Source organism: Uloborus diversus, chromosome 10 (assembly GCF_026930045.1).
Source record: "Uloborus diversus isolate 005 chromosome 10, Udiv.v.3.1, whole genome shotgun sequence".
NCBI classification, from domain to species: Eukaryota; Metazoa; Arthropoda; class Arachnida; order Araneae; family Uloboridae; genus Uloborus; species Uloborus diversus.
Window position 1 is genome coordinate 79,483,179 of NC_072740.1, and position 114,950 is coordinate 79,598,128.

The 114,950-nt window shown below is 32.8% G+C and overlaps 2 protein-coding genes across 2 annotated transcripts; one reads left to right on the forward strand and one right to left on the reverse strand.

Annotated features, from left to right (window-relative positions):
- Nucleotides 1-6,508: 6,508 nt before the first annotated feature.
- On the reverse strand, nucleotides 6,509-66,549 carry LOC129230982 (protein pellino-like). The gene is made up of 9 exons (XM_054865224.1): nucleotides 66,040-66,549; nucleotides 60,259-60,432; nucleotides 56,053-56,182; nucleotides 51,558-51,659; nucleotides 45,312-45,500; nucleotides 34,767-35,048; nucleotides 27,511-27,729; nucleotides 21,025-21,140; nucleotides 6,509-8,299 (listed from the first exon to the last, which is right to left on the reverse strand). Exons 1-9 carry the CDS (start codon nucleotides 66,057-66,059, stop codon nucleotides 8,173-8,175), a joined length of 1,359 nt encoding a protein of 452 aa, XP_054721199.1. The 5' UTR covers nucleotides 66,060-66,549; the 3' UTR covers nucleotides 6,509-8,172.
- A 1,324-nt stretch (nucleotides 66,550-67,873) lies between these two features.
- Nucleotides 67,874-82,969, forward strand: LOC129231065 (uncharacterized). Its single transcript, XM_054865312.1, has 5 exons — nucleotides 67,874-68,013; nucleotides 70,127-70,296; nucleotides 76,466-76,603; nucleotides 80,382-80,427; nucleotides 82,805-82,969. The coding sequence occupies exons 1-5, from the start codon at nucleotides 67,918-67,920 to the stop codon at nucleotides 82,967-82,969; spliced, it is 615 nt and encodes a 204-aa protein (XP_054721287.1). The 5' UTR covers nucleotides 67,874-67,917.
- The last annotated feature ends 31,981 nt before the right edge of the window (nucleotides 82,970-114,950 follow it).

Consider the following 114,950-nt stretch of genomic DNA (forward strand, 5'->3'; position numbering starts at 1 on the left):
CGCGAATAAACCGTATCTTTTCGTGATATTAACCAAAAATTTGATTTTTAACCTTTTTTGTACATTGCAATATTTTACCTTTTATAGTCCAGTAATATATTTTCACAATAAATGTGCACTATGCACATTTTTGTTGGAAATGCAAATATATTTTATTGCAATAAAACTGAGAAACCAATACAAGTGGCTGCACTTCATGCTCCTTCCCATTAGGGGCGGATCCAGACAGAATTCTAGGAGGGGGCCATTTGGGAAATTACGATGCTTTGGAAATTTTTTGAATTTTACAAGTATCAATATAGCCCACCTTTAACTACAGCATTTTTTCTGGAATTTTCACTAAGTGTCGCGAGTTTAACATAGAGGTTGCAACCCCTTCCCAATACTTTTCCTCTTTTCTTAACAAACGTGTGCATTTATCGTCTCTTCAAAGTGGTATTCCTGTTATCAGTACTGTGTTCTGGGTCAAATGTATGGGACTTCTGATTTAAGAGGAAACAGATATGAACCAACCGTAAGTACAATAGTAACTCCAAAGTCAAGGGGGCCCGGGGGATTCTCCCCCGAAAATTTTTCGAATTTGCAGTTTTAAAATCGCATTTTAGACGATCTTTGGTAATGTTAGGAGAGATGAGGTTCTGTGGCGCTCCCCTGTATATTTTTCGAAGTACGTAGCAGCTCTAAGAATGCAGTTTTAGACGATCTTTGATGATGTTAAAGGGAGTTACGAGGATTTGAGGGCCCATCTAAATAAATTTTTCTTATTTGTAATCTTAGAAATGCCTTTTGACTGTCTTTTGTAATATTAAGGGTTTGGGTGCGACCCCCCCCCCCCCCGCCCATTTTTCGAAATTGTAACCTTAAAAACCCAAACATTATCTCCAATTATGTTAAGAAGAAGGAAATCAGGCGAAGTTTCTCATGCGGATTTTTTTTTTTTTTTGCCATTGTGGAGTCAAAAACGCAGTTAAATACGATCTTTCATGATAATGCATGAAGAAGAAATTCGCGGGCCCACACCAAGAAATTTTTCTTATTTGCAATCTTTAAGATGTATTCTAATTATCTTTGGTAATGGTAGGGAGAAGAGGTTTGGAGCGCTCCCCTTGAAATTGTAGCTCTAAAAAAGGCTGTTTTAGACAATTTTTTGGTGATGTTAAGGGGAGGAGAGATTAAAAGGCCCACCCCAGGAATAATTTATAGACTTAAAAACATATTCTAGATAATCTTTGGTAAGGTTAAGAGTGAAAGAGATTCTGACGTCCACTCCCAAATTTTTTTCAAAATTGAACTCTTTAAATTGCAAATGTAGGCAATCCATGATTTGTGAGTAACTTTTAGAGGACCAGCAATTTTTCGCAATTGAAGCTCCAGAAAAGTAATTCTTGAAGACTTTCAATGAAGTAAGGGATAGAAGAGTTCTCCCCCCGAAAACATTTTGAAACTCAAGCACTTAAAACAAAATTTAGGCCGATCTTGAACGACGTTGGCGAAAAGTAGAGGTAGGGGACCCTTCCATGGAAAGGTCTACAAGTTATTTTTTAAAACGTGGTTTGTAGACGATCTTTGGTAATATTAACAAGAGAAAGAGGCGTGGTTTGGAGGGTCCCATATTAAAAAGGGAGTGAAGAATAATTACATAGCACTGCATAATGCCAGTGGCGGATTGGTTGAAAAAAATTAGCCCTGGCATTAGGAGATATAGCGGTCCCATGCTCTTATAGATATTAAATTTTACCTAACGATTGGGATATCACTTAAATATGAGGAAATGATGCTTAACAACTAAATATGTTTTATTTAAACAAATTTTAACAGATAGGAATCAGAAAATAAGTCATCAGAATTTAATTCAGAATTTAATTTAAATCAGAAAATAAGTCAGATACATTTATTATTTCCCAATCTCTTCGAAAAAATGTTACTTCAAAATTTGACTTGAGAAAAGCCTTGAACAATCACACAAACACATAGGGTAAAGAAATTACATAGAGAGGCCTCGATTCACTAAGAAATTGAAGTCACAAATTGTTGCACCGTTGTATCCCAAGATCCTTAGCTTCTTGCTAAATATCTTAAGATGCATTTTTATTCAAAACATTCCATTACTGAATCTCATCGTTTTTTTTCTTTGAAATTGCATTAAAATATGAATTAAAATGCAAAACCAATCCGGCAGTTACTTTATTTGGTCCTTACGCGAGGTTGGGGAAAACCATTCTCGCAAAGCTACCATGTTATCATAACCTCGCTCATCATTACACCGCTGTATCCCGAAATTCCGACTTCAGTTTAATCAGCTTTTTACCATAGACGGCCTTTCTGTGTAAATTTCTTTACTCTATGCACAAAAAGCAGAAATGATACGCAATTGTAGCTATAGACAAATTGAAATGATGCACTAAATACCTAACTGGGTTGAGGAAAGCCTTCGAACAGGGAATTAAAAATGTATTACTTGTATTTTGTTCAACTTGGAAACTTTGAACCGATTCCATCTTCAGCAGAAAAATCAGCACTTTCGATGAAGATAATAATGTTAATATGTGCAAGTTTTTTTTCACCTCCATATTAGGGAATTTATGTGAAAATTATGTCTTAACCCCCTCTAAGGGGCGTTTTGCCCCCATAATAGCGGGGCAAAAACTACCCTGTGTGAATTTCTGAGTTTCAAAGGACCTCTGTGCAAAATTTGGAATAAATCCGACGGAAACTGTTGATTTGTATAAGTAAGAAGCATGCAAACACACACACAAATAAAACTTCATTTTTATACTCGTAAATAGATAGATTATGTATCCAATATACTACGCTGAAAACATTTACGCTTCGTTACCTAACCTCTCCAATTTGCTTTTTAAAACGCATGTGCTTTTGAGACTAGTTGTTTCCCTTTTCTCTAGGGCCAGTAGTTCCACGGAACAAATTTCCCTAGAAAAAAAGGAGCAATTTGTCCCATTATAGCGTGAATATCATTAACAATAAACATCGAACATAAATAGTACCAGTAAGAGAAAATTTAAATTGATATTGCACAAAGGGTTAGGTCTATTGATTTATTTGCGTTGTATTAGAGCTATTAATTCAACGACAACATGCAAGAAGGGGCGTGCACAGAAATTTTGGGGACCGTCACAAATGACTTTTCTGGACCCTCTGCATATTGTTTACCCCTATATTTCATTCCTAGTTTAAATAATATTGGCCCCCCCCACAAGCTCGGGCCCGGACCAACATGTGTCCCTTCTCCCCCCCCCCTGTGCACGCCCCTGCATGCTTGGGCGTATCTCTGGAAACATATGGTCGATTCTACCCATTACAACAGCTTTAAATGTTGGACTTGGACTTTTTGTCCTCGGTATAGAGTCTATGTAGGGGAGAAATGGATACAGTGAGACAACAGCAATATATTTTATGTTTGGATATTTTTAGTCAGGTAAAACTTTTGAAAAGTCAGGTCGACGTACTGTGAACAATAATACACTCCTGTTTGTGAAAATTGCAACACCATGAAGGACGCATCATAGTTGAATGAAATTTAATACACAGTTGAGCGGTAATGGTACAAATTAATGATTACATTTTCAAACCAAACAAACAATAAAAAGAGATAGAAATTAGTATTTTGTGTGGCCACCATGGAAAAGCTTGTTCAGCAGTACACGTTAGTCCCTAAAACGAGGCAAAGGGGAAACTAAATGCAATATACCGACAGCCCGTTTGCCTTATCCTGAGATTGCACTTTCGTCCTTCTTTGGACTCATCATTCAGGAATAGGTAATAACTGAGCTAGAGGCAGATGTCCTCTAATTGAAGCTGAGATTGTCTATAAACTGGTAGCTGAAGTAAATTAATTTCATTAGCGAGAGTCCGTAGACCTGGCGCGTAAACTAAAGGTAAAGCTTGGGTCTTTAGCATGTTATAAACTACAACTAAACATAACTTCAGAGACAATATTTTCTACAGTAATAAGGAAACATTGTCTTTGCAGTTATGCTCAGTTGTAGTTTATAACAAAACAAAGTGGATTGTTTGTTTAATTAAAAAAATTTCTGTAGAACTCCCTCCTGAAACGTACCTGCCTCGTTTCCATTTCCTCCTAAAACGATAAAAAGTTCTTTATCATCCCCCTCTGCAAACCATGAAATGTTCTCTTTTAGAGAAAAATGTTTTCCTTCCAGCAACGTTCTCTTACTCCCCCTTTCATATTGTTACAACTCCTCAATTGAATACTATCTGATTATAAAAATTTATCTGAATGAAAAAAATTGCTTCACTATTAATTTCATATGTGATTAATTCAAAAAATGTAAAAACAATGCGACAGTTTCAAATGTTGCTCCGGAATTCCAGCGCTCTTCCTCTCATGTATGCAAAGCACCCATCTTTATGATTTCATTACTTTTTTTTTTTAATTTCACGGCCTATTCGCATGTGTGCATGGAAATGTACCTATGCAATCCTGTGTTAAGAAGAAGCATCTGCAGGGTTGATCCCAGCAGGTGTGCAGCTCGTGCTCCGATATCGAGCAACCGAAAGTAAGGGGCGGCCACAGGCCACATTTAGTTTCATTAATGAAGCAAAATTCCTGGAGAATTTTTACTATATAACTTATTTTAAATCGAATGAACATGCTGAATTTTAAACGTTTATTCAAAAATCAGAGTAAGTCCCGATTTCCCCATAGCATAGCACACTTTAAGAAGAATAGAACGTTAGTGCACAGCATGTTGTCTGTTGTCTATTAATATCTATTCTTAACATACATGATTCATTTGATTGCAAAATTTGCGACAGATTCGGCAATGAGGCATGGATACCGAGGAGGAACAGTGAGGGCAATGGATCTCTCCTGAAGCATTAAAGGGTGCCTTGTAAAAGGAGCGCCTAGGGTGGCCACTAATGCTTCCCCTTAAGCTCCTACAGACCCTAAACTATGAACACATAGTGTAGCAAAAAAAAGAAAAAATACTGATAAAATACATTCGCAAGGCGGATACAGGGGGAGACAATAAACAATTGCGACTTCCCTGAGAGTCAAGTTTAATATATGTATAACGAACTAACTTTTTTGTAGTTCCCCCCTTAACAGCAGTTTTTTCTGGAGAAAATTGAAATAACTAATGCGCTGCCCGATTACAGATCAGGTAAGAGGGCAATTCCCGTATCTCAGGTAGCAAATTAAAGTTTGAGCCAAAAGAAGGCCATTATCTCCTTGACGAGACTCAAGACAGCTTAAAATTGCGTTTTTTAAACTTAATCTCGGAAAATATCTCTCGTTGAACCTCAATCTTAAGTCTCTTACAAACCCTTTCTGCCTTAACTTGACCAAATATGGCCTAAAATAGATGTTTTTGCGATTTCTAGCAGTTTACAGTCCCCCATGTCTCAAGTCCCTAAAGATGGCTTCTAAGTGTATTCTGTCTTCAAACCCCGACTCTTCTCCTCGTGACATTAAAGATGGTTTAGAGGAATTTTTAGGACTTAAATTTCAAAAATTTTGCGTAGGAAGGCCCTAAAACCATTTTCTTTTACCATAACTACCAAAGATAATCTGAACTAGAGTCGTTAGAGAGGTCCTACATCATTTTCTCTCACCTAACGTCTTCCAAAACAGACTAAAATTGCGTTTCTCAAACATCATTTTCAAAGAATTTTCGAGAAAGTGTGCCTGGATCCCCTCTTTCTATCAACGTAATCACGGAAAGCTTAAATTTTCGTTTTCAGACGGACAGAACCTCCCGCGTTATCAAATAATGCCTAAAGTTAGCTTTTGGGACTTCAATTTCTAAAAATTTCAGGAGAAGAACCGAATGGCTTATGTAACTTTAATCGAAGTTAGGGGATCCCTCTAACGTCGCCAAATAATGTGTTTCTAAAACTACTGCTGTACTACAGCGCCAAAAGAATTTCCGGAGAAAAGCCGCTAGTTCTCCTACCGTTGCCAAAGACATCCTAAATTTGCGTCATAGACTTTAATTTGGACAACTTTTGATAAAAGATGAGCTTATCTCCTTCTCTCTCGTAACATCAACAAAAATATCCCAAAATTGCGTGCTTAAAACTTCAGTTTCGGAAAAATTTCTGGGAGAACTGCGATACTTCCTAAGCTAAGGTCCTAAAAAATAGCCTCAAATTGATTTCAACTTTAATAGAATTTCATAATGAAACCCCAACATTACTTTCCCTTAAAAGTTTCAAAAAAGGTTCCTACAACTGCAATTTTTTTTAAGTCAAGTTAAGTTTGAACATTTCTCCTTGGACCTTGAGTAACCTTGACACTCTTCTCCTCACAACCTAACACAACCAAAAATTAATTATTTTTTTCCTACGATAATTTCGAAAATTTTCTGGAGTATCCCAGCCCCCTCCCCCAACTCTCCCGATGACACACTAAAATACGTTCTTACGACTAGTACTTCTTGGTTTCTATAACTTTTTTCAAAGATATAAAGTGTACCCAAAGACTAATATTTTCTATAAAACGCTTTTACTTTTTATAAATTCATTTTTCTGTTTTTTTTTTTTTTTAAATTAGAGCTTGATACTGAAATAAGAAGGAAGATGGTCAGACGTTAAGTATTAGTCAAAACGCTTTAGAGGGGCGGCATTGCACACGGGCAACCAACATCCTAGGATCGGCCCTGAGTCGGAAATAAATTGCAATCAAATCAAGTTTTTAATGCTAGGAAAAATTGAAAAGTTTTGCAACAAATTTAGAAATAACCATCCTAAAAAGGAAAAATAATGAATGCAATAATTATTTTAACAATTGATAACATGCAATTCCATAGTCGTGCTTTTTAAATCACCCATACATAGTTAGATCGTTTTTACACTTTTTTTTCCTAAGTGCTGCTTTGATTCTAAACTAATATCAGTAAAATTATAACTATACGCAGCGTAATTTTGTTTATCCATTAAGTTTTTGTTTTTTGACAAACTGCTCTTTTTAAGCTATCTACGATCTAGCGTAATTTTGAGAAAACTAAATTTGGCGATTCCGGAACATAGTGGATATATGATCAAACCGAAAATTAATAGTTCAGATGGAATGAGAATGTGATTAGAAAAAAAATTAGTATTGTCGTACAAATTTAATTAATTAAAGTATTTTTTCAAAGAATCTTTTTTTTTAAATGCTTCTCATTTTATTTATTCTGAAATAAACAGGAAAATATGCACCGAAAATCCATTTGAAAACCATTTTATTTATTTATTTTTTCAAAAATTTACTGTAAAGGTTATTTTCACTAGCAATGTCTTCATAAATAGCTGTGGCTAACTACACAACATTTTCTCCTTCATTGAAATCCTAAGTTAAAATATTCCAAAGAATTTTCTTTTGTGATATTTTCTGCACAAGAATTTTAGTCATTTTCTAGAAAAATTTATAAAACATTGGCAAGAAAAACTGAAATGCTGAAATTAGTTTCAAAAATATACATCAATTTAAAACGGCACAAAATAAATTATAAAAGATTAATAGAGAATAAAACAAAATATCTTTCATTGAATCTTTTTTTAAGGATATTGGGCTGCAACTTTCACTATGGCTTCAAAGCGCGGTGTATACCTCTAAAAAACCTACCTTTTGAAGCCACGATAAATGGCTTCAAAACGCGGTGAGTGGTTAGAGACCGACGTATTGAAGCCAGTGGATTCGAAACGCAGCGAACTTCTCTACTGGCTTCATTAAGCGGTGAACGTCTCTAAAATACCGACGTTATTGAAGCCAACGTTGGGAAGCCAAAAATTGGCTTCGAAACGCGGTGAACTCAATTCTATATATATATATATATATCCAATTAACTTTGAATAACTTAAACATAAAGACATCAGAAAAACAATATAACATAAAGAAATGTTTTTGAACTACTAGTAAAAACAACTTTTTTGAAAAGACTTGATTGTTATTAGCACTGAAGATGCACAAGTGTGAATGTACATTTTTTTTTCTGTCAAAAAATAAGCATTCATACCTGAAAACATTCAATGCATTCATCCATTATATCTTTATCAATCTGAAAAGCATCACTTAGATGCATCCAAGTTACTTCCTGGAATTGAAAATAGTCACCAAATCAGGTACAATACATTCAATACCTCTTGCTTATTTTGCAGAGAGCATCACAGAATATGAAATGCAGAATTTTTCTTAGGAAGGCTCATTTAGTCTACATGATCTTGAAAAATAAGCCTAGCATAACCTGGATCTCCACTTAGTGGCATCGCACAGAATGGACATGCAGAATGAAAACCATTGGTTCCATGAGGAATTGGAACAGAAGCCCAGTACCTTTTGGAAATAAAGATAGAAAATATGTAGCGTAAATAAAAATCAAGTAAGAAAATATAGAATTTACAATTTAGTAAAAGCCATAGAGCCAAAATTAATAATTTACTGCTAATGTGATGAAAATGGTTAGAGTTAAAAAGAGGAAATCCAAAAATTTGTTTAAAAAAACATCACCAATGCATCAAAAATGCTCCCAGAAAGGATATCCAAAAATTAAAGGATTGACTAATTTTAAAGGTGCAGTTAAAAATTCCCCACTGCATAGTAATGGTCATTTAAACATTTGGGAAGATGTTAATATACAGTACAGTAGGGTGGTTCACAGAACCAAATGTAAAGTATTTTTGTTGCTCTAGAAATCAGAACACCCCCTACTTTTTTTACATTAACCCATCCTAATCTATTGCCGAAATTTCAAACTCTTCCTTACATTAAAAGTGCTCATTGATGCGATAGTTGTCAAGTTTTGCTAAGTTTTGAGTTTTTATCAAGTTGTGCTAGACATTTTAAACTAAAACCAAATCATTTAAACACATTAAGAGCCAGTAATTATAAGAACTGGGCAGAAATGGGATGTTTGGATATACACCATTTTCGATTTTGCTCAAATTTTAATGGTCCATTCTTTTAAAGATTTTAGAAGACAGGTATTTTTTCTTTCCTCCAAAAAAAATTTTGGAGACCTGTAAAAATTCCCAAAGTGGAGCCCGACGTGAAGGTTTCTCCAAATTTAGTACCTAAATTGAAATATATTGTAAATTTTGTGGCTGATCTCCAGTGGACCCTGGCAGGGATGGCTAAACTGTGCCGAAGAAAGTGAAAATGTGTCATGTTTGAGCAGGGTCGGATTTAGAGGAGGGCAGGTGGGGCTACTGCCTTTGGGCCTCCACAACAAAGGGGCCCCCACAAAAAAATTTTTACAAAATATCCTAACTTTCACGGGGCGAAAATATCGGATATATACATATATATCAAAATATTCGAATGTATATCAAAGTATCGGATATTTTCGAAAATATGATGATTTTTTTGAACCCTGATTAGGGGCCTCCACACTTCCAAATCCGGTCCTGTGTTTGAGGCCTCTTGGTTCCATGCACTGAAGCTCCACCATGGTTTTTTCTACGTAATTGGCGTAATAATATATATAAATTATTCAATCCTTTATTAGTTGCATGACTCACACTCTGCGCCGCCAAACAATGGTGGTTTTTCTATCAAAAAATTTTAAAAAGTGCAATTTTTGCGAGCCTTTATCGCAGTGCACTGAGGGTCAGTGCAGAACTGGATACCTGTATTTCAAACTAGAGTATGTATATTATCCAACAAGTGAGAGAACCATGGGCAAATTCTTTTCAAGAACACTATACGTATATCAAAACAGTAAAATGAACTATTCAGTTTTCAGTTCAATCAACATACCCAGGTTTAAACTTTCCCCCAGGGTCTTCCAGATACTATTTCAAAAAACTAATATAATTAAACACTTACCATAAGAGAGTTATAGACTTGCTAGTAGACTGATTATGCTTACTCGCATATTTTATAACATTATAACTGGAAGCAAAGTGAAAAAAAAAGAAGGTTGTTATTGCGGTAAAAATGTAGGTTATTTGTAACTCTTTCGAATGTGTTTTAGGCATATTTTTAAATATTTTAATTAAGATAGCTTTTCTCGTTTGATAATTACTTATTTTCTACCATTTTTGACTGTACATTTTAGTGACAAAAATTATTTTCTCTGCACTAAACTACCATTTTAACAAACAATTTCAAAGTCATATTTTATTACTTATGATAAAAGCAATGTTATGACATTATAAAACGAGTACAATGCCTAACTGACTAGTGGGATGATAAAAAAATGCAAGACAAAGCATATAACTTGAGTATAAGTAACTGGATACGTCGCTCGTAACAATAAGTAACTCGTATGCAAGTTCCTCATCTTGAAATGTATTTTATGAGCCTAAAGATCCATTGCCCATAGTTCTGCCACTTGTTTGAAAACACATACATTAATTTGAAATGCAGGTATCCAGTTCTACACTAACCCTCAGTGCACTGAGATAAAGGCTTGTAAAAACTGTACTTTTTAGCATTTTTCAATAGAAAAACTGCCAATTTTAGGCAGCGCAGAGGGTGAGCCATGCAACTAATGAGGATATGGAACAATTTATATTTATTACTACACAAATAACATACAAAAACCATGATGGAGCCTCAGTGCATGGAACCAGGAGGCCTCAAACATGTCACATTTTCACTTTCTTTGGCACAGTTTAGCCACCCCTGCGAGGGTTCACTGAATGTCAGCTATAAAATTTACGATATATTTCATTTGAGACACTAAATATCATGTTGTAATCACAAAGATTACTTTTATTGATGCTCAATGTACAGAGAAATTAAAAAATGTCAATTTCAGAAAAACCCTAAGTCAGGACCAACTTTCGGAATTTTTGTGGGTCACAAAAAGTTTTTTTGGAAGAAAAGAAAAATATGTGTTTCCTAAAATCATTTGAAGCAACCACTGTAAAATTTTTAGCGAAATCAAAAATGGCATGTATCTGACCTGCCTGACTCTTATGAAAATTGGCTATTAAATATTTATTTACATACTTATAATTGTTTGGAAAATTAATTTACATTTATGCTTCTTTACAATTTTAGTTTGAGATACTTTTAACAACAGATTGTTTCGTTGGCTGGGTAGGTACCGCCGCTCGATTTGCTTCAACAACATGCAAACGAAACTGCTTATCGTTATGATCATTTGTAAAAATTTGGTTGAATTCCTGCATTAGCTGAACATCTCCTTCAGCTGTAACCTTTACCATTCTTACTTCTTTCACAAGTTTTCTACCCATCCTGTAATTGGTATTATCATTCCACTCAAGGGGGGGGGGGAGGAGGGAGTGTTAAAAATGAATAGCTAATATTCATACAAGAAAGAAGCTAAACTGTTCTTTCTGTTGCAAAATCTTCAAGATTAGCATTGTGTTTTTATAATTCTAATTGAATTGACCTTACTACATTTCCCAAAGCTTTGGTTTTTGTCATCCCTGCAATAATTTTGGCTTTTTCAGCAGCTAGAACTCAGCTGAAAACAAGGCCAAACCAACTAATTCATCTGAATGGTACCACAGGTGATTTTTTAAAACTTTCATTGCTGAATCTCCAATTTCCGGATTAACTATTTTATATTCTTTTTTATTTTATTCCATAAATCTAGGTCATTTCCAGGAGCTTTAGCAGCAAGTAGAGCTTCTATCTAGGCCTTGCTGTACAAAAAAGCCCTAAACTGAACCAAGTGTTGTATTAGTGTCTGTTCTCTCTTTGTTAAATGAAAAACCTCTTGTTGATCTTGAAATAAAAATATTTTGAAGTAATATAAGAGTTAACTAATAAAAGTTTAGAACTTAGTTTTAATATAAAGCACGCACAGTAGTGTCTGAGCAAAACACGAACATTATGAAATAAGAGGGGTGTTACCACAGATGGAAACATTATGAAAGAAAAAGCGAAGCAACTGTATTTAAAAATGCATTAAAATAACAACCTGATTGAACAGCAGCAATCATTATCTTCAATTTTTCTGTTACAAATATAACTATTGTTTCTACTGTGTAGTATGATTATAGTGCAGCGCTCTATTATTACTACATATTGTATGCAAAGTACTGGTTTATTTTATTGTCTTTCTCTCCCATTGATCATGTGCATCATAACAGTGTTTTATGTTGAACAATGCAGTGTTTTCAAAAATACAGTAAAAATTCTGCTCTTCACTTCAAAAACGATAATTTATAGTTGAGAAATGGTCTAAAACAGCTTGAGAGGAATTAAAAAATGTCTAAAATCTTTGAGTATTTTAATAAAAAATTCATATGCACACCCCTTTTTTTTTCTACAACACAAAATTTTGACTTCTACAAGGGGTCTTGGAACCGATCCCTCGCATAAGTCAAGAATCGACTGCGTGCATAATAGAGGTGAAAATTGGAGCTCCCTTCTGGTCAACTGAAGACATGTTAAATATTTCTGATGCTACAAATTAATACTTTAAAAATGATTTTACAAACTTTTTTTCCTCTTAAGTAAATTTTAAATTCATATAACAAATCATTTTCATTTGTGTGATTTCGTAAAATTGTATTGACAGAAGTACAGAGATATCAATAAAAAAAGATTGACACATAGATGACTGAAATTGTTAGCACACTTCGCACATCTGCTCGAAATCAACACAAGATTTGCAAATTTATTAAAGAACATTAGTTATTTTGCAAAAACCATATTTGTAATGTATTTTTCTAAAGTTTCTAACAGAAGTAAAAAAAAAAACTTTTCCAATAAATTTTGAAATTATTCAGTGTTAAAACATTTAAACATCAGAAAACTATGAAAATGGCTTGCTTAGAAAGTTGACTGCATTTAACAAATCAGTAGATTTTCATTAACTATCAGGTCATCAAGAAAGTGAGTTTCCCACAGCCCGTAAAAGAAAACGTAAGGCTTAGGAAAACAAAATATACACACATCGATATCTCAGCTATATTTTTGAATATAAGAACCAGGAGAACTAAAACTTGTAATACAGGGGCACAACTTTTTTAAGTACAGTATCACAGAAGTCTGCAGCCAGAACGGAGCGTACGAATCACAGCTGTTTGGACATCTTCATACGTAGGAAACTTATAAGTGTGCAAGTCGCTGGGAACATGTTGAGAATTATAGAACGGGTGAAAAAACACCATAAAGTAAAACTTCTGCAGCAGATTTTGTGTGGAATTTGCTGTTTGTGAGAAGACAACAGAATGTAGAATGGTTCGCTACATTCCAGCAACAGACAGACTCCTGTGATAGTGGACTACAAAAACTTATTTCACACTTACTATTCTTGTTGTGCCATTTTGGAGAGCAGTAAGACTTAAAACTGTGAAAATATCCAAATACTTTGAGCCAATAATTTTCCAAAAAAACAAGACACTATTTTTAAACTTTCTGATTATATATCTGTAAAATATTTTTTTTAGTAATCATCAAAAATTGTATTGTTTTCATCAAGAAATCAGTATATAGTAGAGGGACTATGGTAGAAAATATAGCCAGAAACTGCATTTTGTGATAAAATCATGAAACTTGGCATGCATGTAGACAATGTCCCTACAAACATTTTTAAAAGGGGAAACATTTCAAAATCCCTCCCCCCCAACTCCCTCCTGGTGGCCATTTTTGGTCAAAAATCCAAAACTACTTTCATTTTTTTATTTTTAGAAAAACACCCACTCTATCTTCTTTTGCGAGTTCTATTATGCTTACTAAAGTGTAAAAAGTCATCAAAATATTTCTTAACCTCCTAATTTTCATGATGATTTCAAAAATTTTGACTTTCTTAAACAAAACTTTGACTAACTAAAGTCTTTAACATTTCTGGAGGAGTTGTTTGAGAAATGTTTTTTTATGTGTTTTAAAGCACTATGTTAAAGAAAATCAACTCATTTATAGTAGAACCCAATAACCAGAACCCCAGAAATCCGATACATTAGAAAATTCGAACATACGCTTTAAAATTTACTGATAAAAACTGGTTACAAAACTAAGAATAAAACTAGAAATAAAACATCATAAATGAAGCTAGTAATTTTTTCAAAACCTGAAACAAACATTTGCATTGTTAGTTAAGAATAAATACAATACCTTGATTTGTTAAAACAAAATCAATTTTGATTATCGGCAAAAAAAAACTTTTTTTCGCAATTGTTTGGAAGTTTCCCTTATAGACTAAGAGCTGGCTACACAAAAAGAGTACTCATAAGATACATAAAAAATTTCTGTATGGAGAGAAAGTACATACATAGCCAAGCATTTATCGCTTGGTCTGCCAGGGTGGGTAAGGGACTGGGCGGGTTGGCGGGTGATCAAAGATCACCAATTTTCAGCAGGAAAACTGCAGTTTTTCTGAAGGAAAAGCCTCAAAACTTTAAAATATCTGCAGAATTCTTCAAAACTTCTGCAGATTTTGTAAGGAAAAACGCAGCACATTTGGCTGTTTCCGTTTAAATTTAGGCATTTTTGCGCAAAACAAATGTGGTACTAATCATTTGGGTTAGGTGGCATTTGGGAAAATAACATTCGATTTGGCAATATATTTTAATATTTACATGATTCAAAAATATTGAAATTTCAAACACTAAAAGCAATTTTCTGCGAAGTCCGAGTAAGTTCAATGTTACCATGGTTTCCAAAATAATTCCTTCGTTAATTATTGAAATTAAATGAAAAATAAGCTAATCTAAAGTAGTATATGTCAAAATAACTTCAAATTGTGAAAAACATCAAAATATTTGCAAGATGCAAAAGGATTGAAATTTCAAATGCGAGAAGCATTTTTCCGCAAAGTCCGAGTAAGTTCAATGTTGCCATGGTTTCCAAAATAATTCTTTCGTTAATTATTGAAATTAAACAAAAAATAAGCTAAGCTAAAGTAAGCACATGTCAAAATCACTTTGGATTGCAAAAAGCATCAAAATATTAACAAGATGCGAAAGGATTGAAACCTCAAACACGAAAGCAATTTTCGCGATAAATCATATCGAATATATATGTTCAGAAAATTGCACTGATGAAATATTTTTAAAAGAATTACAAGCACAATCCAAAGATTTTTGCAAAAACTCAAGCAATAAAGAAACTTTTCATACTTTTTCAAAGTTTTCAAGCACTTGAAAATGACCTCTTTTTTTCCCCCAAGAACTTTTCAAGGTATTTTATGGGCGTAGGAACCTTGTTTAACACTCGCTGCGGCAGGGTGTTTGGGTGTACAGTAACTTTTAACAGAATGAAAAACCTTTAAAATCTGATATTTAAGTAAAAACAATATAAAAGCGGACTAATCAGACCAAAATGTTAAAAAAGCGGTTTAAAACGGACTTTGGCGGGAAAAGCGGACCATTTGGGAGTCCTGTGATCGGTATGGGGGGGGGAGGGCGCATAGCACTCTCAAACTTAAGGGGGGGGGGGGTTGACTTTGAACTATAAAGGGAGCGACTGATTAAGCTATGAATTTTAGAAAAAAAATGCTGGAATGAATTTGGAGATGGCACATGGCTAATCTCTTTTGCGCATTGTAGTAATTGGGACACTTTAGCCAGAGGTTTCTCCCCCCCCCCCAATGACGCCTACCCCCAAATGTTGCAAAGCAACCCCCTTCCCCTTCCTCAAAAAAGAAAGAACCTCTAAAAGAGTGACTAAAAGCACATTAAAAAACCAGATTCAAAAATAAAAATAGTGCATTCTGTGTCATGACCCTCTACCCCTTTTCCCGTCTTCGCCGCCATGTTTGGGCACTAATGCTCTTTAACCATTATTATTGAAATAATGTTGTTAGGCATAAATGCCTGTTAATAACCAACAGTAAATAATCCTATCTCACCACCTCACAACACCAATAGTAAAAGAATGTTTTTTCTTACTTATAATGTATTATCAATCATTCTGCATGACTGGGGTAAAAGATTCTTATCAGCACTCATTCACATTGGTCGAATCGACCAAATGTTTGTTTCACTTTCGTCCACCTGTGGTGGGAGCTCCGTAGCGGATGACATCACATAGAAGCTTCTAGAAGGAATCTGATGGCACGTGTGCTTAACGATAGCAGTGATGAGTGTCCGTTCACGTGACTCGGATATGCTAATGACCTGGGGGGATATTTAAACTGCTCGCGGCTTATGTTCTCTCTCTTTGATCATCTCTCGTCGTTGTAGGCGGTCGCTCGATCGGTATTCGAACTTGCTTGTTTGTGCCGTTCGCCCTTTATTGGAAATGATGAGCTGGAGTTAGCTTATTTCCCAATGGGTTTACTTCATTGAAGTTTTTAGTCGATAGTCATGCAGTTTGCATTGCAGTATTAGTTATTTCATGCAAAAGTAGCATGTGGAGAGATTATGTTCTTAGTATTTATTTTTATCATTTACAGCGTGTTTTAACTATTTACATTATTGATTAAATAAACGTCATGAAAGTTAGAAATAGTTTGTTAGTCTTATTTCAGAGCTCACTCTGCTAGTATCAAAGGAAACATTGGGGAGATATTATTAGATTAGAAATTCTCCCCAACAAATGTGCTCGAATGTTTTTCAAGATGGCCGATCTCTACTACCTGTCTTAGTATTTAGAAACTTTAGGAAGGGGTAATCCCCTCAAAGTATGGTCCCCCCCCCCAAATTTTGCAACGCAACCCCCCCCCCCCTAAAATAAGAAAACCCTAGAAAAAATGAGAGTAAATCCACGTTCGAGAACCGCCATAAAACTTCTCAACTGCGTATTCTGTGTCATGAACACCCCTCCCTTCCCCCTCTTCACCGCCATTTTTGGGCCCTGATGCTTTTTAGCCATTATTATTGAAATAACATGCTCGAATGTTTTTCCAGATGGGAGATTGCTGATCCCTACTACGTGTCTTAATATTCAGAAACTTTAGGACTTGGTACTCCCCTCCCCCGAAAATGGTTCACTCCCCCTCCCCCCAAATTATACAGTGCATACCCCACCTTAAAATTTAAAAACTTTAGAAAAAGGAGATTAAAACCATGTTCGAAACTCACCATAAAACCATTCAGCTGATATATTCTGCAACATTACGAGATCTGACATAACTGTGGAATTGTATGGGAAACATACACACATATATACACACGTAGTCTGTTTTATATATATACATAATGACTAAAGAGCGTCAGTGCCCAAAAATGGCGATGAAGGGGGGGGGGGGATCATGGCGTAAAATATTTCAGCTGGATGGTTTTATGGCGATTTGCGAACATGGTTTTAGTCTCCTTTTTCTGAAGTATTTTAAATTTTAGGGGGGTATGCACTGCATAATTTAGGGGGGGGGGGTGAACGATTTTCTGGGAGGTTACCCCTTCCTAAAGTTTCCGAATAATAAGACATGTAATGGGGATCAGCCATCGCCCATCTTGAAAGACATTCGAGAATGTTATTTCAATAATAATGGCTAAAGAGCATTAGGGCCCAAAAACAGCGTCAAAGGCGGGGAAGGGTCATGATGCAGAATGCGCAGTTGAGAAGTTTCATGGCGGTTCTTAAGCATGGATTTACTCTCATTTCTCTAAGGTTTCCTCATTTTAGGGGGGGGGGGGGAGACGGGTTGCGCTGCAAAATTTGGGGGGAGGGGATTACCCCTTCTTAAAGTTTCTGAATACAAAGACATGTAGTAGAGATCAGTCATCGGCCATCTAGAAAACATTCGAGCACGTTATTTCAATGATAATGGTTAAAGAGCATTAGTGCCCAAAAGTCACCCACCAACTCTTCCGGGCCCTTACCCGCCCCGGCAGACCAAGTGATAAATGCTTGTCTATGTATGTACTTTCTCTCCATACAGAAATCTTTAATGTACCTTATGAGTACTTTTTTTGTGTAGCCAGCTCTTGGTCTCTTACATTCTGCAGTTTTGTAAGTCATATTTGCACTGGCAAATTGAGGGCGGGGGGAGGGGACGGATATTTCGTTCATAGAACTCCAAAGTTTATTATTAAACGCTTTAAAACAAATTTTAAGCTTTTTCTTATTAGACGATTTGAAGCATTTGTTACATGTTTTAAATGATATAAGAGGAATAAATCATTAACTACTGCAATAAGAAGTTTAGTGCTATGTTAATAAAGCTAACAATATTGTTATATTAATAAAAGTGTTATTTATTGAAATATATCTCACAATTACAAAAACTACAACCAAAACTAGAACAAATCTGAGTAAGTGATACATACAATAATTATACAGAAGGTAAATAAAACGTTTGAATTTACAAGTAATTTACACAGATGCATAGCATTTTCCATTGCTGTATTTACACATCGATGTTCAGATAAGTTCATTTTTGAAGCACCCACAAGCTATTTGAGAGCAGTTGTTTTTTACACTTGCAAGACGTAAATTCGCTTTAAGCACTTGAAATTGCGGGCAAACTCAAACAAACAAGAACGTGCTTCTCATCAATTACTGTAAACCCCAAAATCATGAATTTAAGTTCAGGCTAAATTTTTAGACATACTGCCCTATTGATATCTACCTTGCTTAATTAGCACTAAATAAGTTGCCTAAGGGCTTCAGCAGTGGGTGCTAAGTTAATCATTGATCTTTGTTTGCTGGTGGAAAAACATTTTCTAGCATCATTTACGGACGGAAGTTACAATAAGACGAGTAGCAAAGATTCGCTAAGATATTTTAAATTTTTTATCAGGTATGCAGGTATGCTTTTTTTTTGAGGTTGGGACAGGTATAAAAATGCACCAATCGGGATAGTTAGTCTTTTCATCTTTTCCACATCGTCACTTTTCCCGACCTGCAAAAAAAAGGTCGTGTCACACATTGAGAATGAGTGGAGCCCTCTTTGAGAGAATGCTTTTTGCTGACCGAATTTGTGAGCAAAATCTTGGACTAGTATTAGTCCAAAGTATTTTCCAGATACAAATTTAAGCCCAATCTTCTTTCTCCCCTTTTTGTACAGCTCATGGAAGTATGACAGCCTAAAATGACTGCGGGGGCCAACAGTTATGCATATACTTCTGTATCCTCTTTCTGCAGCATCCAAAACATGTACGAAGATCTTATAATCAGCTTTCTCTTGATTTGATGGAGCTAGAGGTGTCCTATTCAATGAAAATCACCGTCAAATCTTTAAGAGTAAAACAGGATGGTATAGGCAGTGCAATCATGAAAAACAATTCTGTCTTCGTATCTGCATTTCGGAGGAAACTGATCCAGTTCTCAGGAAGCAAACTATTTTCTCCAAAATGATATCTTTCTCCTATTCCTCTTATATGTCTTGCATCGGTATTCTGAATAGACTTCAGTTACTCCAACCAAAAATTTTTGGTCCTAGGTTGTTTTATGTGAATGATGAAAGAACTTTCATAGACAATGGCATCACAATGTATCTCTGCACTTATTCTAAAAAATTAGCATTCATCATTTTCATCTTCAGCAACCCTTCTCAAAACGTTTTCGTCTTCTCTCGAGAAGTCTTCATCAGTAGGAATACTTAATTCATTGAGCAGGAATGTTAATGACTAGACTTATTTCACTTTCAAAGAGCTCCATTTATTGAAATCGATGGAGGGTGAGGTTGATTTTCATGGAGGAGAAATTCATGCAAGTTTAAATGTAAGATATTGCAAATAATGAAAAGCTTTGAAAATGAATCTGCATCGAATTTTAATCTTTTCACTAAACAGAGTTATACCCCCCTCTCCTTTCACCACCGCATTGTTTTGCGTGTGAGCATGGTCCAATCTAATTACAGAAAACACGTTCATTGTCTTTTTTTACAAACATTCCTTCATCGAAGGCTTTGTGCACAGCTGGAAGGTTTGTGGGTTAAAGAAGATCTTTCATGAAAACTGTTAACTATAGTTTTAAAAAATAATGTGCATCGTTTAGTGTAGCGATAAAATGGGAAAAAAAACGCAGAATCAACTCCTTCATTGGTTCAGTAAAGATATCAAAGTTGGTTGAAAGCTATTATCTAATGAACATTAACATTAAAAGCCCCAGCTTTAATAAGGTTTTCCAAAATTTGGACATTGAGATGGTGCTTTCTTTTTCGGATTTTTACGTTATAAAACTTCTCTGTCAAAAGTGTCTTCATTGCATTGATGTGAATCTTTTTGTAAGAAGTTGTTAGAGACATTTTATTGTACACTCTTAAGGTATATTTTTTTTCTTAAAATAAGTAAAAGCTTGCTAGTGATCAATTGGGTAATGAAGAATTAACAACAGCAACAATAGTAATAATAGTAAGAAGAAGAAATTTAAAATTCAAACTTGAAATTTCTATCTATTAGAATTATGTTGTCTTGACATTAATTTCCCCCATTTTCCTTCAAATCCTTATTCTCTTACATCCTTTGGAAATAGTTTCGATTATGCATACTCAGTCATAAAAAAAAAACGAGGTGCATCATGGCCGGATAATTGGACAGTTCGAGCAATTGGAGATCAGATAAATGGAAACCTACTTTGATATAACTCTAATTAAATTCAGAAACCAGTAATTATGTTATTAGGGGGGGGGGAATTCACGTCAGAGAATTTACAATTTAAAAATATCGATTTTTTTAAAAACCACTTTTTGTGAAGTTATTTCTGAAATTAGACGTTTAATGGAAACGGTATAAAGTATAATTAATATCTATGGAGTGATATAACCAGTGATTAAAAAAATGTTAATAATTTTTTTTAAATCGCCATTTTTGTTTTGGACCAAAAATGGCTGTCAGGGGGGTTTGGGGGGGGGGATTTTAAAATGTCTTGTATATACAATGTCTACAAACATGCCAAGTTTCAAAATTTTATCACAAAATGCAGTCCCCCTAACCCCCCCCCCCCCCCCCCCGGATTTCTGCTACCTGGGGCTCACCTATTACATGGGGCTGCCCCCTGACTAATACTAGCAATTTTTAGTTCAATCTTTCTCAACAACTAAATTAAAACAATGCGCTAAATTTTAGCTCAAAATTAAGTCATGAATTTTGAGTTTAAAGACAAAGCCTAAGCTTGAGAAAAAGAATTCATTTCGCTACAATCAGATTAAAAAGCCATGTAGTTGAAGGAATCATAAAAAATTTGCACAGGAAAAATCTTCAAACATGCAACTCTACAATGCTTTTTAAAATGCAGCTGAATCAACTTACTTAACAGTTTTCTCGCTTGCCATGTGACCACATGGATTAAATGCAAATGTGGGCGCTCCACAGTCAACATACAAAGATGGTTCAATGCCCATTGACAATTTGACAATAGGCCCAACCTAAGAAAAAAGATAAGAAAAGAACTTGTTTATCCTAGCCGAAAGGTTTCAAAGTAGTTTGTCTCTTAGAAAAAATACTTTTTGAATTTTTAAATACTCAGGGGAAGATGAGCCAGTTTTTTTATTTATTATTTTTCCCCCTTTCTTTTTTGACCTTTTCAACTCAATTTTTTAATTTTTGGAAGGAATCGGACACATTATTTAAACATATATTTCAAAAAATAAAACAATTAAGAACTTTAGATACCAAGAACTTTTTCTACCTCTTTTTAGTTCAGAAGCAAAACAAGGTTTTAAAATGCATTTATTCCCTAACACAGCAAAATTGTGCTTGAATATTATTTGTTTCTTGATCAGAAAACAAGGTAAAATGACAAAATTAAAAATATAAATGTTAAAAGTGGTTAGTAATGAGCTCAAATTGTTTTCATCACAAAGAAATAAGCTATTTATGGAATTTGTTTGAAAACTACATGAAACTATTCATAGCTGAAAAAAATATATTAAAAAAATGTTTCTGCTTAACAATTAGAAAAAGAAATATAAACACTGAAATAAATCCTGAAAACAGCTCCTAAAATAAACCAACAAAATAAATATCAAAATAAACCAATAAAATAAATATCGTAAGCACTGAAAAATTATAAACAGAATTTATAATTTCAAACATTATAGCTTAATTTTTCTTTTAAAAACTATTTTAATTTGAAAATCAAATAGCAAGAAAAAAATTCAGTATGATTAGAAACAAACTTATATATTATGTGAATAAATAAGGTTAAAAACCTAATGTGATCAAACATACTGTATAAACATAAATTAAACAAACTTGTTAATAATGAAAGCATTACCGGTTTGATATTTTATGAGAAAAAATTAAATTCATCTATATTTCTACATATCAAACATTTTTGAACTACTAAAAATACTTTCATGTCAGCTTTAATTTTTTTTTTGTGTGTTCTTAGTAAATCATAGTATTTTTACTGTAATATTTATACTTGTCAGAGCTAATTCTATATTAGCTACCAGTTTGTTTGGTACTCTTGGCTTACTTAAGAGGTTTTCCAACTCCAGCTCAGTCACTTCCTATGCCAGGCTGATGAGTGCTAATAAGCACAAAATTGCAGTCCCCGGCTGGAATTGACTGAGCTGGAGGTGTATTTCATGAATTTCTGCCTTAGCCCTGGCTATACTGCCGTGTGCAGGTAAATGGCAGTAACTGCAGATTTTTCTATTTTCATTTTTTGCATTTTTGAAATCTTCATTACTATAGTTTCATGCTACAAACATTTCTATTTGGCTGCCGCAGAAAAAAAAGCATTTTTTTAATCAGTGGTTAGCAGTAACTGCTTTTTTAGCAACATTTTGCGGGAAGTCGGCAGTATGTACTTACTGCTCTTTACCTGCCTACGGAAGAACGAAAACTTTCTCCCATGGTTTGGTAAACGGCAGTAACTGCTTTTGTTGCTGCATTTTGCAGGTAATTGGCAGAATGCACTTACTGCTCTTTACCTGCACACGGAAGAACGGAAACTTTCTCCCATGGGCAGGCAAACGGCAGTAACTGCAAATTTTTTGACTTTCATGAAATTTTTTTGCCCTCGATCGTTCTGCCGTCGGAGGGTAAATGACAGTAACTGCAATTTTTTCCATTTTCTTTTTTTTTTAAATTTTTTAAATCTATGTTTCTTTAGTTTTATGGTGCAAACATGTTTATCTGGTTAGCGCTAAATAAAAGCATCTTTTATCAGTGGTGATTAGCAGTAACTGATATTATCGCTACATTATGCAGGTAATCAGTAGCTTACTGCTCTATACCTGCCCATAACCATTGTCCGTTGAATGGAACATAAATGAATCGTAGCCAAAACTTGAACCAAGACGCATAAACGGTTTTCGCGATTTCTTTTTAGTTCAACTAAGCGCAAGCAGTAACACCCCGATGGAAGGTCATTGTGTGACCTCTCAAAAATTTCCTTGATTTGGCAAATTTAGAGCATTTTTTAAAATGATATTGCAATTTTTTAAAATGATTCCTAGTCGCTTCTCATTAGATGTAAGTATGCGTGCCAGGTCATATTTTATCTTTCGGCAAAATTTGAGAATTACCGTCTCTCGTCCTTGAGCGAAAGAGATACTTAAAAGGGGGAGATACTTGGGGAAAATAATCATACTTTATTTCAAATAAAGTCGAAGAAAACGTTTTGTAATTTCACAGCACGCAAACATTTTTTAAAAAAATCTTTGATTCTTCATATCAGTGTTCTAAAAACAATAAAACAAAATTATTTTTTTGCTAATGTACAGTTATAAAAGATAACATACGAGTAAACACAAGTAATGCTTGGCAGACGATAAATAAACGTGTAGCAACAGAACGATTCTGTTCCATTTGTTTTGTTCTGTCGCAGACGATATTTTTCACAATTTTTAATATATACTAAGCTGCTGCACTTTTAGTAGTTCGATGAGAGCAATTGTTAACACACGAAGCATTTCTTTCGCCTAAATTTTCATGGATATTTATTGCAAAGAGCAGAACATTAAGCAATTTGTTGTAGTTTTAAAAATGCCTAAAGAATCTTCCAGTTGCCAAGTGACAACGCAGGAACATTAAAGAACTTTCAACAATGCCGTAAGCAATCAGAACATATGCTTTGTCGACTATTCGTTGTCAGTATTTGAATTTTGAGTAAATATATTTGATTTTTACGATTTTGAACATGTTGTAACTTCCTCCAACAACAACAAATTGACTGTCATCAGCATGACTACAGATGACTTCCGTAGTTTCCCTGTAAGACAATCTCAGTGGATGAAATCCATGTCAAGATTGTACATAGAGGACATCGTCAAAGTTGAGTTTCGCTGAGGTTCTCGGAATCTCTTTTACAAAGTGGATCATGAAGATAATCAGTTCAAGGAATTTGATTTCCTAAAAAATAATTTTCATCTGAAGACTTCTATGTCTGCACCCCCGCCCCCTTCGTCCGCAATTTTGAGGAATTCCAATTAAGAAGAAACATGACGGAAGATTTAGTAGATGCGCAAAAAAAAAAAAAAAATCTACTGAGGTTTTTTTCTATTCAGTGTTTAAAAAGGTAAAACACAAAAATGAGTTCGTTGTAGCAAAGACTGTTTAAATCAGCAAGTATAGGAGGTATGTAAATGTGTTTTGGATTAAATTTATATCAAGTGGATGTAGGTCGATAACCTATTTAAATTATGTCCTCTTTAATAATAAATTTATAATCAACATATGTATATGTGTATATATATATATATATATATATATATATATATATATATATATATATATATATATATATATATATATATAAACGTACATGTATATTTATTGATTTATTTTTATATACTGGCATAAAAACATTTGTGTAAAAAAAATAAATTTTTATTTTATTTTTAAATTACATTTCATTTATTTATATTAAATTTATGTCCAGTATACACGGTATTTATTTTTTTAAAATAAAATATATTATTCACATTGCAATAAATATACTTCATAATGACATATCTACTTGGTATTATGCTGAATTTGTAATTATTGGTCATTCAATAGTACATTGTGTCGTTACTGCTGATTACCAGTAAAAGTGCATGAAAATTACTACTGCGAAGAGCAGGTAAAGAGCAGTATCTGCTTTAATTCAAATTTTGATTGGAAATCAAAATAAAACAGACTTCCCAAAAAATACTTCGATATAAACATATAGAATAGCCTAAAATCAAATTTCAATGTTTTATTGATGCTTGTGGGAAATCAAAAACGCGTTTCTTGAAATATCTCAAAAACTCATTTGTGTAGATACTGCCGTTTACCTGCACACGGCAGTATAGGGCGGTAACTTGCTGAATATATCAACTCAATACTTCAAATTTCACAAAAAATAAAGTGCAGAAACTTTACAGCACGCATTTGAGGCAACCCTAGCTTGCAAGTTCTAAATGGTACAACTCGCGCCACTATAATGTACGATGCGCAAAATTTGAATTCATGTCATCTTTTTGATGTATAAACACTCTTACCAAATTTCGTTTTTACCAAGCACAAGTCTTTCTTGGTGTTGGGATTTTTTTCCCGCCAGTGTATTTAAAATTAAATAAAGTGAAAAAATACCTAGGATATCACTGAAAAACGTCAATTCTGACCAGAATGTTAATTTTTTACTTCCTTTTACAAAAAAGGAAGTACAGTGAAACCTGTGTAAGTTGACCACTTGCGGTGCATTACTTTAGTGGTCAACTTACATAGGTTGGTTTATGTGATAAGGGCTAATCCCGTGCCTGAAAACAGCAGTCAACTTAGACAGGTAGTCAACTTACAAGGGTGGTCAACTTCACAGGTTTAACTGCATTGTATTTGCGAAAAAAAATTTCACTCAAAAACCAACCTTAATTTCCATTTTGCTCACCCCCGAATGAATGTTGAGTTTTTTTTCACCTGACCACGTGTGCATATGTACCTAAGAACGTAAAGACACCTGAAATATCCATTTTGACGATTCGCAAATTAATGACGACTTTTCTCGTGACGTATGTATGTTGCATAACTTAAGAATGGTATATCCTAGAAAGTTGAAATTTGGTACCTAGACTCCTAGTAGGGTCTAGTTGTGCACCTCCCCTTTTGGTTGCATTCGGATGTTTCAAAAGGGGTCTTTTACACCTTTTTGGGAGGAAATCATTGTTAATTTCGATGCCAACTCAAGTGGCGTTATAATTTGGCAGACACTTGGCGATAGATCGCTAAGTTTTGTCGCCAACTTGGTGACAAATTTGGCAATTTTTTTCTTTAAATCTGGTTTCAATTAGGCCATTGTTGATGATATTTAGAGAATTCACTATTGAATCACATTAAAATTGCCAATAATAGGGAAATAACATTAAATTGGCGTAAAAGGAAGTCATGTAATGCACAAATCAGCTCGTTTTTACTAGGATCATAGACACTTGTATTTAAAATAAACAAATAAAAATATTAGAGTGCATATTAAAAATTTCAATATCCAAAACAGTCAAATGATTTGGTAAAGAAAAATTCAAGGGGAGTTTCCAGCAACTTTTTATTTCAAATAAATAAAAAAGGATAGGGAGATAGCCAATGAAGGAAGGGAGGGAGGCCCACAGCATATCCTTTCCTCTCACTTTACCAAAGGTAGCCTAAAATTGCATTTTTAGATCTTTAATTTCAGAGAGTTTTCCACAGAGTATTCAAAACTCAATTTCTTCTCTGAATGCCATTAGTGAAAGTTATGTTTTCAGCATTACAACTTTGGAGAATTTCCAGGGGGGGGGGAGATCCAAACCTCATCCCTTCTCCTAATGTCATATCTTTGCCTCAGAGCAATTGTAAGACATCTAATCGCAGGAATAACACTAAGAAACCCCACAGTTGTTCTGAGGGGACGATATGTGGCCTACAATTGTACTTTTAGGGTTTTGCAAAATTTCCAAGGGAAAGCACCCAAACTCCTAACATGGCTGAAGATTACCTAAAATTGCATTTTCTAAGCTTCAATTTTGAAAAATTGCCCAGGGAGTATTCCCAAGTAATTTCCCCCCAATCAAAATCTATGGTCGGCTAAAATTAAAAACTCCTGCAACAAAAATTTTCCGGGGAGAGTTCGGAACAACATTTATTCCCATAATGTCATCACATTTCCAACAATGGAGCTTTTAGGACATCATTTTCAAAAAAATTGATGATGTTTAAAAAATGTTTTACAAAAAAATTCCATTTAAAAAAACTTAAAATACAGCACATTTCATGTTTATCTTTATTTTGCAATTTTCTAAGAAAAAGTCAAATTTAAAAGTACATATAAGAAATTAAAAATATCCCAAAAAGGTATAATGTGTTGCATTTTCAATATACTTTATTAATTTTACACTACGATTTTCCAAGGCACTAAGGTGAATACATTAAAGCCTTTTTTGCAGGTGTCTCCATCACAATATAAATTATACAATGAACTGTACTAAATCATTCTAAAACTCACCAAAGAACTCCTTTGAAATGATGTAATTACAAAAGCTTTTTGAATGTACTAAGATTACGAGATTAAAAGCAGAATCTAGTGAAAAGCAGAATTTAACAATATTGGTTTATAGTTTCAATTCAACAAATAAAGAAGAAAAAACAAATAATAAAGAATGATGAACTTGCAGAAGATTCTATATATTTTTATTTATTAGACAAGGATGAAATATCAAAGACAAAAAAGCATTGTTACTTTTGCATCATGAACATTTCTCATTTCGAATATGCAATGGAAAAGTTAAACCATTTAGTGTTTTAACATATTAATGCAAATTTAAAGATGATGGATTCAAATGTACGTACCTTGAGGCACATCGGACATGTTCGCGCATTTATATCTTTGTCTGTAATACCCCAGGAATGCAGGCCCTGGACATGACCACATATGAGATAGACATATGGCTGCTTTTCACTGCACGTTAATGTTGATTTGCGAGGAATCACAAGGGTATTGAGCCCGACAGGACATTGAATTCGTCCAGCATTTAATTCATCAATTTTTTCCTCAAGAAGATGTTTAGTCTGAAAAAAGCAAAGCATTACAAACTCTAATAAGAAGCTTTAAAGCACACACCAAATGGCATTACTATTTGGAAGCAACACTTGAATGCTGATTTGAAGTTGATGAAATATCTCATTCTACATTGTAATATTCTAAACCACAACACAATAAATTGAAATCTTTTGACGTCCTGAAATGAAAATGGGAAGCTTTTACGCATTTGGAAACTTTTGTGGTATCTGAATCAATATCTGGATGAGTCAGATATTGAATACTTACTGCATATCTGATGTATTCTTAAATTTAAAGTACATATATTTTTTTTAAATCTCAAATAAACCTAGATTTTTTTTCGAGCACTAATTGAAATTCATGTGAAACTCTATGCAGTATGCCCACTAAAGTCCCTCGCCACTTTGCCGAGGGTAGCTATATTGTCCACTTTTTTGCGAAAAATTCGGAGTGGCAGAAGAAATCGGACAAAAAAACAAACAAAAGTTCCACCAATTTTCCAAGCGTTTTACGCGCACAATTATTAAGATAATGTAATAGAATTATTACACAATTTGGTTACATATTACTAATTTTAAAAAACATTCTTTTTAAATTAATCATTTAATAAAAACACAATCGACTGCATTTAAACCATTAAATAAATCTGCAAAAAAAAAAAAAAAAAAATTCATTTTTGTGCCAAAATTTAAGCAATTTTTTTACTGTAAAAGTAATCAAATTTCACTAGCTGAAATAGCTGTTAAACATAATTTGTATTATTATAGAATCATTCATGTCAACTCACACACCTTAAAAGTGCATGCTCACAGATTATAACAATATTTTGCATGTACATTCTTATTTACTAAGTGGTATAAAAAAAATCCAATTTTAACTCTCTACCAGTTTTAATTTTTTAGATATAAGGGGTGGAATTTTTAATGTTTTGCTCACCCTGCTCATACTTGACTGGTCATAATTCAGGAACTAATAAAATTAGAAACTTGAACTTTATATATTTTGAAAGTTTAAAGAGTTTGAAAATGATATATTACATGATACAAAAATGCAATTTTTAATTTTGAAGGTCATTCAAATTGACTTTAGACCTTGAATATTTCCGAAAGCTATTATTTTAAAAGTCTGAAACAAATATATTATACACAGTTATGCTCTATATTTGTGCTAAGTTTTGTGTTGGGGCAACAATGGGCACTCTAAGAGGCTAAAAATTAAATGCCATCAATTAAAAGACAAATATGTGTGTCCATAATCATCTTGATGGTACAACATTAGAAAAATGAAAAATTTGTTCAATCTGATGTATAAGTAAACTACATAAAAAATATAGAAGTTATCCATTAAGTCAAACTGGACTTAACAATTATGTACTTCTTCTTGACAATGATTTGTTAGGTTGCTTTCTGTTTCTGTAGTTTTATATCTCCTCCCAGCTTCTGCACTTAAGTCAAAACTGGTCTCAAGTCTTTACGCTCACAACTTTTGGGCAGTTGAAAACACGATTAAAACAGACAAACTTTACAAGTTTTGGCATTATATACATTCAAAATATTGTAAAACATCATAAATAAAAATGAGGAAACAAAGGTGTACCAATCTGGATTAAAAAAAAAAAAAAAAAACTGCAATGCATTCACAATTTTAAGTAAAGAAAATTCTAAAAGCACTAAATTACTTGTATCATTCTATTAAGATCTCCTACACACAAGCGGTTAGTTGAATTACATTTTCGAGAAAGTTACCTGTCCACTAGTTGACTGGTGTTTTTCATTCTCTTCATATGAGGCAGCTTAGTTAAATCCATTTTTCTTCTAATAAGCTTTAAAAATTGCCAATGTTAAAACTGAATCAAGTTGACTCAACAAGTTTACTCGTGAGTAGAGCAAATGCTTAGCAATGCTCCAGTGCGTTGAATGCAATGAAAGGTTTATTGGACTCATCGGGATGAGAATGGTAGCAGCATATGTGTCTGGTGTGACTGTAATGTGAAGGATGCCCGGCGATTTCTTCACTTTTCCACCTGTGGCACATCCTGATAACCGCCTGTTCAAAAGTTAATTCAATTAACATGCAACCATACCGAGTGATCACTGATTGTAATAAAACTTTGCACATCGATAGAACACTTAAAAATATTGAACACGAGTTTTATTATCGGCAACAAACACTTTTAACAGGGTGAAATTTACCCCTAAATATTGGATAATTAGGAATTAGAGAGAACAATATTCTTTTATTTTAAACTTTACTTACAAAAATTCAACTATTGATTGACCCCAATCTGAAAAAACTAAACAAACTACAGTTGACTTGTTTCAGGATTTTTCTGAAAATGCTATGAACAGGGGGAAAACATCCTTCACAATTGTAAGGAGGTCATATTTACAGGGTGTTCCAGTTTACTGTTTCAGAACTTCTAAGAGGTGTAGGGTGTATGGTGGCGACTTAAAATCAGATAGCAATGTGGGGTCGGAAATGCTTTTCTGAAGAGGTGATGTACACAGAAGCACCATAAAGAAAAGAGACCGTATGCGAAAAACCTTATTAATAATGCACGTAAAAAAACAAAAGGTACAGGGGTCCAAGTAATTGTTTGAAGTTTTTTCAACCAGCTACAATACACACCTCACATCTTCGGCACATGAAACTTCAAACAGCCTGGAATACTCCCGGCATACCTCAAATTTCTCGCATCCGAAAAGCATTTCCAACCGTTCACTGCAATATGATTTTTAGTTGTCACGATGCACCCTACCCCTCTTAAGAGTTCTGAAAGTTAACTGAAGCACCCAGTATATCAATAGAAAGCTCTATTTTTTAGCTTCACAATATTTTTGGAATTTTCCTTTCACTATAATTCGGAGAGAAGTAACAGTCATGTGTAAGAACACTTTTCATTTTTCTTCATACATTTTAAGTTTTTAAACTGGCTTATATTTCTGACAATTTTCAAAATAGAAATCTAAAAATTGTCAGGATTACCTATCCTGTCATATGTGTCCTTCACGCCAAATTTCATTGAAATCGGAAACAGTAAAATGAAGGTGATTTCTTTGACATGGAATTGCTCAAATGCAACTATGTGCGGGTAAGATTGCGAAGGATGGTTTACCCTTATTCATAGCATTTTCAAAAAAATCCTGTAAAAGCCAACTTTAGTTTGTTTAGTTTTTTTCAAGTTGTCAATCATTGTTTGAAGTTTTGTAAATAAAATTTCAAATCAAAAAATATATTGTACTCTATAAATCCCAATTATCCAATATTTAGGGATAAATTTCACCCCATTAAATGTGTTTGTTGCCGATTAAGAAAAAAAAACACTGATTCAATATTTTTATGTGCCTTATCGATGTGCAAAGCTTTATTCCAATCAGTGATTCACGCTTGGGTACGGTTACTTGTAAATTGCCTCGTGTGAAGGAGGTCTAACATGTGTTGGGGAAAAAAATCATCTGCAAGTGAATTTGCATAAGAATAAATATAATTGTTGTATTTTAGACATTTTTAAATTAATGTCATCCAAACTTTACTTATGTCATTATTTTTCAATTTATTGTCAAACATCCATTGCATGAAACATTGAATAATAGCTCATCCCCTAGTTGCCCCAACATGTTGTATTATCAGGATGATTATGGACACACATATTTGACTTATACTTGATGGCATTTGATTTTTAGCCACTCAGAGTGCCCATTATTGCCCCACACAAAACTTGGCACAAATAAAGAATATAACAGTGTGTGTAATATGTATAATTTTCAGAATTTTAAAATAACAGGTTTCGGAAATATTCATGGTCAAAGGTCATTTTGAATGACATTCAAAATTTATATTTGTACTTTTGTATCATGTACTATAGCCTCTCAAAGCTTGTTTCAAGATCTTTAAAATGGTATGATGTTTTGCAAGTAACACAATTAGAAAAGAAGTTACATGCATTCAAAACTACTCTTTGTACCAAAATTCGATTTTTGTAATGGCCCCCAGTCAAAGAATATTTTTCCTAAAGATCTAAAGAATTGGATTTTTACTTTTATTACCAAATGCTATCTCTCTATAATATTTAAGAAAAATTGAAAAGGTCAGTTTGAAAATTGTACTTTTTTGATCATTTGATATGGAATGAGCCTATATTGCTATTTTAATTTAAAAAGGGCTTTTTTTATCATGGTAAATATATTTAAAGATAAGTAAATACATACAATAATAATTAATTGAAAACAAATACTGTGTATTTAGTTAGTAGCAAAGGGAGTTAGGAAAATAAATTTTATTAATATCGTAAACAACATCTTGCATTTAAAGAAAATCCAACACATAGATAAAATAAACTAAACATATTCCTTTTCTGAACTCCAAAGTTGCAATTCCAGTCAAAAATTTTAAAAACTTTTGCTGAATTCACCTGGAAAATTTAAAATCTCAGATTTGTGTTAAAAAAATTTTTTCGACAATAATTTCTACCTTATAACAAAATAAATCGCAGTCTAATACATTTTATAAAATAGTAAAATATTTGTAACATTGCATTCAATAAACTGTTTGTAACTTATAATTCATAAAATAAAGATTTTTTTTTTCACACATATTTGAGAGAGTGAGAAGCAAAAGGATGTAAGTGACAAAATTAAAAATTTGGAGTTAACCAGGATAAATGGAAGGAGAACCTCTAGTCTGTTTTAAGGTCTAAGATAGTACTAGTAGCACTAGCAATTGCTGTTGTATGACAGTTTTTAGAAAAAATTTTCAATGAAAGCCTACCTGGGGTCTGAACTTTAAATGCGTTATACTCAAAACTTAAAAAATGTTCACTTACATCTTATTGTTTCTCACCGCCTCATTTGGAAAAACCATGAAAAGTTTCGGTTTAAGTCTAATCAGATACTAAACAAAAAAAAAAAGAGCGAAAAAAAAGAGAACAAAAACTTGAAGTAAAACAAAAAAGCTCAGCTTTGAATTTATAATAATATCATAAAAAATAATTTCATTTCAATAGAAAATTTCTTCATTAACTCCAATTTCTTACTTCATTTTATGATCTTTTGTGTTTAAAACACACACATTTTATACTTTTTTGAATTTTAATACAAATAAAAAATTTAATGCAGTTTTTTCCAAGCTTTTTCTGGGGTGGAAAAAACTGGACAATTCTGACCTTGCCTGCGAGAAACTTCTGAACCGCTGCTACTCAGTTCAAAAACAAAAAACTGCATAGTAAAGTAATAAACAGAGTTATTTGAACTTATTTCTAAAAAAACCTATTTGCTCAGCCTGACAGCAACTTTTTGAATTTTTCCATAGAAACTATAGAGAATCTTTAGCTTTAGGCATCTCTGGCAATAATGTCCACAAGATCTCGTTTCACACTAGAACTCGAAAATTATACTGCCCGACATGCCCGGGGCATGTAAAAATTCCAATTGGGCATGACTCTTTTACCCTTACATGCGCGGTCGAGCATGTAAGTTTTTGATCAAATATTTGTTTCTAAAACTTTATTATTTCGCATTTTATTGAAAAATTACTGTATCCTTACTTGGAGCTCAAAATTTATTTTAAGCACTACTGCTAAGACTGCACTACTTTGCTGTTTCCGGCTTGCGCGGAAGCGATTCTTCCCGTTATTTAATTTAAATTTTGTTAAATTTAACGACGGCTTATTATGTACTATTTATTCAAACTCTTGCGTGTATGATTTATATAAAAATAATTTGATTAATGCTATACGACAAATTCAAATGCTTTTATTGACATACAATAAGGAAAATTGGGCATGTATCTTTTAGACAAACATGCCCAGCAGGGCATGTAAAATTTTAAGGATTTTTTTAGCCCTGTTTCATACTAAATCAATAAGGTTCAATAACTTCGTAAATTATTTTTTTTCCCCATTATCCTAACTCTTTACATTTTTAAGATAGGAATCTTAACTTTGCAGTTAACCACCAGGTGTCACTGTAGGCGGCTTCATTCAGATGTGCATGGCAACTTTACTATAAGTAGACACCACTTTTTTAATGTAGCAGCAGCCCTTCCAAAATTAAAGAGATTGGCAAGGAACTTAAATAGCATACTGTATAAAGCCAAAATTATAAAAGTAAAAAAGGAGGAATCATCGCCACTTTCTAATCCAACAGTAAAGGTATTACATGATGTGCTTCAAAAAAATACAATTTATTTGGTATTTAGAGATAAACAGTTAGTATGATAAATAAAAGGTGTTATTTTCCTTAATTGCTATTTTAGAGAATAAAAGCACATTTGAAGAGTTTAGTATCAAAACCAGCCAAGAACGCAAGTTTCTAAAATTCTCAAGACAGAAATTTCTCAAATCGAAAGGAGGCACATCTCAAATTTCGTATTCAAACAAAGAAAAAGAAAGAATACAGAGCACTTTACACTTCAAATAAATAAGAAACATTTTCTACGAAAAGTTCAAATACAGAGGGTATTAAACACAATGAAATATTATGATCTTTTAAGAAATTATTTCACTGAATTTAAAAATAATTTTTTTTTCAATGTTGGGTAATGCATAACAGTTTTCTCTTAAATATGATCACAAAACACAAATGAAATAATAACAAAGCAGTTATCTTAACTTTCCAGATTTAACTCATTCATTGATCACTTATTAATTTTTAGCTCTTATCTTATTCTGTCTCAGATTTTGAACAAGACAAAAATCCATGAAAAAAGAAGACAAACTGCGATGTTATTCATTACAAATGGTTTTTGGCAGCAATTTTAAACCTGATCGAGCTGGATTTGTTCCAAATTGCCTTGATGCATGATAGTACTTACCAAAAAGTACCAATTTAGAAAATTAAAAACTTTTGAAAATTCATGGATTAAACTGGTTTTGATACTAAATGCTTAATTTGGAGCATGTGCAGTTTTTCAAGATGAAAAATACAAAATAAACAATTTAATTTTATAAAATATACTTGCACATCGAACACAAAGCTACAGAAAAACTTAAGTAAAACAGCTAAGCAGATGAACTCAAAGTATTACGTAACATGAATAAAGTACTTACGGGAGATTTTGAGAGTCCTTCAGCTGAACGCCAAAGCAAAGTTGCACCACAGAGGTCAATTAGTGTCCCATCTTGAAGTACATTCGTTTCTTCTTCTATCTTTAAGCCTTTCTCGGGCGCTGATCGACTTTCCCGAAGTGCATAAACACCACCCCCAACCGAGACTTCTCGCCAAATACCAGGCTGACCAGCAGAAAATGAGCCCTGAGGATGCATGATGAGAATTCCATTTGTTGTCAAGCCATCAATTTCACCATTCTGCTGCCACTTTGTTGCCTTCTCCTGTAGCCAAAAAAAAAAAAAAAAAAAAAAAAAAACAGCTATGTTTCTAAATTGATTCTTACTTTTTACCCCTTAAATTCAAAACATGAATTCTTGTACAAGTGCTAAAATGTCATACAGAGTTTTAAAGCATTTCAATAAAAATAACTTTGAAGAGAAAAAGTGAAGCTTCTATAGTAAAAAAAAAAGAAAGAAAAGAAAATTGAGACAAAAATCCAAAATTATCAATTCTGCATCAAACAGCATTTTAATCATTTTCATACTCAACCTGCAACCCAATATGTGATCTTCTGAGCTGTCAGTAGCTCTGCCATAACACGGTAAAAGAAGGGCAATAAGTACCAGATATTTCAAAAACTTCAACTATTGTGCAAAGATTTTTGCAGGTTCACCCTGAAAATGCCCTTTTTCCGTTTTTGCCAGCAATTTGAGAATTGTTTGGCTTAAAATTAAAGAACATTTTTCTTTAATAATGTACATTCATTTATGTGTAACAGTCTAAAAAAGTGAAGCAGTTGTCATGAGCATCAATAATAATAATAAAACAATTGAAATAAATAAGCAGTTCAAAAGCATATTTATGGCAAAAATATTTCAGTACAAGCACAACTTAATACCACCTACATGATGTTGTCCTTAACATGGTTATTAGTGGTAAGTAACCTCACGTAAAATACAGTAATAAATAAGGAAAAAATTAAAAGTTAAAATCACTTTTCACTAAATTAGTTCTTCTCTTTGTAATATATATAAAATAAACATAAAATAGTAAGATAATACTTAACTAAAACTATAATATTATTATTTCAATAAAAAATTATTTAATAAAAAAAACCGACTGCGTAAAAACCAAAAAGAAAAATGTATAAGCCCAGTAGTTTAGAATGTTATTAAGTACTACTGAATAACTACACCGTTGAAATAGTTTTATAACTGTACACAGATAAGACAAATCATAAATTCAAAAGCAGAATAGAAGGATAAACAGTCGAGGCACATTCCTTTCTGATTCAAAGAACCCCGTAAAATTTGAATGAGCCCCGACTGTTGATCCTTCTATTCTGCTTTTGAATTTATGATTTGTCTTATCTGTGTACGGCTATAAAACTATTTCAACGGTGTAGTTATTCAGTAGTACTTAATAACATTCTAAACTACTGGGCTTATACATTTTTCTTTTTAGTTTTTTTGGTTTTTACGTAGTCGGGTTTTTTGTTTTTATTTAATAATTTTTTATTTTGCACTTTTTAGTTAATTTTCATTGACTTAGTTATTATGATTATAAGACGGTACATTTCGCAACCTTGTCATTTCCTTGGGATAGTTTGTTTCTATCATGAGGTTTATTAAGTAACTTGCGGTGGTCTAAACTACTGATAATTAGTCCCTCTAGGGACCTAACTCGGCTTAAAGCTACATGTGTTTGACCTTCGGCAAAAATGCGCAAACTTAAGTCAATCACAGCACAGCTGTATAAACAGCCTGTATAACTCATGATGACAAGAAATCGGAAGCGTCGTTAATCAAATCTTTCTCGCAAAACTATAAAAGCCTGTCCAGAAAGTACACGTCACGAAACTTAATCCCTTGAATTAAGGCAAAAACAAATGCAACATGTTAGAGATGAAAATCGAATTAGTAGACTTCCTTTCTTTTGGTGCTTATTGCACGGGTTTACTTTTGATAAACACTAAGTTTATCCTAAGCACAATGTTATTATTTAATTATATGTATCTCATCATTTACAAATTAAAGCTATTTAATTGTAAACTTACTATGCATGTTAGCATGTTCGCGTTGTAATATCCTTTTCGCTTTGACAAGCGATTCTTCCCGCGTACTTCAACTTCAGATGAAAACGTAAACAATGAGTGAATCTGTTTTCGCTTCCCGGCGAATGGAAGGTCAGATGACATCACTCGTTCTCAGACATTCTAGAAGCTTTTTGCACACGTCTTTTCCACACGTGTCGAACTTGAGATGACGCGTTATGCTAATTGGGAAAGCAGTATTTATACGCTCGTGTGATATGACTCTTTCTCTTTTTCACTTCTCGCATCTACGACAGATGTTTTAGTTTGCCAACTTGCAGTTTGCAGTTGGGGTTTTCGGCTCTTGGCTTTTCAGCCATCGAGGTAGCCATTCACAGTTTTTAGAATGGATTAATAGGAAGTTAGTTTTCTGATCGGTAGTTAGATGTGATCTAATAGATACTACTAGAACTCGCCGAACTTAGTGTTCGTGATGCATTATTGAAATGTTAGTATTAGAGATCTATGAATAGAGATCATGAAAACATCTTCAATGGAACATTCGGTAATATTTAATAGAATTAGTAAATAGATATAATAGGTCTACAAAGTCCATGATTATACTTTAATTTTGCGTATGGCTTTGAGTTATTGATTCTTCAAGTTACTTTATTATTTTCTCATTTTATCTTTTACAATTGTTAATTGTTTAATAAATCGTTGATATTTTCAAAGAATGACTTTTCGTCACTTGATATAAGATTCTTCATGCAGCAGAAGATAAATTTCTATTTAATAGTTTGACTACTCCAATCGCGTATTACACTTTGCTAATTTAATAGCTCTGAATTATCATTATTCTTTGCAAAACTTGGGCTATTCTCTTTCTTGCTTTATGCTGGAGAATTATAGCCCATCAATGGTTATGGTAGCCCAGATTATAGAGTTGGTCAAATACGAGATGAAATATAATGCTGTTGTCTGAAGTCAGATTATCGGGAATTTAATTCCTTTTTCAAGTGTCAAGATTTAAAAGAAGATTAGGAAGAAGTTTTTGCAAGATAATTGAACTTTTTGTACAGGTTTATTCAAAATTTGATGAATTTTTCCAAATTTGAACTTTTTTTCAAGAGATTACCTTTCTTCAAGTTTTTTATGATAGTTAGTGACGGGGGGGGGGGGGGACTGTTCACTAATTTACAAAATGAATCGATGGATCCAAGAGTCGACATCTTTGACTATTTTAGTTAAAATTTAAGAAAAATTTGAAATTTTTTTTGAAAATGGCAGGTCCTACTTACACCATAGAAAAATTGAATAGCAACAACTACACCGAATGGGCGGTAAATGTCAAATTCCTACTTATGGAAAAAGATTGCTGGGATATTGTCATTGGTTCCGAAGAACTTCCCGTAATTTCAAAAGATTCTGACGTCACTAAGCGAGATATCAAAGATTTTCACTACCGCAAGAGACTTGCCCTATCGTTAATTTTTCTTAACATCGAACAAGAATTTAAAAAGATAATTGAAAATATAGAAGAACCTACCTTATCTTGGCGAAAGCTCAAAGATCACTTCTTCCCGGAAAACCGCTGCATTCAGATGCAACTGTACGCAGAGTTAAATAATTGCAAAATAGAATCGGGAGAAAAATTAAACCAATACGCAGCCCGCTTAAGACGCATTTACGAGAAGATAAAAATTGTACACAAAGATTTTCCTGAAGATTTTCTAATTTTTCAATTGTTACAAAACTTACCTATAGAATTTGACCATATAATACAATCGATATTAATCAGACCAGATGCAACTTTTAAATTTGAAGAAATTATAGTTGATCTAATAGTAGAAGAAGGACGTCTAGCACTTCGTGAAAATTTAAATACTAAATCGGAAATCGCTTATGTTGAAACCAGAATGAGGTTATGTTACTATTGTAAGCAGCCTGGACACTTCAAAAGAGATTGTCCACGACTATATCGGAATTCTTCAGCCCAGAACAGGAAAAGTCAAGGATCCCAGGACAGAACCAATAGAAGAGGACGGAGCCCATACAGGAGGAAACGACATTTTTCAAGGAAGAGGAATCGTTCACCTTCAAGCACCCGATGTGAGTACAAGAACTTTTTTATTTGTGAAGCTAACTTAAACCATGTAGAGGAAAAGCCCTCTGTATGGCTTTTTGATACTGCTGCCAGTGATCATTTTTCTGGAAACAGAGACTGGTTTAGAACTTTTACACCTTTAAAAAATAGTAAAATGGCTGTTGCCATCAAAAATCAGACCTTCCCGATTGAAGGGAAAGGAGATATTAAAGTAAGATTTGGAAAAAGGTCTGTAGTTCTAAAAGATGTTCTGTATTCCCCGCAATTAAGGCAGAATTTGTTATCTGGTACAAAATTCGACAAAGGAGGAGCTAAATTTAAAGGGGGGGATGGTTTTGTGGAAGTTTCTGACAAAGAAGGTCTAATTTTAAAAGCAAAACTTAAGAATGGTGTATATATTGTAAATTCTAAAAAGTCAAATCAAATTCCTTTAAATTCTAGTCATTTTAATTCTGAATCTAGTCATGTTGAAGATTTAGAAACTTGGCATAAGCGCTTGGCGCATGTCAATATTGATAGTATTAAGAAAACTAGTAAATTGCAGGGAGCAAGGGGTTTACCAAAGTTTAAAAATTCTAAAATTCAGTGTGACGACTGTAAAATTGGTAAATTTAAAAGAGTCAGTTTCAAGCCGTTGACTGAAAAACGTAGTAAATACCCATTAGAGCTTTTACATGCTGATGTATGGGGCCCTTGCAATGTACCTGGCAAAAATGGTGAAAAATTTTACTTATCTATCATTGATGACTTTTCTCGACGTGCATCTTTGTATCCCATTAAATCAAAGGGTCAGGTCGCAGAAATTTTCAAAAAGCATATTACTAGAGCTGAAAGATTTTTAGATAAGAAAGTAAAAGCTATTAGGACAGATAATGGTAAGGAATTTGTTAATCATAATTTGGATAATTTTTGTGAAAAGCTTGGTATTAAACATGAACTTACTAATTATTACACGCCAGAACAAAATGGTTCCGCGGAGAATTATAACAGAATTGTCGCTGATTGTACCCATGTCTTGTTAATAGAAAGTGGTTTGCCAAAAGAATTCTGGCCAGATGCAATGTTGTATTTTGCATACACTTGGAACAGGGTATGTCACTCCAATCAGGACAAAACTCCATTTGAACTATATGGCGGTAATAAACCATCTGTAAAACATCTTAAGCCTTTCGGCACAATTTCATTCGTGGGCACTCCACGACAACGTAGAAACAAATTGGATGCTAAAGCCCAAAAAGGCATTATGATTGGGTATGCGTTTAGTACCAAAGGTTATCGTATCTGGATACCTGATACTAACGCGGTAATTGAATCCATTAATGTTTCTTTTAAAGAAGGTCATTTTTACAAAGACCATTTTCATTCTAAGTTGGATAATAATACTTTATCATGGCCTCTAACCTCTCGTCCACTCGATAGTGATACGGATGTAGAAACTGAGGAGGAGCAGAGTCAATCTGACGTTGACGTGCCAGAAATCTCTAACAGAGAATCTAACATTCATAGTGATTCAGATTCAAATAGTGATTCAGATACTGAGGGGGATACGTCAGACGATGACAAGCCCAGGATCATGAGGAATCCAACATGGGTCAGAAAAATTGTTCCAAGACCTGATGGGTCAAGAAATGACATATATTATTTTGAAAAGGGTCAATCTAAAAGGTTAAGATCTGTTCATGATGTAAGAAAATATTGTGATAAATTAAATCTTGTTTTTGAACCATCCTTATTTAATTTTCAAGGGAAAGATACCTTTCAGGGGGAAATTGCAAGCCATAATTCTAGTTCAAGTATAACAGAATCTTGACTAGAAAATGATATTAAAATTCCTCGCACTTATAAACAGACTCTTAAGTCAACAGAGCGGGAAAAATGGCATGATGCAATGAAGTCTGACATCAAATGTATGCATGATAGAAATGTCTGGACTTTGGCCAAATTACCAGCAAATACCACTCCAGTTGGGAGTCGCTGGGTTTATACACTTAAGAAAAACGAACAGGGGGATATTATAAGATTCAAAACACGGCTTTGTGCTCAGGGTTTTGCTCAAATTAAAGGATTAAATTTTGAAGATACCTTTCCCCAGTAGTTCAATTTGGTATAATTCGGTTTTTCTTTACATTATTAGTAGTATGTTTAAAATGGTCAAATGTTCAATGTGATGTAAAAAATGCCTATCTGTATGCCCCAATTGACGAACAAATATATATGTGTCAACCCCCAGGTTTTGTTGAGAAAGGAAAGGAAAATTTATATTGCAAATTAAATAAGGCAATTTACGGATTACATCAAAGTGGACGTCTGTGGTACAATGAAATTTTCAATGTTTTGTCAAAATTAGGATTTAACAAATTTTCATGTTGCAATTGTGTATTTTATAATTCTAGTGTAATTTTGCTATTATATGTTGATGACATCGTTATTTTTGGTAAAAAGGACTGTGATATTAAAAATTGTTTAAAATTATTAAGTAAACATTTTGACTTAAAAGTATTGGGTAAGACGAGAAAACTACTAGGTGTAGAATTTGAAGAAGGCGAAAATGGCTTTCATCTACATCAAACTAATTATATTGAAGAAGTATGTAAAAGATTTAGTAAATATAATTTTTCTATCTCGTCATTACCAATTAGTAAAGGTTGTGTCTACTCAACTAAAGATTGTCCGAAAAATGACGATGAAATCAAAGAAATGAGTAAATTACCATATAGAAATCTATTAGGATGTTTAAGTTTTACTGCAAATCGAACTAGACCGGATATATCTTATGCAATTAACATTTTCAGTCAATTTCAAAGCAATCCCAGTATTACCCATTGGAACGGATTATTAAGATTACTTGGTTATGTTTCTAATACAAAGAATTTAAAATTGAAATTAAATTGTAACAAAATCCAAATCATTGCTTATACTGATGCAGATTTCGCTTCAAATAGAGATGACCGAACATCTGTCGGAGGTCAACTTATCTTGCTTGATAATTCGCCCATAGAATGGCGCACTTTTAAAGAAAAATGTGTAAGTCTTTCAACTATGGAGGCAGAATTTGTCGCAATGACTGAAACTGTCAAAGAATTGATATGGTTTGATAGGATTTTGAATGAATGTATTGAAACTAAAACTGTAAAATCTAAAGTAAAATCCTCGCTATTTGTTGATAATCAAGCTGCTATTCAATTTGTAAAATCATCAGTTGAAAATCACAGAAGTAAACACATCGATGTTAAATTGTTTTTCATTAGAGATTTAATATATAAAGATGTTTTTAACATTAAATATGTCAGAAGTAAAAATAATTTATCGGACATATTTACAAAACCAATGACTCACATTGAATTGTCTAAATTTATTGAAATTTTTTTTACAAATCATAAATGTATAAAATAACGCATTGTTTTCACGTATTTAAGAAGTCAAAACATAAATTTTTTTTCTTTCAATGTGTTTATACAACTCAAAATTTATAAGTGCTTATTATACATCTTGTGCTGATTTGAACAGTTACTTGTTGTATGTTGTAACTATTTTCAGATTGAGTGTGTATCTATGGAAGGACTGTATTTTCTTAGGACATTTCACAGGACTGTCTACCCAATTTTTCAATCAATGATGAATGATGAAGAAAATTTTTTCTACAATTCTTGTGAAAATTTGAGGTTCGATGGGTTACTGTATTTATTCCCAATGAAAAATACTTTTCGTGTTTCTAATTTCTACTAACATTGTTGTAAAAGAATTTATATGTAAAGCTTGAAGCCATATGAATTTATTTTTTAATTTATTGAATTTATATTTAATTTGTAAGATAATGAGATGGGGGGACATTGATAAACACTAAGTTTATCCTAAGCACAATGTTATTATTTAATTATATGTATCTCATCATTTACAAATTAAAGCTATTTAATTGTAAACTTACTATGCATGTTAGCATGTTCGCGTTGTAATATCCTTTTTGCTTTGACAAGCGATTCTTCCCGCGTACTTCAACTTCAGATGAAAACGTAAACAATGAGTGAATCTGTTTTCGCTTCCCGGCGAATTGAAGGTCAGATGACGTCACTCGTTCTCAGACATTCTAGAAGCTTTTTGCACACGTCTTTTCCGCACGTGTCGAACTTGAGATGACGCGTTATGCTAATTGGGAAAGCAGTATTTATACGCTCGTGTGATATGACTCTTTTTCTTTTTCACTTCTCGCATCTACGACAGATGTTTTAGTTTGCCAACTTGCAGTTTGCAGTTGGGGTTTTCGGCTCTTGGCTTTTCAGCCATCGAGATAGCCTTTCACAGTTTTTAGAATGGATTAATAGGAAGTTAGTTTTCTGATCGGTAGTTAGATGTGATCTAATAGATACTACTAGAACTCGCCGAACTTAGTGTTCGTGATGCATTATTGAAATGTTAGTATTAGAGATCTATGAATAGAGATCATGAAAACATCTTCAATGGAACATTCGGTAATATTTAATAGAATTAGTAAATAGATATAATAGGTCTACAAAGTCCATGATTATACTTTAATTTTGCGTATGGCTTTGAGTTATTGATTCTTCAAGTTACTTTATTATTTTCTCATTTTATCTTTTACAATTGTTAATTGTTTAATAAATCGTTGATATTTTTAAAGAATGACTTTTTGTCACTTGATATAAGATTCTTCATGCAGCAGAAGATAAATTTCTATTTAATAGTTCGACTACTTCAATCGCGTATTACACTTTGCTAATTTAATAGCTTTGAATTATCATTATTCTTTGCAAAACTTGGGCTATTCTCTTTCTTGCTTTATGCTGGAGAATTATAGCCCATCAATTTTGATGAGGACTACAATCTGAGTGTCTTGCCTTCGTTACACATAATATACTTTTTATTACAGTACAGAATACAAATAAAGAACACATGAAAGAATTTACATCAGAAAGAGGGGAAAGTACATCCAGAGCGAGGGTGTCTTGACCCACTGCCTCAAGTGGGAGAAGCAATCGCTTAGACCACTTGGCCAGTGAGACCCCAATTAGTAGACTTAGTAAACAAAAAATTTCAGGCAGCGAAAACTACCAGCATTTGTTCCCCACAGGTAGCGTGCGACACAGTGTGCAACACCCAACGTGCGCCAATCCCAAACTGACAAAATATGGCAACTGGTTGTTGATATGATGAATTTTGATTACTGTCATGTGTTTAGTGACACTCCCAAGGTTAAGACAAATCAATTGATGTAAGAATTACCAAAATTGGCCAAGGCGTTCAGCCTGCAGAATGCCACATAGGAACAGGCATACATACATAGATTTATAAACACATTACCCTCTTTTGCGTCGCGCACGCTCAGTCGGGTAAAAAGTGATTGTTGCAAAATTTAAGTTTAGGAAAGAAGTGAAGACAATCAGCAAGAACTTACTATTTGAGCAGGGTTTTTGGCCATAACCGCCCTTATACCCTATATACACTATCGTATTTGGATTGATAACATGTGTTAAAACAAAGGATTCTGAGAGGGATTTTGAGCCCAAAGCCACCCCCTCCCCCATGGCAGGGCTACTGAATTTAATCATAAACATAGCAACTAACATCTGTACCAGTGGTGCCTAAACTTTTTTTGCCCGAGGGCTGCAACTCATATTAGAAAGATTCTTGCGGGCCACAAGAAATACAAACAAATTTTCAAAATAGAAAATTCTCCAAATAACATGAGAAAACATTGAAAAGGAAAGAAATCTGCAAGCGATGAACTGTTCTTATTACTACTTGATACTTATTTTAATGATGTAAACTTTGCATCTGTTTTCCAGAAAAAAATTTCTGAATATTTGGGTCCCAATTTGTCACATGATGACAAATCAGGGTTTTTGTCGTTTTAAATTGAATAAAGCAAACGGGTCATTGTTCAGCTTTTCAGGTCACGTGTGGTCCAGGGTCATAGTCAGGGCAAAATTGATGTATACTACTAAAATCTGGCCATATCAAGATATGTATCTACATTCCACAAATAGTCGTTTCTGGTTGGTTGTTTGATGGATGACATCATCACTGTTATATGACAATGATGGCAACATCACTAAGTGAGGCACCACAAACAACCAATCTAGCCGCTTAAGGCAGCTAGATTTGGCTTCACATGAGTGATGATATCATCACTATGTAGGGCTGCAAGCAGCAAATCTAGCTGTTGTAAGCAGCTAGTAAATGAAGGTTTGACTTTTTAATTCAAGTGCCTAGTTTAAAGCAATACTACAAAAAAAAAAAAGTATCAAAAACTAATCTATAAAGATGTCAAATTATTAGGAATGAAAAATGAAGCAGAAGATACATTACAGCAAAACAATAAGAAACCTGCATCACTATTCTGAAAATAATTGAACATTTGATTAGAAATTTAAAATTAAACAAACTTACTCCTAGAAAAATATTTCTTGAAGAATCAAAGCCAGCTGCATATACTCGAGCAGAATAATTAGGAGTTCTTCGAACAAGTATTCGACAGGCAAAGCGAGAAATCGTACTCTGAGTGACCTTAGCTTCATTTTTGTCTCCAACTGTATCCATTACCACAAAATCGATTGGCGACTCAGATGATCGCCCAATCTGTAATGTTAATAAACAAAGTGAAAAACAAGAAAACCAAAGATGAATAATATTTTCAATACATACAGAAATTGCCCACTCAAATGTTAAATGCTAATGAAGGGAACCTGATTGCAGCATGGGCCAATGGGGCCTTCTCAACTGTGCCCCACACTGAATGTACTATTTCTCCCCTGAATAATGAGCTTTACAGGGCAAGTTTTAATATTTTTTTGTTTTAATCAGTGGCAATGTTTGCTAGTGTTAAAAATACTAGCACCAAAACTAAGGCATAACATTTTCAAAGTGATTTCACATCACATATTTCAAAATGCAGCAAAATCATTTTTGTGTGACAAATTGCAAAATAAAATAGTTTGGGTTTATGTAAAATACTCATAATTGTCCCATACTTGAATATATGTACTATCTACATAAATTAAGATTACACTTGTTTATACTATTTTCATGCAACAAGCATTATATGTAACAAGTATACATTTTCATTGAATGAAAATTATGCTCTAAATTTGGCAAACTTGAAAGAAAACAAAATACTTAAATGTTTTGTTTTGATAAATTCTGCAATTGATGCAGTTTCAGTTAAGATAACATATTAAAGTGTGAACAAAAAGACATTATATTGGCAGTGTGTGAATTCTGAAAGCATTCTTATAATATGCATTTTTAGATCATTAGAGTTTGAACAAGAACTTTTTATTAGGATGAAAACATAATTAGTTACTGCATTTTTATTTAAAAATGTTCCCAAAAAGAAAGTATAAGAAAACCACAATTATTTTTTATGACAGACAAACAATGAGTGATTAGTTGCATTTTTTACTGTTGCATTTCCATTTATAAGCATTTGATTATTTTAGGAAATAATTTGCTAGGCGATGAAAATGGCTATGAAGGTTTGCAAAAAAATATTCAAAACCTTTAATTAAAAACTTTCAGATTAAATTTTTTAATTTGGCATTTGAGGACCATTACAAGTCTACTTTGAAAACCTTACACAATTTTCTGCACAAAACCACATAAATGGGACAAGAACATATTGCTTAATGTAAATAAGGCATGAAGCATGAACTTACTTTAATAACCAGACTATACTTTTCAGTAGTTTCCTTGAACTCTAATTGACATTTTAAACTTGCTTCAGATTTACAATTTATTACATTTAATTCACTTACATTTGGATCTTTTGGTCTTTTTCACTTATTTTAGCCTATTATCGCATAAAAAAATAAGTAAATGAAATAAAAACAATGATAACAACAAAACAAACAAACTAAATAAAATAGTAAAAGCACTTAAGAAGGCATAATAACATGCAAAAATTTCTCTTAAGAAATTTACTCATAAACAAAAATTAATTCCATAAAACTTAAAAACATTTTTTACGATAAAAATGGCAGTCTTAAACAATTCCATTGGCTAAAATAAGGGTTAGAAAAGATGGTTTGAGTTACCATGTTGGCTTTGTGCAAATCAAAAAATTTACTTTCTTTTAACGCAAACATAAATGAGCTTTATCAATAAATAGGGTGGGTCGAAAAACTTTTTCTCTAATTTTGATAACGGGAATTGCAAAAAAGGTGCCATTGGTTAAACAAAGTGCAGATAAAAACTTTGAAATTTTTTTGAACAATTTCTTGATTTGCCGTAAAGTTTCAACCAAAAGCTGCTTTTTTAAAAATGTTTTTAGCAAAACTAGTAAAAAAGCATTTTTCTATTTTCAATGATGGGTAGCACAGAAAAGGTACCATTAATGGCCCTAAATTATCGTTAAAAAATTTTAGTATAATTCCTTCCTTTGCCAGAAATAAGTAGAAATTTAGGCAATTTCCTGTTTTACTAAGGTTAGTAATAAACTTAATCAAAATCTTAAAATACTGTTTTCAGCATAATTATCTGATATAATTACACAGTTCTGTCCCATATGATGCATTTTTAGCTGCTTGGTGTGCTATAAAATAACTGCAGTCAAGTTCCGACTTACGGGAGGGATGCGTTCCACGACTGCAAAACGATAGATATTTCTTATTATTTTTTCAGTAGTACAAAATGTAAAGCATATTGAGCAAAAATACAAACTTATTTATTGAATAATTATGTTTTTATGTAATTACATCGATTAGCATGAGTATAATGCATAATAATAAAACAGAATATATTATTCAAATTATGTGGCAAACACAACTGCTTGGGCAAATAATCGCGATTTGGATTATTATAGACTAAAATGAAATAAGAGTGGAAAATAAATTTGTAGTGTAAAGAAAAGAACTCCTAATAAATAATTCCTCCCCTAAAAAAAATAGGTGAGTATTTTGGACCTTGATGGATTTGTAGTGCTCCACTGTGGTTCTATTCACTTCACATCTTGCGAAGGATTTGTAAAGCAGACTGCTGACATTGGTTGAGAGCCAAATTGAACAAACAGATCGTAGTATTCTGTAAACCTCAACTACTTTAATTTTTGAACCTTAAACTCTCAAAATTTATTGGATCTTTATTTCTTCTTTGAATTGTAGTTAATTTTTCAATTAATTTTCATAACAATGTTTTGACATCTTAAAAAACTAAGTTGTCATTGCTGTGGTTGTGAATTCTAGGATGGCCATATTATTCATTTGTCTAGACCCCTTTGCGTACCTTGATTGTTTTTTGTTATGCTAAAAAGCCTCTATTAGGTTCTTTGAGTCCATTTCATTAAAATTTGAATAAAAAATTAAGTAAAAATGAGTTTAAAAACTTACTATCTTTACACTTTGCCACTCTATATGTTTAATCCTGGCGGCGGATGACTGAATAGGATTCGGGCATGCTGGCATCTAATCGGAAATGACGTCACATCTGATAGTTTTGTTGTATCCGGCTGACAGGTGCCGTGAAAATAACTAGAAAATTACCTGAATCATTCTATCAGGACGCAGGAGTTGTTGAGATAAATTTCTTCGATGTAAAGTATATGTGCGTCATAATATTACGTTCTGTACCCTGAATATGTATAAATAACCCATGAGGAGTTTAATCAGTGCTGGCTTATGCTTGTATACTATGTCTAGTCTGGGATTAGTTTGTTTAATTTGGCAACCAAGTGAGATTGCGTGTTTTGAAGGCGGGCCGCTCTGGTCACTTGGTTTTGAACGCAAAGCAAACAGAGAGCTGCACTAAGTTTTCTAATAGCACATTTCAAATTAAAAAAAAAATAAAAGCAAAAAGTAATTAATTTAAAACACACCCAGCATCTAAAAACTCATCAAATGTGATAAAGTATATACAGTAGGATCTTGATAACTCAAATATTTCTTTATCTCAAAGTTTCTCATCCCAACAGGGTTCGCCAACATATCAGTCGATATATATCATGATATATATCACGATATATATCTGATATTTATTTTGAAAATAGCACGATATTTTGGATTTTTTTTTTCAACTATGGTATTTTCAATGTAAAAATTATATTAATCATAGTAATATTGTTCATTTATTATTAAAAAGAACCAAAAAGTTATGTACTATATTTTTATGATGTATTAATACATCATGAAGTAATGTTCTTTTTTGTTTTGTATCCATAAAACTTTCAGTAATGTAACAGTTTTAAATCGTACTAAAAGTGCCTAATTGAATAATAAACATAGATCAGAAAAAAAGAAATATTTTATAACTTTGCACAGACTAATGCATATTTTTTATTTCTGAATCATATAACTGTGTAAAAGTAACTAACAGAAGGAAAATGAGTAAAACAGCAAATGCTAACTTCACCATTAAAAATGATAAAAATGTTAAATGAGATATTATACAAATAATGAAAGAAACCTTAATTTTAAATCTAAGTATTGTAATAACAGTGTAAGAGAATAAAGAGTGATTTGAGGATGTAATTACTATTTTGAAGACTTTAGTTTGTGTTGCTTGAAAATATCAGGTATACAGTAAACTCCATATTATAGGGTGGCACGGTGGCAATAGGGTGACAGGGTAACCGCAGATAAGCAAAAACAGCGCATAATCCGAGTAATTGGTAAAAAACGATACTTAGTGAATGCAATAAGATAAAAAATATTAATGACACTCACACATTCAAATTATAACTAAAAACATTGTTACATCGCATCTACTAACATTGATTATAAAAAATATATGTAAAATCTAAAAGCGAACAACAAAACGATCATAAGTTTCAACAAAAAAAAAATGTAACAGGACCCGCGTATAATCTGACCGCCGATAATTGGGACTTTTCTGCATATCAAAACATCCGACAGGTATCAAAATATCGGATATTTTCCAGCCTTAGGTCCCCCAAACTTTTGAGACTGTAGTGGGACTTCCCACAACTCAAACTACCATTTTACTCGAAGGTTTTAGCTTGATCCTTTTAAAACCCTCGTTTTATTAACCCTTGAGACTTCGAGTTATCGTGAGTTAACAGTAATTACTTTAGATAAATTTGGCAAAAACAACATTTTTACTATTTGACAAAATTTATTTAAAACGTTAACAAATCATTGCCTAAACTTCTACGCATAAAGGGGAATAAAAATCAAATCAACTGTCAAATCAAAGCATTTTTGTTATTTCATTTCTTTTTAAAAAGTCTTCTGTTTCAATTTGAGCCATAGTATATATTGAAAAAAAGCATAACACACTGCCAAGAACCATTTAGTTCTTCACTGAATCATAACATATGTGCTATTGCCAATACAGATAATTACAAATATTGATAATTCAATGAGTCGAATAATACTGAATGTCCGAAATGTTAAATTATTAAAAAGCAGATTTTATTCAAATAAAAAGCTTATTTGTAATTTTTAACTTTTATATCATTGTTTTATAATTACTTTTGACCCAGAAAAATCTTACAATTATATAATTTCTAATACCTGATCCGAAGTGAAGTTTAATTATTTTGTTTAGTTAAAATTTTACAATTAAAATCTGGCAACACCAGTCTGTTTACATTTTTTCGAAGATTGCTTATAGAGCTGTGTTTTCTTCATTTTCTCTATTAAGTTTTCATAGAAACGAAAAGTTTTACATTTAATTTTTCATTGCACTAAAATAGATTTGTGGTTTTTTCAGATAGATAAATGTCGTTTACACTTTTACATCCATGGGAGGATGGGTGGTATAGTCTTTTACTTTGTTGTGGATTGTATGCTGTTTTAAATAAAATTTTCTTTACAACTAGAAGAAGGGGGGCACTTATATGAAACAAAGGAGGTAGCGAGGTTTTCGTTTTGTACTAAGTGCGGTACCGATTTGAATGGGGTTTTTTTTCAATTTGTCAACAGCTAAATTTGCTTACTTATTACTTTTTAAAGGGTGTGCATGCATTTTAGTTAGTCATTTAAGGGACTTCCTTCAAATTTTTAGCATGGGTATTGGGGGGTTGGTACAGCTAGTATATGATGAATGAATGAAGTGAAACGTGGGCACTCAATAGGAGCTCAAGCGCTGCGACCACTGGTCTATTAGACTATCCTAGAAGAACCCCCTACTAGAGCCTGATAGCAGAAACAAATTTGAGCAGTTATCTAACCGAAATTTTTAGGCAGTTAAAAACATACAATAATCATTCACATGAAAGCTCTTACACTTTCTAAAATGCCTGTTAACGGTTTTATTTGAGAAGTTTTCATGTCTACCATATATTTTACCAATGAATATCAATAGAGTTCGATTTTAGATTCTAGAAGTTTGCGAAGGGTCTATTTTTAGAATTTGTGATTGCATGAAAAGTGTGTTTTTAAACTTTGCAATTTTATCTGTAAAAAACAGACCCAATTTTCTCTTAAACCAACCTCAGAATAATATATTTCCTTCTCAAAAAATAACATTGCCCCATAATTTTTTTTTTTTCATTAAAGAAAAGAAAAAATGAATTGAAAGAATGGTTATTCATCCGCTAATTCCGAAAACGGATTTCCATCCTCAGGACAGAGAAGTCACTGAGGATGGTTGGAATAATGTCACATGAAAAGATGAATGTATTACAAAACAATGTTCTTAATAAAATTTTAAAAAATCATAAAGTGAAAAAAGTATAAATACTTGAAACATATCTGTTTCATCATCAGGCATATACTCGACAATTACAGCTTGATTTCGAGACAAGGTATAGGAAATTGAGTGTTGCTTTGAATCTAAAATAGCCTGCAAAAAATAATAATAAATAATTATTGTAAATTCTTGGTAAGAGTAAGTCAATTATTACTATTATTTCAAATACAGTGAAACTGTTATAATGTCATCCAAGGTCCCAGAACATTTATGATGCTCATTATAGCTTAAAGCAGAAAAAAAGAAATGAAAAATGTTATCAGGGGTGTATCCAAAATTTTTTACAGGGTCCGTCAAATAATTTTGTGGAAAATCAAAAAATTTTGCAAAAAAATTTCTTTTTTTTGTGGAAAAGAAATTTTGGAGTTTTGAGATGGCGCAAACTGCATCATTGAAACTTGAAGTTGAGTGTTTTCCTCTATTTTGTTGAGATTTTTGAGTGTCTTTCTAGTATTTGGGGTGGAGGGGGGGGCATCACTCTCTGGGAGATGGACAGACCTCAAGTGTCAATATTTATCTACCATTCTACATTATGTTACGTTATACTAGAAATGTTATATGTTTAGTATTTAAAATAATTGTAACAAAAAGATAGAATTCAGGCAGGGGTTCAGCATTTAATTTTTTGACTCAAGACACTTTTAAAGAGCACAAAATTTCGTTTAAAACTTATAAATTCCCTGATTTTAACAAAAATAAAAAGAGATTTTATTTGTTTACCTCTTAACAAAGCATTCTAAACATAAAAAAATTGAAAAATACGATTTCGGTACCCGATGTGATATACCCCCCCCCCCTCCCCCATTTGGCGACATCCGATTTTTTGCACAAAATTGAAATATTTTTCTCCCCAATGAGACGATAATTTTTTAAGCATGGCATTCCTGGCGAAACTAACCTGTGTTTGGAAACCCGAAGGCAATCTTAGATCTGTTCAAACTTGTTCACTTGTTATCGGTTTTACGCAGGAGATTCTTGTTTTTTCGTGCAATATACCTTACAGGAAACCTTATTTTGTGCTAGTTTAAATTCAGTAGTTGTGTTTTGATGAATAAATATTAGAAAATACCAATTTCTTCAAACTTGAACGTTAATTAAAAGTAAACTCCAACTTGGTGTGTATCTGTTAGGTTCCATTGTCATTGTTGTTTTGTTTCAGATTGAGTGTGAGGATTTATACCATAAAAAGGTAAGTTCTTTTTCTAGAATTTAAAAAAAAAAAATCTCACTTCCGAAATTCTTTGTTTTTACAAAATCTTGAGAGTTTCTTGTAGTTTTTAACTTTATTTTTACTGTATGTAAATTAATTTTACAAAAATAGTACGGTTATTTTATTCTAAAAGTTAATTCTTATCGATGCCACGAATTATTTAGACATTCTATAAACGTGCCTCCTTTAGGTACTGAATTTCTGAAAATAAGTTGACTCCAGCATTTTATAAAAATATGAAGGTGTTATTTTATGTAAAATGTAACAGGTATTTTGAAAGCATGTCTTTTTGGATAGCAAATTAATGTATCGTATTTTTATATTGTTTATGTTTGGGTTGTTCTATTGAGACATGACAACTTTTTATACATCGAAGTTTGAGTCAATAAGTGTTTTTTTTTTGGCTGAAATAGTTATTGATTTTGGGGATGTTTTCCGCTTTAAACATCGCAATTCGAATCGCTTTGCTCTTTTTTAGCAGAGTATGAGAAGTTTTTGTTTGATGAAATGCTTGTTGGAAAATAGCCATTGTTTCTATTGGTACATATTTCATTGGTGAACTGTTATAGTAATTTGTTAATTTAAGCATTTTAAATACTTTCTAATAATTTTTCTTTGTGTACAAAAACTTTCTAGTTTCTGGTATTTTTGAAGCGTATCTTCGCAATGTTTTTGTTGTTTTTTATGTTGTTTTTATACATGGGCAACCATATGCAAAGTTGCAAGGGGGGGGGGGCTCAAATATTTCCCCCGTGGTTTAACTGGATATTTTCCTTGTGGAAACTGAACTCAGGACAGATCAGTCATTAAAATTTTACATTTTTAATAACTTATTCATTAATGGCTAGAGAAGAAATGTTTTTACATTTTTGCAAAGAAAAAAGTATTAAAAGCAAGGAAGTTCTAATTTCAAAGGGGGGGGGGCTCGAGCCCCCCCTAGCCCCTTTGTATGGGCACCCTTATTTATATATATATAGTGTTCTGAAGTGCTTTGATCATGTTTTTTTATCTGAATTTTTCCTGTTGGCACTATAAAAGCATTGCTAAGAACGATGTATGACATATGTCGTCATACATTGTTTTCTTGCCAACGCTTTCTTGGCGCCAACAGGAAAAAGTTGCCAAGGGTGGGGTATATAACATTAGTTCCACGATTCCCATAGGGGATGCAAAGAGATCACAATCTTCAAAGTGAAGGCATCAAAAGTATAAAAAGGGCTTGTAAAAGAAATATTTTCGATGAAATTATTTTAGAATTGCATTTTAAAGTCCTATGATAAACATATCGTGAAAATCTATGGACACAGTTGAAGCAAAAATAAATAAATTAATAATAATAAATAAATGAATAAACCATTGATTCAGCATTTTAATTTTTGGCTCATAAAAAAAATGGAATTTCAATTTAAAAACTTGAAATAAGCATTGTAACAAAATTAAAGAGACTTTTTATTTATTTGCATCCTAATATCAAACCCATATAATTTCTTCCCAAAATAACAGGTAAGCATCTGCACCGTAAAAACACAAATATTGCCAAGCTGATAAAATGATGAGAATAGTTTCTAATCAAGTCACCAGGACGCTAAGTTCGAAGTTGGTAACCCTATCTGAAGCGATCACATATTTTCCCCACCTCTACTATCCGTTTGCAGTTCTAAGGTCATTTAGCAATATAATATTATTATTGTTTATTAAATCATGAGCAGGGAGAAAAGTGCTTAAAACGACTCCTTTTCAGAGTAGTTTACAACAACACCGCTGAAAAATAGCTATGATAAAAGAAACAAGCAAAATTAAAACCAAATTGACTTTCAGCTGTTTATTTCTTTCAAAGAAACAAACAACAAGCATTATATTTATTTGGCAGTAGTAGTTATTTATTGCTTGCAGGAGCTTCACAAGAGGGCCGTTTTTTACTTTCTTTTACAAAAAAGGAAGTATTGTATTCGCAAAAAACTTGAGTTTACACCGAAATTAACAATGATTTCCCCTGAAAAAGGGGCAAAAGACCCCCTTAGGAACATCCAAATGCAACCAAAAGGGGAGGTGCACAACTAGGCCCCACTACGAGTCTACGTACCACATTTCAACTTTCTAGGACATACCGTTTTTGAGTTATGCGAGATACATACACACATACGCACATACATACGTATGTCACGAGAAAATTCATTTTAATTAACTCGGGGGTCGTCAAAATGAATATTTCGGGTGTCTGTAGGTTCCTAGGCTGTGATCGGGTCGGAAAAAAAACTCAACATTCATTCGGGGGCAAGAAAAATGGAAATATGGAAATTAAGACCGATTTTTGAGTGAAAATGTTCTTGCGAATACAATACTTCCTTTTTTGAAAAAAGAAGTAAAAAAGGAGGTATTGTATTCACGAAAAAATGTTCACTCAAAAATCGACCTTAATTTCCATTTTGCTCACCCTTGAATTAATGTTGAGTTTTTTTCGACTCGACCACACATGGATAACGTATAGACATGCGAAATAACCATTTTGACGATTCCCGAGTTAGTTACAATGAGTTTTCTCGTGATGTCTGTATGTGCGTTTGTATGTGTGTGCATATGTATGTCGCATAACTCAAGAACGGTATGTCCTAGAAAGTTGAAATTTGGTACGTAGACTCCTAGTGGGGTCTAGTTGTGCACTTCCCCTTTTGGTTGCATTCGGGTGTTTCTAAGGGGGTCTTTTGCTCCTTTTTTGGGGGAAATCATTGTTAATTTCGGTGGTGTTTCAATTTGGTGGACACTTGGCGATATATTGCCAGTCTTTTGGTCGCCAACTTGGCAATTTTTTTTTATTTGGTTTCAATTTGGTCACTGTGGGTGACATTTAGAGAGTAAACTATTGAATCACATTAAAATTACCAATAACGGGAAAATGACATTAAATTGGAGCAAAAGAAAGTCATGTGAGGCACACATCAGCTCTTTTTTTTTTTTTTGCAAAATTAGCAAATTTTGTATAAGTTGATCCCTCTAATTTAACTTTAAATAAGGGGGTTTCAATTATCGAGTCTTTACACACTGAAATATGCGTTATTTAGATTTCAGATTTGCTTTTTCAATAAACAATTTGTGAAAGAACCGTTTTTGTTAATCAGAATTTTGTGAAGGGTCCGTTTTGGTTGATCGGGATTTTGTGAAAGGTCCGTTTTGGTTGATCGGATTTTTGTGAAAGTCTCTTAACGGACCCAAATTTCCTCTGGCCACACCCCTGGTTATAACAGAGTTGTCAGTATAACCAAATTCAACCGTACTTACTTTTGAAGATTGAGGCGTTTTGACAACATAATGAGAAGACTTCCGTACACCGTTTGAAACTGGTCTCTTACAAAGAACGAATTTGCTTCGACGCCGTCCCTTTTCACCCTGTGGCAAGCATCCATTGTAACTAAAAATAAGATTTGAAAAAGCTCTCAATTAATACTTTTATTTATGGTATAATAACAATCCTGAACCAACATTCATAATAATACAGTATACAGGGAACTTAAATGAAAGAAAGCCTTCAACATTGTCAAAAAAGTAAAGAACACTAGCAAGAAACTTTTACTTTAGAATTGAACTGTAATTTTATAATTAAATCCTATAACAGTTTAACATTTTATGCAGGAAAAAAAGTTAAAAAAATTACACACTTTATGAATTACACACGTTTTATACATAATGTCTAAGAGTTTGTTTATTTTAATTTAAATTTCAATATTTTCAAAACAGGGGCGTAATATGATAGCAGGGGTCCGGCTGATGTGCTATAGTGCATAAAAAAAGCAGGATGCCTGAAAAGGACCCAATTTTTCAAATACAACACATGTGAAAGGATGCACTATCTCCCCTCCAGGTTTTTACTTTTTTCTTCAAAGCTCCTGAAAGTTAAACCAGAGCAAAATGAAATTCAATTTTCTCCTCCTTAAACAATTACAACCAAAAATCTTTAAAGGTATATTAGCCATCCCTTTGTGAATTGATCTTTCTTTCAATAGCTATGCCAGTGGAAGGAGTTTTAATGCTTTGATAAATACTAAGTTTTATTTTAAGTACTGTTATTTATTATACTGTATCTCATCACTTACTAAGTAACTAAAGAAAGTAGTTCAAATGTACTTTAAAGTTTACCGTGAATGTTTGTCTTAAGTGAGAACCTAGAAATATTGCTTTACCAAGCAGCTGCAGTATATGCTCGTTGCTTCAACAAAAAAAAAAAACAGATTATTTCTCCTGGCTGGAGCTGTTGAACTCTTAAGATAACCTCAGATGTTCAACGATGTTCTCTCAGGTCCTAGAAGCCGACACGGGGCTTTATTTTAGCATGAGGAGGACTCATGACATGCTGTTGTGCTAATTCAAGTGAGCTGTACTTAAGCGTCTCTCTCTGTTTGCTTGTTCTCATTTGGCTGGTGTTAACCTGCTTGCAAGCTGCAACAGGAGAATTTTGACTCTTGCTCTAGAACCCTGTTAGCTTCCTCGTTCATATTTTGCCAATGATTTAGTTACATCTCCGCTTGATTGTTGGGATTTTGAATCATTATTTAGAAACCTGCTTGGAATGAACTTGTATCATAGCATATCTAAACAATTTTTCAAAAATGCATCAATATTTTCAGCATTAAAGACTATATTTTTATTATTTGATTTTGAAAGAGAAATCAATACAATGGTTTAATATTTAGCATTCAAACAAATACAGCATAAATTACTTGAGTTTCAAAATTGCATGATTGACTTAACTCGGAAAATTTTACTGCCAATCGCTTCAAATTTTCATGAGAAGTGGATCATAGTGCTGTCAATGAAAAATATTTTTCACATCACTTTGATTTTTTTTTTTTTTAGTTAGGAAAAATTCAGCAGTTTTATATGAGCCACTGTCCAAATGCAGACCCCGAAGTGGTTTTTTGAGGGGAAAAAGTAGGAAATAAGGAATCAAAAATTTAAAAAGTAGGAAAAGTAGGAAATAAATCACTTAAAAAAGTAGGAAAAATAGGAAGAGTTAAGACTACACACAGGGTTCATACTCGATTTCGATGAAAAAATTCCATGACTTTTCCAAGACTTTTTCATGACTTCAAAGAAAATTTTCATGACCTTGTTACACGAAGAGAATAGCACTATTTAATCTCAAACTAGCTGATTTTTGGAAATGAGCATTATCAAAACGTCTACATGAATGCCACAGCCTCATAGAAGCACTTACTCCTAATGGAAAAAATATAAGTGTACACTTAAAAAACTAAACTATTCTTATTTGTCTTCATCATATAAATTTAAGTTACGTAAAAATGCAATGAAACGAATATGATGATCTTAAATATCTAACATTTTTTTTTTATAAACAGGCAGAATGATACTGAATGGGACAAAGGCTGAATGAGTGAGTCATCACTAAGTTTCAATAAATTTGCTTCGAAAGTTTAGTGTAAACAGAACATTTAACCATCCACGTAACTTGACAGTATTTCGGTTCTTTAAAGTAAAGCCACATCGTTTAGTTCTTTATGTTTCTAAACCAGATCTTTTTTGATTCATTACTGAATGGTTTTTTCAATCTTCTGATTTAAATGTAACCTTTTTTTGTTTACTTATTTGCACATTTTCAAGTTCTCTACTATAGAACATAAAATATAAAAAGTGTTTAAAATAATGGTAAATACAAAATGAGTGATATCCAAGCAGTAAAATCACATTGGAAAAAGGACGAGCGGCTGCCACAGAAGTGGATGCAATGAGATTTCAAAATTCAGATTTGATTTTGGAATTGTTCAGTTTTTCACTTTTAATGGCTTTTATGCGCTATAGTGTTATATCAACTCAAGATTGTTAATGCTCTTTTCGTTACTGTTACTTTATCTTTGTCCAGGACATTTTTCCATGACTTGGAATAAATTTCCATGACTTTTAATGAAAATTTCAATTTTCAATGACTTTTCCAGGTTTGAAATTCGCATATTTTTTTTCCGTGACTTTCCAGGATTTCCATGACCTGTACGAACCCTGTACACACACGTCAAGACGACTGACAATCATTAGTATGAAAAATAAACTGGTGGAAACAAAGATATTAATTACAAAAACATGAAAATAAAATCCAAGCAAAGAAACACCTTTCAACAATACAGTAATAAAATTTTTAAGTGTGAAAAAATAAAATGCAATATAGTGATTGCAAAAAAAAAAAAAAAAAAACAATAATAATAATAAAACTAATATTTTGGAGCAATAAAACCATTTTTGTTAAAGATTTGTTTTGTCAAAAATGAAAACATTCTTTCGATCATCCATTTATCATTTGAAAATACTAGCACTTTCAGCTCCTGTAAACTATGATACAGAAGCAAAGCAAATATTAAATTAGTTTTAGTAAAAAATAATCAGCAGCTGACATGCATTCTTGCATGTCAGATGTTTGAATTTGAAAAAAAAGGAAAAGGACTGAAAATGCAGAACTAAAATAAATTTGTTCTTAAATATGGGACATAAAATGTGTAATAAAATAATTAAACTAAATAAATAACGAAATAATTAAACTAAAGGGTTTGTACTATGTTATGTATTTTTAGCATTCAAAATACATTTTTGTTTCAGGCATGTCATTTATGGGAGTCAGTGGGGTCAATTTCTCCCCTCCCTGGCTTTGGAAAATTAATGCTTAACTATACAAATTAGTGCGGTTTTTGTCGTTTTCAGATAAAATTTGCATTCAGTATACATCCTTCGCTAGCCACCTCCGGGGGAGGGGGGGGGGATCAAAATGGCAGGCCAGTTTTAATTTTAATCAAGCAATAAAAACGAATATTGTTTATATGTCCAGTAGAAAATACCCATTATAAAAGGAAAAAAAATACATATTTGCTTGTGGCTCTATCCCTCAACTTTTAAAAATGTGAAGAAATAAAAACAGAATCTCGCATTTAAATTGATTTCCGATTTTTCTCCAAAAAATCGGGAAAGTTTTGCCCATCCAGGTTTTGCCACTTTCTTTCTTTCTTTTTTTTTGCAAATACACTCTTTGCAAGGAAACTCTATACTAAAGAAAGAAAAAGTAGGAAAAAAAAGGAAAAAGTAGGAAAATAAGGAGAGAGCTCTAAAAAGTAGGAAAAATAGGAACTCTTCGGGGTCTGAAATGTGCCTTCTTCTCCCTTACTGGCTTGGTAAGATTACAAATATTCATTTGACTTCAAGTATATTACAACGTTGGGACTTCATTACCAGAAAAACATTTTCAAAATCACCATTTATGTGGCTGAAAACCTTTTTTCTTAAATTGGACATAAAAAATTAATTCAAGTAGTATACAAATATGAAAGTTATTTATACAAAATATAATACAAAATCCTTAAAAGTACATCATCTCAATAAAACGGGAAAACAATTATTTCAAGAGCACAGAGATGGGAATGAACAGCTTTGAACTATTTTCAGAGATTTAAAATAGCTTGCAACCATTTCAAACTTTATAAATACACTTACCCTAATATGATCAACTCCCCATATGTTAACAATGGATCTCTCTTAAGCAAGGGGTTGAGATCATTTTGGCTATGATCTGCTTCATGGTGTGGAGTAGATGGACCGGAGCTACCACTACTTTTATCAAAAGAGCTCGCATGAGCCTTTGATTGATTTAAATTGGAATTTTCATTTCTGGAGAAAAACATTAAATTAGGAAGAAATAAATTCCACATAAGAAAATGCTTTAAAGACGAAAAAGGGCATACATAAATTCAAAGAGTACAAATAACTCGATAAGGCTTATTTGAGAGCTCAAAAAAAAAATAATTAACAAACCTGATTTCAAATTACAAAACATACACGGTCATCCCACAGCGTGTATCAATTTAACCCACGAGGCCTTTATTTTCGCAATCATTAGTGCTAAATGCATACTTTCAATGGCAAAAATTAGATGCCGAGATAAGGTACCAAAAGTTTGAAACGAAAAAGAATATTAATGAAAAAATATAAAATCTAAATTTTTACACGGATCCTTAACTTATATTTAGGGAAATAATCTCTATTGAAAAATATTTACAACACAAAAAATTAGTATGACAAATACTCACTGAGCTATGAAACCCAGCAATTTCTGACTTACACCACTTCACACTCACCACCTTTTGGGAAGGAGGAGAGATATAATGGCTAATAAGGGCTGAAAATTAAATATGTGCATAGATTGTTTTAAATGGTGTGAGCTCTTCTAGTGTGTATTAATGTATCAAAGCAAAACATTCATTTATTTTTTAATAGCAATGAAAAGTTATTTTTTTTTCTTACTACAACAACCTTTTATTCTTTGGAAAGGGCGAAAGGATCCAATCTCATCATCTGCACAGTAAAAAGTTTGTACTCCAATATCTCCTAGAGTTTTGGGTGTAAATGTTTCAAACTTTTTACGTTAAAATTATTTTTCAGTGGAGATTATTTCCCTAAAAATAAGTTAGTGGACCTAGGGTCTGTATAAAAATTTAGATTTTGCTTTTTTTTCATCAATTTTCTTTTTAACTTTAAACTTTCAATATAGTAGGTAACTCTGCAATTTTTAGTGACTAGTTTTGCAATAGGAAGTATGCACCTAGGACTAGTGGTTGCAAAGACAAAGGTCTTGGGGTTCATTCATTAATTAAGTAAGGGTCCGGAAGGGGAGGGGGTTGGAAAAATCTCTACATAGACTTATTTGGAGGAGGGGCCAGACTCATTCTTACGTCATATTTTCCATTTCAATATTTTACATTAGAAATTTCATGGTCAAGTGGTTTGGCAGGGATTAGAGATGAAAACAGTCGGAAAAAAACGGAAAAAAACCGTTTTTTTCCCGAAGGAGTTTATTTTTACTTCGTAAAAATTGAATTTTTTCTACTTTTCAGGGAGTTTTAATAGAAATTTTCAGCAAAAAAGAATAAAATTAGAAATTTATCATACTTAAAATCTTATGCTATATCCTTCCCCCACCCCCTCTTTGTATGTTAAAATACTATCTAACTATGATAGAGCAAGTTGTTGTATGATAATATAATTTGCATAGATCAAAAAACATTTAATACACTTTGCACGAAAAATGAAACTAATATCTTTTGTGAAGAATTTCTTTTTCTTCTTCATGAAACAAACAAGCATAACTTTAATCACACACCAATGTTTCTGCTGACTGTGCGAACCAAATGTACAGGGTGCAGCAAACAAACCCGTACAGGCAATTTTTCATGTAACTTTATTAAAAATAAATAAATTAACAAAACATAAGAAATAATAATCTGAGAACTTTAGCAATCAATAAATTTGTTTTCAAACTGACAGCCTTTTGCAGTAATACAGAGATGCAACTGTTTATTGAAATTTTCGTCCAAGAGCCGCAAGTCTTTAACCTTAATCGTATTTCCTCTAAAGTAATTGGTTTAAAGAGTCCAAACTTGTGTGTAGTTAAAAAAAAGAAGAAAAAAACAGATTTTTCGTCGCTTGTACTGATTCCATCACAGATCAAGCCAAACTCCGGATTTTGGCGATGTTTAAGTTTCTAAGGTGCTTGGATTGTTTACAGACCATATCATATCGTTCTGGGGGTTATGCTTTGGTTGGGGGAACAGTCAATCAGTGAAAGGTATCTCTTCCTGCGCAGACTAGCGGCTCGTCTAAAAAATTTCTGGCATCTTTGGAGTCATACAAATTTGTTTTCTTCAGCAAACGCCTGAACTTTTTGGAATTCGTAAAGCTTCTGTTCGAGATCTGTTTTTGCCCTAAGTCGCACTGATCGGTCACAAATCCCCCCCCCCCCCCCGTTTCACAAATGACTTCTCTCGTGAAAATGCTTCCTGGACATCGAATATCATTTCCAAGCCACTTAGAGCGGCATACTGAGTCAGATACTGTTTGCCAAGGCACAACAAGCATACGGACTACCGTTCTACCTGGTTAAATAACTTAAAAATTGCAGGTCTTTTGCTTAAAATTGCAAGAAAACCGAAAGCAGTAAATGATGTATGTAAAAACAATACATGAACTGGGATATATATAGTAAATTAATTTCTAATAAAGTGAGCAGGGGTCGATCCAGGTTTTATTTTTTGGGTCCCCATTTTGTGAAAAGGCAAAATATTTTTGTGAAATTTCGTTATTTTTGTGAAAAAGCAAAATATTTTTGTGAATTTTCTTTATTTTTGTAAAAAAGACCTTCTCGTGATTTTTTTCTTGGAAAAGATTATATTAAAGCATTTTTAGCTGTCGTATCGTAATAGAAAAGCCCTAGACAGGTTTCAGGGGTGATTGCAAGAGTTCTTGAAGAATACCTGAAAGCTGTCAAGAGAAAATGCGCTGGGGGAGGGGGGAAGTAAGACCCTTAACATTTTATTCGTAATTTGACACATACATTACATTTATTGCTTTTTACAAATATACATATGCAAGGCACACTTTCTTAAGGTGAAAGTCTCACAACAGATTTCCTGTTTGCCCCTCTCAAATACTTTAAGAGCAATGAAAATTGCACATGCTGCTGAACGTAATGATAACTCCTAATAAATACAATATGTACAGACTCAAAGATATCACATATTTCTTAACACAGAAGTGAAATACTCATTAAAGATTCCATGTATGTGTTTGAAAAACTTAAAAGTAATTAAAACCCAAAATAATACTGCACCAGCATTCGGCGTTAAATTTTTTGACTTTTGACGTTTTTACAGAGTAGGTATTTCGTTTAAAACTTTGCAATTTAATGATGTTAATAAATATATAAGAAATTTTATTTGTTTGCCTCTTAACAAGGTACAGTAAACATCAAAAATGCGAAAAATTCGTTTACCATGGCCGATGTAAGGAAATTAAGATCTTCAAAACAAATAAAAATATAAAAACAGCATGTAAAATAATTTTATTTTAAGTAAAGTTATTGTAGATTGGATTTTGAAACTCAACACAAATTAATACTAAATATATATTGCGTAATCAAAGTAAAATTTAAGATTTTCCTGAAAACAAGCTACCAATCACAAGTGTCCCTCTCCCGTCCCTCCTCTGACGCTCTCAAGCAAAAACACCTCACGCAGCAAGCAAAAAGATAAGATGGGGGAAGGTGGAAGAGGCTCCCGCGTAGATGCGTACACATTTGCGGTTAAAAAATATTGTGAAAAGGCTGCCTTTTTATAAATTTTTGTGAAGGGGTTGCTTTTACGATGCGGAATTTTGTGAATGGGGCCGCTTTTGCGATGGGGAATTTTGTGAATGGGGCCGCTTTTGCCATGCGGAATTTTGTGAAGGGGCCGCAAAGCGGCCCCAATTTGGCGCTGGATCGACCCCTGGTGAGGGACAAAATAAATAAAGACACTGGTTAAAAAGAAATTAGTTTGCTTCCATTCATTGATGCTAACTTTGTCTGAGTTTTTTTGCCACACCCTGTATACTGCCGTGCTAAAAATCTGCAGTTGAGCTAAAACTAAGATATTGTTTTTTAAAGTTTAGCCCATCCATATATTTGATTCAAATGTCTTTTTTCTTTTTTCAGAATTAAAAAAAAAATAGTTATTGATCAAATGACCCTAAAACATTTTATTTATTAAGTAAAATACAAACAAACAACAGCTTGGTTACAATAACTCAATTTTGTTCAAAAGTGCAGGTATGACTACTTTTACTACCGTGCTTAGTACGGTCGTATAGTTAACTGAAGCTCCAGTTTAAATTTTGGTTCAGCTTTTGAAACCATTACACAGTTTTGGTTTGGGGTTTATGTTGGAAAGAAAAGGAAAAACCAATTTAGTTTTGATTTGGACTTAGACTGGACTGGAAAAAATCAAAACACAGTAGCATTCATTTTCAGACATTAAAGTTACATTGCAAGGAAGGGAAATCATGCTTTTTTTTCTTTCAAACAATATCAATCATGTTTGAAATTCAATAATTACTATTATTATTTCAAATTTCAAAGGCAATCTAAAATAGAAAATGTAATTGTTATGAGTACACACACCTTACTCAATATTATTGGTTGAACGAGGACTTGACTTATTTCAGGTGTTTGACCAAGAAAGTTCTCAGTTATAAAACAAAAAGTTTTTTTTTAAATTAAACTTACCTTTATGTGTAATTATGTCCAGCAGAAAAAGATGTGTGGATTGCATATATTTTTTAATGCTTAACCCTTTACATGTTCCAAGAAACACAGAGCTATTGAGGAGCCCTATTTTTATTCATAAAAAAATCAATTTTTCCATTTTTTCTCATAAAAAACCGGTTTAAAAAAAACGGTAAAAAACCGGTTTTTTTCCACTGCTTCAAAATTTCCGGAAATTTTACATCTCTAGCAGGGATCATATTTCATTCGTTTCTGGAAGGTAAAAAACATAGCATGTCTTACTTTTAATTAGTATTGCATCATATACAAAAAAATATTTGTCAAAAAACATTCCGTTTAGATTCCTTTTTGTAAATATTTCTTTACACAGAAAGGTCTTTTTAAAAAATTTAACAATAGTAAATTTAATAATTATTCCAGTGATGTAAGATTTGTTATTTTATTATTTCGATAAATGAAATGGAATCTTATGTAAGATGTGGGGGTGGGAAGGGTTTGAAAAAACCTGCTTACGCTTACATGGGAGGAGGAGAGTTAAAAATTGCCAAAATCATCCTTACGTAATTAATGAATGGCCCTTACAAGTTAAATGGGGACACCCTGTACGGTGACTAACATAACATTTAGAGCCGATTTCATAACTTTTTTTATTTGAAACTTTAGGATAATGATAAATTTTTGGTTGAGTTTGTGGATTTACGATATACATGGTTGTCTAACCATTCAAGAATTTAGCAGACTTGTTGTTTTCACTTACAGCACTGAAAATCAGCTAAACTTTCCTAATTAATTATTGAAAAATTATGTATACTGTAAAATCATTGCATGCATGCAAATGTTTATAATATTAATAAGAACCCAATTTTTATAATAAAAAGTACAAGTCATCAACGAGTGATTTAAAAATTGTTTTCCCCCTTTTCAATTGTGTGAAAAGTCATCAAAGTTTCACAATAAATAGCACAATCACAAGCGTAATACCCTATATAAAAACAGTAATCAACCAATTATTTTCTGTTAAATAAGTATTAAAATACGCAAAGCGTTCCAGTTATTCCAAACAAATAATACAATCTGTAGAACTGATTTTTTAAGCATAAAAACCTTAATAATAGTAAAGGACGAAGATTAATTTCCGACAATAAGAAATAATGTATCAACAAATAGTAAAATTTACTTACGGTTTTTCGTTATCGGGCATTTCTCAGCTCACATTAAAACCGATTTCAGCCAGTATAAATGTAATACTGATTGTTCCATCATTCAGAGACATTTACATGATATTTATTCTAATATTTTTAGACCAAAAACATGAGCATTGAAACAAAGAAAAACACCTCACAGAAAAGTAACTAGGCAAAAGACTATTAGTTGAGCAGAGAACATAGGCGTAATATCCTTTCATACAATATCCTTTTGATGATTACACCGTTAATTTTAAACCCATCTTTTAAAGGATATAGTAAAATGTAAAAATTACTCCCTCCTACGCAGATGCGGCTCCCTGAGTAACAAACGGCGTATGTAATAAAATTGCACTGCATACATTTCGCTTAGTAACATCACCAGAGGTAAGTATTTAACGTTCAGTATCTTTTTTTTTTTTTTTTTCAATATATTCTCTCACAAAAGCACATAACTACTCCGAAGGAATTCATTCTCTCCTCAATGCGTTTCATAGATATAAAATATGTATAAGAACTGAAAAATTACATTCAAAATAAACCGAAGTACTCATATTGTCCACCAGGGTTTTTATGCTCTTCTAGGCTGCGTTCGGAAACGATCCACCGGTTACACCGCGTGGTTAGTCCGGTGTGGTTATGACGTATTTGGAATTTCTCTAGGAATTCCGGTTGAACAGCTGTGTTTCCGAACGCTCGTGGTTAAACCGCGGTAGTTCTAGTTCAGCAGCAAACGACACTCCAATCAACGCGTAACTTTCATAATGGGCAAGTCACGTGTGTTACGATCAAAACATGAAACACGACCGGATTGGCCAACACAGACTTTGTGACGTTTGTGATCTCGCTAACCGCTTCCAGACAGCGGTGCCACAGGTTGCTACCAAGTCGACCGCCAGAAAACAACCGCAGTGTTTCCGAACGCGGTTAAGTGACGTCAGCGGTTCCACCGCAAGCGTTTCCGAACGCTTGCGGTTGCACCGAGGCGACCGATCCGCGTTTCCGAATGCACCCCTATAAGGAGCATTCGTTAATGCACGTCGGGTGCATTCGGAAACAAGGATCGGTCGCCACGGTGCAACTAGAGTCCTCGCTTTTGTCGGATGTCTTTTCTTCTATACGCTCATTACTTTTTGCATTGAAAAAGGCGACACCAAAACACGTATCTGCTGTAATTGGGAAATTACAGCAGATTTGTGCTTTTTTTAGCGTTGTTTTTCTTACTTTACTGTTCAGCACAAAGGTATTTATTTATCTTATTAGAGTCCTCGCGTTCGGAAATGCTGCGGTCGCTCTCTGGCGGTCGAGCCGGTTAGCGACATCACAAAAAGGTGCGTTCAAAGCAACCATAGGGACTCTAGTGGCTGGCTGGCATAAACTACCGGTTACTCACCGGTCGACCGGTGAGGTTCCTCGAAAGCAAACATCGAAAGTGAAATTTTGTCGCCAAACTACTATCATGGAATACAAGATATGCAAGATGTACTGAATATGCTATCACGGAGATTCGTCTCCTCCTTTCTACTCCCTGGTATGCAAACGCATGCACCTGTGCGTTGGAAAATTTCTGCAGCTAGACGTCCGTATAGCGTTGACATTTTTTTCATCACTTTTTATTTTATTGGTTAAAAATGAAGAAGAAGGTGTCTTCTAAAGTCTGCTCTAAACCAATCAGGAAAGTAATATTTAGAGCGACTCTTGAATTAACTGCGTGCTGCATGAATTTTCATTTTTTCCCTACGCAAGGGAAAATTGTAGGAATCTTATCCTCTTCATCCTGTAGAGGGAGGGTAAACAAAAAAATATGACATCTGTTCGTTTATGCCGTGTTATCAAACTCATACTCAATAGTAAATTTCACTTTTAGTAATAGGTATGGCTATACATTGCCAATTGCTATTTTCTACACTATGTTACGGAATTGTTTTCGTATGCAAACTTATTGAAATTGGTACCATTGCGTACCAAAAGGTAAGTTGCAGTTTAAAACAGCTAATATCTTGATTTACTTTTGTGGGCGTTCCTTTATTTATTTGGTTATGTGTTAAGAATTATTCTTTCATTTAGATAAGCCAACTGCTGATTAACTTATCGTTATTTTCTGGTTAATAGTGTCCGATTATGTTTTTTCAGTGTTGATGAAAATATGTCTATTGATTACCACGATTTTCAAAAAAGGAAATGTTGAAAATTTTAAGAAGTAAAAAAAAAAAAGAAATGAAAAGAAAAGGTGCAGTTAAAATTTGGCCACAGAAATATATTTTAAAAATAGGGTATTTATCTTGGGAAGTAGAGATAATGTTTCTCAAATGTACGAACCAACAAGAAGAAAACCGAAAAACATCCCAACCAAGTTCCTGAAAAAAGTATAAAAAAACCCTAGAAAAAAATTTTAAAAAAAAATCTATTTTATACACTAATGATGAATCAAAACACTGCATTCCTAACAGGTACAGGGGCTTTATGAAAATGTAACAAAATGTTTTTTGAAGCTGAAAAAGAAGCATCTGTAAAAAAAATTCTTATGCAAAACTGCACTTTTGTACACTCAAATTTTTCTGTGTTTCTAGCATATTGTTTTAAGCAGAAGGATGCAGGGCCGTATCCATAGGGGCACCCTATGCCCCCCCCCCCCGAAACCCAAAACGTTTTGTTACGTAAAATAGAAGGAGTTTTTTTTTGTGACTTCCTGATGTCAGAAAAGGAAAATTGGAAATAGTTTTTATTCCATTTTTTGTAACTATTAAACAAGTAAAAATTTGAAAAAATACAAAAGAAGCAATTCTAATTCTCCTTTGCTGGAAAACATACTTGAAATTTAGATACTTAATTAGTACTTCCTGCTCTTTTTCTGTCCAGGGCAAGGCAGACCTCTTGTCAGTTTGGTAAACTTGCCCTCTTTCCCCCAAAATTCATATAAAACTTAAAACTACACAGATTTCGAGCCGGAGACCCCCCAAGGGTCGGGTCCCTAGTTTCCGATTAAACTAGTTCCTGGTTACCAAAATGTGCCAAATTCAGCTCCTTGATACATCTTGCGTAAAAAATGTACAAACCATGACTTTCACGTTTTTGTAGCATACAAGTATTTTACAAGCTAAAGTTTTGTGACTCATATATTTCATGACTTGCCATTTATTTAATACCGAATTCAGTGTTTTAGAAGTTCTTTTGTAATTGCTTGTTTTTTTCTTACTTCTACTGCCAACTGTTAATATCTTAAGCATGGGGGGGAAAATGTAACAGTTATTCTACCTTATTTCATTTTCTGCACTACTTGTCATTAAAGAAAAAATTGTTTGTTGTGGGATATATTTTGTTACATTTATTTTTGACTTAAAACAGGTATGCTTTACAAAGTTATAAACATTTTATAAGACTGTAATCTACTTCTGTAAAGCGCAAATGAAGTGCTTTATACAATTTCAATCATTCTAGAGTCTTAACAAATTATTTATGCTTTTGAAATTCCTTGAAAAGTACTTTAATTTTGTCTCTTGTCAAGAGAATAAAGTTTGAATTGTTTGAATGGCCAGAATATTGGTCTTTCATTACTTATTTTCTGAATCTCTACAACATTTCTTTTAAAGCATTTTGTACAATTTTTACTGTAGGGTATTTGATAAAATGGGGAAGGGGGAACGTTGAGGGAAATTATCAAAAACAAACTGCACTAAAAGTCGATATGAGCAAGTGACGATATGCTTCTCTTTTCTCCTCTCTTCGGATGGGGGGGGGGGGGGCAAGATTTTTAAAATGGAGGATGAAATATATGTGGGGATGTAGGGTTAACAATGTGAAGGGAGACCCGTAAAAGTCATTTGTGAGGGGTCCCAAAATTTGAACACGCCCCTGGTTGTCAGTATATTGCACATTATCTTTGGTCAATTATTTTTTCTTTTGGAGTATCTGAAATTCTATCTTATATTTTGTTTGTTTTCTTAAAACATTTGTGTGATTTTATCCTTCTGATTTTTTATTCATTGGTGATTAAAAATGTATTTTATAAGTAAACAAAACCTTTTTTTTTTTCATTAAAATCCTTATTATGGATTTCTTTTATTATTATTATAATTTTTTTCAGTCTTCAGAGAAAAAATGCTATTTGTTTGCGAAACCTGAAAATGATCCGCCATCAGCCTTGCCCTGTACCATTAGCATTTATATTAGTGGAGGGACATCAGTTTATGCTTTGATTATGGCAATTTATCATGGATGTGGAACTGTAGCTGCATACAAAGAAAACCATATAGGGTCAGTATTATCTTCATGCAGTCCTTTCACTCAAATCTACAAAGCTTGGGATCAAACAATTTGTGGCGTTCAGAATTTGGGATAATTGTATGAAAAAGTGGACATGAGGCTTGAAATTTTAAAATTGTTTTATTGCTACTAGTAATGCATCAAATAAAAGGCAAAAATATGAGGTTTATGAAGTCATGAAAAAACTTTTGATTAAAAGTATCCTTTTAGTACTTATTTGAGCATAATATTAGCATAATGTAAATAAACCTTTCTTTTAGGAAAGCAGGGAATTTTTATTTATCTAGAAATCATGATCAAACAGTGGCATTTTGATTGTATGAGTATATATAACCCGTTGTGGACATTTGTCTACCTTTCGGAGCACGTAATTTTTTCAAATATATATATATATATAAAAATCTCGTGTCACGATGTTTGTTCGGGGTAAACTCCGAAACTACCCAACCGATTTTTATCAAATTTCATAGGTATCTGTAATTTGGTCCAACTTAAAAGATAGGATAGTTTTTATAATTTTTTATTGCAAATAAAATGTTTATTAAACATTAATAATGTGTATCGATTGTTTGCTTCTGTAAATTCTTAATACATGGCGCTGTTAGCTAATTCATCCTTAAAAATTTTATTCTTAAGTTAATTAAAATTTACAAATGATAATATGTTTCTGATATTAATGGTTATCAACAATATCTCTGTAAAAAGGAGGAGTATAGAGACCACACTTTTCAATGTAAATGTCAAAATCTACAGATCAAGTTGAAATTGATAAGCAGCGTGTAGTTCCATACTCACCACTGCTTTTTAAAACGTATGAGGCTTATATAAATGTCGAGTGTTGAAGTTCCGCGAAATCCGTTAAAGACTGCGTCAAAGACGTTATTCAAGCTCTTGTTAGGTTGCATTTGAGGTACGAGATAGGGATAGTTACGTTCCGTCTACATTGACTAAGCCCACAATAAGAATGAATGAGCTTTTGGATTCCGTAGCTTTGCAGAAGTCGCAGGCGAGTTAGACTCACGGTACTTGCTTGCAAGTCTGTCTTACCCTTGGCCATCCTTGCAGAAATACTTTTTGAGCTTTCTTGGGAAAGTAGAAAGGTGTTAAGCTTTGTATTCAAATTACCTAAGTTTTCTCTGAAGGGGTGGGGGGGGAGGGTTCAGCGACACAACTGACTTTAAGCCAGGCATATTACTGAACTCTTCAAAAAGATTCCAGGACAATTTCAGGAAGGGGAATGAATTTTCGTGATGAGTTGACTTCACTACCGTTGTCGTGGCCCGTCTAGATTAATGAACTGCCAATGGGAGCAATTTAGTCTCTGGATTTCGTAACTTTCCAAGAATAACGAACAAGTAGAATTCTTTGTGCATGCTTGAAAGTCTTTCTTAGCAGTGACTGCGGTTGCGATAATGCTTTTGATACTTTCTTGGTGAGTCAAAATGTGTGCCAAAGCTATTACTTTTAATCTTACTTCGGTTCTCTTTAAAGGTTTCAGAGAAATTATTGTCTCGAATCGGAGAGAATTCTTCAGAAAAATTTTAGGAAGGTTTCTGAGTTTTAGTGGGATACGTTCCTACTTTTTTGCAAGATATGATACTGCCAGATATTGGGCCTGTTAGCTATGCATTATTTTTCAGGACTTTTCTTAAATGTTTTTACAGTGTTGAATAAAATCAAAAATATTATGAAAGCCACGCCAACAAAGAATGCAATTTTAACAATCTCAGTCATAATTAAAAATTAAAGCCAAGACATTGGGACTAAAACTCCATCCAAAACACAGCCGTGCATCCAAAACAAAGTGAATGTTGTTTTTGCATTTGTTTTCGTTGAACATTCCCAAACGGACGGGAATATTTGCGGACCGTTAATATTCGAGTGTTTAATACATATCACGATGCATTTCGCGAACTGTAATTATTGGTAGCATACAATCATTGGGAGTTGCATTTTCTAATGCAGTATTCGTCAACTACTTAAGATAATTCTGACGACATAATATCCAACACAATCGTCACTTCTTTGGGGAAACTATATAAATTTTATGCTGGAAGATGTACTCCATAGAGTTAAACAAGCACACCGATGTCCAAATCCAGATATTACACCAAAGATGTATAATGAAGCTTTAGTGTTGATTGAACATTTATGCATTCCCATTTCAATTATGTTGTTTAGTCATTATGGTGTGATATCACCTGATCGATTAGTCACTGACTTAGTTAACGCTGATTTACAAAGAGAAAAAACAGGGTACAGATGTGATATACCCCCCCATTTGGCGACATTCGATTTTTTTGCACAAAATTAAAATATTTTTCTTGCCAATGAGGCGATAATTTTTTATGCATGGCATCCCTGGCCAAACTAACCTGTGTTCAGCAACCCGAAGGCAATCTTACAGATCTGTTCAAACTTGTTTACTTGGGTTGTTTGGGTTTCACTCAGGAGAGATACGTGGTGTTGTTTCGTGCAATATACCTTACAGGAATGCTTATTTTGTGTTAGTTTAAATTCAGTAGTTGTGTTTTGAAGTAAAAACATTAGAAAATGCCAGTTTCTTCAAACTTGAAGGTTAATTAAAAGTTAACTCCAACGTGGTGTGTATCTGTAACGTGCCATTGTCATATGATGTATTGTTTTAGACTGAGTGTGAATATTTATACCATATAAAAAGGTAAGTTCTTTATTTTAGAATTCAAAAAAAACCTCTCACTTCCAAAATTCTTTGTTTTTACAAATCCTTGAGGGGTTCTTGTAGTTTTTAACTTTATTTTTACTGTATGTAAATTAATTTTACAGAAATAGTACGGTTATTTTGTTCTAAAAGTTAATTCTTATCGATGCCACGAATTATTTAGACATTCTATTAACGTGCCTCCTTTAGGTACTGAATTTTATGTAACCAATTGTAAGTTCTTTCGGTTCTACTCTTAAAAATGCTGAATTTTATTAATAAATCTGCACAATAATGGTGCATATTTCACACTTAAAACTGTGTCTATATTGTACACTGAACGGAAGGAGCCACCCTTGGGTGTCTCCATGAAAATATGCATAACTATGACCATACTCCGACTGTAATGTATATTAACAGTCGGAGGGATAACGGACCGAGCGGAGCGAGGTCCTGACGAGCCAGAGGTCTCATAGTACTTTCGTAATGAGACCGAGGCAGGGCCGGCGAGCTGAGGTCTCATTATGAAAGTACTATGAGACCGAGGGCTCGTATCCCGGAGAAATTATGAAAAAAAAATTAATGCATTAATTTCGACTTGTAATTAATACAATAATTTATTTCATTGTATTTTAATATGTTTACAAAAAACCCCAGCCCTGTACATTTTTGAAGCATATATTCGTGATGTTTTTTGTTGTGCTTTTATGTTGTTTCTATATATATTGTGTTCTGAAGTGCTTTGATCATGTTTTCTTATCTGATTTTTTCCTGTTGGCGCTAAAAAAGCATCGCTAAGAACGATGTATGACATATGTCGTCATACATCGTTTTCTTGGCGACGCTTTCTTGGCGCCAACAGGAAAAAGTCGCCAAGGGTGGGGTACATCACATCAGTTCCAAAAACAGTGCAATGACGCTGTCTTATCTACAATTATTGTAAATAAGGAGCCATTACTGACAGCTGAAAAAAATCATACTTGAATTGTGCTGACCATTGATGCCAAACAAGGCTATACAGTTGTCGATGAAAACAAAGCCGTAAACATTCAAATTAAATTCTCTGGATATACCAGGAGTGCCACTTGACGATTTCCGGTTGAAAATTGGTGCACCATTCATTCTTTTTTACAGTTTAAACCCACCCAGATTATGCAACGGTACACGTTTCTTCATCATAATTTCAACAATTTTGACGGAAATGTTTAAAGGAGAACTTTTTGTGTTGCCACGTAATCCATTAATAGCGTCATTATATTCAAACACATTTGGAAAGCTTGAATTTCTGATTTATTTAGCTTTTGAACGGACCATAAATAGATCTCAAGACCAAACAATGTCTACTTTCGGTTTAAACTTGAAACATAGTTTCTCTTATGGGCAACTATCTATCGCCTACTCAGGAGTGAGAAAGTTATCATACCTATTCGGTTAGCAAAAGGCGAGTTAAGCAAGAATATTGTGCACAACTTAGTGCTTAGATAATTTTCAGTTTTCAAATAATAGAAACAATAGATCGAAAAGTCAATGTTAACTACCTCATTTATAAAATTTAGCTTTTATATGTTTTTAATTTAGGTAATATATTTTGTAAAGAAGTTATTGATTACAAACTATAGAGATATCTGATACGAATAAAATGTAGTGTACATTCTAAAAGTTTGTTGGTTTACGCTTAATTTCTACGTTCCGGTTTTTTACAATCAGTTTCGATATTTACTATCACTTTCAAGTTATTTTGCTTTTATTTTTGATTGAAGTCATACTTGCAAAATTTACTAAGCATAGGTATAGTGCTTTTACCATCAAAAAAAAAAAATAATTAGTACTTACTAAAGTCAATAAGTACTTAATTCAGCCAAACGCTCCCATTATCAATCTCATATGTTTTAAAATTCGTTATAATATTTTAAGCTTCACTAAAAATATTAATTAGATCCTCTCAAAATATTGAGCAAAGAAATATTTCAATCTAACTACTTCTCGCCATAGCAACGTGTGGCTGGGTCAGCTAGTATATATATATATATATATATATATATATATATATATATATATATATATATATGGCATATATAAAAATATATTTCAGTGAATTAATAGATTAAACCATTTTTATTTCTTAACAAATTAAGGCACTGTAGCCAGAAAAATTAAGTATTAATCCTATAATTTGCCAGATTTAAATTATTTTGGTAATTTTTTTCGGTTATTGAGATAGTTAATTTTATTTAATTCTTAAAAAATTTTCAGAGGAATAAAATACAGTAAACTCCCAATTATCTGTGAGTGGATTATCTGCGAGTCAATCAACAATCAGGACCAAGTATTTTTGCAGCAAAAAGCAAATAGCTGATGGCTGTTTTTTGTTGAAAAATTGCCAATTTAAGCTTAGTTGTTTTTGGTTTATTTATTTATTAATTTCTTGTGGTTTGTTCATCGTATGCACACTTGTTCTGTATTGATGTTAAGTTCTAATTGCAAAAATACAAAACATGTTTACTGTATTGTACATATTTTCACTGTTTGAAGAAAGTATGATGCACACTTTGTAACGTTACATGCAAAGTTATTGTCAGTAATTTAAAAAAAAAAAGGTGTTACTTATATGCAGAATTTTTAATGCAAGCTTTACCTTTTCCTGAGTTTGTGCTTACTGTCCTTAACATGAGACTCTTAATTTGTTTCTTTTCCTGATACGGTCAAACTCTGTTAACATGAACTCGCATTATGCAAAATTTCCCTTAGCACAAAATAAATGCCATGCTCCGTCAGATAAAGCTATAAATTTATAAAATCAATCGCTTAACACAAAGAGCATTTAGGTGAAATCCCGCATAAGACGAAGAAAATTTAAGGATTTTGAAGAAAAAAGGGAAAAGAAAATCCCCATACTTTTACATGAAATTACTTTTGAATGTTGAAAGATCTGCATTTGAACGCAAGCAACTTGGATGGCCGCGAGAAAATTCCTCTTCCTTGAGTAGGAAAATCGGGAAATTAACATTGCTTTTCAAGAAAGTATGAACTTTAACTGTTGACTATGCTTACAGTGAAAAGCTTGGATGAGCAGTGAAATCATCACCAAGTGGCTGACAAACCTAGACATAAAATTTCATTGAGAAAAAAATTTGTCTTAATTCTGGACACCTGTTCTGCCCATGTAGAGGTTTGCACTGTCGTAAAGAAATGCCCCGAATAGCCATTGCCTGTTATGACTTACTTGTGTTTCTTGCTTGGGTGTACATTTTTGTACAAAGGTACATTGGTTCCTATGTTTTCTCAGACCCAAAAACAAAAACAAACTTGTCTGCTTACACAAAATCCATTAAAAGTTGAAATCGGTTAACACAAAATATTTTGGCACCCCTGTTGAGTTCGTGTTAACGAAATTTAACTGTATATACATTACCAACTGTATCAAAAGCAAGTATTGCTGTTGTGGTTGATATGCGATTAATATTATTTTTGTACTTTTAGAAGATCTATGTGGGTAATGCCATGGCTTTTGTTGAATTCTTTTGCTTTGATTATTACATTTTCTTGTGCTTGTGTTTATTCTGTTGGACTCTACATATCATGCTCAAATACTCCATCTGTTCTTCCAAGTACTGGAAGGTATGGAAATGATTTTTGTTTTACTTTTGAATTGTTGTTCTTTAAAATTGCATTTCATAGTAGTTGTTGAAAATTATATGTGCCCAGGTATTGTCACACGTCAAGTGCATCAAGTGCCTTTTCACAAGAAGGCACTTGACGTTCACGTGGTATCTGATGATTCTATTTTGCTGTTTTCGGCGGAAAATATATATTCGGATCATAACACCTTGTTGTATAAGCAGCGGTTTTTGGAATGTATGATAAATTCAAGCAACAGACTTGCATCAAGTTTTGCTTTAAACTTAAAAAATCATCAACTTTTTGCAATGTTTCAAAAAGCTTTTGAAGATCATTCACCGAGCAGAACACAGGTTTTTTTGAGTCGTACACTCATTTCAAGGCTAGCAGGACTTCAATTAAGGTGATCATCCTTCAGGATAGCCTTCCACGAGCAAAACAGATGAAATTGTTGAAAAATTTCGACACCTCATCAATGTGAGGTTTTGAACCATTTCAGGAGAAATGTGCATCAAAGAAGGCCTGATTTGTGAAAAAAACAAAACTGGTTATTGCATCACGACACTGCTCCAGCTCACGCTTCCATGAAACAAGTTTTTGAGCAAAAACTACATGGCAACCATTCCACATCCTGCCTATTCGCCACATTTAGCCTTTTATGACTTTTCTCTCTTTCCAAAAATGAAAATGCATATGAAAGGTCACAGTTGATAGTGTTGAAGACATGCGGAAAAAAATGCTGGAAGTTCCTTTGACAGCTTTCCAGAAAAGCTGTTATTTGACACTTTCTAAACATGGAAAAACCGCTATGTTCATTGTATCAGCTCAAATAGAGCTTATTTTAAAGGGAACAGCCAATAATAGCCCAGGTTAGATAAAAAATATTAGCACCCCTAGTCTGGGAACTTTCTGATAACACCTCGTATAATTTTGTTGCTTCATTGGGAGAGGGGGGGGGGGTATGATCCCTGTCCTCTTCTTGGGAACACCACTGCTGAAACTCACCTAAGGCTTCATGCTAAAAGGTGGGTAGAAGAAAGCTCAAATACTAAAATTTTGCTAATGCTTTCCTAGCGTTAATCTTAGTCATACTTTCTGTGAAACCTAGGCTGTCAGCTAGAGCAACTGTTTATGATTACATTTTTCATCTCTTCCAACTTTTGTGATGTTGACCCTGGTGGAAAAACCCCTTTCAAAAACTTACCTTACTGCACTGTCATGCAAATCATCATGTGTTTCATCCAAGTCTCTGTCACCACTTTTAGAATCGTGCCCAATATTTTAGATTGTTCAATTAATTCATCCAACATAAATATATATTTCAAGCTTCCACTCATATTTATAATATTAGCTTCACAATGACAAAGACATCCACAGGCACTTTCTACAGATTAGAGAGCATAAAGAATGTCAGGTTTTTCATTGCTTTCTTTTTTTGGAAGAAATTGTGTGCACTTTCAGTAAGGTAAAGGTTTTGAGTGTATTCTTTAAGCTTACAGCTACCTTTCAACATTGCATTCAGTATCTCCAGTGGTTCCCATGGTTTGCAATTTGTGATACACTTTCTAAATTTTTTCTAAAGCTCAATTTTTTGGATTTCAAATTTTAGTGATGGTTCTGAAAAATATTTTTAACCTTTACGCATTTTCTCAATTGCTGAAGATATGAAAAAAGAAACCTTGAATGAGACTGTCGATTAATTCTTAAAAAGATACAGTCTGATCCCGACTTATGCAAGGGATGGGTTCCAAGACTCCTCGCATTAGTCGAAATTTCGCTTTGTGGAAAAGGGTATGTAAATGATTTTTTAATAACATATCCAATTATTTTAGACATTTTTAAACACCTTTCAAACTGTTTTAGACCATTTTTTAACTATATATTACCATTTCTTACTTTAAGAGCGAAATTTTTATTGTATTTTTTAAAAAGCTGGATTATTAAAATACTCTAGCAATGTGCAAAATCAATGATCAAGGGAGAGAGAAATATAAAATAAAACAGTATAGTACCTACAGTAGGCTGTTGCAATAATAAAGTGCTGCACTGTAATAGTACTGTACAGTAGATACAATTATAGATACATTTATAACTTAAAAATTGATGATGATGATTTATGCTCTGCTAAATCAGATCGTTACTCTAATATATTTTTTAATGCAGTAGATTTTCATTTACTTTTATAATGTATACATTACACTACTCTTTCATGGTCTCTATAATCCGCAATACAAGAGCAGCTGCCAATTTCTTACTGTTTGCATTTTGCTTAGACACTACTCTGTGAACTTCCAATTAAAACTAAGTTCTGAGCTTATATGGATTGCCTTTTCTTGACTTTTAATTGTACATATAGAAGTTTCACTCATTCCTAATTGTTGTGATACCTTCAATCAACTTTTTAGTTGTTTAAGCGTATCAAGAATCTTTTACCTTTTTGTAAATTGTCAAACTTTTGCTTTTTGTTCCTATCTTCACAAACTTTACATGAAACAGCGGGCTTGGGAACTAAACACTTGGGGTTACGCGTTTGGCTGACCATCTGACTGGAACATCTGCTCTTGCACCCCAGAGCCCTTGGTCTTGAAAACTGAAATGGGCACAATAGACAAGGATGGATACAAAGGAGAGGCAATGGGGCAATCACCCCTACCTTGAGGGACTCTGCACTGTAAATGTTTTGAAATTAAAACACTAAAAACTAGGCCATCTTTGATGAGGTTACGGGAACAAATGACGTTTGAAACTCTCTCCCGGGGACTTAAAAATTAAAGCTTCAAAAAGGCAATTTTAGAAGATCTTTGGTGATGTTTTGAGGAAGAGAGGTTTTGAGGCGTTCCCCCCGACAATTTTGCAAATTTAAGTCATAAAGTAGCGATTGTACACCATTTCATGTAGTGTTAGGGGAAGAGATGGGTTCAAGAAAATTTTAGAAATTGAGGTTCCAAGAAAAAAAAACCGCTAGTGTAGACGATATTTGATGATGTTAAGGGAAAGGGGTTTCGAAACATTCTCTTGGAGGTATTATGATATTGAAGTTATAAAAACGCAATTTTAGAATACTTTTGGAAATGGAAAATGGGTCTAGGAACGTCTTCTCCTCCTAGGCTAAACTGTAAATTTTTGTCAATTCATTCAAAAATTAAGCTGCAACTCCCCTCCCAAGTATGTGTAAATCAGATGTTTGATAAGAGGTTTAAAGGCAATTAAAAACATCAATCGCCCCATCCTTGGGAGATTTCTGCATCCGTCCTTGACAGTATGCCTTGGCCCCCATGGGCTGTTGCACCACTGAGTTAGTTTTAGCACAAAGAAAGTAAATTATCTTACAGTTTGCATTACCAAAATTAGTGTTTTCATGTGGGTTACTGAACTTCAAAACCTTTAAGAAAAAAGCATTGGAATGTAAGTATTGTAAATTTCAGGATACATTATTTTGTGTCAGAAATATTAAAATTTTCTATTATTTTAAAGTGGAAATACACCTTTTTATTGTTTTTTACAACTTGGGGGGGGAGAGAATGCCCCCCCCTCATTTTCTGTTTTTTTTTCCCTAACCGTCCCCATCTCCAAATGGTACTAAATAATTTCAGTATTTCTGCTATTAAGCAGCTGATAGAAAATGAAGGCACTATTCCATAAAAATATGTATGACACATAGAGAAAACAAATTTCAGCATAATTATATGTCGTATTTACTTTGAATGATTTCAAAAGTTTTGGATCTGTTAAGATAGTTTTTATTAATTTTAAAATGCTTTTCTTTTCTCTTTTTCAGTTGTAGTATGAAGACATCCTCTTATCGTGTAATGTTTACAGCAGAAGTAAGTATAAATAGTTTTTTTTAAATTATAGTTTGGAAGGCTTTTCTACGTCCTAAAGGATACATTTTAATGATGCATATATATTAAGATAATTTTGTGCCTCCATGTTAAAAAGTTGAAAGTTTGTCATTTCATTTTTATTTTCTCGCTTAAAGAAGAGTAAGTAACTCTGTAAGAGTTGTCAAACTAGGTTGGTCTTTAATCAATACCAGTTAAACACGTATTAGAGCTAAAACTTCTTTGTTATGTTATTCTTCTTTCTAATGCTTAATGCAGGGATACCCCTCCCCCTAACCAAGGGCAATGGTAACCCCCTGAAACGCTGCAGAGCTCCATCCCAGGATGAGAGCTCCTGCCTCTCCCGAAATAATATCAAATACTGAAACTTCAGTAACTTGACACATGGATAACTCGACTACCCCGGTAACTCTGCATTTTTCTTCTTTCGGTTGGACCAATGTAAGTTTCAATAGGGGTAAAACCTCTCTAACTTGAGACACATTTCCAGGAACCCCTATAAATTGACATCCAATTGCAATTCTAGTCCAATTTTTGCTACGAACATTCTTTCATATTGACCTTTTCTCAGAATTTTACACTGCGGTTTCTTAGTCAGACAATCAATTTCTGGAAAGTTCTTTTAGAGAATTCCATCTTTTATCCAGGGCAGAGTCAGCTACCACACTTTGTACTGTTAGTGCAATTCTAAAAGGCTAGGAAAGGGTAGGATAAATGTACCCATGGAAGCTCTTTAGGCAAAGAAGGCACCATGACAAGTGTTTCAAACAAGTCTGAGTGGGATTTTTTATCTTTAACAGACATGACTGACACAAAGCTTTTATCTCTTTTCAAAAATTATGGAATCATTCCTCATAAGGTATTAAAATAATATTAGTGATTTTATTATGGTATTTTTCAAAAAAAAAAAAAAAAAAAAAAGAAACTGAAAAAAAATCATTTAATGGAATTTTTTTTCATAATGTGAATGTTGAGCATTCCTTAGTCATTCAGAAACTCTTTAGGAATTAAAACTATGGAACCTCAGTAAGTTGACATCCGCTTAAGTCAACATGTTTTCACGTTCTTTTGAGGTGTCAAGTCATCAAGGTTCCACTGCACCTCTCTAATTGCCCCCTAAAATAAAAATTTCAATGCTGCAGCCTGCTCCCCCCCCCCCCCACCTCTTTGGTGGGCACTTCTGCGTAATGATTCGGAGCTGAAAAGACATGAAAATGTTGGCCTGGCATAAGTAAGACTCATAATTCCCAGCGGAATTCTTGCATAGTCAAATATCCTTTGTAAACGTAATAGAACCCAATATTTGAATTGAGAATGCTCATAAAAACTAATTTTATTGCAGTAGGATGATTTTGATTTTCAAAAGAATTAATCTATATCTGTCGTCCTATTAGGGGGACCGGTAAGTGATGTTTTTTCAAACAAGTAAATTTTTTTAAAAGTTATATTTAATCAACCATGTAATCACCCTCATTATCAACAATCTTTTGCAATCTAGTATGTACATTTCAGTCCAGGATAGCTAAAAATAAATTGATTTTTAGAGAAAAATTTCTGGAAATTGCATCTTGGATACAAGCCAAATTTTCTTTTTTTGTCTTGTAGAATGTGTTTTAGCTGTTGGAAGAAACTGATATCATATGGTGCAATTTGTGGCAAAAATATTTCCACTATTATCAGCATAAAGGGAATGATCCTGAAACATGATAATATAATACTGCTCGAGGCAAGCCCTTAAAATTTAATGAGCTGTAGTGGGCTGCTTCACTTACCATACTCACTTGACATTGCACCATGTGATTTCCCTTTATTCTTATTTATGTGGGACAAAAAAACTTGAATATTTGTCCCATATTCCAAAATGCGATCTCCAGATATTTTGCTCAAAAGCTGATTAATTTCTATCTATCCAGAATTGAAGATTTGTGCACAACATGGCAAAAATTGTTGATAATGAGGGTACATACATCATTGATTGAAAATAAAAACTTGAAAAAGTTTGTTTGAAAAAAAAATTATATTTCTTACCGGTCCCCATTATATTTTATCCAACCAAGCAAAAACATGTAATATTTTAACTTTTATCATACACACACAGAAAACCGAGTTTTTACAGGGATCAATCTTCAGATATTAAGAAAAATGAATAATATGGTGCGCTTTTAACTGTTACTTATTTACTGAATTCTTGAAAGTCAAATATTTCAAATACAAGTTCAAGTATAAAATAACCTTAGTTCATTTATTGTATATAAGAGTTGTTTTAACAATAGCAAGCCTTCTTTGAAGTATGGCCAGCTCAATGTTCTTTTTGAAAAAAATTAAAAAATATTTATTTAAGTGTCCACTTTTCTTACAGATTTCAATATGGATTACCGTCTTGCTCTGGTGCATATTGATTGCTTTAGAAGCTGTAAGATTAAGGAGAAATCAACGTGCTCGAGCAGAGAACACTTATGTGGACCCGGTTGAGCCAACTACAGCTGATGATGTACCTATCAGTGAACTGAAATCTACGGCTTGATAATGACTTTTCTTTTCATTTTTTTGTGATATTTAAATTTTATACATCTTCAACTGTTTTTCTTTTCAATCTAGTCCTAATTCAAATGGCTTATTATGCTTAAGTATTGTGAATAATACAGTAACTATTCTGAACTAAATACAGAATACAAATACTTTCATATTTAAATGTTTTTTAGTTCTGCTTAGTTATATCTCATTTAAAGTTAGTTTGAAACAAGACAAATGCTGTGGATCAGCAAAAGTTAGGCTAATACTGTATGGCTTTTCCAAATGTTTTCGAGAAATATATCAAAAAAGTACTGGCGCTAATTTCATAAGCGAGAAAAATTGATAATTTCTTGCTGCAAAAGAAACTTATACGGAAAAAATACCATTAGTTCAGTGAAAGTTGCCTCAAATGTACATAGTTTTAACAAGAGGTACATGTTTTGTTTATGTCTGAAAAGAACCTGCTGAATTTTTTAAAAATTGCATTCACGTTGCTTTTTGAAGTTCAGAAATGCTGTAAACAAAATTTACTTCAAGTTTTTCAAATGTAACACCCCAATTGTCTTTGAAAGTAAATAATTAATGTGATACTTGAATTATGTGTGCAGGGAGGTTGGATCACATTGTATTTTACAAGAAATTAAAGATAAACATTGAACAATTAATTTAAGGCTTCAATCAGCTGTGTTTTGATTGCATAGATGTAAAAGTATTCAAGAGGCAATTCTTTTCACTGCACATGGAAAAAGGGTTTATAGAAAGCTTTTGTAAAATCAATTTCCCAAATTTCAGTAGATATGCAGTCTTGCTTGTTTATAGCAAAGTTGTATAAAACAAATTTATGGCTTTAACATAACAACTTGATTTCCCCTTCACATTATGCTCACTATTATTTAATTTTATATAATGAAATTACGGTTATAAAGAATGTTCTTTACGAATGTTGTGATCATCATTAAATATCATCTTTCAATTTTTTTATAGTTTGAAAATATTCTCGAAACTGGAAAAATTTAACTAAATTATTTAAATAATCTAAAAATCCCAAACAAGATTTGCATGTAAATGAGCAATGAGCTTTATTTTTCAGAATTTCAACCCACTGTGTAATGATTTAGTATATAATTGATCATATTGTATAACTGAATAAGCGTTATTTTATGTCAGTAATGCCTATTCACATATATACTCATAAAGAAAATATTGGTAGCTTTATCAATATGGTTGAACAAAATGGCATACTTGTGCTTTTGTGTAGAAATTTGCTTATTGAGATCTATCTCTTATTTGGGGATTGACCTTACATGCGTCAGAAACAAGCCCTGTACATGAAAAATTAAAAAATGAATTCAATATTTTTGTACAATATTGTGCTAAATATTTGTTTTCTTAGTAGCCTATTGCTATATTTTTTAATATGCAACTCTTATACTTGTTGTATCTAAGTTATTCATTGAATTATTTATTGAAAACAAATACCTGTGAGCAGTGATATGCTAAGCATCAAATCTGCTTCTGCAGATATTTAAACAACAAGGATGCAAGTTTTTTTTTTTTTTTTTATAAATGATTTGCTATACTGAACTCAGCATCTGATCAGTTCTTTTTTGCATTTTGTCTCCATTCCTTGAAATAATTACTAATTCATTAGTAAAGCTTAAGCCTCCACATGAGGAAAAGTGGTGAAAATATGTGTATCTTATATTTGCTAATGATTTACTTGTAATTTAAATGCAGTAAGATATAAAAATAATGTAATATATGTTGAAATAATTTGACACTCATATCATACATGGCTTTACTGTTGGAAGTTTGGAGTGATTAATTCTACATAAAAAGTTAACATTTACATTGCTGAATATAAAATAACTTTTATTAGTTTTTTATTGGATAATTTATTGATTTTAATTGTAGCATTTTATGCCCGTAACGCACTCATGATGACCAAAGTTCTTCAAATGTCTTCAGTACTCCGGTTATACATATTTTTGTTGTCTGTTAGTTTATCAGATTTTAGTTGTGTTAAATTGTAAAAGAAAATTTTATCAATCTGTTTCAGTCAAAATCTGTAATCACAATGCAATTTTTTTGACAGAAATAAAAATATTTTTCTGGATAAACTATTTACACAAGCAGCATAGCGGGGAAAAAGATACTTCTTCTGATACAGTATTTGTGTCAGCACATGAGAGCAAAAATAATTTTTTTGAGGCAAAATTGCAGTGAATTTTGTAACAAGCAATTGTTATGTAAAACGATAGTTGTTTCCAACATGGAGGCTTTTCTAACATAGGAGTGAGGAGGGATAATTTTGACAACAGTTTGCAGTTATTTTTTTCTTTGTTTATTTTTTGCGAGTTGCTAATGAACAATTATTTCTCCTTCATACTAAATAGATATAAATATCTAAGTGATTGTATTGATTCTTCTAATCGTATTTGCTGTAAATATGTGAAAATGTTTTTGAAGTACATTTTTATAAGGAAATATTTTTATAATATAACTTTTAAGGATATATGTCTTTTCTGTGTTAATATTAATCATATTAATTATAATGACCTCAGTATTTAAACATGAACTTTTTTCAGCTATTATAACTTTAATAATTGCAGATTTGAAGTAATCATCCCAAGATTTGAACTTACAGTCAAATGTATTATTGATCTGTGACTCATCTTTGATATAAAACTAATGCGCTGTCCTGATGCTATAAAGTTTGGTTTGTTAATTTCGAAAAATTTTGTTATTCGTATATGTTTTTATGTATGTTTTTTTTTACTCTTTAATTTCCATGAAACAGATTTATTGTTTGTTATTGCAAAAATTTTAATAGCCTTGTACAGATTTCTCTGCAAGTTAATTGAAAATTACTTGTATAAAACTGTTTATAAGTTTTAAAAAAATTGAAAGATTTCCCTGGAATACTTTTTATGCTCAAAATTTTTGAATCAAAACTTTTATTCTTACTTTTTTTTTTTTTTTTTTTTTTTTTTTTTTTTTTTGACATTTAAGAAATGCAATACAGACATAATTATTGTTTTTTAGCAGAGTAACAAAAGGGTATTTTTAGTTTCTATTACAAATATCTTTCTGTGAGAGAAACTGTTTACCAAAATGTATTGCTTTTAAAGGGTGTAATTTCTTCTTCAGATGCATTATGTATTTACTACCGTTTTAACAGTCAAATGAATTACCTTCATTCAAATGTATTTATGTTTTACACGTATTTTTCTTTCGTTTTTAATGTGCCAAAGATTGTATTATTGGAAAAGGTACTATTTTTACAACTAAATTCATTTTATTTTTGCATCTAAATTTTCGTATCTTTATTTAAGCCCTCCGATTGTCAAGAAAATGTAGGAAATGAGAAAGCTTTATAAAACTGATTTCAAATTCTTTGTCGAGAAATCATGCTAAGATATTTACTATTACTTGAATTTTTTTTAGTCAAATATAGGGGAGACCGGGGTTAGTTGTTACAATTTTTTTCAATATTTTTTTACGCTAAACTATTTCAATTATTTACATGCGTGAAACTTTAAAATGCAGCTAGATTATTTAACATTCATATCATATTTTTTAAAAAATGATTAGAAGCCACTACAAAATATTTCAAGTTCTTTGAATAGATATAGATTGAAACAACTTACCCCACCACGGGCATGTTGTTACAGTATATGGGGTTAGTTGTTACATGAGATATATTTTAACTATGAAATGAATTTTACACATTTTCTGCATTATTCTGTTAAATTTAAAAAATTCTTAACCACATTAAAAATCAAAAACTTTTTGGCTTTAAAAATTTACTTCATTAATGGCTTATTCTGATAAACTATCATTATCATTGTCCGAATTACAATTTTCACAAGTATATAATTTATCAAACTTAGCACATCGGTCATGTGCCCATTTGTCAAAATTACGACATTGAAGCTGTTTCGTTGGTTTTTTGGATTCTGAGTATGGTTTAGAGCACTCTATGCAGAACCAGTCTTCATCATCTTCATCCGAAGGGACACGCTGTTTGGATGCACCTTCTTGTTTCTTTTTTTTTTTTTGCTTTTGTGCCTGTTGATTTCTTCTCTATTAGACACAATTTCCTTTCCACAGATTTTTGTTTCCCAGCTTCGGCTTGTAAAATATTTTTACTGGTGTATCTATTAAAGTGGCGCTGACCTATGGTTTCCGCTTGCGAACCGTCTTCACTTCTGCACTCCTGCAGTGTTGGAGAAAGACATACATTCGAATAATACATTATTTATTATTATTATCATTGTTTTAATTATTATTATTACCTATTCAACCATACATATTAACAATAAATTAATCATGGAATGAAAAATATCAGAATTATTACTATTATTACTATCGTCATCCAACTGCAGTACTTTATATGACTTAAATCATAGAATAAAACAGATCAGAAATACAACTTACCACCACTAGCATTTTTCACCTTACTGCAGAATCTCTCTAGTATCATGAAATGCTTCGGCTGCCTTTCGTAATGAACTATCTGCAATTACTTCTTTAGCCACATCCAGGTATGTTTCTTCAGGTGTTTTGCCCCTGCCTGTCTTGTTTTTACAGTCCCCCGCCATATCACATTTAAAAAGAAAACATAATATTAAATTAAAACTTGCATGGGGCAAGTTGTTACTTGTAACAACTAACCCCAACAAAATTGTAACTACTTGCTCCATACTACGCCATTTTAGTTCTTGGCACATATTACTGGTATCATATCCTTGTACCAAACTTTTAAATATGTTAGCACTTACCTAAATATGTAAGCTTTCACGTGGTACAGAAATAAATTCGTTATCTGCAACGGCTTCGTCAGAAATAGAAAAATAACAGCGGAAAGAAAAATTACTTCCAGACTCAAAAAACCGTTTTCCTTGAGCACTCTCCATGCTACTGACTGCAAGCACTCCAGTGATTGTCAGGGAATGCAGATGGGTGAGTGCTATCATCTACTGCAAGGAAAGTCAGTTTCTCCTGGCAGTTATTTTTAAATTCGAATGTAACAACTTACCCCGTGTAACAACTAACCCCGGTCTCCCCTACAAGGTTAATGCTAGTCATGCCCATTTTAAATATATATTTTTTAAAAAAGGATATTTTGTCATATTTTGTAATTTTTTTATTACAATTGATGTTTTTTTCCAAATTTTGAATGTGCTAAAACTTTGAAATATATTTTAAGTCACATTTATATATTTTTGTGTTTTAGTCCCAAAAACATAGAAAACATATTCCTCTCATTTGAGAAATACTTGTTTTATGCTTAAGAAATATGCATAATTGCATTATTGTTCTTATATGACATTTGCCAATTTCACAGAATAAGAAGTAGTTTGAATTATGTATCTTTTGCATTGTGAAAAATATGAGCTAACATGTCTTCTATTATTTACTCCTTAATATCAAGTGCCTTATATAGTAATTTTGAAAAACTTTTAAATAACAATTTAAAAATTTTGTGTTTTAACTTTCAATTATTTATTTTGTGAACATTGGGAATGTTCCTAAGCTGTTGTTCTGTGTTATACTATAATGATTATCTATCAAAAATCAATATGTATTCTAAGAATACCTTAATCCATTGTGATTTTTCTTACTCAACCAAATTTGCCCTCCTTTATTAAAATCATTTGTGCTGTCCTTGGAAAATGATTATATGTATAGAGTGGGTCTCCATTTAACATGCAAGATGTCTGATTTTGCAACCTTTAGCCACTATGTTTTCCTTCAAAAGATGCAATTGACTGCAAATGGAAAGTGATTTGAGTCACAAAGCACTATGTTTCATACCTCATAAAATTTCATATTTTTTCACTTTTTTTTTTTTTTGCAAATTAAATGGGGACGTGCTGTATATATTGTCATAATGTGAATTTAGTTTCTTAGAAAAGAATCGAACTGAGTCTTTTTAATATTTTAGTTGTTTCTTAGTTCAATATTTCTTCTTTATCTTGGAAATGACTGTTTATTTTAAGTGTGGTGCTATAATTTTGTGTCATTAAATTCCCTATTGAGTGTGTTGCATTGGTTATTTTAATCATATGTTTCTATGCAGTATTATATGTAAAAAAAATGTGATAAAAGCTATTCCTAAAAGTTTATATAATGTGCTTTTGTAAAAGACATATTTTGTTGTACTTTGAGGACTATAAAAATTCTTCCACATTATCTAAATTCAACACACACACACACAAATTCATTACAAATTATTATTTCTCATAAAAAGTTACCTTTGTCAAAAGAACTTTCTTCATTCAAGTGCCAGTAATTTGATGCTTAATCATGACATTTTAATTTCAATGTTAATGTTTTTTTTTTCTTCAGATAATTAGAAAGTATGCTTTTAACAGAAGGTTGTATTTGTCGCAATTTGGCATCAAGTGATAATGCTTGTAACCATTCCACTTAAAGTTGAAAATACCTGTGTAGTACAACTTATGCATATTTATGTTCATGTTTATTTATATGTGCAATAAATAAAAAATATTTTTATAACTTATTGTGTGCCCTTTTAGAGTTTTCTCTATATTCCAAACAGATTTAATACTGCTGCAAATTAAGATTGAAGAACATTTGAAAATGTTTCTATTATATCCTCTATTTTTCTGGCTTGGTTTTTGTAGATTGGATACTATTTTTAAATAAATAAATCGAGTAATTCATTTTTATGTGTTTTATTTATTTATTTTTTCTTCTTTGCTTTGATTGAATTGAAATTAACTGCTTTAAAACATGAGGTACTCCTGACGGTTTGGCCTCTTAGTATAATCGTAATGGCTTGAATTTTTGTAGCAGTTTATAAATTAAATGGGTGTGTACATAGTTTCTATAGTTTCTGAGTTAGAAGTTATATTCAAATATAGAAAAAACTTTTCATTTCATTATTTCTCTTTATCTCTATTCAATTCAGTTCACTAAATTTATTATTTAATGTGTGAATTTTTTGCATTTCACACTGCAATTAATTTCATATACTTTAGTCCCAGTTGCTAAATAATCAATTTGTAGTTATGTACAATGAGCATTCAATTCAAGTTTTCCTTCCTTAAATTTATGAATTTGATTTAGCACTTTTCATTGGATGACATATAAAACATGTTTTTTTTTTTTCCTTTTATGAGCAAATGCATAAATGGAATGTATTGTTCCAGTAAACAAGATCTGTGAAGCAGCATCAGCTTTTTAAAATGGAAGAATTGTTGCAAATTTATTCTCTGAGATTTTTATTTTATTTTCTTTCTTTCTTTCTCATTTATGTCCTTATTTTTATTTTTTTCCCAGTGTTTATTTATTGTTGCTGCACATGATTTTTATTAATATCATAGGACAAATAAAACTTTTACTTATTAGGAAATTGATTATCAAGAAAGTCATAAATGGGTTTCCCGAATTTTAATTGTGGCCGACATTTTTTTCAATTTACAGCAAAGAAGTTCATCTTCTATTGCATTGAAAATTTTGAAGTATTAGCTCTGAAACAGAATTGCACTTTTTGAAAAATCTATTTCAGTGTCACATTTTGGTGCATCATTCCAATGAACTCATATTCTTGTGTAGAGAGATTTCTCAAACCATTAGTTTGAATAGTTTTAAACGTCTTGTCCATTAATGGTGAACAGCGCAAAAAAGGAATATTGTTGAGTAAAATTTTAGCAAAAGTTATGAGTATCACGCATCCTAGCACGAACACTAGGATTTCCAATCCCGAATCCCGCAGGATCCCGCGTAATATTTAGTAGGGTTGAGAGCAAAATCCAACAGGATTTCAAATCCTGCGAAGATTTTCTGTGTAACCGTTTTCTAACTTTTGCCCTCCATAAAACGATATTTTTACAAGTATCATATGAAGTTTTAATCACCTGCTTGTATATCTTGCAAGAAGACCAAGAAATACTTTGGCTCATATTATGAACGGTGGATTTACCGTTCAAGAAACAATAAAATAAGGTATATTTTTCTGAGAATGAATTGGTACTCTCATTTGAGGTTTCAGTGTTCATACGTTCAACAGTTGCGAAAATGCATAAAAAATATAAACCTTTTCGAAAACCAACCATCACTACATTTGAAACCCTGAAAATTGGGCTTTAGAAGAAATTGAGAAATTATATTACAGAGTGCAAAATCCGATGGAATAGCATGAATGCAACGTTTGAATGCTTCTGTAAACTTAAGGAATGCGCTCAAAACATGTAACTTACTAAAAGTGTCACTGTGAAGAATATTATAAATGTGAGTGGTACCTTGAAAATTTTATTGAAAGAATTAACTGAACAATCCTCAATATATATATATATTCGGCACGACTCTAAAAGAGGTGACAGAAATTTGGACGAAACACTAAATGGCCCACTCACAGGACAGTGCAGTACATTAAGCTGCTCAAGTTTTTTATTGTCTCATTAAAGTAAGAGGTAAAATTAGCGAAGTTATTCAAAAACTTTTACTGAAACTGTGACCCAATCAGCGTTCACCCGCTGCTGTAATGAATCAAATGCACTGATGCAATGACCAACGTTAATGAAGCAACAAACCAAGTTAAATTGGATAGAGTGATACACATTCTGACAAATCAAACAGACATAGAAGTTGCCTGTTGAACCGAAATTTGAAGTTGTTGAGCAAAAATCGCTAACATAACCAACATGAGAAAAAAATATCTATTTTAGAAAGTGATACAGTTCATGGGGTTCAATGTCCACAATTATTTAATATCAATAAAACCAACTGCAGTGGAGCCACATGACGCTTTTTCATCAAGCTGAATATTTTTCGCGCAAAACTCTTTTCCCATCCTATGCGAGCGATGCTTTGTTTAGACACATTGAACTTTTTTAAAGCACACTTTTTTACGTATCAAATGGTAGTCGCTAATTGAGATGTGACTTTATAATACTTTACAATTGGTGCTCGAAATTCGAGATAACTACTAATTTATGTAGCAAAAGCAGTCCTGCTTAAAAAGCACAACTTTTTCTATTCGACATAAAAATGTATCTTTTATTAACTAAAATTTAACTTTTTTGACATAAAAGTTAAACTATTAAAATAAAGTCAGTCCCGCGAGATTGGCTTCTTACAATCCCGAAATCCCGCGGGGCTGAGATTGGCGCGGGATCGGAAACCCTAACGAAACGCTAAGAGTTTTTCAATTACATCATTTCTACTTAAAGTGGTAAGAAAGAAAAATGTTTTATTCAGTTTTTTTTTATGCGGCACTTCTACATAGACACCCTGATTTGGGCCTTTTCAGTTGTATTGATAATCCATAAAAAGAAAAAAAAGTTAAATTTTTTTAAAAAAAACCTAAGAGTTCAATCTTTTATTTGAAACCGTTTGCATTTTTGATGCGGTAAAAAAAAAAATATTGTGCCTCCCCCATGTGCCCCTTGTGTTTGAAATAGTGATGTATTTTCAATTTTAGTAATTTCTGTTCATCTAAATTTTCAAACAGTGAAAATTTTACTATTGTTGTTATTATTTTAATTATTTATTTTATGTTACTATTACAAGCATTTTTGTAAACATGCAACATTTTGTTATTATAACATATTTTGTAACTTAATTATAAGAAATGTTGATTTTTTATACATTCGGCTGACATTTTTTGACATTGTTTTTGTGTAAGAATATCTAAAACGAAAAGTACAACCTGCCAATCATGAAAATTTTTATTTAATTTTGTCTGTTGCTGAAAGTTGAAATTTAGTTTTTACTACCGTGTTTGCTTCAAAATGCTACATTGCTATTTCTGAATTAATTTACTTTTTTCATAAAATATGTTTCCAAAAATTCCTTAACTTTTTAGTTAATTAACTTTAATTTTAAAAATTGATAAGTCTTTTTCTTTCTTTATTTTGCAAACTTCTGATTTCCAATTAAGCATTTCCCAAATATTTTGGTAGAGATTTTTAAATTTTTAGCATGTTACTAACTGACAGGGCTGCTAGATTAGCTGCCTTTGGCACCCGGTTTGTGCAAGCCGTTCACAGCAGATTGGTGTGCACCAGCGTTTCTTAAATTATGTTCCGCGGAGCCCCATGGTTCCACGGAGCTCTCTCAGGGATTCCACGAGACTTGCATGTTTTCGTTTCACATTTTTCAAATTTGTTCGTTAAAAAATCAATAAAACTGACGCTTCTTCAAAATTAAAAATAAATTTACTTTTACTTTTGTATACTAATCTGAGTGGTATCATCCATCAGGGTTAGTCACTATAGGAATAATTTAATTTGTTGCCTTCAATAATGCAAATTTTAGACTATCAAAATTGCCCACAATTGTGCCTTCAAGATTTCAACTTCATAATTTTTCCTAGATCAATCCCAAAACACCTCCTTCTCACCTAATGTCTCCAAAGATAGCCTGAAATTGCGTTTTAAAAACTTCTATTTCGAAAATTTTCCTGACGAAGCTATTGATCTCCTAATATCAACAAAGGTATTTTAAAAGTGATTTCAATGTTGAAAATACACTCTGTTGCAAGAAAATATATGCACCTAGAAGAATTAGAGCCACGCCATCATGAAACTTGGCACAAATGCAGTTTGGTAGCCGATATGCAAATGATTAAAATTTTAGCGCCAATGAAACAAGGCTAAGCGCGCTATTAGCATGTGAGTTGCACAGGTGGGAGAGTTTAAAAGCATGAGTACTTGTGCCGTAGGGCTATTCAATCGAATCTGTTGACTTCGGTAGACTCTATTGTGACTTAAGATGCATGTAAGACGTAACCGGCGGCAGTACGAACAACTGACGGAGTTTGACAGGGGCCGTATAATAGACCTCAGAGAAGCAGGTTGGTCAAACAGGAGTATCGGCCACCACCTCGGTCGGAGTGATATGGTAGTTGCTCGGTGTTGGCAACCGTGGATCACGGAAGGGAGAGTCTACAGTCGCGGAGGGTCAGGGCGTCCCAGGAACGCAAATGAACGCGAGGATAACGTAATCAGAAGAGCAGCCACGTCGCCACCGACAACGTCGCTAGCATCGAGTCAACGCCACTTACCTCCTGCCAGGCATCCGGTGGAGACAAAGGAAACCATTAGGAAACGACTGGCCGAAGTTGGCTTAAGGGGCCGACGTCCATTAAGACGCTTGCCACTGACCCCACATCACAGGCAGTGTCGACTGGACTTTTACCGACTTCGCGCAGCTTGGAGTGTAACAGACTGGAGGCGTGTGGTCTTCAGCGATGAATCCCGATTCAGTCTCAGTGCTGATGATCACCGTACACGTGTGTGAAGGCGCACCGGCCAGCGTTCCGATCCGGCATTTGTTGTCGAGCGGCATACAGCCATTTCATAAGGTGTGACAGTGTGGGATGCGATTTCTTGGGACACACGATCACCTCTAGTTGTTCTCCAAGGCACTGTGACAGCTCGCCGATACGTGGATAGCATTTTAACGCCGATTGTTCTGCCTATGCTATCAAGTCGCCTTGGTGCCATTTATCAGCAGGACAATGCTAATCCACATACTGCGCGACTCTCTCAACATTGTCTTCAGGGATATGACGTACTCCCATGGCCTGCCAGGTCACCAGACCTTTCACCAATAGAGCATGCCTGGGACGTGCTGGGAAGGCAACTGCAGCCATCCCGGGATACAGGGGAATTAGCGACGCAGTTGCAAAGATTATAGCATGATCTTCCGCAGGGAGTCATAAGTGATCTAATTGATTCGATGCCACGTCGTGTTTCGGCTTGTATAGCTGCCAGAGGTGGCTTTACCAAAGAATATAAGTGCTGTAACTGCTTGATAAAATTATCTTTTATTCTGAATGTTTAATCATCTTCTTATCTCCTTATACACTACATGCCTGCTAAGTTTCGTGAGTGTAGCTCAATTTCTTCTGGGTGCATATATTTTTTTGTGACTGAGTGTATTTTGGGAGAGCACACTAAACCCCTTTTCTGACAATATTACCAAATATTGCCTAAAATTACGATTTTTGATTCAATTTCATATATTTTGCTTTTGATACTAGCTACTCTCCCTGTATCTATGGCAGCAGTTGAAAGAACGGATTCAACATTAAACGAGTGAGGACCTATTTAAGGAGCAGTATTGGTCAAAGGAATCTGAATGTTTTTAACTCTGTCTGACGTTAATATATACTAACATTCAAGTCCATGATTTATAAATAACTAAAAAAAAAATGTTGAAAAATTAAAGATATTTTAACTTTTAAGGTTCAAAAACTTTTTTGTGTAAATTTAAGTGAATGATTAATACTATTGTAGATAAGTATTTCTTTTCCTAATTGAAAAAAAATATTTTAATCATATACAGTGGCTCCCAAAAGTGTTCGTACACCTTGAAATTTTGTAGTAAAACCAAAATAACACAAAACTGAATTCGAATATGAAGTTCAATTTTTTTTTCACCCATTCCTATGCCATTCTGAATAAAACCCAGTAGTTCTTTTCAAAATATTGCCAGATTTTATTTTTGAAATTTGTCAAAAAACGAAGAGACAGAGAAAAAATACGAAACAAAAGTCATCGTACACTGAAATATTTTCGAATAAATTAATTATTAAAATTATCATATGTGGTTTTTTTATTATTTTTGCATTGTAATGACACTGTAAAGTCATTTGCCTTTAATTTTTTGTTTATTTATTCCCTAATATTCTGCTTAATATTTTAAAATGGCAGGTATGCGTAGAAAACAACAAACACGATTCAAAATTCGATTTTTCCACTCACAGAAGACACAAATTGGTTTAAAATGTCTCTAAATTAGTTAATTTATACCATTCTATAGTGAAGTGCTTGATAAAATGATTTAAAGACAAGAATCGGATCAAAAACAAGGTAAGAAAAGGTCAACTGGCAAAGCTAACAAAGCATGATCGGAGGTTTACAGTTAAAAAAATTACGAAAAATACACATTTGAGTGCTGAAAAAGTTTCTGCAGAATTGAATGAAACATTTTATGTTTAATTTTCACATAAAATTGTTCGCCAAGTTCTCTGCTTAGCTGGATTGAAGGGGACCTCTTCCCGCAGAAATTTTCTTGTTCGTGCGAAAAACAGTAAGCTTACGCTTTCCGTCGTAAAATCAATGATAAATAAGCTCAAAACGTTTTGGAACAACGTCTTACTTATAGATGAAAATAAATTCAATATTTTGGGTTAAATTGTTGCTCAATTGTCAATAGAAGAAAAAATGAGGAATTTAATCTTAATAACTTAGCTGGATCAGTTAATCAGGACGGTGAAAGTGTTTTTGTGTGAGGGTGCATAACTACATCAGGACTTTAAAATTTAGAATTTTTTGAAGAAACAATGAATCATATTGTTCATTTAAATATTTTAAAAAACAATTTTAAACTGTTAGCCCAAAATTTGGTAATCAGAAACAACTTAGTTTTTTATCAAAATAACGATAAGAAGTACACGTTCGCGTTTGGTGCCTCAAAAATTGTCCTTAAGCTTAGAAATATCTCCTCAATCGCTAGATTTAAATTTAATGGAACATATTTGGAGATATCTGGTAGCTAGATTACGAAAATACACCATTGGAACGAAAAGCGAACTAGAAAAAGTAAGACTCGAAGTGCGGCTGAACACTTACTCAGAAATTGCACAAAAAAGTAAAGAAAAAACAATGAAATCTATTCCCAGACGTTTAAAAGCTGTTGTTGATACTGCATTATATTCTACTAAATAATAACTTTGTAAAAAGTTAGATTATTTACTAATTTTTTGACATTTTTTCAAAGTGTACGAAGACTTTTGTGAGATAAAATTTCCGGCAATTTTTGGTTTTTGATTTTAAAAAAATTTAAGTTTTAATGTTTTATTAAAAATTTTCATGTAGTTTTGTTAAAAATAGATCATAGATCTTATAATTAAATACCTATTCCGAAATATTAATTCTAACCAATGCATGGGGCCTATTTCATTGAAAGTCGTAGGTGTACGAACACTTTTGGGAGCCACTGTAATTCATTCATAAATTTTGAGGACATTTGCCCCTTTCAAAAGTACTCAGAAGTACAAATAGGAGTAAACTGGTATTTTACAATAACAAATGCCGTCGATTCTGTTTAATAGGACCACATTGCCACGGGGCCATGTTGGTCCCAATAACCGTCTGGTCTGATAAAGCGAACGGGACCTGTGAAGCTTGACCGAACATGGTATAAACAAAAAAATTAAATGCCCTTATGATTATTGTAAGCCCCATATGTATGATGAGCATACCAGGAAGACTAACAGCTGTTTACGAAATTTTTCTAATGATAAATAAATTAAAGCGAGTAATCGTTTTACACTAGTTTAATAACGTGGCCAGACAGATACGGTTTTAGATACATTCCTTTCAGTCAGTATCGATTCAATTCAACAACCAGAAGTACCTAAAAATGTGAGAACTGTAAATACTGCTGAATTTAATTGAAAGTTTCAAAGAACCATTATTATTAATTTTTATTGCACTTACTATTAAGTACGTTAACATACCTGAAACTCTCTTCTTGCGGGCGATTTTCAATTTTTTTTCCAATTTGTTCTTGGTCCGATTAAACGGATTTTTGGTCCCAATAAGCGAATAATATTAGGCTTGTGTAATGAGATTTCTTTTGGTTCTTTAAGATTTGGTTCGAATAAGCGGCTGGTCTGGTTAACCGGTGATCCAATTAAGTGAATTCCACTGTAATAACTATCAGTTATCAATAATTAGCATGATCGTTAATGAAGTCTATTTAATTAGCGATTTAATAAAAAGTAGTTAGTATGATAGTCTGTTTGAGGTAAGAACCTGTGCCCCCTCTGAAACAGAATCCTGGCTACGCCACCGCAAACTGGTGACGAAAAAATAAAGGTTCCGCGAAAAAAGTGAGAATTAAAACAGGATTCCACAAATAAAGAAATTAAGAAATGCTAGAGTGTACACCACTTTCAGAGTTGTACTTCGGGGGCTTCGCCGCCTGCTGCGCAACATCAGCCCTCGCTCAACCCACGCCACCTGCAACAGGTTTGTGAAGCACCCCATGTTCTGGAAGTGCCACATATTGATATTTTTGGAACGCAAATTACATTCCTTTAAAAGAAAAGAAGAAAAAATCATGGCATCAATATGCGCTTTAAGCCATTCGAATCATAATTTTTCTCTACGCATCGAAAAACGCGCTTCACTTACGCCACTCGAAACACATTTGTTTTCCCTGCGCGTTTTCCTGTCTGCGAGTCTCTTCCGCTTTGACCACTTGCCAGCAGCAGTTCTGATGAAGAACTATGAAGAAAAATGATGTTTTTAATTTATATCTCCACTAATTAAAGTCCTATAATTATCCCACTGAGTCACAAACAGGTAGCCTGTAAAATTACCACTCACCATCGACACTATTTACATCCACGCTGTGTGTGTGTTTAAACAAATGGAGGGAGGGAAGTCAATCCTCAGCTTGCCCCCCTAAAATGGTAGTCTGTATACACCCTGCATTTAGGGGCATTAGGCTAGAACAGGGGTGCCCACCCCCTAAGATTAAGGGCGCACCCCCTTAAATATCACGAAAACCCCCCTCCCAAAGCAAGAGCCCCCCTAAAAGTGAGAAAAATACCCCTTAAAACGACCCCCACCCCTAAAAATGTCAAAGGCGCAATCTTCGCCATTTACCCTAGGTGGGCACCCCTGGGCTAGAATAAAGGAGTTCTTTTTGCAGGGAAGAGTTTAAGGTTTTATTGACGGGGAAATTTTTACAAGGTTGTTTTTTAACAGATATTCTATTATAAATAGTTTACTTTTAACTAATTTCTTTTCCTTTATGATAAAATTCTGTTTTGCCTTACAATTATGTCCAAAAGGATGTGTGTGTCAATACACCGACGAAAATTGTTAGGAGGCAGGAAAAGTTTTTAGTCGTCAGATAAATCATTTCTGACGACTTTTCTTTTGTAGGAATGCTTTGTCCAACATGGCTTCTGGAAAAGTCTTGTTCTGGAAGAACTAGTAGCCAAAGTAAAAATTTTTTTTTTGATCCCAAGTCCCGCCAAATTTTCTTTCATTTTTACATATGAAGGGCTCGGGGTAAGAATGTGATTTGCCACATGATGTGAATTTTTCAGTAGGCTAATTTCAACTTAAAAAAATATTTGTAGAATTTTTCAAAGGCATTATATACATTCTATATTCTGCTATACTAAAACCAGATATGTTTTCTCCAAATGACACAATCCATTATCATGTTTATTTCAATTTTAGTTATGAGAAACAAAAAAATTGATCGAAAAGTCACTCCGTGTGACTTGTCACGTTTCTGCCCCGAACCCTTCATATATTAATATATTAAATTTCTCTTCATAATCATTGAATAACTCACATAATTGAATAATAATGGTCGGAACAGTTGAGACTTCCGAGAATATTTTCTAAAATGGTTTAACGATTTAAATGGCTATTTATTAATCAATACAAATAACAATGCATTAATATTATGCACTGACAAGTAAACTAAACTTTCAATGTACAAAGTGCATAGTTATTTTTTAAAAAAAATTTAATGTACAATATTATTTTTATCAATAAGTGGCGTCCCTTGCAGGCGCGGACTGGCCCGCCGGCGGGTCGATGCGGATTCCCGCCTATGCACCCTTGCGCCCTCAAGGCTGAACACCTTTATTTATTTGTTTATTTATTTACTTATTTTTTTATTTCGTTATTTTATTTATTTTTATTTATTTATTTTGATGCAACATTCTTTTCTTTTCTTTTTTTTCCTTTTTGAACTCACAAACCTGGGCGAATTCCCTTTGCTTTTGTTTTTAATTTTCTTCAAACTCGTAAACCTGTGTACTATCGCGTTTTTTTTTTTTTTTTTTTTTTTTTTTTTTCGCCTTTTAGAGGCCAAGGTTGGCGCCCTCTAGTCCCTTGTCACCATAATATTACTCTTACTTAGTCCGTTTTCCTTACATTTCTGGTATTCTTTTTGAAAAAAGTATTATAAAGATAAAAATTAATTATTTATTTACATAGCAACGTCTTGTACAGGGGCGCCCCGATGGGAGGTCACGAGTGGTCAATGCTCAGTGACATCCCAAAAATATTCGTGTTCGACAAATTTTGTCTGACGATTGGGAAATTTAAAAAGAGTATTTCAATGGTGAGCTTTTTTAATTTTTTCTTGTGACTGATTCCTACTGTCTCTTCTTTGTAGGAATGTGTGCATTAGGGTGGTTCAAAAATACATGTAAAAAACAAAATGTTTCTCGTATAGATAACACACGAAAATAATACACCCCTCAATATTTTTCGACTTGTGGATAGCAATATACTGGAAGAATTTTAGCTTCCTATTTCAACTGAAAGAGGGTGCTCAACCCCTCCCCCAAACTTCATAAGTATGGGGAGGGGCGTTGAAAATACATTAAACTGAAAAAACAATGCTACATATTATAATATACACGAGTAATGTGCATATACATTGCAATAAAATAATAATTTACAAAAAAATAAAAAAACAGCTGGGGAAATTAAATGTTTCTAAATTTGTGACATTTTAAAAAATTCAATGTTGAATTGAGGGGTCATTGAGCACCATCTTAAAATTTGAGTAAGAAGCTAAAACTTTTACAGCATAATACTATTAGTAAGTCTAAAAAAATAGGGGTTGTCTTAGACTGTAGCTGAGAAAAAGTTTTTTTTAACCACCCTAGTGTGCATGCTGTTATTTTATCATTCGGTAACATTCGGCGTTCCATTCGGTAAATTGAGATTCCTCCCCCACCCCTCCCTTAATATCGGACTGCCCCTGGTTGTGAGTTTAGTTAAAAATAACTTTAATATTTCCTGTTTTACCCAAGCCTGACATCTCGAATTTTTCCTTGTGTGTTGGGGGGAGGGGGGGGGGGCAAAGGGCAGAGCCTGATTACCGCAGGGGCATGTGGGGCACAGTCCCCTCCTCTTAGAATCAGGGGGCCGAAAATCCCCTCAATTTATCATGCTAAATAAAAATAAATAAAGATTTCACTCAAAATTTATAGTATAATGATATCATTGATAGTTTTGCAAATGCCAAGACAAGGAAGAAAAAAATCCTAAAAAATAAAAATTCCTTTTCAAAATGTGATCTCTTTACAAATCTCAAAACCACTCCAAGTTTAGTTTCTTAAATATTGTGATATGAGGTACCACCAAATTTAGCATGGTTGTGTCAATCCGCAAGTATCGAAATATTTTATAGCTTCTGAATAAGCGGGAATAGGTGGAGGGGGCACAAAATGAATTTCATGCCCAGTGTCTTCAAAAATCTTAGTCTTGTTCTAGATGGGCCCTGAAATAGAAATGTGCCCCATGTCCAATATCAGAATGAACGGGCTCTGGCAAAGGGAATGCAAACTATAATGAAATTTTGTGGTTTGCAAAAACTACGCTCATCGCTCAGTGGCTGATACAGCCGGCGGGCAACCGGGCATTTGCCCGGTGGGCCGGTCATGCTTGGGGCCGATCAACAGCAAAGTCTTTCGGACCTGTCTACTAACAGCAAAATGTAAATGTTGCGCGCATGTGTTTAGAATAAGGCAAATTCGCAAACACAGCCTCAGCTCCTCTTTACGCATGAGCTAAAGCTTGCGGGTGGAGGTAGGTAGGACCCTCACCACAAGAGGGGGGGATTTCTGAAATGGGGCTGCCCAGGGCCTGATTACCACATAGGCTGACTAGGACTAGGCCCGGGGCCCCATGTTCCTAAGGGGCCCCGCATTTTTAAAAGAATTATTCATAGCATTGCAACGATATAAAAAATACATGTATTTTTAAAAAAATAAAAAATTATGACTTATTAATTGGAAAAAAACTTCTTTAAAGAGGTATTTTTAAACATCCTGCTAGTAACGAATTTACTTGGTCACGATTATGAGGGCGCCCAAAGGGGATTCACAAATGCACATAAGTAATTTATCCATAGTTGTATGATTAGACAAAGAGGCCTCCGAAAGTGCGTTCGTGCTTTAAAAATGTAAATCAAACACTGCATAGTCTTCAGGGGGCCTCCAAATTAATGTGGGCCTAGGGCCTCACTTTTAGTTAGTCGGGCTCTGGGGCTGCCAATATATCTTTAGTTGTATAATAAAAAAATAAATGAATAAATTTAAAAAAAGAAAAAAAAAAAAAACAGGGAAGCCTTAGCGGTCGTAAAAAGTTAAAATACTTTTGGTCTCTTTAACACTTTTATTTATAGATGATAATTCACAATTGCTTTAAAATGCAACTTACAACAAGGGCCGACGTGAGGTCATGTCAGCTTAGTTGGAGAATAGGGGACCAGTTCGGAATTGAACTCGTGCAGAGTATAAAATAACCTAATGGGGAAAGGTGTAGAAGGAGGCTTGTGAAAAAATGACCTTTGTCTTTTTTTCCCGGATCTGCTTTTGCTCTCGTTTATAACAATTGGTTCTCCCCCCTGTTTATATCAATTGGAATAAGAGTGACAAAATACATATTTCCGTAAAATTATTTAAAAATATGCAGTCTTAAAATACCATTAAGACGTATCCAGTTTCGAAAATTTGCTGGAGGACCTCTCCCATTTTTTTAACATTCCCAAAGATGATCTAAAACTGTTTTTAAATTAACAGTAACAAAAATTTTCTGGGAAAGTGCCCCGTCCCCTCCTCTCTCTCGGCATCATCAATGAAGAACGTTTTAAATCTCGTTTTTAGTGCTTCAATTTCGAAAATTTTCCTGGGTGAGCCTCCTGAAAGCTCCTTTTCCTAACATCACTGAAGGTCAGCAAAAATTTCGTTTTTGGAACTTAATTTTCAAGTAAATGCCGGTGTCCTAGTCTCTACCAAAAAAAAGCTTTAAAGACATTAATTTGAAAATTTTCTGCTGGATGGCCTTGGAATCTATCTCGACTAAAAATCACCAAAGATCTTCTAAAACTGCGTTTTCAGAGCTAATATATTTTTAAAAATTTCAGAGGAGAGCCCCCGGAACCGCTCTTCATACCCTATACTCGATGATAATTTAAAATTCTGTTTTTGGATTTCCACTTCTGAAAAATTGCAGCAAGAGAAACCCTCTGAACCTACACTCCCCTAACATTACCAAATATTGTCTAAAATATTTCGAAAGTTTTCCGGGGGGGGGGAGGCCCCCTGGACCCCCGTATTTCAGACTCAATGCTAATCTTTATATTGCTAATACTTTAATGACTCCCAGAAGCCAGAAAGCAAAGTCCACACGCACTCTCTCTCTCTCTTTGTATTGACACATGCGTTTGAAAAAATATTAAGGGGTTGCCAAACTCGTACCCAACCCCTCCCACTAGGTTTTTGACCTCGCATCGAGTCTGGGGGTCGTCAGGATATAGCAGCATAAAAAAGGGAATGTTTATTACAGGTCTTATAAGTATGTTTGTGTCGAGGGACCCATCACGTTCTAAGAAGGCCCTAGTCTTTCACCCACGAACATCGCTAGATCAGTTTCATATAACAGGGCAATTAAATTACTTGTTATGACTGCAGAAATGGACATACTAGCCAAGCAGTGTTATCATTACGGAAATATTCAATCAAGTTCCGGGCATTATAAAAATACTTAAAAATTGACAATTACAATTACAATTTTCTCCCAAAATAAGGTTTAGCTAATACTGTATCTATTTGTTCACCATTAAAGCGCAGAAGTGTTCCTATCTGTTAAATTTTGTTTAAATAAAACATATTTAGTTGTTAAGAATAATTTCCTTATATTTAAGTGACATCCCAATCATTAGGTAAAATTTAATATCTATAAGAGCTATGGGGCCGCTACACCTAATGCCAGGGCCGATTTTTTCAACCAATCCGCCACTGCTGACGCTCACGTACGTTAATTTTCCAAAGCCATGTGCAAGGGCGGGGGAGGAGGGGGATTGACTCCCTAAATGACGGGCCTGATTTTGCCATTAATAAAAGCTGTGTAGAACTCCCTGTTTTGTATCGGGAATGAGCTACAGTATTTGTGTTAGCGTAATTGAACGACTTCAAGGTTTTTAAAGCATTTTAGCGAAGGAATATAAAACGAGTGGCTAACAAAATAATTTTTCAAATCAAAACTTCACAATGTTCAGTCAGTTATTATTTATATAATGTCTGTATAATATTGCAGTAACTGTATACTGCTCAAGGAACAACAGGATTCGTTCGCTCCTTCAAAACTCTACATTTAGGAAATTTGTTTAAAGGCCAATTGAAACTCTTACAGTTTGATGCAAACTCTTTCTTTTTTAGTTTATGACTCCATTATATTCCTCTATGAGTCATTGAACACAGATCAATGTCTTGCTTTTCGAATTAAATATATATTGCTTTTTGTTTTCAAAGGTATTTCAGGGCCCAATTGACCTCTGAAGATAGGGGAAACTTAGTCTCATTTCAGGGACTAAGTTTTTTGTTAGTTGTAATTCTTTAAAGAATTCTACATTTTGAAATAAAACTCACTAATGCTACATGCATTTTTTTTATAAAAGCAGCTCAGATGGATTCAGATTAAAGTTTATCCACCTCTACTCGACATATAGAAATTTTGTACATAACATATGTTTGCACTGCAACACTCAGCAAATAAGAGTGGTTAGTTGTAAAACCAGATCTATCATTTCACAAAATTAAATAAATGTTATAAAAGTATGTTGTAATACGGACCAGATCCCACATTTGAAAATAGCCTGTAACTGTATTTTATGAAATATGTCCTCATTTTTCAGAGTTCTTTCAAAATATTTGATTGAACCAATTCTAATGTTTGCTATATCTTAAAAAATGCATTTAACAACGGAAACTGGAATTTTTAAGTCATTTTTTGGACACTCGGAAAGTTCTGGGGGATCAGGAGGATCTGGAGGTAGCAGTTCTCCTTTTTTTTTTTCAATTTTTTCAAGAAGGAATAATTTTTTCCTTTGTTTCGTCTGATTTCATTTTCCCCCTCTCCTGATCGCACATTTTGATTTTCACCGCCCTGAATATTATCTTCTCAGCAATTTAAATTCGCATCGTTTACTTTAGATCATTTTATTTGAATAATTTATAAAATACTTTATTTTTTGCAAACAAGCTAGCATTGAAAGGGTACGTTGTGGAATTTTAATCTTTTTGCATCTTGCAAGTAATTTGAAGTTAATTTTAAGTTATTACATTAGATTAGCTTATTTTGTTCTATATTTTAATAATTAATGAAATAATTTACTTTTTGAAGCGTGCCAACACTGAATACCTACAGTAGGGGAATAATGAGAGTTCTGCAACAGGAGGCGGTGGCGGTAGTATGCATCTGCAATCCGCCTCCCCCTCCCACTCTTCCTCCCACCGCCTCCTCCACTTCCTCCCCACCCCCTCCCGACCTTGGGGTTGACCCTCCCCACGACCGGGGCCGCCGCGAGAACCCGTAGAAGGTGACGAGGGTTTTTCCCGCGTTTTAGATATTTTTCCCGCGTTTTCGGACTTAGAATATTTTGAACTTGTTGTCATGGTATCCACAAAGTTTTTACTTTTTGGATGGCAACACTTGTTTGAGTTTCGGTTTTGGAATGGCAACACTTGTTGTCATGACAACCAGAGTTTTTAGTTTTCGGTTGGCAACACCTGTTGCTATGCTTTAACTTATGCGGTGTTTAACGTTCATGGCGCCATCTATTGAGAGGTTTATTTTTATTTTTTTTTATTTCTACGAATTTAATTATTTTTATTTTCACAGAGTGTTGAAGTTGGGAATCGAACACCCAAACTTTGAGTTAGCAAAAACGTATGCTAACCACTATGCTATATTTTTCATTACTCTTTCAGTCTTAATGTGAATCTGTACCATGACAACGAATATTACAATTAAATTAATTTTAAAACCATCAGTTAATTTACTCTTTAGTACTAATCATGGCATATCATTAACTGAATTTCAGCTCATAATTGAAACTATCATCATTATTATTATTTTTCATAATAACAAAGTTTTCACTTAAGTAAAGATTTATTTAAATACAACCCATTCGAGATTTTAGATTTGGTTCAATGCTTTGTGGACTTGAAATATATTTTAAACTTTGATTTTCTTTTTCATGCATTTCAAACTTTATCATTTTTATTTTTTCTAACTTGTTAAATTTTCTTAACTAATTTCATTTTTCTTTGTCAAATTTACAAATATTTTTTCTAACTTGTAAAAATTTCGAAGAAATAATTTTCTTAACTAATTTTTTTGACTTTCATACAACAAAATATTTTTTCTTACTTGTTAAATTTTCAAAGAAATAATTAACTTAAATATTCTTTCACACATTTTGAACTTTAACGTTTTTTCCTGTCATTTAGCACTTTGATTTTTTTTTTTTTCACTATTTTAGCGTTTTTCAATTATTTTCAGTCTTTAACTATTTTCTTAACTTTTTAGTCTTTAACTAATTTCAAGCATTTCAGACTTAGATTATTTTTTCGTGATTTCGATTTTTTTTTTAGTATATTTTAGAGTTTGATCATTTTCTCGCTTGTTTTTACTTTATCGTTTTTTTTTTTTTTCCCCGATATTTTTAAACTTAGAAATTTTTCACAAGTAGTGACAGGAATCGAACCTTCAAATTTTTCAAAACGTTATCATGTCTTCAATTTTTGCAATCATGTCAAACTTGCAATCAATTTACTCGTAGTAGTAATTAACACTTATCATTAACAAATTTTCTCAGATTTTAAAAAAATCAACTTAATTAATTTTTTCCAGTAAGCAAATTGCGCACTCAAGTTACATTCCAACACTGCATATATGTTTCAAGAGTTTCATTGAATTTATCACATTCCATTTAATTAACTCTAATAATTACTTTTTCATTAATACTTAACTTAATCATTTTATCATACATTTATTCCAGTTACAAAATTATGCTTAAAAGTTATTTATTTTTCTTAGCACAAGAGATTTTAACATGTTCCTACTAAAATGCTTTTCACTCTAGTTTGAGTTTACTAAAATAGCAACTCATTTACGATTTAGATTCATTTAATCGTCTTTGATTCTTTTTTCATTGTTAATATTTTAAATTATCACATACGTTATTATTTTTATACATTTATCCATTTAATTTTCGAAAATCTACAATCAATTTACTTTTCGTATTAATTAACACTTATCACTATCAAATATTTTCATGAATTTTAAAAAATTATCTTCTTAAATAATTTTTTACTGTAACCAAATTTCCCACTCAAGTTATATTTTATCACTACATATGCTTTTCATGAGTTTCACTTAATTTATCGCATTTCATTTAATTAACTCTAATAATTATTTTTTATCATCGATATTTAAGTTAATCATATTTTCCTTTCTTTATTTTTTTTTTCATGCAAACACTCTTGATGGAATAAAACAAAATTTTCAACTTTCATGAATTAAATCCCCTCTGAATATTTTATTTTTACTTTACCATACTTTACTATTTTACTTACTGCGTTTTACTATTTATCATTCATTACAGCTTTTCCAAAATATTACTTTACAACCAACCAATTTCATTAACAGAATTTTCATTACAATTTATAAATTTCACTTTTATTTAATTATTTTTACCTACGGTAAAATAAAACACATAACACAAAAATGTTAAACATCAATGAAGTACCCAAGAAATGTTAAAATTATAAGTCGAGTATCAAAACTTCATGTCAGCAAATTTTAAAAATAGACTTACCGAAAAATAACTTTTACTGAAATTCATTTCAAAACTTGGAATCAATTTACTCTTAGCATTAATAAACACTTATCATTAAGAAATTTTCATGGATTTTAAAAATCAACTTATTTAATTTTTTTCCAGTAAGCAAATTTCGCACTCAAGTTACATTTCATCACTTTATATGCTTTTCAAGAGTTTCATTTAATTTATCACATTTTATTTAATCAACTCTATTAATTATTTTTTTTGATTAGTATTTAACTTAGTCATTTTATCGCATAGTGTTTTACTTTATTATTTTTTTTTTCATACAAGCACTCTTGTTAGAATAAAACAAAATTTTCAACCTTCATGAATTAGAATCACTTTGGCTATTTCATTTTCCCAATAATATTTTACTTTAACAACTAATTTCTTTAACAAAATCGATATCATTTATTTTAGTCTTTATCCTTTTCGAACGATACATTCAAATGGACAGCTATACGTTAAATTAAGAAACTTAATCTAAATTTTGACAAATTAAGTTATAGCTAAATACTGACTAAAATTAAGTACAAAAGACTAACCTTTTTGGGGTGAAATCCCTCAAGTACCAGCTATCGCGAAGTTATTTAAAAACAGTGAATGAAATTGTAATAAGTGGATTGTTAATTATAACTCAATCTCACAAAATTACAATTACATGCATGTTTTATTTGAAATCGCTGCATACGGCTGGCTGCCCATCGTCGATTTGCAGAACGCATGCCGTGATATCGCAAATCAACTCGACTGTTGAAAGAAACTACCGTAATCCCACAGCACTTCGGATCGTCCACACACACACATCGAGACGAATTGAGAAAATGACTTTATCAATATTGCTATCTACCCCTTTACCGATAACAGATAACAAACCCCACGTGCTAGTATTATTCACCACCTGGCCTACGTCTTTCAAGTGATGTCACTGTTTCTGACCAATTAAAATTAGTTCACGTTTCTCAAATATCAAGCACATAGATCGGCAATAGCCTGATGTCAGGTTTTCCAAACAAAATTTTAGATTTTAATTCGTAGTTTCGAATTAATTTCTTTTTCATTTCAAACTTATAAAAAAAAATTTCCAGCTTGTAAGAATATTTCTTTCAAAAACAGATTTTTGATTCAAAACAGTATTTTTTCAAACTTGTAATATTTTTCTACTTAGAAAATGAAATCAAAAATTTTTGTTTTCTTTAATCATATAAAATATTTTTAAGAAATAATTTCTCAAACTTGTAATATTTTTCCACTAATTAAAAAAAAAAAAATCAATTTTTTTTTTCAATCATATAAAAATAAATTTTTAATCTTACAACAGTAAATTTTTCCGCAAAAATATTTTTTTCAAATCAAAATAATAATAATATTTTTGTAACATATTGTTTTTTTTCCTTTCAATCTTTTTTTTTTTTTTTTTTCAAAAATTTTCAAACTTACAAAATAAAATTTTTTTCAACTGAATCTTCAAACGAAATGCTTTAATTAAATTTAAAACTCAATATCACTTTACTCTTAGTATTAATAACCAATAGCACTTAACCATTTACTCTTTGCACTCTAAGTATTAATTAACACACACGCATTAGAAATAATAATAATAATGTTTAAGATACTTACAAATCATTTACTCAAGCTTTCAAATATCCATCTAGCATGTTATTGTTCATTCGTGTGAGGGAACTTGTAATAAAACTTTACTTATCAACCGAAATTATAAGCGAAAATATCGCATTTTTTAGCACTTAATATAATCCTACAATTAACAAATTGGTTTTAACTTTGAATTTAAGAAAAATAAAAACTATTACACACTTAGTAACATATCTATCGATGTATATTATTTCATGACAAATCACAAATAGGTGAGGATCTTTTATCGATCATGTGACCAACTAAGTTAAGAAAGAGCGTTCTTATCTCATATGAGAATTTATAAGTCTTTAATATTTCTCTTTAATGTAAGTGTATTGATACGTACGAGTTTGTGTATGTGAATATAACTGTGTATTGTTTTCAAACCATTGTCATGTTTAAGCTTTACGGTTCTAATTTTGACTTTCCACTTAGCATTATTTGAAGTCCTTCGCATGCATTAAACTATAGAAATATTACAAAAATTATATTTTCATTCAGTCTTAATTACAAAACCATACAATAAGATGAAGACAACACCGATAGTATAAAGATTACTTACAATAAAGTGCATATAAAAAATATATGTAAGAGTGATTTCAAAGTATAATCCATCAACCATATTCAACAACTCAATCAAAACACAAGTCTCTTTTAAAATGATAAACACAATTTATTCACACACACAGTAAAAGACAATTAAAAAAACTTTCATCTTTAAGTAAAACTCTTCAAAACTTTCAAGCGTATTTTTAACATCGATTGCATCAAATAAATCAGACACATGACATTTTAAACATGGACTATCAACATTCAAAGTAACGAAGTCACGAGTCAAGTTTTCCCAATTAACATTAAAAAGAGCCCGTTCGAAAAAAAAAAGTGTCGAACTTTCGACCCCTTGTTAATGATTCACATTCATGCACTCTCATGTAAAAAATGAATCCATTTTTACAATCCACACATTCTTTTTTAGAAAGGTAGTTTATGTTGCATATGAGCTCATCAAATAGTCACTTACGTAGAGAATCAGCCAGTTTACGAACTTCTTGTGATGTATATGTGCTGATTTTATCACATCGACAATCACAGGGATATTTTTTCTCAATTTCCGAAAGGATGTACTCTTTTAGAGTATAAGTCATAAGTTTGTCTTTGACACTACGTGAGATACAAGGGGATGCGTAGCACAATTTGTCAATCTGGCTTTCCAAAAGTAGAACTCTATCAGGCATCAACTGGAACACTTCTCGTTTCAGTTTGAACAATCTTTGCACACTAACACAGATGTTACCATTCGCACTCGACTCTCCTTTTTTATAACAAAAGCGAAATCACGGTCTTCGATTAATTTTTGATTTACATTTTTACGTAGGCTTGAAATAAGTGATCTCCACACATCTGGTTCTAAGGAAATACCATCCATAGTTGGTCGAAAAATACCATCTTTCCCACACGTATATCTTCTAATATGCACGCGTGTACGTTTCCGAAAAGTATTCACCTAAAGTGAAAATACAATCACCCAAGTGTATCATATCATCAGGCTGTGGAGAAGCCTCAATGTTCATTTTCATGTTCGTTGCATCCCATCTGTTCATCTTCAGGCTTCAAAGTTTCAGAATGATTTTCACCAGCGTTAGTCATTCTTAACTCTCATAGGATTAGGAGTCACAATACTAAAACAACTTCCTGTGAACTTAAAAAATAAATCAAACTAGGTTTTAACACTAGCTGGTGAAGAAAAATCCTAAGTACATAGAATAAAATTTCACGATCTCTTTCAAAGCTCAGAATCACCCTGAAAATGATTCTCCAAACATCCACTATAAACCAATGAATATTCACTTTAACCAATGAGAAGTGTACATAAATCTCTTGCTACTGACGTCATAGAATATCACATGAACTTTTGAGCAGAATTGAGTTGTTTTACACAGTATTCAGATTTTTAGAAAATGCCAACACTTTGACTTCCAAATTCATCCTGACCTACTACGAGTAATTTTAAGATGGTAGCAGGTTTTCACATCACATCGAATGCCGATGACGGTTTCGCATCTCATGCAAATTGACATGATCAATTACACGTGATTGATCATGTCATGCGTGAGATGCGAAACCGTCATCGGCATTCGATGTGATGTGAAAACCTGCTACCATCTTAAAATTACTCGTAGTAGGTCAGGATGAATTTGGAAGTCAAAGTGTTAGCATTTTCTAAAAATCTGAATACTGTGTAAAACAACTCAATTCTGCTCAAAAGTTCATGTGATATTCTATGACGTCAGTAGCAAGAGATTTATGTACACTTCTCATTGGTTAAAGTGAATATTCATTGGTTTATAGTGGATGTTTGGAGAATCATTTTCAGGGTGATTCTGAGCTTTGAAAGAGATCGTGAAATTTTATTCTATGTACTTAGGATTTTTCTTCACCAGCTAGTGTTAAAACCTAGTTTGATTTATTTTTTAAGTTCACAGGAAGTTGTTTTAGTATTGTGACTCCTAATCCTATGAGAGTTAAGAATGACTAACGCTGGTGAAAATCATTCTGAAACTTTGAAGCCTGAAGATGAACAGATGGGATGCAACGAACATGAAAATGAACATTGAGGCTTCTCCACAGCCTGATGATATGATACACTTGGGTGATTGTATTTTCACTTTAGGTGAATACTTTTCGGAAACGTACACGCGTGCATATTAGAAGATATACGTGTGGGAAAGATGGTATTTTTCGACCAACTATGGATGGTATTTCCTTAGAACCAGATGTGTGGAGATCACTTATTTCAAGCCTACGTAAAAATGTAAATCAAAAATTAATCGAAGACCGTGATTTCGCTTTTGTTATAAAAAAGGAGAGTCGAGTGCGAATGGTAACATCTGTGTTAGTGTGCAAAGATTGTTCAAACTGAAACGAGAAGTGTTCCAGTTGATGCCTGATAGAGTTCTACTTTTGGAAAGCCAGATTGACAAATTGTGCTACGCATCCCCTTGTATCTCACGTAGTGTCAAAGACAAACTTATGACTTATACTCTAAAAGAGTACATCCTTTCGGAAATTGAGAAAAAATATCCCTGTGATTGTCGATGTGATAAAATCAGCACATATACATCACAAGAAGTTCGTAAACTGGCTGATTCTCTACGTAAGTGACTATTTGATGAGCTCATATGCAACATAAACTACCTTTCTAAAAAAGAATGTGTGGATTGTAAAAATGGATTCATTTTTTACATGAGAGTGCATGAATGTGAATCATTAACAAGGGGTCGAAAGTTCGACACTTTTTTTTTTTCGAACGGGCTCTTTTTAATGTTAATTGGGAAAACTTGACTCGTGACTTCGTTACTTTGAATGTTGATAGTCCATGTTTAAAATGTCATGTGTCTGATTTATTTGATGCAATCGATGTTAAAAATACGCTTGAAAGTTTTGAAGAGTTTTACTTAAAGATGAAAGTTTTTTTAATTGTCTTTTACTGTGTGTGTGAATAAATTGTGTTTATCATTTTAAAAGAGACTTGTGTTTTGATTGAGTTGTTGAATATGGTTGATGGATTATACTTTGAAATCACTCTTACATATATTTTTTATATGCACTTTATTGTAAGTAATCTTTATACTATCGGTGTTGTCTTCATCTTATTGTATGGTTTTGTAATTAAGACTGAATGAAAATATAATTTTTGTAATATTTCTATAGTTTAATGCATGCGAAGGACTTCAAATAATGCTAAGTGGAAAGTCAAAATTAGAACCGTAAAGCTTAAACATGACAATGGTTTGAAAACAATACACAGTTATATTCACATACACAAACTCGTACGTATCAATACACTTACATTAAAGAGAAATATTAAAGACTTATAAATTCTCATATGAGATAAGAACGCTCTTTCTTAACTTAGTTGGTCACATGATCGATAAAAGATCCTCACCTATTTGTGATTTGTCATGAAATAATATACATCGATAGATATGTTACTAAGTGTGTAATAGTTTTTATTTTTCTTAAATTCAAAGTTAAAACCAATTTGTTAATTGTAGGATTATATTAAGTGCTAAAAAATGCGATATTTTCGCTTATAATTTCGGTTGATAAGTAAAGTTTTATTACAAGTTCCCTCACACGAATGAACAATAACATGCTAGATGGATATTTGAAAGCTTGAGTAAATGATTTGTAAGTATCTTAAACATTATTATTATTATTTCTAATGCGTGTGTGTTAATTAATACTTAGAGTGCAAAGAGTAAATGGTTAAGTGCTATTGGTTATTAATACTAAGAGTAAAGTGATATTGAGTTTTAAATTTAATTAAAGCATTTCGTTTGAAGATTCAGTTGAAAAAAATTTTATTTTGTAAGTTTGAAAATTTTTGAAAAAAAAAAAAAAAAAGATTGAAAGGAAAAAAAACAATATGTTACAAAAATATTATTATTATTTTGATTTGAAAAAAATATTTTTGCGGAAAAATTTACTGTTGTAAGATTAAAAATTTATTTTTATATGATTGAAAAAAAAAAATTGATTTTTTTTTTTTAATTAGTGGAAAAATATTACAAGTTTGAGAAATTATTTCTTAAAAATATTTTATATGATTAAAGAAAACAAAAATTTTTGATTTCATTTTCTAAGTAGAAAAATATTACAAGTTTGAAAAAATACTGTTTTGAATCAAAAATCTGTTTTTGAAAGAAATATTCTTACAAGCTGGAAATTTTTTTTTATAAGTTTGAAATGAAAAAGAAATTAATTCGAAACTACGAATTAAAATCTAAAATTTTGTTTGGAAAACCTGACATCAGGCTATTGCCGATCTATGTGCTTGATATTTGAGAAACGTGAACTAATTTTAATTGGTCAGAAACAGTGACATCACTTGAAAGACGTAGGCCAGGTGGTGAATAATACTAGCACGTGGGGTTTGTTATCTGTTATCGGTAAAGGGGTAGATAGCAATATTGATAAAGTCATTTTCTCAATTCGTCTCGATGTGTGTGTGTGGACGATCCGAAGTGCTGTGGGATTACGGTAGTTTCTTTCAACAGCCGAGTTGATTTGCGATATCACGGCATGCGTTCTGCAAATCGACGATGGGCAGCCAGCCGTATGCAGCGATTTCAAATAAAACATGCATGTAATTGTAATTTTGTGAGATTGAGTTATAATTAACAATCCACTTATTACAATTTCATTCACTGTTTTTAAATAACTTCGCGATAGCTGGTACTTGAGGGATTTCACCCCAAAAAGGTTAGTCTTTTGTACTTAATTTTAGTCAGTATTTAGCTATAACTTAATTTGTCAAAATTTAGATTAAGTTTCTTAATTTAACGTATAGCTGTCCATTTGAATGTATCGTTCGAAAAGGATAAAGACTAAAATAAATGATATCGATTTTGTTAAAGAAATTAGTTGTTAAAGTAAAATATTATTGGGAAAATGAAATAGCCAAAGTGATTCTAATTCATGAAGGTTGAAAATTTTGTTTTATTCTAACAAGAGTGCTTGTATGAAAAAAAAAATAATAAAGTAAAACACTATGCGATAAAATGACTAAGTTAAATACTAATCAAAAAAAATAATTAATAGAGTTGATTAAATAAAATGTGATAAATTAAATGAAACTCTTGAAAAGC

Coding starts and splice junctions, on each gene's coding strand:
- LOC129230982 (XM_054865224.1), bottom strand. CDS start 66,059: ATGCCCGATAACGAAAAACC. Junction 35,049..45,311: donor CAAGAAATATTTTTCTAGGA/GTAAGTTTGTTT, acceptor TTTTGGCTACAG/GAGAAGGCAACAAAGTGGCA. Junction 21,141..27,510: donor CATGTCCGATGTGCCTCAAG/GTACGTACATTT, acceptor CTTTTTTCTTAG/GTTGGGCCTATTGTCAAATT.
- LOC129231065 (XM_054865312.1), top strand. CDS start 67,918: ATGGCTATACATTGCCAATTGCTATTTTCTACACTATGTTACGGAATT. Junction 68,014..70,126: donor GTACCATTGCGTACCAAAAG/GTAAGTTGCAGT, acceptor AATTTTTTTCAG/TCTTCAGAGAAAAAATGCTA. Junction 80,428..82,804: donor GTGTAATGTTTACAGCAGAA/GTAAGTATAAAT, acceptor CTTTTCTTACAG/ATTTCAATATGGATTACCGT.